Raw genomic sequence first — 109,354 nt, forward strand, 5'->3', positions numbered from 1 at the left:
TGTTAACAACTATAAAAAAAAACCCTTGTTACACGAATTCAACAGATATAATGAAACTTGTCTAAACCAAACCTATTTCAAAAATTGGTTCGGTTTGGTCAGGCGTTCGATTAACCAAGGTAAACTGACATCAAAGCATTAAACAAGCTACTGTTCTGTTTAGGCAGATTTCCATCTGTTCGGGGTTCGGTTTACACAGATTTCACTGTATGTACACACAAACACTGTATAACAATACACAAGTATATATGTACTTGTATATATTTTACTAAAAAATGCGTGTGGTTGTGTAACAGTTTAGGTTATACAGATGTGATAAAAATGGACTATAAGTTCATCAGATTAAGATGTGGTAGGTTTCTAAAAAATTCTACTCGTGGAGTGCAGGGTACACGCTTAAAGGAAGAAACTATGAATAAAAATAAAAACGTACGGTCAAAGCTTTATTAATAATCAGGGGCTAAATGTGTGGTTAATCAATAAAGGTATAAAAATGACTCCAAGAAGCACACATCTCACTCACACTTATTCGTAATGATATTCTCAGAATTCACAACAACTTTAGCTGTTCTGGTTGCATCCTTTCATCGTGATTTTGTGCCAATAACCTAGTATGTTAGGATTTCGACACCCTCTTGGTCCTCCATTGTGCATTCTTGCATAACTTTCACAGTTGCTGGGGCATCCACTGAATCGGATGTACCTTGCCATGTACTTTTCTACGCAGCCGTACGCACAGTTATAGTCTTTTGCGCATGCCTGATAATCTGAAAAAGATAGGAACATTTACCAAAGTAAATCGTCCATAAAATGTAAGTCCAGATTATCTATATCTGGCAGGGATGTTGCTTCGTACCATACATCAATTTACTAACAAATTTTCATCTCTCCAATACTTAAAGTCGCGGTGATTTTAACCGAAACTTTAAACATAGTAGTTCATGAAGATGCGTGTCAATGAGACATGATTTTTATATGGATGTCACAACTCCGAGTGTAGTGTTCATTTATCTCGAAGGAAATACTGCACTCACGTATAGTATATCAACTAATGCTTTTCATTTCTTAAAATGTCGAAATACTAATATCATTTATTTGAAGAATAACTTTGTCTCATTCAAGCATTTTTCAAAATAGAACGAATCTTCTGTTGCAACCTTCAGAAACAGATATTTTTAGATCAACACTTCATCGATTACCCAGTGTATTTAATTTTGCCAACACTTCGAGGTCTTCATTAGTTATAACATCACTTGAAAGGTTTTAAAAACTCGGACCCAACAAAACTCAATATCATTCTATATATTCAGTCACCAAGGTGAATGACAATCAGTCATAATGCCAATATTGGGTCGAACTTGGGCGGGCTACGACTAAATCGGAAACATAATATTTTACGAAACAAATCAAGGACGAGAAATAACATTGGTACGGAAGCCTATATCGGCCAGTCTTTTTTTTATATATATTTTTTAGAAAACACGAAGTTGATGATTCAAGATAACAACTTAAAAATTCAAGATAATAATCTTGAATTTTCAAGTTACTATCTTGAATTTTCAACTTACAGTCTTGAATTTTCAACTTATTTCCTGGAATTTTCAACTTTTTGTGTTTTCTAAATTCTATCACAGTAGTCCACACGACAAGAAACCTATCTCCGACTGGGCTGCCACATGGACTGCCACAGTCAATCCAGTTTAAGCCCCTTTAATCTGAAGTAGTCCACACGACAAGAAACCTAACTCCGACTTTGCTACCCAAATCGATCCTCTCGATCGACCTTTTTGCATTTGATCGAAAATGGTTTTCACGAAAGTTATCTCTGGCAGGTCTATAAATCACAGTCAAGCCCGTAGGCCTTATTAGTTTGAATTGGTCTACAAGACAAGAACCTACCTCCACCTGGTCTACCACAGTCAATCCAGTAGGCCTGTTTGATCTGGAATGGTCCACAAGACAAAGAACCCACGTCCATTCTACATCCCATATTATGGTTACAGCTTGACTCAACCTAAAAAGAAATATTTTGCTTTATTTAACTTATACTGTCAATTATGGTGGATATAGAAATAGATATCAATTATACATGTACATGCAATGTTACACGCTTCATGAACAGCATTTTTTGTGATAAATTGTGTTTAAGACAATCGAGAATCTCTTGTTTCTTTATTTTCGACAACTGACGTTTAAACCTTCCGTAGCGGAGGTTTCATTTCGCACAAATCAATTCGCTTTTCTTGATGAAATAGTTCAGTTGATAAAAGCCTCAGCTTGCAGTAACAGGGGCATTTTTTTAATGATTGTAGTGTACACTACTTCCTATTTCAAGAGGATGGATTTTGTTCTTTCATACTTCAAAATGGCACCAAATCAGCTAACTTCTAGTTTGATGCAGTATATCCCTACTGTTGTGTCTCAAGTTCTTTGAGGAAGAGCACGTCCGGCGGGTCGGCAGCCAGAGTACCTGTACCGGACGGCAAGTTAGCCGGTGTACCTGCACCAGGTGGCCATTAATTTACTTGAAGATTAAAGACCCCAGTTAGTTCATAGTTAATTCTCGTACAAAATTTTACTCACCTCGCAAATGCATTGCATACATTTCGGAGATACCAGATCGTTTGAGCCAGGGGCTGAAAGGAAATAAAAGACAAAGCAACGATTTAGAGATTTGCCATGCACTTCTATTTTGCGCTTAAAAAAGACAAACAAAACGAAATATGTACCTAAATTATTTAATAAACTTTGATATAATATTCTATTCTTTGTCCAGAAGTATATCAAATGCTCCTCCCGTATATCACATCATTGCATAGATATGTTATCAAGTATTGGTCTGTCTAAAAATCTGTTTGACTGGTTATAGTGTAAAACTTCTCCGAAATTTTTCCGCACTTTTTTATAGAAGAAGGTAATCAAAATTTAAATGTTTATATTTCTAGTTACCAACTTTCATTTGCACTCTTATTTTCGAATACAGTTTCTATGAAGCCTACTGGAATATTTTCTATTCAAAAGATTTTTTGGGAGACTAATAAGGAAATACATGAATCACCAATCAAATGCACCTGCCTGGTTTTAAGGCAGAGCTGCACTTAAGTGTCTTGATGGAGAAACACAACCCCCAAAAATAACATATAATTATTATAATTTGATCCAAATAATGCAGTCCCTCTCCCAATAATTCTCGTCACACAAATGGAAAACGTTATTATTTTAATTAGTGTAGCGGAAATCACAATCGGATTGAGCTATTGAGGTACAAGATACGCTGACAGACGAACAGACCTTGTAAGCCCAAACAGTCATCCCCGTTACACTACCAAGCGAGAGAAATGATCGTGAACAGATCGATGATATATGTCAATTATTGCGGTTTGACCGCGAACGTTTTGCTACTTTTTCGACAATTTTCGCAGATCTGCAACCAAGGATGTGCCATTTTTAAATTTAGTATTATAAAGAGTAATACGTGTTGGTGTGTCGATCGATTTACATTGTTCATGACGGGTGACAATAAACTGCAGGACAATCGGTTATAAAAAGCGTTCATACTCACCTGCTGGAATTTCTTGCTCAAACTCTGCCTCAAATCTCTCTCTTAAAATTTCAGCAGATCTCACCACGACTGAAATATAAGTAAGAATAAAACAAGAAATTTGAAATTATATCTCATTTTCCCGTAGATGTAATTGCTAGCTCTTAGACTGAATTTGTGTTGGTTTTATTTATTTACGTATCTTTCGATATTACATTTTGAAAATTTGACACCTTTTCTTTGTACTGTTTTTAATAAAACTGTCGAATAATGGTGACACGAACCAGACTTTTAATAACATAAAACCGATATTGTAATGAAGATATGAACGTCTTACCATTTTATGGAATGAACTCTCGTCATTTATGTGCCAAACGAGATATGTATTTATAATGACTAAGCACAAATACACACCCTTTTAGTTTGGGTGCACATATAACGTTCAATGGAACTTTTATATAAGTGTGCAAAGCATTTTAAATCCAGTCGGTGTGCTCCGAAGACGGAGGAAACTACCTGAGCAGAAGATAGCAGATGTGTTTTATTATCTTCTACTTACCCAGTATTTGAAGACACATTAACGCGAACATTGCCATGACTGTCCGCTCCATTGTCGGTTTGAACGAGATAAAGATTGAACGGGGATATAAAACTGTTGTACTGAATCATCAAATAAGTCATAAGACCACTCCAAAAATAGATATTTTAGGTAGGAAGTAACAACTTAAATTACTTTCCCTATGATTTTTGAAAAAAGAAGTCGTCACGCGGAAATTATACATATTTTAAAGTTACTGGGTTTTATACTCTGTATGGAAGAGGCTTTGTAAAATTAGTCTTTTTAACAGTAACTATTCGAGCAAATAATCATTCAATTTTTTTTTAAAGAGGAATTACTTCGTGGCTATATATGGTTATTTAAAATATATGATCGTTGTCTTGCGTCATTTTCAATTGTATTGGACAGACACTTTTAAAAGGATCTAGTTTATCACTGATAATTTAAGAGATTGTCTTTTAAACACCAAGAGTGTATCTTTTCCTGATAATGATAATGGTGATTAAAAAACACACACAAACAATAAAACAAACGAAAACAAAAGCTAAGACAAAGTCAAAACAAAAAGTCAACCCAAGATGATAAAAAATTGCCAACTATTAACAATTGTAGCTACATGTAGCACAAATCTAGATAATGCAGGTCGTTTCCATTTTTGATTATGTTAATATGTTAATCTACACACCATATTCACAAGCATGTACATCGATGTACCTTTTTACAAGAAGGCCCAGATCTAGGTAATTGGAAACAGTGGGTTCCAAGCTACTATTTCTCCATTTTGCCCGACTTTTGTTTAACAAATGAAGGATTTCCCATCAAGATCTCCACTGCTGTTTATGCACGAATGTGTTTTTGATGTATATAATCTACAGGGGCTGATCCAGACACTTTAAAAGGGAAGGGTGGCGACCGGGGTTCCTTAAAAAGGGGTGCTAGGATAATTATTTACTATTTTTTGTCAATTTTACACATGCAAATGACAAATTTTCTAATAAAAAAGTGCCAATACCCTGCATCCCCTGGATCCGCCACTGCTCTAAAACTATGACCACATTAACCGACAAAAATAATTTTGGCGCCTACTTAATGACAAAAAATATACTTTGATTCTGAGAGGAAAACGAATTTAATGAAACAAATTTCATTTTTATTATTGATTATTTGAGTAAAAATCGTTATTTTAGAAATGAACCGTAGGTACTTGAGGACAGGACGGAGTTTCTCGCCTCCTTTTTCACATTAAAAAAATATTATACTGATTTCAGTTATGATAGCGTTAATACTTATACAATGACATTGGGTATTGATAATATATAGTTTGGGAAGTATCCACAGTGACAGTGGGAGATCCTGATGAGAGTGCAGGGAATTGGCCCCCCTGTTTATTGGAAAATTGTAAATTTACTAAAAGTTGCAAATAATGTCCTAGCAACCGCTAGAACCCCGGCTGAATAGAATAATTGCCAGAAACATATTTACTGGTTATAAGACAGGTATTGAATGATATAATAAAGATTACATTTGGACTATATTTTTGTGTAGAGTTTAGAAAAAGTAGGAAAGTCTAAACATGTTCCTGAAGAATCAAAAACTAAAAAGGGAAGGGACGAGATACTCCTAAGTCCGATACAAAAGTTTTTACAGAGAAGTTCGACATAATTTTTATTTCCGTTGTGATAAAGTCCTTCTTTTATCCAGATACATTTAGAATATCATTTCGGCATTTCTCTAGAATTTTCATTGAAAAAAGATTGTTTGTTTTCTGAAAAAATGAGCGAAAAATTAGAAAAGAACTCTTTACCTTTATCAAGAGTAAGAACAATAATGAAAAGTTCGCCAGACGTAGCAGCCATCAGTCAAGAAGCGCTATATCTAACAGGGAAAGCAACGGTAATTACAATATTGTTATACAGCACAGCCTACAGTGGCTACAGAAACATGTTTACAAAAAAAAAAAAACAAAAAAAAAAAAAACAAAAAAACAAAAAAAAAAAAAACAAAATTCGACGGAATCTGTTCAAGTATTTATATAGCAACCAATTGTTTAATACCTATTTTCTACTAAAAGAATCCTTGCTCAGAGTCAGAGTAAGAAATTACATGTACAGTAACTCCGACTCCGAGCTAATATGAAGTAGGCATATCTCTAAATTATCTTGTATAATAACAGTCCTATATCATTTAAATACCTTCTTGTATATAGTCAGCTATTGATACAGAGTTAAATACCTTTTGCCCGCCATTTTGTTTATCGCCGTTTGCATAGGTTAGGGAAAACAAACAAAACGCCCTACAAACTTGAATACATAATATTTTTTTTCAAAATAAGTTGTGATATATTTATTCATAATTATTTAAATGATTCTCAGGGTCTACGGTAATTTACAAACAGGATTTTGCAACTAATTTCCGTCTTTTCAGGAAATAGGGGGAGTTTAGTGATTCGATCTACCCCCTAAATCAGGCCTTCAGGGAACACTGTGAGCCTGACCATGCGTGTACCATATGTGCAAGACATGTTAAAATAGTATGGACATTAAAAACCTCTTTGGCACAAAGGGGAAGGGATCCAATAAGAATTTTTGCTTTGCAAGTGCAATATTTTTATTTTTATTTCAGCAGCAAGCGAAATCAATATTTATAATTGAAAATCTACCTTGTTAATTAATTGTTGAAATGCTTTTTTTTTTCAATGAATGAGTTAAAAAAATGTTTTTCCAAATTCCCAGCCCATTCCCCTTTCCCCTCACTTTAAAATGGTGGATTACTTGGTAGCAGTTTGCTGTACTTTAGAATTACTTACCCTTAACTAAAAGCATTTCTAGCAACATCCTTTTCAGTTTTAGCGAGTCAGATTAACTTATACAGATATCTGAAATATTACAGTTCACCATGGATGGTTTGAATATTTTACACATACCGTGTGACGTAAACAAAAATTAAGATAGTATATGTAATAACTGTAAAGCTCACACCGCTTTGCGGTACATGCTATACAAATGCAATTAAGGTTCATCATTACCTTTTGGTTGAAAAAGTTTGGTTGATGATGCAGAAAAAACAGGTGATCATCAGAGCAGGAACTCATTTTTGGAATTTCTGGATCCATAACAACATAAGATTATACTGTTCTATTGAAAGAAAAAAAATATGTCTTTTTTGTGATGTACAGATACATGTATTAAAGCACTGATCATTTTTTACTGTGGGTGGGCTTAGGGGCTGGGATCATTACAAAATTATTGCAAATTTTAGCAGAAGATTTTTTTACTCAGCCATAAGACAGAAAAGAAAAAAAAAGTACATGTATGTGCCTAATTCAGATAAACTTACATGGAAATTGAAATAAATAATCTGAACAGAGCCAACATATACATGTACTGATGATGTACATGTATATAAAGCAATAACAGTAATGATGAATGAATTCAGAAGTCAGACATATTTGGTAGTTAAGGATAGAAAATAAATAGAAAAGAAGAAAGACTGAAACTTTCAGCATGTTTTATTATTCAAGGGTTGTACATGTGTATGGTCAGTGAAAAGTTTAACCTAGCATGATCTACAACAAATTGAGTTCATTAATGCGTCTTCGTGTTATTATTTGAAATTTTAGTTTATTTTGAAGTATTGTCATCGTTCTGTTAACGTTGATTGTATTACTTTTGTTGTCAGGACCTTTCAGAGCTTACGTGAAGGTGTGTTTACACTTATTGAAAACCTTTCTGTGATTTCTGTAAGTACTTACTATTGTTATAGGGGTTATACGATGGTGCATTTGTTGTGTTTTACCATAACTGTTCCTTTTTCTACAGTAGTTTCTTGAGATGTATGGAAGCCTACTGTACATGTAGTTAATTGTGCCAGTTTGGGTGTCAAATTTAATTTTGTTTGTTATAGGAGCTTTTCATTCAGAATCTGGCAATGATTTCATTGGAGACAAGTGAAGATAAACACAACATTGGTTACAAGGACTTGGCAGAGGTTGTGAACTCTGAAGATGTACTACAATTTTTACAAGGTAAAAAATTGGAAAAATTTTGTTAAACAAACCAAAATGACAAGACGATGTACAATTTACGTGTAGCAGTTAAGAGTAAGCATGACACAAAAATATTGGACTACATGCATAAAACACCTACATGTATGATAAAGGGAGCATAAGAAATACTTTGTACAATACATACAAGTGCATGTACATGTACATGTTCATGTATAATACATTTTATGTACACTGAAGTTTCAGTAATTGAAGTCAGAGCCAAACATTTATTTAAGTGTTCATCATTTATTATGAGTTTTTTTTTTTATAATGAATGTAAATGACATGCGAATTAAATTAGTGCTTTTAATCTAAAAGTTTTAAATTGGCATAAGCTTCTTTGCCAGATCAGCCATACAATCATTTCATGTACATTTTTATTAGATAGAGATGGATGTGGCATGTTACATGTACATACAACATAGGTTACATGTATTTTTTAAATTACTTTTTTTCCTTGCATACATGTTTCTACACGGAACAGTACTTGACACATCATTTTACTATTTTATGGGTCTTTGTGTACTTTTAAAAAAACAGATCAGAACCATGAAAAAAAAAGTATTTTGGCTTGTTTTCCTTATTCAGTGTTGTTCTCTCCCCATGCCATTTTGTCACCATATCTTTCAATGGTATAAAAATTATCTGAAATAAATTTTTGTTCAATTGCATCATGGCAATGAACTATGATTTTATAGAAAAGTTTGAATATCTGTGCTGTACCAAGTAGCTATTTCATAGTGATGATCAGAACACTGAGCTGCTGCTCTATTTAAGAATAACAAAGATTTCAAAATTGTGAAATTTTCTAAGATTGTTCATGCTAGAACAATATAAGTAGGAAAAAAAATGATGAGTCGGTGTGCTTGTTTTTGAGATATAAACATTTGAAAACTATGTGGCAATATATACAAGTGTTGCATTTTTTATTTTTCAGACATTATTCCAAGGAAAATAAAGTTTTCGGAGTACTTAGAAATAAAGCAGAAAGAAGACGAAGAAAGTTGAAAGTATTCTTAAACAGCTGCTTGGTTAAATATTCTACTTCTCACATGCCTGTTGTGGACAGCTTCGAAGAAGAGGAATATGTCTGCTTAATTAATAAAATCACTATATACAATTATGTGTAAGTTTTTGTGAGAATCAGGCAAAATAGGAAAAAATCAGAAACCGACCAATCTGACGATACAATTTCACTCAAGGATGCTTTCTATATGTGAAAAGACCATTATTTGATGTCTGCATCATTGGATTTGCTCAGAAATCTATCAATAAAATGCTAGAAAAATGAGATTTTTGACAGTTATCTGCCCTTTGAAATGTTCATTTTCAGTGCATGTCAATGAAATTATAACTCAATTTACCAAAGTGATATGCAAAATGTTGTCATTTTTCCTTGATTTTGATGGTTTAAGTAGATGAATTAAACTTTCAAAATGGTGGTTTTTTTTCATACCATGTTTCACCCACTGCCTGATTCTTACAGAGACTGACAATTGTTTAGATATACTTTGCAGTGAACCAGTGATGTATATTTGTATTAAGGATGTGCAGAAGAACAGAACATCTTTGAAATAAGTGATGCCTTTTGTGTTCAAAAGAAAATATTTTTTAAAATAAAGAAAATCAATATTCTCCTCTTTGTTCCATTGTAAGTTGCATGTACTTGCATTATAGCGAGTAAAATAGTTAACTTCAATCATCTTCTTTTGTTTGAATGACCAATACCTGATCATACGAACTGCCTTAAAGTAGTGAGATGGCAAATTAATAGTTTCTAACATCCATAGTTATTGCTATCTACATTTTATAGGAAGTTAAAATTTCCGTAATCGTCCAGTTAACCACCCAGCAGCTGAGGCTTTTCATCAGGTAATGGTCTTTCAGTCAGAGGAAGATCCAATATTACTATCCCCTAAAGTTAATTGTTTTGCTTGCCATAACATTTAATACCCAGGTTTAAGATCCTAATGTGACTGGTTGAGATTGTAAAAGATGCAGAATCACTAAAAAACAAAAACAACAAAAAAGAGCATACTAATATCTGATCTAGACAGTGCAATTCCTTTTTGTCCCTTGTAGCAAATGATGGAGGCACAGTTTAATGGCATCCTTCCATGTGTCCCATCTGTATTATAGGTACCGGCTTGTTATCAGAACCCTACCATTTTTGTAAAGATGTATTGTTGTGAAGGTAGATACACATATTACAATGTTGAATCAAAATTTAGGTACTCGTGTAATTTTGTAGTTGTGGTACTTGACTATTTTCTACATGTGGACACATCTCATAGGAAACTACTCATTGGATCTCTCATATGTTTTCCAATGCAGTGTTTATGTGTTAAATATATCCCCATTTTGATTCAACTTTTTGTGAGAGTAATGGGACTATTTAGATAGGGGTATGTAGAACATGACAGTGATTTCATGTTTTCAAGATGCCTACAAGGGGAGAAAATCCAACTCAAGGTTTTCAAAATGGTTGGATAAATTGTAGGAAATCATTTTATTATATGATTGAAAAAAAAAAATTAGAGAAACATATTGGAAGCTATTAATCTTGGATCCATACAGTACCATACTATCATCACAATGCTGGGATTGATTTTTGGGGTTGTGGCTTGAGCCATGTATGAATCGAGGGGCAACTTTGATTCTATTCAATATCTTGTCCTGTGTCAAATGTTTAATTGCAATCAAAATTCAAAGATTTATCAAGCTTGAATGGTATGTCCACACTTGCCCAAACTGACCAGGATTTGACCTCTGAGGTGTCATATGAGTGTTTGATTGATAACTGATTCTAGTTAGTTCTATTTTCAAAACACTTTGACTTAAAACAAGACAATGAGGAGGAAAACTTTGAAAACAAGTTTTCATATTTAATACTATCAGTTACACTGACCACACAAGACAAAAAGTGTCATGTAAATTGTAAATGAAATTGCACATTAAAATGGATGAACTTCCAGAAACTTCAGTCAACTATCAATCTTCTAGTTTAACGCCTATACTCTTTAAAAGTTCTAGAGCCTCTTTGTGTGCCTTTTCATCATCTGGAGTGGATACAGGATAATCTCTTGCTTTGTTCAAATATTTCAGAGCCATTTTATAATTTTTGAGTCTAATATAAGTCTTCCCTAGCATTAGCAAGTTCATGCAATAGAAATTTGGATCAGTTTCTTCAGCTTTTTCAAAGTACATCAATGCTTCTTCATATGTTGAATTTGGGGGAGAGGCAAATACAGCAGAAGCGATTTTCCTTTGATACCAAGGCATGTCAGCGAAGAGAAAACACCAATAACCTAAGGAGTAAATAGAGGTAGCATCTTTTGGATTTAATTCAATGGCTTTCATAAAATGTTCCTTCACTTGAAAAGCATTTGAAATTCTCTGTTTCGTTCCTTCAAACTCTCCAGTATAGTCAAGTAAAATTGCATACCACTTGTGGGAAGCAAAGTTACTGTCGTTTAAAACTAGTGCTTTCTTAACATTATCAAAAGCTTCGTAATACAGTTGCTTCTTTTCTTCATTATTGTCACATCTTTTCCCTTTATCGACAGCAGCTCTTGCCAGTCTCCAGAGAATTTCATCATTTTTCACGTCTTTATGCTGCTTAAGAAAGTCATACAATTTGAACATCTCCTTCTTACTGTAAAGTTGTTCTGCCTCTTGAATAATCAGCTCCTCTTTGCTTGGCGCTCTCACTTCTTCTTTGGCTTTCTTGAATCCAAAACTGATAGCATATACTGCTACTGAGGATTGAAATGCAATGACTGGAATCCATTGACGTGAATTGGGAATTTTTCTCTCGGTAAGTTTGGGCCTTTCACGTCTTAAAAGACTTATTGACAAGTTGTATATTTGCTTCAAACGAGGGAAATATCTACATGATGTAGCCCCTTGCATTTTTGGAAGGTTGTCAGTGTAAATGATGACTAAGTTAATAACCTTTGACGGAACGGAGTTGAAATGATCCGGAATATATTTTTCTCATTATTTTTGCGTTACATCTAGAGACTAAATCTACACATTATTAAAGTTTTTCAAAATACCACAGTAAAAAAAGACTTAACATCTCTATATTTTTTTCATACGTTTTCCTGTTAGTTTAGCTTGAACTCTATTTAAATGTCTGTATAATCTTTCTTTTACTCTTTTGACATCGTGGAGCGAGCCGGCTTCCCAGTTCTTTCAGAAAAAAATACAGCGTATGTCTATAGTATTTTGATATTCACAAAGTTTTACCCTACCGAATATAGTCAAGACATAATCGTCAAGGTTTCATTTATGATGAAGCTAAATAAAGTGAATAAACTGGTCTTTCATTTTTTCTTGAAAAAGGGGGTTGGTGGTGTTATGTTTCCGAACAGTAATCTAAGTTATGACTTATAGGGTTATATAACAATCAAGGTGACCAAGCATAACAAAAATTAGCCTCCCAAGACGGCATAATTATATGGACTACGGAGGTTGGGTTTCATATGAATTGTACAAATTCATTGGTGGGGATGGGGTCACTTTTGTTAAAATTTGGTAGGGGGTGCAGCTGGAGCTTGGAAAATACCCCCATTCATATACTTGCAAGAAAATCAGTCCTATTAAAATATTTGCAGAAAAGGCACATAATTGCTATATCTTTTGATCAAATTCAATATATCTGTAATTTATCAATCGTCTCCTTATCAATCAAGATTAAACAGACATTTCCTTCCATGGCTGTTAGCGGCAGCAGACACTAATTTAAGATTAATTGGTGATAATTGGAAAGTTTGTCTAAGCAATAAATTGTACATTTAAATTGTGGAAGTACAATGTATGACCCATTTATATAGTATAGCTCAGAAATGACTGCCCATTGACATAGTAAAGTGAAAAATATATGACTAGAAAAACCAAAAAAACAGACCCATTCAAGCGGCACATCTGTATATACTGGTATATTGGTATATAAGTGACCAACCACCTCTCCCCCATGTACAAATATTACACACACTAACAATGGTGCTTTATGCTTTATCTATAACTCAAGATTACCTATACCAGTGTTCTCCAAAAGTTTAATATAGAGCCAGTCTACTAAGCTAGGCATTTTTTGTGTCCAAATTGTCTCAAAAACACATATACAAATTTATGTTCAACAGGAAAAGGACCATACACACCACATCTAATCAGAAATTTCAGGTTTAGTGCTCGTCATAGCTGGTAGTACTATTGCTTCAAATTCACCTTTGAAATATGATAAGTGAGTGTAACCTTTATTACTGTTAGAGGCCCAGGTCATAAATCCCTTTTTAAAAGTAGTTGATTTTTTTCGAAATGTCCTACTAAATATAAAGAGGTCATACAACTCCAGCTCATTCAATTCTGAGAGACTCTCATGGATCAAGTAATGTAACCTAGCTTAGAGTTTTCACATGATTTGGTTCACTACTATTCGTCATAAAATTTGTTAAAAATTAATCAGAAATAGTATGAGGGTGTATACTAGGAGTTTTATAGTTTTAGCTTTCCCTGCATTTGTGATATCAATGTTTATACAGGCCTTTCTTCTGACTTCTGACTGCATAACCCTACCTCCGAGGGCGGTTACCCTCATCATTTGGAATGTATATAGGAAATTTTGTAGCTGTAGCCTCCCATTCTTGTTAGATATCAACATTTTTATTTGACCAATTGTTGATATAAAAAAAAAATGGCTGCCAGAGTCAAGCCCTCGAGAAAGGCATTCCCTCCTAAATTAAAGTTCTAACTCCTTCTTCAAAACCCAAACGATCATAGTAAAATTTGTTTTAAATTGATCAATAAAAATGGTCTGACACTGTTTATAAGGATGTTTATAGCTGTAGATTCCCCTGCTTTTGTGATATCAGTGTTTCACATGACCCAATTTTACTGTATAGGCGGCAAGTAGCTGTGGCTAGTATACTGAAATATGCCATGCGAGATATTGCGATAATTTACGAGATGGGAGTCATTCTATATTTAACTCCTTGATCTTCCTTTCAGACTCAAATCAAACTCAGAGATTCAAGAAGTTCAAATGTATGAACATTAAATGCATTCATATACATACATGTATATAGATTACCTTCTTTTTGTGAACATTTATAAATGTACCTTATATATTTACCAGCATTACTGTTTTGGTATTTGATGTAGTATTTATAGTTGGTTTGCTTTTATTTATAGAATGGCTAATCCCCTGTTATCTGATTCCACCTGGAGGGACCAACCAAAGTTTGAAGCAGCTGAGGCCTTTTATCAGTGCCACTTAGCAGGAACAGTAGGTTTTATCATGCTGATAATTCCCTCTTAAAATGTAGTTAGATATAAATTTACTAACAGAAAAACTTCAGTGGGTCTTGCCATTTCCATTCCTCTTCCGTTGATACAATAGAATTCATGTTAACAGCATGTCTGTTAATGGCATACATGTACCTGTTAATTGCATACTATGTTAATGGCATTACTGTTAATTGCATTCCATTTCATGTTAATTTCATATATGTTGATTGGTAGAATTCCCAAATCTCAAATCTCAAACCCATTCCCTATCTTGTCCATATTGATAATTCCTTTTTACAATGCACATGTACAGAACAAAAAGCCAAAATAAGAAAAGTCTTATTAAATTGCACACATAGATTTGAATTAAAACATATCAATAAAGTCTTTAGTTTCTGTGAGAATTGTGTTGATCTTTGTATTTCAATGCCATCAGAGACCAGTATTTAATTTCTGTACACATATAGTAAGGTAAATGTCACAAATAGACATTTTAACATCGAAAATAATGAGATGTTTTCCTTTGAGATTACATTTTCTTTTTTAATAGCACTTTTTACAGACAAGTATGCTATGCAATTCACAGGAATCCACTGTTTTTTGTGGTAATATACATTCAACATTTACATGGACATTTCAGCAGTGATTGGGATTAGAGGTGGCCATCTTCCATCTATTACATTTAAACTGAAAATGTCCCATTGAAATCATAAATTTTTACAAAGAATGTTAAAGGATTACCCATTGAAATTCTGAACGTCATTAAAAATGACCCATTCTCAAAATTTTAATCTCAATCTTTGTCATTTGTACTTGAAACTTTTTATAAAATACATAAATGTTACATTTCATAATCCCCTTTTCATTTAGAACATATTTACTGGAAGGATAAGTTGAAATGGCAAAATCTACCCTGCTCTATACCTGTACAGTGAAATCTTTCTAAACTGAAAAATGTGAAAAACTGTCTAAACCAGACATTTTGAAAGTTCCTTTTATCAATTTATTACATAGATAGCTGTGTTTTACCGAATGTTCCCAGTGCAATAAATTTCGATGATTCATACTGTGAAATAAATTCAGTAATTTCACTCTCTGACTTTCTCCCACCAAAACGTCACAACTTTGATGTCAAACCACCAATTACAAAATTTAAAATTCATGTTTAAAATATCGAAAAATTATGAAGAAAATCTATATAATATTGTTTATCATGAATAACCAAAATTTGATCATTCGTGCCAAGAAGGCTTGAAGATTTAACGTGTGCATGGAACTTGTCAAATCTAGGCATTCTTCGGCACTCCTGATAATATTTTGGTTATTCACTTTATCAAATTAATTATCCTGTTATTAAATGTATTTTGAACCTGTGCAAATCAAACATTTGTCTTAATTTTATAGACCAAAAGTGGTTTGGTTTATGGAGGTTTTACTGTTCATATTTTAATAAGCAAAAATTATGAATCATTCTACTATGACATGCTTCAAATCTCTATAGACCACAGCCGTGGTAAAAAAGCGATAAACACATGAGCTTCGTCTATTAAAAAACAGAGGAAAAAACTAGTCCTATAAGAATTGAAATAAATCACAGAACTCCATTTTATCATTGTTTGACCTTGAGCTGGCCATTCATGAAGTTATTTAACTCTCACTATCACTGGGGGTAATACTGACAATGAGACATAAATGATCAGCCAGTTGTAAAACGATGATAAAATGGAGTTTCCATGATTTATTTCGGAAACAAAATATATATGCTGATGTGTTAGATTTGAAACAGATATCAGTGCTTCTTGATAACATGCCAGCTTAGTTTTTAGAAGTTTTTGTCAGAACATTAAAACTTTCGAATGTGTTGGTTTGTTAGTCCATTTTGATTTAGAAAAAAAATCAAAATTTCTTGGAAAGTGAAAGGACTTCTTTGAATGGAATATTTTTATTTGTATTCTACATAGTTTACCTAAATTTTTAATGCCCAAAAACTAGCACCCAATACAAACTATTGTATTGGAATAATAGAATTTCAATTCAAGAAGCAGTATTAATTTTATCTGCCATTGCATGATTATAGAGCAGGGTTCGACGTTAACTTTTATATTCACTTGTCCAGTCGGGCAAGTGACATATGTGATTCACTTGCCCGAAATATTGAAATACTTGCCCGGAACTTTGTGTCACTATATAGTGTTTAAACCAGAAACTATCTTCAATAGAATTTTATTTCTCTTTTTCTCTCATATTTTCGAAGTTTTCGATACAGATTTCTTACAGTTTTCCAAAGTAAGAAATTCCATAAATAAATCGCGATGTTCAATTGGATAACGAAAATAGATGTACAATTGGACGCATCCGATTGGTCGACATTAATATCATACGATCTATTTTTGGCAAAGGGAAAATCAGAAAACTATCCAATGATAATCTAGGTCAGCAAGGTCTGGAAGAACGGCGAACTATACAGAAGTAATTTTCGATGTTTTAGAGCTGCGATGATCAGAAATAATGTAATTTGGGCACATATTTTTTTCACTTGCCCAGTCGGGCAACTTTGATGTCGTTTTTACTTGCCCAGACCGGCGATTTACTTGTCCCAGGCAATCGGGCAACCGTTAATGTCGAACCCTGTAGAGATATTTATTTCTTAAGATAAAGCTACAAGCACAATGTATGTTAATTATTGATAATTTGATTTGATTTGCAACAAGCTTTCTGATCAGTTGGTTGGTTCTCTTTGAGCAAATCAGGTTATTTTATATAACCTGGCTTGGTTCTATGACATTATTAACATCGATTGGTACACACTCTGCGATTAAAATAATCCCCAACAAAATAATGTTTTGATTACGAATCAATTCTTTATATAATTTGGACTGTAACAAAATAGAATTTAATTGAATTAATTTATAAGGAATGTTTCTAATCTTTGAACAGGTTATGGCAAATCAAAAATTGGAAACATTCCTATACTTTATTCCTCATATGATCTATGCAATGTTTCCCTTTTTCTTAAGTCAACCTAAAATGGTTTGTTTATTGCTGATTCTTTTTTATTTATAACAATGATTATTCTGTATTGTTTCACAACAATAATAAAACTTCATATCTTCTGAAAGATTTATTTTTTAAAAGTTACGTTATAATAAAATAATATCCTCAATGTACTTAAACATGTATATTGTTTCCTTTGACTCTCAGTCTCTGTGACATCTACTTGTATATGAGTGTTACCCAAAATGTTTTTTACCAGGAATATTTAAAAACCATTAATTGATAGATTATCAGCATAAACATTCCTTATTTTCAGTTTACAGTAGTGACCAAACCCACAAGTGAAGAGTTATCTATTCAGCAGATGCCTCGTACAAAGTCATGATGTGGAAAATTTTTCTAATTTCTCCTAAACTGTTGTTATTTGGTCACAGATCAGAGGAAATTTCTTACATGTATATCAATGATTTTGTTGCCCTTTTTTTTAATAGTATTCCCCCTCACGAGGATTTGGGAATTAAACATTTCCATTGTGAACCAGAAAATCTGGGGCAAACTGTGAATTTCTGGAATTTTGTATGATTTTGGGTTAGTTTTGATAAGGGAAACCTCCTGTATTTTGAGGTAAAATCAAGAAAACAAAATTACCGTACAAATGTATATTGGCAAGTATTTTAAGCTATCCTTTGATTTATATATTAAGTTCTGCAGAAGACATATAACTGCCATTGGATTTTTATTTACCTTTTTATGCCTTACGTGAAGGGTATGATGTTTTTGACCCGTACGTCAGTCCATTTTCAGTTTTCCGGATTTTTTTCTAAATGCATGCAGATATTGACATGATTTTTGGTATATAAGTTCACCATGATAAGTAACAGGTTAAGAGGTACTTTCGTTCCGCTCCGATGATTTTTACCAAAATTACGGGCCTTGAACTTAGCAAAATTCACAGAAATAACAGTTTTCGAGACTTTTTTTCTGAACGCTTGCAGATATCAACATGATTTTTGGTATATACATGTAGGTTCACCATGATAAGTTACAAGGCAAGTTTATGTTTCCTTCCGCTCTGATGATTTTTACCAAAATTACGGGCCTTGAACTTAGTAAAATTCAAAGAAAAAAATGTTTTCTGGACTTTTTTTCTAAATGCTAGCAGATATTGACATGATTTATGGTATATAGGTTCATCATGATAAGTTAAAGGTCAAGTGTAATTTTCATTGTGCTCTGATGATTTTTATTGAAATTACGGGCCTTGAACTTTGCAAAATTCACAGAAATAACAGTTTTCTGGACTTTTTTCTAAACGCTTACAGATATTGACTTGATTTTTGGTATATAAATTCACCATGATAAGTTACAAGGTCAAGTTCATATTTCGTTCCGCTCTGATGATTTTTACCGAAATTACAGGCCTTGAACTTAGTAAAATTCACAGAAATAACAGTCTTCCAGACTTTTTTGTAAACGTTTTCAGATGTTGACATGATTTTTAGTATAGAAATTCACCATTACAAGTTACAGGACAAGTTTGTACTTGGTTTTGCTCTGATGATTTTTACCGAAATTACGGGCCTTGAACTTAGCAAAATTCGCAGAAATAACAGTTTTTCAGACTTTTTTTTCTAAACGCTAGCAGATTATGCATGATTTTTGGTATATGAGTTCACCATGATAAGTTACAGGTCAAGTGTACCTTTTGTTTCACTACGATGATATTTAATTTGGATTAACTAAAACTCAAAGAAATCTCAGTCTGGAGTTTAAAAACAAACTTCCATTCCCATTCTGAGTAACAGTCTTTAGTTAAAAGGTAACAGTCTAAAGCCTATAAAACTCTCTTTTTCCTTTTTTATCGGGGTCCTTCTACATGTATTTCTCTAACAAACAAATTTACTTGAGTATCCAACATGGGGACATGTGGGGTATTGGAGCACGCTCACTAGGGTTCTTTAATTTCATGATTTAATTTGTTATTTCTAACATTCATGGTGGTCCTTAACATATTAGAAACATATGTTTTGCAAGTGTTTTCAAAACATATGAGAAACATATGTTGTAATTTTTCTTATGTAATATAAAAGGTTTTCTCTTTTGTCCTGTACATGTACCTTCTCTCATGGGAGGCAACTCTTCCTAAATAGATATGGGAGAAATCTGTGTATGCTGAAAATAGGGAACCACAATTTACAATGGTAAATAGTTCATACAGGTTTCACAGCCATTGCGAAATTAGTGAGACTTTCTGACTTACCAAACAGAAATTGACTTGGTCACTGAGACAAATTTTCAAAATTTTTGCATTAACTAAAACTCAAAGAAATCTCAGTCTGGAGTTTTAATAATTAAGTTTTAATGTAGAGTATGTCTTGACTTAAGACATCTAAGACAATTTGGCTTTGACTGAATTTTACTGTATTTTTTTTGTGCATGTTTGCAGTTACTGTTTAGCTGGGAGCTTTTGAAAGGTTTAGCATAAAATTATTTGTATAAATTTGCTTTATTTGTTATGTGTTAGGCTTACTCTGAGTTACTCCTTGTCCACCTGAAGGTCTACTCCTGTAAAAATATGGAATTACAATCACATATACAATTCCTCTGGAATCAAACAAATTTGTTGTCTTTTCTTTAAGTTTTCTCAAGTAAAATTGAATCCTTGTCTATTTTTAGGACAATAACACACAGAGTTCAGGGACAAGCAAATTAAAAAATGAAATTGCAGAAGCACGACAACAAATTCAAAAAGTTTTGAACTCTGTGAGTAAAATTGTTGTAACTTTGCTTTTCTGTTAGCATGTAAATATAGACTAGTATTCACCTGTTGCTTTAACTAGATACCTTTCATGATCATTATGGAAGATTATTGTTTATGGTACCTTTGGAAACTGAAGCTACATGCCTTATGAACTATGGAAACTTGTTTGTAATTCGAATTAAGCAAAACTTGCATCTTAGACCATTTTATGTACAATTTATTTTCATGTTCGAGCTTTTGCTTTTGCTTGTAACTATTGAATTAAGTAAGCCTTTTGACCTGTTTAATATTTGGAGTAAGTACAACTCCAGGGTAAAATTTCTTGGTAAGGTCAAATTGAATTGTGATGTCACTGATCAACAGAATAATGTCAGTTTCAAACATCTTGACAGTACATCACTTCACATCACACCCTTTTGGGTTTGCTGTGACATTTTCCGTTGCCGCATCAAAACTGCTGTTATTCTGTATGGCATTGGAGAAAATTAACCAGTGCATTTGGATTTATAAAGATTTGCTGGAACGTTGTATGATTCAAATCATTATTAATGCTAATTAACACTGCTTAATTCTCTACATGCATGCAACTGCAGTTCAAAGTTCAACAGCATTAGCATTCGAAGATTTAAGCATACATTTATGATAAGAATACAATTTATTTCCAAAATTGTGCAAAATACATTAGCAGTAATACATGTCTTTTTTCATTTCTTATTACAGCAAATTCAATGATGATGTTCAGGGAATAGGGACGGTCTTCCCGTGATAGGATGACGAACTGACTTGGGTAGTTAACTTGATAATGGAGATAATAATTCAAACAGGTATTATTTCATAGGTATCTTAATTTAATTGAACATTCTATCTGACACACAGTTTTAGATACCTATGGCATAATACTTGTGTTTCCGCTAACGCTTAGGGTGGGTAGGTAAGCAAAACTTTATTTTTTCAAAACTTTTTGACTGGTTTGTGTTGTAGACACTTTCAGACTTTTATAGTGCTTGTCAAAAAATGGCAAAAAAAAACCACTTAAAAACTTACGGGTAGACACAGAAAATTAGGGTTGGTAGGGTTAGTTGAGTAATTTTTTTTCTTTTTGGTCTAATAAAAAAAAATGTAAATCTTTCTCAATTATCCAGTTAACTACCTAAGGAAGTTAATCAGGTGACTGTTATTTAATCAATGGAAGACTTACTCTGTTTTTTGAACATAATTATTTTATGCACTGTAAGTGCCTCAATGGTCACTTACTCTTAGCTCTTATAGACCAGTTCAGAAATAAAATGAAACAGTGGGAAGAGTACCTTTCTTTATAGCTTTGAAAATTAGCTTAGGTGTCTTGTTCCCTTATTGAGTGTATCTTATCTCCCATTGTAGTTGTGAACATGAATATATTTCAGATGACTTCACTATTTTTCACTAATATGTGGAATGATGGGGAAAATTTTCATCCCAAAAACCTTGAATTCTAGTGAATGAATTTTTGATTTTAAATCTTGTATGTGTCTTTTATATACAGCATACATATACGATGCAAGTGATTTTCTTGCTATCCACAGCAACACATTTCTAACAACATAAATTATAGTCCACTGTCCACACTTATAGCAACTTGAAACTTGTATTCATTTCTGAGAATATTTTGTTTTACAATATATTTATATTTTTCTTAAAATTCTGGCATAATTGGTATTTTTTAAAACATATTTTTTTGCAGCATTTCCCCAACTGCAAGGTATAGGTATTAAATGTTCAAATACATGTATTTTTATTGCATATTCTTCGTACATTTTTCTGTTGTAAAGAAATAGCCAATGTTGTCAATGGATTTCCTCTTCAATGTCAGTAAATATAAACTTTAAATGGATGTTGTATGCATTTCTTAGACAAATACATATTTTTGAGCATTTTAGGTTTTATAGCAATTTGAAAAAGAGTGATACCACATTGAATACAAATCAAGCTGGGCTTCTGAGTGATTTAATACTGGTAGTTCTAGGTAGACTACTAGAACTACATTACTAACAGCATGAATTTTAATATCCCTCTCTACATGGTGGAAGAAAGTTGTGGCTTCACAATAACTCCACTGTGTCTCAACCATGGATTAAAACGGTTAAATTATTTTAGTTTATTTTTTTTCTTTGCTCTGTATATAATTGCAATTTTGTTTAACTCCCAGAATTATTTAATGTATCTGTGTATGTAAAAAATGCTGACTCTACAGTTCTCAGGGGAGACACAGTGACCGCAGTTCTCAGGGAAGACACTGTGACTGCATTTCTCAGTGGAGGCACTGTGATTCCAGTTCTCAGGGGAGACAATGTGACCGGAGTTCTCAGTGGAGACACTGTGACCGTAGTTCTCAGATGAGACACTGTGGTTGCAGTTCTCAGAGGAGACAGTGTGACCGCAGTTCTTAGGGGAGACACTGAGTCCAGTTTTCAGAGAAGACATTGTGAGTCCAGTTCTCAGAGGAGACACTGTGACTGCTGTTCTCAGGAGAGACACTGTGACTGAAGTTCTCAGGGGAGACACTGACTCCAGTTCTCAGAGGAGACACTGTGAGTCCAGTTCTCAGGGGAGACCCTGTTATTCCAGTTCTCAGGAGAGACTCTGTGACCACAGTTCTCAGGGGAGACACTGTGAGTCCAGTTCTCAGAAGAGACACTGTGACGAGATCTCAGAGGAGACACTGTGAATACAGTTCTCACAGGAGATACTGTGACTCTGCTCAACTCCACCTCCACCTACAGAGTACAAAAATTTATATTCATGCTGACGGAAGAGTAATTTGTCCTGTTTTTTTTTTTCTGCTGAACACCTGTGTGATCTTTGGACACAATTTAAGTTTGAATAGCTTTGGATGATGGTTGAATTAAGAAATTAATAAAGTTATCCAAAGTTAAGAGATCGTGTCCAAAAAATCACAGAAGAAGATAGTTCCAAAAGATTGTTGTACATGTATTTCAAATTGGTGTAATATGTCTATACAGGAATTCAATAATAATTGGAATTTTTAGTTAATTCTTTTTGATTTAGATATTTTTTTAAAGTATGTATAAAAGAGAATTTCCAAGTCACTTCTTTAACCATATGAAAGATTTTTCTTTTTATTCAGATCTATACATGTAGTTCCAACAATTTTGGAATTTTGTTTTCTTAATGTGTACTCTAGTTCCTTGCTTATATACTGGTACATGTATATTTAATTCATTTGAAATTTTAAGTTAATATAGCACATTATAAACCCTTGACTGATTTGTTTCAATTTATTACATTTGATTTTTCCTCAATACTTTTTTCTGTTTTTTTCTTTTTTGTAGTTAAGATTTGGATATCCAAATTTTGCACTGTCAGTATTTAACTAACTCTTTCTTTGGTGACGGTAAAATTTCTTTTAAATTGGTGTAACATCTTTGGAATTAATAAAATTGAAGACTTACTGAATGGCTGGTAATTTTGGCAGGTGTAAAATTTGGTGCTTTTGAAGTTGAAAGGTGTACGAAAAATTTCAGCCTTTCAAATTTTGGCAGATGGAAAGTGCACTAAGTACTTAAACCCTGACTAGAGTAAATACTTTTAACATTTCAAAAAGACATTTAAAATATGCCAAAATTGGCACCATGGGAAAATTACATGTTATACAGTATTCATAATGATATATCATTATATTATAAAGACCATCACTCTATGAGCATTGAAAACCTTTTTGAAGTGAAAGGGATTTAACTTCTGATTTTATTCTTTATTTTATACAAAATACCGTTCTTTTCAAAATTCAATTGAACTACACACATGTGTAATGGCACTTAACATTGACATATGATGTATAAATTAAAGTGTAGTTATCTCCCCTTCCTAACTTTGCATTAAGTTACTTCCCTTTATTTTTACAGAGTGGGGGAGTCATGGCTGGTGGTGACCCACAGATCAGCAACAGAATTAACACATTAGAGTCAGAAAATAAAGAGCTGAAGAAAAGTAAGTTGATAAACTTGTGTCTTTTGATTCATTCACAAGTCTATGGACTCAGGGCTATTGAATAAGACCAACTTGTCTCTGTGTCTTTTGATTCATTCACAAGTCTATGGACTCAGGGCTATTGAATTAGACCAACTTGTCTCTGTCTTTTGATTCATTCACAAGTCTATGGACTCAGGGCTGTTGAATAAGACCAACTTGTCTCTATTCTGTCTTTACCTGCATCACTAATGGTGAAAGCAGATCTACACGAAGTAGCCAATTATGCTTTTGTGTAACTATAACTGAAAAAATATTCAACTAATATTATTAAAACTTTGTTTATGTTTATATAGATCTGCATCTCATATTATTATTTCTCAATGTTCGAACTTACGAACAAAAACAAATCCCAATGATTCATGTGTCTACAATATCTAGATATTTTTAGAACATGGCTAAAAGTCTTTTTTTTATAAAATAAAACAGTGTGTGTCTTTTTTTTATGATTATTATTTTTTGCTTGTGCAGTGAAACTTTTCAAAACTGAAACCTGGATAAACTAAACACCTCTCTAAACTGTACAAACACTACCGTCCTAAAGGGGTTCTGTTCAGACTGGTGTCACTATTTCATTTTATTTGTACAAATTAAATGTTTTGACTATTTCTTTTCATCGTAGTTGTTGATGACATGAAGAAAATGGTAAATCAACTAGAAAACAGAGTTAGTGCCCTTGAGAAGGGTGGCAGTGCTTCCTCCGGTTCCAAACCAGCTCCCGCCCCAGCTGCTGCTGCTGATGATGACGATGATGATTTTGATCTGTTTGGGGATGATGACGATGATGAGGTGAATTTATCAGGATTTGAGTAGTACTCCAGCTTAGAATCCTGAAATATGTGATTCATTGATGAAAAGCCTACATTTTTTTTTATTTTTGACATTTTGTTTAAAATGTCATAGTAAACAGAAAGTAACATGTGGCTTTTCATATAACCCTTGTTCATAGGAAATAAATATTAAATAGAATGCACTGTAGAATTCAAAAGTAAGGGAGATAGATCTGTAAACGACACTAAAATACAATAGAAACTGTTAGATTTTCAATTTGAATTATCTCTTTAGGGCAGACAGATTGGAATGAATAATTATACATTTCATCATATAGACCTATAAAGCAATGTAATATCAAAAATAAAAATGTGTTGCCTTTTATTGGGGTGTATCACACATCGCAGAATTTGAATGATTCTTACAAAAGACCGCTACTTAAATAGTCATATCCTAATATCTTTAAATCATATTCATTTCCCTTTTCAACATGTTATGTTATGACCCTTCCATTCTCATTGTTCTGTGCAGCTTTTTGATATGATGGATTATCCAACTCTATGTGTTATTTTTGTGAGTGAATTTCTGAATAAAAAAGGAGGGTTTTATGCCACTCAATGGAAACAGAAGAATTTACTGACTTGATCTATAGGTTGTAACATTACACAAACATCATGTTTATGCTCTGAACTCAAGGTTTTCTTCACCTTTTCCTTGTACCATTGTTTTTGGTATTTTCTTCTGAAATGGAATTTCATATTAAAAATCATTTTTAAGAATAACACCCAGGAATGAGAATTAATCTCTGCCAAGAATATCCATAATATAGACATCGCTAACCTTGATGGCACAAAATGGCAGCACAAATTTTAATTGGTGAAAAATACACAATTACACCATAAACTTGTGAATTGAGTTTTAATAATTTTGAGCCTAATGACTATAATGCACTGAGACATTACCTAGACAGATCGTTTGTTCTTCTGTCACTCCATCTGTTTCTATAGTTCTGGAGTTGGGCAAAACAAAATTTCCTGCTTCTCTACCTACCTTATTTTTTTGTGCCAAGCCCAAATATTTTATGGCCATTTTGGCTCAAGAACTGTTAAATTCTAGATTGTTTCTCCATTAACTCAATATACATGTAAAATGTTTTGAAAAAAAAGATAAAGTTCCAACCTACCCTATTTTTTCTTGGTGGTAGCAGGAAACAACACTATTATTTTTTTGTTCCTCTGTTCTTGAAAAAAGGGGAAACAGTTTCCAGGCGATAACTAGAATATTCATGTATATAGATGTATATGCATGAAGTTTGATGGATGGTGTTAGATCCTTGAAGGGGTGATAATCAAACTTGTGGGTTTTGGAGTATATCTCAGTGAGTTTACTCAAGTTCTACTTTAATATGAAGATAATGAAATAATAAATTTGAACTTTAAACATTGAATTGAATTTAATATTTGTTTGTTTTTTAGGAGGCTGAAAGAATCAAACAAGAAAGACTTAAAGCATATGCAGAGAAAAAAGCTAAAAGTAAGGAAATCGTATGTCATATACTGCACCCTAGCTCCTAGAATTTAAGAACTATCAAGAATTAGGTAGTACAACACAGTTAGGTCATTTCTGAATATCTGGTCTCATTTTGTTGAAATAAAGCTGTTTTGAGGCAGTCCGCATAGAAATTTCTAGTGTTTTATCATAAGAAAGTGCATATTTTTGAAATCCTTGGTGTGTGCAGGTTCAAGTCATTTATAAGTAATTTAGTGATTATTGTTATAAAATCCAGTAGCCATGGTAACATACTGAAAAAAAATATTACTGAGTTTTAGTACAAATCAGGGGTGCCTTTCCAAAACTAACAGCCAATTACTATGTTTTATAAAATATCAGGCACTTAGACACTACCACAGGATGAAAGCATGCATGGAGTAGGTGGAAAAAGGGTAAAAATAATAAGACCCTTTACGATTCATTCTCTCACAATTTCAGTTCCAAAAGTTCGTGCGAAATCAACTATTTAAATCCTTTTTAGAACCAGCCTTAATTGCCAAATCCAGTATTGTATTAGATGTCAAACCATGGGATGATGAAACAGACATGGAAGAAATGGAAAGATTAGTCCGAACAATAGAAATGGATGGGCTAGTATGGGGCCAGTGTAAGTATCCATTGTACAGGGCCAGTTTATAAATTACATGGTATGGGGCCAGAGGAAGACTCAAACAGGTAGTCTAGGAGGTTGGAAACCCCCTCAGTAAGTCATTAATACTTATTGGGCTAGTGTAAGTATGCATATCGAAGTCCCTTGTCTAGATATCAGTAGGGTACCTAAATTCAAATGATGAATCACACTAAAATTTCTTTTGAATTCTGCCAGAAGTTTACAAAATGTTTCAATTCATAAACAAGGGAAATCAATGCAGCCAGAATTTGAACAGTAAGCATAAAGAACAAAATAAGGGGATAAGGACTAATAAAATGGGAATTTGTTTTTCGTTTCAATCAAGTCTCACATGAAAACCATGAAAATTAACTGTTTTTATTTTCACTTATTTATTATTGATATCTCCTGCACTGTTTTGACTACTGACTTAACCCATTTTGACTGGTGGCAATTTTATGCCACTAATTTGTGTTGAAATATGCCTAAAATAATGATCTGAAATAAAAGTGGAAGGTTTAGTGCACTGTAAAACCTGGTTTAACCCACCTTTCATTTTGAAATGCCTATACCAAGTCAGGTCCATTATGCAATTTTATGCGGCTAATTTGTGTTACACCTAAAATAATGATCTGAAATAAAAGCAGAAGGTTTAGTGCACTGTAAAACCTGGTTTAACCCGCGTTTCATTTTGAAAGTCAGGTCCATTATGCTGGTTTCCTACTGTCCGGATTTTAGTCTTTAGATATGCACTCCGACTGTCCGTCCATCTGTCTTGCTTTTTTCTAAATGCTTGCAGATATTGAGCTGTTTTTTGGTATAGGAGTCTACCTTGATGAGTTACTGATCAATTTTAACATTTTTTTCCGCTTCACTGATTTTTGTCCAAGTTATGACCCTTGAACTTAGAAAAATTTACTGAAATTTAAGTTTTCTGTATGTTTTTTCTAAATACTTGCAGATATTTAGCTTATTTTTGCTAAGTGAATCTACCCTTATAAGTTACAGATCAGGTTTATGCTTCGTTCCGCTTTGATGATTTTTGTCCAAGTTATGGCCCTTGAAACTTTAAAAAATTTACCGAAATTTAAGTTTTCTGCACTTTTTGTCTGAACGCTTTCAGATATTGAGCTGATTTTTGGTAAGTGAGTCTACCCTGATGAGTTACAGATTTATTTTACATTTCTTTCTTCTTTGCTGATTTTTTTTAAAGTTACAAAATCAAGGTAATTTTCTCAGTTTATCATTTATACTTGATGATCCAAGGTAGTATTTGAGTTAGTGATAAAAACAGTCGATTGGGGACCATGTATTGTTCTGCAATACTCTCAGAATGCTTGTTACCCTGATACTGCCATTTGTTATACAGACTGTTCCTTTTGACTACTGCCTAGATTTTATCAGGTCGGAAATTTTGAAATTACCCTTCATTTACTCAGGTAGAAACAAACCCAGACTTCACGACAAAAACTCTTATTTGGTCCAATCAGTCTTATACCTTAAGATAATAATTAGAAAATCATATGGTAATTACCTGTTGATAATGGACTTCTATGAAGAATGGATATGGTAAATATGTCAAAGAGGCAACAACTCCACCTGGAAGAAAAATGTCAGCTCAAGACCACCCATGTGTCTTCAGTGAACAGCGAGGAAACCACCACACCTCGGAGCAGGCTGTAGCTGGGCCCAAAACATCATTATACACAGGTACAGCAAAAGAGTTGCCCCTATATACTCAAGTAACATATAAAAATAAACTAAAGGTGAAAACAAAACAAGACATACAGAGGCAAAAAATTCCTTAAGGGACAGGCACTAAAATGTGGCAGGGTTCAAGTACTTTGGTGTGATCACAACCCCCCCTTTTAAAACTGGCCACTGTAGAAAATATTATACAATTAAACATACCTAAAAATCAGTTCAAAAATGTGTGTTATGTATTTTACAGCAAAACTTGTTCCTGTTGGTTATGGTATCAAAAAATTATCTATCATGTGTGTGGTTGAAGATGATAAAGTAGGCACAGATGATTTAGAAGAAAGAATAGCAGAGTTCGAAGATTTGGTAAGTACATGTAAATGTAAACTTTACTGTAGAAAAAAAAAGATGAAAAATTGATCCAGGTTCCCAGTTTCTAGAACTATTTTGGTATACACCCAATTCCAGAATTGGAGGGAATCAAATGATAGGGGTGTATGTCCTTCCATTACACAAGGTGAACCCATCTCTTATCCATTACTCCTCTTACACCACTGAATGGAATTGAATGAAACTTTCACAGAATCACTATTATGTGTTCCTTTTGTGCACCTTTTATTTAAGATTTTGATCCAAATCAATATGGAGGTCAAAAGGTGAATGTTACCTTATAAGGCAATGAAGGGTATCAAGTTAGTGAGCATTGTTCACAGTTTACCTAGTTAATTGAAAAGTTTCTTGAATATTAGCGACTTTGAATCTTGCAGTATTCCAAATTTAAAAATACTAAAAACATTGAGGCTTCTTACTTTGCATTGCATGTGGTAAAACCTCACGGTGATGGATTTGGCATCCTATTTCGATAGTTCTGTTTTTGAGTACTTCTTGTATAAAATTAAATTTTGGGTTAAGTTCTTCCTACATATTTGATTTCAATGCTGCTGATGAGAGCTTACTCCTGGAAACACTTGTACATCATATCCAAATTTACAGTGTATAAAACGGGTATTTTTTGTAATTGCAGACTTCTGTCTGAAAAAAAAGACAATGTGTATTTTCTTTTGGACAAATTTGTCATCTTGTGTTTCTTTCTGAAGTGGATTGGATACTCAACAGTTGTTTACCATTATGATTTAGCCCTAGTTTCTATGAAATTTTTCTGCAGATTGCGCTCTACATATTGTTAATCTCTCCATAATACCAATGTTAATAAAATGACACAAAGTGCGAGATTTTACGAATCATCTTCATAAATTATGACTAAAAATTTTATTTTTCCAAAAGTTGGGTACGTTGAACGTTGACACTATAACATTTCTGTTGTTTACATGTGAATTTTTTTCTATTTTTAGGTACAAAGTATTGACGTGGCAGCATTTAACAAGATCTAAGACTTGACTAAACCAATAGTGACTTAACAATAAAATATAAACTACACAACTAGGAATAGGAGTGAAAAGTTGTATAAAAAAAATTCAATGTGTTTTTTGTTTTCCTACTTACTACCTTTGAAGCATGGTATTGGCAAAGTTTAATGGTGTGGATTTTAAATTTTCTAAACTGTACTAGGTCGACTTCTGCACTTATATCAAGTTGCATCTTGCAAATTTACTTCTTCATTAATTGACGGTTTTATAATGCTTATGTCCAACTATTTATACCCTGTCACATGAACTGGTAAAGGATTATGTGATACCCTCTGAAAATTTGTGCATCTGTCTTTGCTTCCCCTGACAGTTTCCTGATGGCAGCTTGAGGAGATTTTGAAGGATCTCTTTCTAAATAGTTCTTGAGTACCATAAAATACAGATCAAGTGTTCTGATTATTTACCAAAAAGTTATGGCCATTTTAAGTTGTTTTAAATCCTCCCCCCCCCCCAATTTTTTGCAATGTAGCAGGGTATTATTTAATAACTCATTACTTGCCCTTTGTTTTTTGCGGTCGTATAATGGTATCACACTGCCTTCCTCATCCGTAGACGCTACATGTCTGTCCAATAACTTGAGTAGTGAATAGCTCTGTATGAATTTATACCACAAAGTTTCATACCATAAAAGGAGCTGTATGTATTGGGGCCCAAAAAGAGGCCAGAATCAAGCCTTTTCATCATGTTTTGACAATAACATCAAGTAAATGTGAATGGTACAAGTCGTCATACCACAAAAGGAAGGCTGGGTTGAATTTTGGGGGTTGTGACTTAAACCATTTAGGAATAAGCTGTCAGAAAGGGGGCCAAAAACAAGCATTTTCATTATGTGCCTATAACTTGATTAATTGGAAATGGATGTTGTAGAATTGTAGCACAAAGAATCATGCAAGAAAAGGATGTAAGTAATTGTTTTGGAGGTTTTAACTTAATTGGTCTTGGAATTAGGGTAAGAAGTGGCTAAAAGCATGCATTTTTATGGTGTTTGGAGGACAAGATCAAGGGTCTAAAAACAAGCATTTTCATGATATTTGGACGATATAACTAGAGTGAATGTGAAGGATACGTTTTAGTTATACTACAGGGTAACTTTTTTGCAAAAGGGAGGTTGGAATTAATTGGGGGAGTTATGGCTTGAATCATTAATGAATTAGGGGAAAAATGAAGGTACTTGAAAAAAATTTATTAACATGATTTAAAGTGCATGGATTTCTTTGTACTACATGGTGGCACATTACTGAGGGTAAGCTGCAATTGATTTTGGAGGTTTGGAAGCAAACACTATAGGTAAAATTCAAATTTACAGAATATGTAGATGTACTATATTTAGACTACCTGTGATATCTTCGATATCGGAAAGAAAACTTGTTTATCACCAGACAAACAGTTGTGAATTGGAGTTATCCTTCTTTGAATTATCATTGTCTGGCTCTTTTCGCAGAGTCAATGATAGACATTGATTGATTTTTTTTTTTTGGGGGGGTGGGGGACTTGAACTTTTCAGAAATTAGAGGTGAGAAACATACATTTTCCCGATGTTCAGATAGTTACTTGACTACTATTAGTGAATGAATCGCTGATATAGGGAGAGGAAGACTGTTATTGATTTTGGGGTTTAAGAGTTGGACCATTGAGGAATTGGGCCAAGAAGTGTAATAACTTTAGTAAAAGTGAATGTATCGCATACATTAGACTACAAGCTGCCATATCACAAAAAAATGGGGTTGTGACTTGAGTCAAGTAAGAAAAGAGGCCAGAAACAAGTATTTTTTCCCTATTTTTTTTACATTTACTTATGTGAAAGGGGATGGATCACTTTGAAATTGTACCACTGGGTGTTATATGCCCACAGGAAGTTTGGGATTTACTTTGGAGGTTTTTCACTGGACCCATTTTGGAATGAGAGCCCAAAACTTATCACTTTCGGTTCTGGTCAAATTTTTATCCTGTGTCAAATATCTGATCGTGATTAAATTCAAAGCTGTGGCAAGTTTAAATGGTGTGTCTATATGTGCCCCAACTATTCAGGGTCCGACCTCTGCGGTCGTATCAAGGTGCGCCATGCGAAACATTTTATTAAATATTAGATCAGAATGAAGTTTTTTCATCAGTGTAAAATTGACTTTCCTATGAATTCAAATGATAAGAGCTCCTTTTAGTATTTACAACTCCTCTTTGATCGCTTGATGGACTTTCGATGCAACTTCCAGGGAATGATTATTAGCTAATGCCATATTGCATCTGTCGTTATGATTTTTCTCAGAATGTTTGACATTTAACATGTGGTATATTTACCATAGACCATAATCAGTATCTGACACACTTTCTATAATGCTTTTATTTTAAGTACCAGTCCATATAAAGTTCAGACAATGCCCATATTAAAGTGATTCATGGTGAAGAAAAACCCACCGAACAAACAACGCTTATTAATTGTTCAATCTACATATGCTGTATTTTTACGTAACAGTTGTCCTTTCCATATTCTGTACTTTTGAGAACATCATACATTTATATTCTACCTAAATCAACCAAATCGAACAAAATCAAGAACGATAACTTTTGCAAAGTGCTAATTTCATGTACAATCTATATAAATTTTATCTCAAAAACAACAACCAAATGAAAAAAAACTATGACTGGTTATGTGACCAGTAACTGTTTCTGAATAAGAAATAAAAGTGAATTCGGTAGGTTTTTGACATGCATGAATCACCTCTTGCCTGATTTTTATAAAGACCGCCACTTACGTGTCGGATTAGTATTAAGGCAAGGATTAAATGGAAATTCAGCAGAGGACTATTTACCCATGTATGTTGCAGCAGTCCGAGCGTATCCTTTTTGTGAGGTATAAGACCTCGGTTCTAGTCGGAGTGAAAAATGGGTGCACTTTTTGTATTGTACAATGGGATTCTATTTTATTTTCTACGCTGCAAGAAAAGATTCTGAAAAAAATCCAGTGTTAGCAATATTTTGATACAAAAATTTAATTCGTTTCATTTTCATTACAGATGAACACAAAAGTGTAAAAAAAACATATTCTAGTATTACATAGTAGCAGATCCAGGGCTTTACCAGGAAAGAGCAGACATTTTCCCATCCTGCTCAAGAAAAATGTGAATCATAATAATACAATGCTGTTTACGAATTTGCTTCTAATTACTCAACTTTATTGCTTCTGAGTATTTTTAATATTCAATCATTAAATATAAATTCATAAAACTACTTAGGGGTGGGGGTGACCATTTGATTTTGATGGTAAAGAATTTTATGTTTTGACTTTGGCTTTTTTTGAAAGATGGGAGATAAAATATATTGTTTCTTTAAAATCATTCTGATCTGAACGCTATGCTTTAACATAAAAGAACTTCGATTGGAGGTATAGGGTATGTAAGTCTCGTCATGTGACCCCATGATTTCACGAGAATTAGTCATAGTCTACCATTCAAAAGCATGGAGACTTGTCATTTAGAAAGCATTTAGTTCAGTGTTGAGAGCAAAACATCTTTTTGTTTAAAAAATACCGATAAAAATTTTTTATATAATATCTATTTCTATATGATAAAGTTATTAAGAAAAAATATGAAATAGAAGATTTTGCATTGTTCTACAGCGTTTCGAGTACCCGGAAGTACACAATAAAATGCAGATCTGTGTTCGGTTTTCAATACGTTCTACGTCGTAAATTCCGGTAAAGAAAATGAAACTAGAACGAGACTTACATATTTTATTGGAAAATTAATAGTTTCATCGTTTACATGGTGGAAATAATATTTTTATCCCAAGAAATCTCCTATTGCCCTTCCCTCAATATCAAATGATCGTCCCCTAAGAACAGGGCCCAGGTTACCCGCCCTTGGATCTGTTTGTTATAAAAATATAAAAAGTCGATTTTCACAACACTTGAGAGACTAAATGTTGATATATGTACTACTTGCTGTAAAGACAGGTAAAATTGTTAGAATTGATCAATATTCAGGTCTATAAATTTAACCAACTTGAATTTCTATGTAAATGATATATGACCATTTACAAAAATATAAACACATGCACAACATTAAAATTAAAATGCAATATGGTTTAAACTAAGCTCCCAAAGACAAGAATATACGAACAATGCTAAAATAAAATAAATGCCCACGGCGTATTGCTTGAACGCAAATCTGCATCAATATATCAATAATTCGGTGCTGAATGTGACACGATGTGAAAAAAATAGTAGCGCCTTAAGTAAAGGATTTGAATTATAATATTGTGCAAAATGAAAGGTGGATGTTGAAACAGGCAATGTGTTAAAAAAACCTGTTCAGCAATATGGGCATGGGACTACATCCTAACTTGAATACCAATATCAATATCGCATAAAAACGATTCCTGACTTTGGAGCATTTTCCAGACTTGAATACAATCATATACTGTTGTTGTGAAATCTTGTTTTGAGAATAACTTAAGTAATTTATTATGATTTTAAGTAAAAACTTCAAAGAAGACGGGCTGGGCAAATTTCCCAATGCGGCTATATGTCCCACTTTGACAATGTCACGAAAGCAGGGAGATTAGATTGATTTTCTTTTAATGAGAACCCCACCGCAAATTGGAGACTTAATACCTAATTTGCCTATGTATCTATTGAATTTAATGTCATGTTACAGTTTGGTATTATAGTCATATACATGTATACTCATTACTGGACAATGATTTTTTGCATTTTAGTATCTCGCTCTTTGTTCGTAGTGGAGTTTATAACTAAATAAATTAATTTCAGATAAATACTGTAATCTGATTGGTTAAAATAATTTTGTTTTATCTCAATGGATAAAAATATTGACACGCCCCTTTTCAGTTAAATTCAGAGCTACTTTTCTCATGTTTAAAGATAGAAATATGTTTTAAAATTAATTTACAAGAATTGGCTATGATAAGAATTTTGTTTATTGAAAAATAACATAAATTATCCATGTGCATATTTTGTTTTTTGCACTTCGCGCAATAAACAATATGCACATGGAAAATTTGTTATTTTTCAATAGACAAAATTTTTATCATAGCCAATTCTTAAATATCTTATCATAAAGTAAGCCAGCTTGATCTAGTTGAAGTATGCTGCTACTTCGGTGGCCCTCCAATAGGCATACACGTGGCGTGAGTAAAAATAGAAAAAAGTTACCACTTAATTTCTATTTTTAATTGTTGATCACTTAAAAAGGGGGGATTTCCGAACGGACCATCACGGGCGAGTTTAAAAATGTCTACTTTGAATTATAATATTACTTTTGGTCAGCCATTCTGTACTTCATGACATACATCATACCGTCATCACACCCAACCCAAAGATATTTGTTGGCATGAATCGCTATTCCGAAAGGATCTGACATTTGTTCTCGGTCTCGTGGATCCTCATATTCAAGCGTTTCTGTAGAACATCCATTGGGAGAAATGACGTAGATTTTGTTGGCATCGTAGTCTGTAACTAAAACGTTACCGTCTTCATCAAAATCAAGTCCGCTCGGATCAAAATTTCTTCTTGACGATTTGAGTGGACCTTCCCACGTAAACTTATAATTTCCGTTGCCATCAAGTACAATTATTTTTCTAATTGCTTCATCTAAGATCCAAATATCCTCGTTCGGTGTTTCGATACAGCGGATCGGTTTTCTGAGCAAAAAAGTCTGTTTGTTCACTATATAGGTATCATATTCCCTTTTCGATTTGCCATTGTCGGCTAAGCGCACTACTTGTCCAAATTTGCCGTTGGTTTTGCAGATGAGGATTTCACCTTTACGCGTTACGCTTACACCATGAGGCTCTGACGGGAACGTGTCAATAAAATCAAAAATACTTTCGTCTTTTATAATTTTTAGACACTTTCTCTCGGCAGAAGCTACTAAAAGATCACCAGAAAGAGTAAGAGCGATATCAGATACGTTGAATTCTGTTGAAATTTCCTTAGTAATGTTTCCGTTACTGCGCACAAGATATACATTTTCGTCATATGGGCATGCTACCCAAGCCTCGTTGTCAGCCACAGGGGCGATACAACCCACATTTCGATCTTGTAGCGAACGTAGTTGCGCAACATACTTCACCGTGGTTGTTCCCATTGTAAAAGAATCTTGACTTTGTATACTCTGCCGAGATTCGTTCCGTTCAAGAGTAGGTTTCTTCTTCCCTTTTCTGTCGTAAACCAGTCGACCTAATAAATCTTCCGGTTTCATCGTGGAAAGATTTTGAAATAAAGGTTCAAACGATGGAAAGACCATATCGATCGATTCAACTTCCGGTGGCAAGCTATTCAGGTTATCCTCTACAGTAGCTTCAAATTGAACGATTTGAATACCAGTACCATTTTTCAGAATTGTCTCCCCTTCGTCAATCATACGACATAGGTCATTTTTCCTCAAGTCATGTTTTACGTCACACAATTTTATTTCCCTTTTGAGTTCGTCTTTTCTTTTTTCAATGCTTTCTACAAGTTCCGATTCCATACCGTTCAAATGCTCTGTCAATTTTCTAATATGCTCCTTAATAGCACTCCCAGCCGAATCATATCGTTTTAATGCTCGTTTCTTTTCTTTGTTGAACCGCTCTCTTTCGATATTTTCCGAGGACAGTATATCACGTTGGCGTTCTATGGTATCTTGAAGTTTGCTTCTTTTCTCTCCTTCAACTTCTTCAATTTGACAAAATTCATGACCACAATGTTTAGTTGTTATACATTTATTGCAGATAAGTTTATGGCAACTTCGACAATATAGTGAATACGACTGCCCTTCATGAACTTGACAATATCCGGTACAGACGGGACTACTTACAACGTCCTTGACCTCCACAATTCGATGTTTCTTTGTGGCGGTCTGGCGCACGTGAATCTTTTTGCATCGGTCGCAAATCTTTTGGTTGCACTCTATACATTTCCAGTTAGCATTGTATCCCTCGCATAATTCGCATGTTTTTTCCGACAGAACCGGTACTTGTGCTCTATTATCGCCATCTGGGCGAGGCTTTTCAATGCCATGGTCCGTTTCAGGGGTTTTGGTACCATCTGAAGGAGTTTTAGACATGATTTATTCAGTATAGTCAGTTCATGCCTCCAACTGAATTCTACTTAGTTCTAAAAAAAAGAAAGAAAAAAAATTAAGAATATTTTTTAACCATCGATGCGATCATTAAGTTATCAAATACGTTTCAACGAGATTTTATATATACAGGGGCGGATTTAGGCGGGGGCGTGGCGGGCGTGCCCCCTTAAAAATTTCAAATCATGGGTTGTCAGGGATAGATTTAGGCAGTTTTAGGATGAAACTTTAATTTCTCGCTAATTTTATCACAAAAGATATCTATATTGCACCCACTCTAGAAGAATATTTCAAGAGTTTAACCTAAAAAATTGTTCGCCTTGCTCCGTTCGGCGAACTTTTAAACTATGCGCCCCCCTAATCTTAAATCCTGGATCCGCCCCCTGATATACAAATGTACAGCCATGTAGTTCTACAGCCCTTTAATACACGTATAATTCTTTTCCCTCACACATTACGCCCAACTTGCAAAAAGACAATAACAGTCATATTCGACCCCTAACTGCATCCCATAGTAAAAAGTTATTATGTATTGCACTACATCAAATCTAGCCTATTTTTGTCTGACCTTACTACCAGTCCACTGGAATTGTGGTGACCGATTATTTCTGATGCTGGTAGTTTTGATCTGCCGTATTGTCATTGAATTCTTTAATATGTTCTGAGTTAGTTTTCAGTATCTGCGAGTATAGACCCTTTTGAGCTAACGTTGGGGTAGTTGATGAGCATGCGTAGAGCATGCTCAATATACACTTCCGCGAAGAAAATTCTTTTGTTCTACCCAAGCCTACCTCGCGGAAGTGTATATTGAGCATGCTCACCAGCTTACCACAAAAGGGTCTATTCTTTAAGTTGATATCTCATTTTGTTTACATTTGTTTATGATATATGTTGATTCATATCATGGAGAGGAATGGATGTATTTAAAGATTGAGTGAATTTCATGGTGTGTGTGTGTGTTGTTTAGCTCATTTTTGACCTTCATTAAAGGAAGTGTATGGTTAAGGCCTTTTAAAACTAGTTTAACACCACCGCAGGCATGCGTCTGTTAACAGTCAGGAGATGTTGGTAATTTGTCAGTCTTTTTTTTCAGTTTGTTGTGTCATCGTTCCGTAACTTATGTTGTATGGTCCTTTCAGAGCTTACTTAGATATATGTTGACACTTATTTAAGACGTTTTGGAGATCATTGTAAGTATTTACATTTGTTTGGAAATATTTTTTATTTAGGTTATACGCTGGTGCACTTGTTGGGTTTCATCACACCCATTCCGTTTCTAAAGTAAACTAGTTGTCTAAAAATATAATTTGACTTTGAACCTAAAGGACGATTTTTTTCCGACGCAGTCGGTATAGTGTCGCTTTTTAATCTTTTGACCTTAAAGACGCTCTGCTATGGAAACGCAAGTCACCTGATCGCAATTCTGTTTCCCGATTGGCCAAATACTGATAACTGCCGTTCGAAAAAACTGTACCGAAACTTGCGTGCCATGTTTATTTTCTTGAATAATATGTAGAAACTTTTATAAGTAAAAAGAACAAAATTTTACTGCGTCGGCTATCTTTTTTACATGATGGTATTATAATATTAGAAATATTTAAAAAGTTTGAGATTCATGTACTTGAAACAATGCTTTACGCCCCTGGAACCCCAAAAAATTGAGAGCATAAATTATGTATAAGAATGAGTGTCAGACAATAAATAAAATCCCACCATATGCTTACAATATTTATAAATGTAAAAAAGTTCGATTATTCTTTGATAAATTGAAATTTAAAATATGCACAATTCATTCACATAAATAATATATATGTGTTTCCTGTTAAATGTATAAGTTCCCGTATAATTATCCCCAATTTTCCCTCCATAAATGGGGAAGACATACAACTGGCACACTGGGCCTAGAAACATGTCTCATTAAATCAATTAAGCATGTGCAAACTAGTATGTACCTAAGACAAGCATTACAAAACAGGATTTGCAAGCAGGTGGTATATTTTTAACCGATCACTTGACCAAAATTGATATAAGTCTGATACTGTTCTGTTTTGTTTGTTGAAGTCACATATACATGTGGTCGGGATTTTATTTATATAGGATTTTTAGGTAATGAGATAAAGCACTATAAAGTATTATATTACTCCAGCATTACTCAATGTTGTCTGAAGTGATATTGTTGGCCTTTTTCTAAACTACCTCATCCCTTTTTGATTGGGGAAATGTGTTGTGATTTTTATTAATTGGGAATTTTTGACAGTACAAAACCGTGAATTTATAGTAAAAATGGTTAGTTTTTCTTTTAAAAAGAGGATGTCAAGATGTTCAAAATTACACTGTTTAATTACAATTAATCAGTGTAGTTTTGAACTGAAACATTATCTCTCACCCTTCTAATACCAAGTGGGAAATAGTTCGTCTTATTAAGAATTATTTTTAGCCATTTTAGGACAAATTGAGGAACTTGCATTAGGAGAAAAAGCCTTAATAATTTCGGAGGTAATTTAAGGAGGTAGACCTAGGGTAAGCATCAAAGTAACTTGGACTGATTTCATTTCATTTCAAATGAAAACTTGATATATAGGCTTTGGTAAATTAAATTGAATATGATACAAACATATCAAGAGTTATGACCCTTTCCATAGGTCTACTTCCTTAAGGCAAACAATATCACTGGTCGGTCAAGCTATTTTCTGACTTGGTGACATTCCTAGCCGTAGCATTTACATTTATGATTTAACCGTCCGTGCACTTAGATTTTGATTTTGGTACCTATTTTATTTTTTCTTTCAAACGACACTGGACATGCCTCTCTCAGGCTTTGTATGCATAACGGAAGTTAACGAAAAAAGGGGTACACGGGTTTGGGATTTATTTATCAAAGGATGAATAAACCAACAAACAAAGAAAACTTAAGTTCTTATTCATGTGATACTTGGTATGAGCATGAAGTCACGTTTGAAACGAATATCTTCTAATGGCGGCCACGATTCTACAACAATGGTGATTAAATTAGTGCTCAACTACCACAAATTGTATACTTATTACAATACATGTATCTATATAAAAGAACTTACTATATTCTATATAATACCGAACTTTAATTAATGTAGAGCCATTGCAAGGTAACTAACTTCAATCAACATCCGGGTTGCCATTACTTGTTCCAACAAAAACTTTAAAATTCAATGTCTCGATCGGGTTATTGGGTATATTTACGAAGCGATTCAAACCACAAGTCCACATAAACGTCAGGAAGATGACAATTGTGTGATTCTACACACAACTGGAGGAAGTTTTGAAGTAGAATTAGTAATATGGCAAAACCGCGGGCGCAAACGACGGGGTGGGGGTAACCTAAGACAAGAAACCATCGGCACCACCACCACAAAAAAAACAACAAAAACAAAAACAAAAACAAAAACAAACGAAAAACGAAGAGAACCCACTAAACACGGAAGAAATTAGGTTCGTGGTGTCATTATACTGAAAATTTAAAAAATCAGTTCCTTTGTTTGATTAATGCAAATCTGTACTTATAATCAATAAGTGCGATCAGAACAAAAGGCTCTAGACTGTTGACAAATGTTTTCGCGGATTGTAGTATCGACATAGTAGCAACTCATTCAGGGTTTTATATTGTTCATGATTCGACCTAGTATAAAAGAAGGGCGTCATGATTATGCGCCAATATTTCAGATACTTACTTTTTCCTTTGCGCCACAAGGCTGTATTTCAATTGCGCCAAAGACTTGTTATTTCATTTGCGCTGTTTTCGGGGTAACCGTTAGGTGAAGGTCAATATTAAGTTTCAAATACTTAGTTTTAACAATTAGTACTCATTGAGACCGTAAGCCACAATATAGTACCAGGGTCTATATAATATTAGTTATTTAAAGTCCCTTGGGTTAGAACTTACATGTAAAACAATTGCAGGCCGGGTTTATAGTACTAAACCAAAATACATGTATATAGCGTTTTCAAACAGTTTTAAGATGACTAAATACTCTGTTTTATGTTGTAAATGGAATTTCAGTGTTTTAACCTTTAGCATTTAATGACTTACTCTAAAAATCCACCATCCACTTCCCCATGGAGTTTATCTTCGGCTCAAATAATAATTTGCGCAAAAGCAAAGCGTCGCAAAAGTAGGTCTGTTCGATTGGACAATCGTGTATGAAATATATAACAATTATCAATCAATCAATCAGTCAATCAATCAATTCATTGATTTATTCTATGTTGTAATACGTGGATTATAATACCGCAAAAAAAAAAATCGACTAATTTCGGGGGGAGGGGTAACTTAACAGGTAAAAGGGTACGGGTATCACCCCGAAATTTTTTTAACCATGTGTAAATATATAGCCTATTTGTAAATGCTATCCCCTATCACATTTAATGCAACTAAAATGTCTATCCTTTTCATATATCACTCATCATAAAAAGTAGACCGATATGGGTCGCACGTTTGTGCCTGCATGTACCAGCTGAACTAAACCCCCTCCCTCGTGATTTATTTTACCTGCAATTTATTCGGGATTATTTTACAAAATTTACTAATGATTGATTCAAAAATATTATCTTCATTATCTATCAGCGTATATATAAAGTTAACAATAACCAGTAAGCAAGGAATTTGATTATCATAAGAACATATCGGCCTGGGTTTAATACTTGACTTAATACAGTGAAACCTGACCAAACTGAACCCTGAATAAATTAAAACCTGTCCAAACTGAACCGTGAATAAATAGAACCTGTCCAAACTGAACAGTGAATAAATTAGAACCTGTCCAAACTGAACCGTGAATAAATTAGAACCTGTCCAAATTGAATCCTAAATAAATTAGAACCTGTCCAAACTGTATGCATGAACCGTGAATAAATTAAAACCTGTCCAAACTGAACCGTGAATAAATAGAACCTGTCCAAACTGAACAGTGAATAAATTAGAACCTGTCCAAACTGAACCGTGAATAAATTAGAACCTGTCCAAATTGAATCCTAAATAAATTAGAACCTGTCCAAACTGTATGCATGAACCGTGAATAAATTAAAACCTGTCCAAACTGAATCATGAATAAGTTACAACCTATCCCAACTGAACCCCGAATAAATTAGAAACCTGTCCAAACTGAACCCTGAATAAATTAGAAACCTGCCCAAATTGAACCCTGAATAAACCTGTCAAAACCAGATTCAGTCTGAAGTCCAATCCTGTATAAGCCGAACACCATTCAAAAACCAACGCATTTTTACGTTGGAAGAGAGTTCGGTTTCAGTGTAAATGATAAAATTAATCCTAGTTTTGGATATACACACGACAGAATGGTGCCAGCGGGGTACTTTCTCATACTCAGTGTCATTAAAAAGATCTCTTTCAACTTGAGATTTCATTTTTAGATTCTATTTTGTTCTTTCTATTATAAGTTTAAAAAGGTTGTTCATTTGCTAAATAATTGAACAGCCCCTTCTGTGATAAGTCGATGAGCATGCGAGACATATGCATCCACGAGGTAGGGTTTTAGGTACTCCAGCAGTGCTAGAGGTTGTCTGGCAAGCTATTTTCTGACTTGGTACCATCCTAACTATGGAGGAACGGAATTTCAACCGTTTACATTGTAAGGGCAGGGCTTTGAGAAAAGTGAAGAATTTTCCTCGCGGAAGTGTATGTTGTGCATGCATGCTCCACGTATATTAACATGAAAGGGTCTATAGCCATTTAGAAGTATTTTAAAGTCCAGTCTGGTCCACTAGTACCTATGGTGCTGAATAATTCATTTAGAATTGAACAACTGTAATAATTTGATACCAATTTGGGTTTGTTACGAGTATTAGATTAAATATGAATTAAAGATCTGCATGAAGGCATTCAAGATTCGAAGATAATTATTTGAGGTCAATGGTCCGTGGAGGCAAAATGACTAAAACATCCACGATTATTTGGGATATTAAAGTACATGTATCACAATTAGCTATACCTAATGTACAGGACCGGAATCACCATTTATACCCTATACATATAACTATGAGGCAGGTGTAACCTGTAAGAGGACCAAGTTGAATATTAGTATATTGATATTTTTATGCCTAAATACAGTTTACATTAATTTCTTCATGATAGGACAAAAAAATAAGATATCGATAAAGCTATGACTTTGGACATATTGTTTTATTAAATATACGAGATCCTCAGTTTGTATTTCAGTTCAGGGAGGTAGACCTAGGGTAAGGGACACAACTCTTAAAAATCATTGGAACGTTTTGTATGCAGTATGCAGCATTTTACATCAATCTCATGTAAGCATCAAAGTAACTTGGATCGATTTCACTCTGCTTCAAATGAAAGCTTGAAAGGCTTTGGTGAAATTGAATATGATACAAACATATCACTCATTTCAAGTTATGTCCCTCACCCTAGGTCTACCTCCTTAAATTTGCCTTGGACTTCGTAACAATGATATTGCATGTGCTTTGCCTTCCACACCTTCGTTTGGTATTCTGTTCGAAACTGTGTGCTAGAACTCTTTATGATGACTTTTCATTCAGAATTGTTAACTTTCCTTTCATCTGTGGCAACATCCCTTCGGCTCCTGCGTATGGAGTGTTCATATTACAACTCATACGTTATGCCAGAGCTTGCCCAAACTACGCAGACTTTTTGTATCACACTAGAACTCTAACAAATAGGCTTCTGGAACAGGATTACGTTGTTACAAGATTGAAGTCATCACTACAGAAGTTTTATGGTCGTCATCATGAACTCATGGATCGTTATGGTGTATCCATCTGCACCATGAAAACTGATTTATTCAACGGGTCATAGTTTTCCTTTCCTCGTTTGTCTACCCCGGGCCTGACTTTTTATGAACAACTCGGCGGGTGTTTCTAGAAAAGCAGAGGACGCTTACCCTACCGGTGCACCTGGTCCATGCTCCCAGTTTTTAGTGGAGTCCGAATTTCTCATTTGCTTTTGTTACTTTGTATGTATGATTTTAGTTACTTTATATTCTTTGTTGTGCATGTGTGTTTTCCATGTCTGGTCTTTGTCCCTGGATTGCTTTCTTTCGATTACCGTTATAACCTTGGTTACCTTCATTACTCTTTGTGTACATGGGCTTGCCGCCACTATCAAATATGCAGTTATATACTTTTCGGCCTGCACATTTGATAGTGTGAGCAAGCCTCGTTGGTCAAAGGTTGCAGTAGTTTCACTTTCGGTCCAAGCGATTGTAGTACTACGGAATCCTTGTATTGGTTTCAATAGACGTGCTTGACGGTAATACTTGTGTTTATTTATTAGACTAATCATGTGTCAAGTGATTGCTGAGCAGTACATAGTAATACATTCATTTTTATTTGAAAAAAAAAAGAGTTGAAGCGAAGCACCCCAATGCAAATCTGGAATCACCCTTTTCGTGTTATATATATATAAATAGTAGTCGGAGCTGCATATCTGATGGTGGCAACAAGCTCACGTGACCGTCTCTGTTTCCCGTTTTTACGTTTTGGCCATGTACTTGGATTTAATAGCTCTGTATTGCCCTTCTATATTGATGCTTTGGTATATTTTTGCCGATATTTAATTGAGATAAATATATTGCCGTATTGACGGTATTTATAGTTTGATGATAATTATAAGTTGCAGTTCAATCAGGTTGGGAATGAGCGTTAAACTTAAAAACCGTGTCCTAAACTGCATATCACCGCATTATTTCATGTCTCTTCTGTACACGAAGAGAAAATGTCTAGCTTCAACATTAGTAGATCAAGTGGGGATGGGGGAGTTGGGGGGTCGTAACTCCCCTCTGATAGGTCTTGTTTTGTACATTTCGTCAAAAATGAGCAAATGCTAGACTGGAACCCACTGGGTAAGATCTGCTGTAACACACAGGCTCTGATCTCCGAGTTAATTACATAGAATTTTTTTTAATGAGAGGACCAGTAGACCTCGATGTTTAGGAGCGGGAATTTTGAATTTTAGATTCAAAGACTACTGTGTTTTAAATGATTAATTAAAGGGCCCGATATTTCACAAAGATTAAGGGCTAATCGTTACAAATAAAAAGCTGATTACGATATACTGATTCGTACATGAAGATGTCCCAGAGTGAGGCAGATGTGTAAAATGTATTGGAAATTGCAAATACCTCTGTGCAGGAATTTGTAGCAAATGATAAACTCATTGTGAAAAAACACCGGCCCATCAGAATAAGGTAAAGAATAAGGTAAAGGATATATAGGACAATACCACAAGATTCTTAAAGAACAAATCTCAAAATCAAGAGATCACATAGTACAAAGTTGTGTTGAATAAATTAGCCTTCATGAAAAATGACGTTATTAAAACTTTCATCATATTGTATATAATGAGCAATCCAGTAGAGAGGATAGAATTTCAATGTACGTACAATCCTACTGTGTACGTTTTGCAGAAAAATTCTAAGGCAGAATCGTGCTTGGAGACGACTGTCTTCAGTCCTATTGCTTAATTTTGACGTATGTTTTACCATGAATGGTCGTTTTGTGTAATCCATTTAAAGCAGATGACACCCCCCTACCGATGCACCTGGTCCATGCTCCAAGTTTAGCTGATTACGCTTCCCTACCGATGCACCTGGTCCATGCTCCAAGTTTAGCAGATGACACTTTCCTACCGATGCACCTGGTCCATGCTCCAAGTTTAGCAGATGACACTTTCCTACCGATGCACCTGGTCCATGCTCTAAGTTTAGCGGATTACGCTTCCCTACAGATGCACCTGGTCCGTGCTCCAAGTTTAGCAGATGACACTTTCCTACCGATGCGCCTGGTCCGTGCTTCCATGTTTTTAGTGGAGTATGTGTTGTTTATTTACTTTTGTTTCTTTGTACGTGTTTCTTTGGTTATTTCATTGTTTTTTTTTGGTGTGTGTGTATGTGTGTCTATTTGTCCTATCTAGACATTATTCTTTGATGACCGTTCGAACCCTGATTCCCCTTACTTCACTGTATATATATATATATTTTGAAGTCCTATTCGGGAAGATCTTGACTTATTGCTCGGTCGTTGTCTCAACCCATAGCCAAGAGATCATGACAACCCCTTTCTTGCAAAAAAAAAAAAAAAAAAAAAAAAAAAAAAAAAAAAAAAAAAAAAAAAAAAAAAACAACAAAAAAAAATAAAAAAAAATAAAAAAATAAAAAAATAAATAAAACAAAGCAAAACAAATCATTGAAAAAAACAGGAACATCTCGTTAAATCAATCCTCCTCTATACCCCTCCCCCCACCCCACCCCCAAAAAAAAGATTTGGCTACGGCCCTGAATTACAGTTTTCTCAAATCTTTGCTTTACTATTTTTTAAAAATTAACTTAATTTTTTTGTTTAAATAGTGGGATTGGAATACTTCTAGCAAGTTGTTCCGAACGAACTGCAGCTGGGTAAAAAAATCAAAGGCATGATTTTTTTTTAATTTCTTTATGTAAAATAGTCAACAACTGTGGTCTGGCCGTCAAACACCCCCTGCAAATAAACATATTGCATTTGTGAATAATATTTAATGTAACATTAACAAAATATACCATTAGTGAAAACTATAAAATAGACAATTTACTGAAAAATATCAAATTTACTATTTTGTCAAACTTACCATTCATGTGAAATATAAATAATCAATTAATATAATATGAGAAATTTAGAGAAAATGGTCTGTTCTTTATTTGTAATAACAAATGTAATAAGGACAATTTACCACCAGGTTATAATCGACAAATCGAGATTAAAAATGATAAAATATATGTATTATTTTAGTATTTCCGGTCGAAAAATTTTGCATATCATGTGTATTTTTCTGTTCTTGGAAAAAAAAACCTTGTAGGAACTAGCATATGATTTTCATCGTTAAGTGTATAAAATTAAAATATTAAAGAGTAATCAAGGGCACCAAGGTTATAGCGGTAATCAAAAGAATGTAATCCATGGACAAAGACCAGACATACACAAAAAGAACATAAAGTAACTAAAATCATACATACAAAGTAACAAAAGCAAATGAGCTACTCGGACTCCACTAAAAACTGGGAGCATGGACCAGGTGCACCGGTAGGGTAAGCGTACTTTGCTTTTCTAGAAACATCCACCGAGTTGCTCATAAAAAGTCCGGGGTAGACGAAAGAGGAAAGGAAAACTATGACACAATGAAAAAATCAGTTTTCCTGGCGCAGATGCATACACCGTAACGATCCACGAGTTCATGATGACGGTCATAAAACTTTTGTAGTGACGACGTCAATCTTGTAGCAACATAATCCTGCTCAAGAAGCCTATTTGTTAGAGTTTTAGCGCGGTACAAAAAGTCTGCCTAGTCTCGGCAAGCTGTGGCATAACGTATGAGTTGTGATATGAACACTCCATACGCAGGTGCTGAAGGGATGTTGCCACAGACGAAAGGAAAGTTGACAATTTTGAATGAAAAGTCATCACGTTTGCCGTAAAGTTTGGTCCATAGTTTTCCTTTATCATCGATTTCTAAGTGTAGGTCAAGATATGAGGCTGACTTTACAGTGTCTGTAGTATCCTTTATCTCAAGTTCTTTGGAGTAGATGCGATGGTTCAACTTTCATAAAACGAAGTTCTCCGCTGACGCATAACCGTTTTCTGATTCACTAGGTATCATTCGGATAGATAGCGTGTAAAAGCCGTTTAAAAAAGCGATAACACCCTTTGCGCAGGAGATTTTTATACATTTTAAAGTGCCCTAGGGAAAAAACTGCGATATACTTGTTTTCCTGCTTTGCTTTTTGCTGGTAGCCAGAAATAAAACCATTGTTTGTCTTACCTTAAAATATCAATTAATTTATCGCGGTGATCTTTATCCGCTGATCAATCCTGTTACATTGTACAGCAACAAACCAAGTACTGCATAAGCAACTAAAAAAAATAGGAGTAAACCACATGAATAACGCATAAGAATAATGATGATGAAAAACATAACCACATTTCGCCGCATAGAAAGAGAAGAAATATTTCGATTTTATTGAGCAAATATTAAATCAATACTTCTAATGAGAATTTCTACACAAAATTGCAACGAATTATTCCAAAAATCCGATTTAATATAAACTATGTGAAGTATGATGAAATCATATCTTATCATTACAAGTGGTCACATATTTTGTTGTTATACTTACATAGGTTAGCAGCAAAAGCTCTGGAGTTTTCTGCTTCAATTTCTTGAAGAATTGGACCTAAAGATCCACCTATACCCCTGGATGGAGATGGGTATGGGTAATATACAACTGGAAGGTTTCCTCTGCCTCCACCGAGTCCACCTGCACCGAATCCACCTGCTCCTAATCCAGCCCCAAAAGCTCCAGCACCACCAAATCCCCCAGCACCAGCCGTTCCAACAGTTGCGCCTGGAAGTTGGGCTCTCACCAACACAACAGCAATAACACAAGGCAAGACCACAAGTAGGTACTTCATCTTGTTTAAAATATGTGAATCCCCGGCTATTCGTCAACCCTCGACTTGGAGATTGCCGGAATATTGACCGTTAACGGTTTTTATACTACTACTCAGTCTGTGAGATATGTATTACGTTACAAATTGATGAATGCTCTAAGTTGAAAGTTACCCTTTGGTGTTTCATGATCGGACATTTCTGATGTTAAATAACAAACGATGATCAAGTATGTCAAAAGTAAATTATGCAATACATATTAAAAGTAGGTGGACAAATATCCTAGAGGAAATAAATAATTTCATAAACTAGATCGATATCTTTAGCTCTTGGTTTCGTCTTAGAAAAATCATGAAAAAGGGGAAAGGTAACCTCGTTTTTTATTCTCTTCTCGGGATCAACCATTTGATTAAAACAACCTAACGAAAAAACTTTTTACAAATAGAGTTTTCCTTTTTGTGCACAAATTGATTGCATGTATATTGATAAATGCAGTCAACATGATCTAGTCAGCAATGTGCATGATTAAATTATCCATACATAATGTAGTGGATTTTATATTTACTTATTAACCATGATTATACCCTTGGAAGATTACTGAAAACATACCTCATTAAAGATTTGCACAAATGCGGTAGGGGGACTTATATATTGGCTTACAGTGTTTTTTGGATTTAATTTTCTTGGCAGTTTTTGTTCCGAATTTACATCATTAAAGTGAAACCTATCTAAATCCTAAAAACCCCAAAATACTTGTGTAAACAAGACACTTTTTCGAGTCCCTTTATGTCAGTCTTAATTTCTAAAAATCAGACAGAAGATGATTCATGCATGTTAAAAACCCACGGAATTCAGTCTTATTTCTTGTTCAGAAACGGTTACTGGTCACATAACCAGTCGTAGTTTTTCATTTTGGTGTTGCGTTTTTGAGATAAAAATCATGTAGATTGTACACGAAATTTGCACATTGGAAGAGTTATTGTTCTTGATTTGGCTTCATTTATTTGATTGCACTGGAAAATGAATGTATGATTTTCTTAAAAGTGCAGATCTGAATGCAGAAAAGATTATTTTTATGTGACAGTATAACATATGTAGACGAAAAAAAAAACCTTGTTTGTTTGGTGGATTTTTCTACATTATGAATCACTTTACCATTGGCAGTGTCTGAATTTTACGTGGACTGGTACTTAAAATGTATTTTGAACGTTGGCGAAGCGAACACCTGACTAAACCAAACATTTTTTAAAGTCCAAAAAGGGTTCGGTTTAGATGGATTTTACTGTAGTAAACTGAAATTTGTATCTTTTGAAAGTTATTAATAGGATAATTAATTGGAAAGAGTGAATAACCAAAATATGATCACGAGTGCCAAAGAACGCGTAGATTTAATGCGTGTGCGGAACTTGTTCCGCGCACGAGTTAAATCTTAATGCGTTCTTGGCACGAGTGATCATATTTTGGTTATTCACGATAATCAATTGATTATCCTATTTATCATATGGATTTCCTCCATTATTCATTGTTATTTTCAACATAAATTTAAAATTTTGTGAACGGCGGATTGATATTCGTTTTGTGACGTTTTGGCGAGAAAAAAGCGCGAGAGTGAAATTACCAAATTTATCTCACAGTGTGAAAAAATACATTGGGAATATTCGGTAAATCACTGCTTTCTATATAATACTAATTCATCGTCTTGAACTTGTGTGGGGTGTAATGATTTAATGACTCATCATTCCAAATGAGATCCTTTTCATTATTACAAGCAACCTTCATTATTGGGCCAGTTAAGGTCAAGGGAGAAGTTAAGATAATCATTTTGTGAAGGTCGGTGGGAATAAAATGATTTAATACAGTGAGTCCTTCCTAAACTGAACCCATTTAAATTGGAATTTAAAATTGGTTCGGTTTAGACAGGTTTTCGGTTTACCTGATTCAAAGTACTTTTATTTTGACATAAAAAGAATTTAAGTATTAGTCCATATAAACTTCAGACACTGCCTATGGTAAGACGATTCATGGTGTAGGAAAACCTTTGTATCAGACGATGGTATTTTCGTCTACATATGCTGTACATATGCTGTATTTTTATGTGACAATTGTCCTTTCTGTATTTAGATCTGTATACTTCTGAGAAATCTACACTTTGATTCCCAGCAGAAATAAAAATACAAGTTGCAAAAACGTATTCTTTAAACTAGTGTAATAGCATAGTACAGTCAAACCTGCTTTAAATGATCTTTCAAGGGGGATCAAAATCCTGGTCATACAAGACAGGTGGTCCTAAATGAAGACCGGTGCTTGCTAAATTCAGATGGCCTCTTTGACAGGTTTATCGATATATATTAGGACCGTATTCAGACACTTTGAAAAGGGGGGTGCCAGTCGAGGTTTCTGACGGCATTTGCCAGTTTTTGTCAATTTTACAAATGAAAATGACAAATTTTCCAATGAAAAGAGGGGTGTTAACTCCCCTGCACCCCTTCTGGATCTGCCACTTTATATATTTATATAAAAAAAGTCAAATGGTTTAATAACGGATTTGGGAATTTAGTACATTCTGACACCAATGACGTTACGACTCCCGACCTCCCATTTTACCAATAACGACAATATCTAGAAGTGTATAAGCTTCAAGAACATATATCATGTTTTGTCCGACTTCAATTTACCCGGAAATTTCAAAATCTGTGACAACTCATTTATCAAATAGATTTGACCATTTGATCAATAACCATGCTTACAGCACCACAGGATGAGAACCATGACCACTTGCGTATAAGATCGGAATCTTGTCAAATTATGCAACGTTTCCATGACGCTTGGTGTATAAAAACGTTCGGCAGACCCAAACCCCCCAATCTCCTGTTTTGTCGTCTGCTGCAGTAGTGGAGATTCATACTACAAGATGTACAAGTTTGTACTGTTTTTAGCTCCTTGTCTGTTGTCTATTGCACTAGTACACAGTTATATCTACAGCCCTGGTGGCGTTGGGGGTTTAGGTGCAAGCGGTTACGGAGGAGGACCATATGCAGGTTACCCGTTCAACACTTACAGAAATACGGTGGCTGCACTGAACGGCAACTATCTTGGAAATGGTATGCAAGGATACTCAAACCCTAACAGATGGGCTTTCTTGTGTAAGTTAAACTTTAATTACCATTCTGTGTAAGAATCAGGCAATGGGTGGCACATTAATTTTGTCAATTTGGTCTTTTTTGCCTCAAATATATTCAATACACCTAGAAAACAACCGAAAAACAATCTAAATTTATCTTTAAGCATCTGTAAGGTAGATATTTTTTGACTGCTTATATAGGGAAAAAACATATATGTTGAAAAATTTTACCGACATTTTTCCACAGCGCATTTTAAGTAAATTTGAGCTATCAATATCTTAAAAAGGCAAACTTAACATACATGTACATGTATTTCTGGAGATACTTAGATAAAATAATATCTCTGCGGTTTATTCTTCACGTGCTTCACGTTGATTAAGACAAATATTTGACTGTAGAGAAAAATGCGGTTTATGATAAAAAGATGTTACAGAAATGACCGAAAGGATCATTTTAACAATATATTGTGAATTCCAATTTAAACCTAACCAACGCGGAGCAAGAAATTACTTTTATATTTTAAATTAAAAAAAATTCATATCACTTTCTACTTTGAATAGAAACTTTTGAAAATCAGTTTGCGATGGTTTGTTTAAACCATTTGCATAAAAAAAAAACAAGCAAATAAAAAAAAATCTGTATTTTAAAAACAAAATTCTGGAATAAATAAATTATAGTAACCTACTTAAAGGTAAAACCTCATTATTTTTTTTAAACCGGAAGCGTTCTAAGTTACTTCAGTTGTCCACACAATTACGTAGCAACCATCCAAGACATTTGCATGTGTTTGTTTATCATTACAGTGCCACTCGCTTTATCTCTGTTACTGGCCTTTAACAGAACAAGTGTTGCCACCACTGGTTAGGGAGAGCTAGACAGACGTTTTGTTTATGGGGTATTTTTGGTAAGCTTTATTACAGAGTATCGTTGTAAAGTCTGATACTTTTTGGTAAGTTTTATTACCGAGTTTTTTTTTCAGTAAGTCGTTACTACGGGTTATGCTTGAAATGCCATATAATGAATCTTTAACGGGAAAAGGGAGACTACCCTTCAAGTGATTATTATACATAAATATTTTTTTCGAAAGTGTAAATTTCGACGGGTTATGTATCCTCATCATAATGATCAATTTAGGTCTTTCTAGAAAGCTTCGCCAAGTTTTTATATCTTTGGATCGATTTCGAAAAGGATTGCCTGAAAAAATCTGCTAATTTCAATAAAAAAACTTCTCATTATTGAAATTCATATAATTAGTTATTACAAATGTACCAAAGAGATCTAGCTTGTTCAGTAATGTTATATTTGCAACTTTAACTGTTTAAACAAAACGAGATGTCAGTTATTTTTATTTAGACGTTTTTTTTATTTTATTTTAGGGATATGACGGCCAGACCACAGTTGGACTAATAAAATGTTACATCTTTTATATCGTCTGTTTTTTCTTCTTTTATTTTGATTCGCGGTCGAAGGGGTTGTGAATGGAGGAAAAAACAATTTTTCATGTGTATAAAATGCTATCGGAACAACTCGATCAATTGACCATTTTCGCTATACAAAAAAAAAATTTGCTCAAACGAAAAAGACAGAGTAATTCCGAATGTTAAGAAAACCAATTAACAATTATTGGAGTTGAAGCAATTTCTAGTGAAGTTCTTTTGTATCAATTTCAATACATTTCGAACCTGCATTAACGGAACACCTTCCTAAAACTATCAATGCCTTAGTCCCAAATAGGTTTGGTTTAAACAGGGAAATATTTTGTGAAAGTGTTGTCCCTTTATCAATGAGCCATTATATGTTGCTATGAAATTTTGAAAATACACATCACTTAAAAAGTTTTCGGGATAACGTACCGATTAAGCATTGTGCTTTTTTGTCTGTTTATCTCATTGTAGAAGCCTATCAATGCTCGGTCTTTCCATGTAGCATTTTCCAAGGGTGGGTCCAGGTGATTGTCAACCCCGCCCCCCCCCAAAAAAAAAGAACTAAACAAAAGAAAAAAAAAACAACAAACAAACTAACAACCCCCCCCCAAATAAAAAAAAAAAAAACAAAACAAAAAAAAAAAAAAAACTAACGTAACCTGCTAAATATTGTATTGAATATGGCAGTTCATCATATCTTTCATTAAACAGGTCATAATCTGGAATATAATCGGATAGTGCCAACGACATTTTTTGTCTTTCGATCCACACAAAAAAATATTGGTCCATTTTCTATACAACGTAAGCGAATATTGTGAAACATTTTTATCTGTTCATTAAACGATTGCTTCTATGTTAGAACTTCATGATATAGTTGTTTTTATGTGATATTCTAATGTGAAGTGCTTCAAAGCTTTGTAGACCACAACCATGTTAAAAAAGTGATTTTTTCGTGCAACTGCTTTTAAAAAAAGAAGACACTAGTCATAAAAGAATCGAAATAAATCACGGAAACCCTATTTTATCATTGTTTTACCACGGACTCGTATGAATGTCGTTATTTAACCCATCGCTTTCGTTCTGGGTAAAACAATGCGACATACATTTTGTAAATTGCCATCCCATTGTAAAACAATGATAAAATGTAGTTTTCGTGATTTATTTCTTAATTTGCAGTTAGATACAGTGAAACCTGTTTTAAATTTACCACTTTTAGTCTGTATAATTTGTCCGCTTTATGCAGGTGAACTGATACGAAGGGTGGTAAAAAATGTCTGGTTCACGAATGTTCACGGTTTGGTAAAGACAAGTTTTACTGTACCTGTATCACGATGTATGGAAATAACAATTTACATTCCGACAGACAAGAATGCATAGTCTATTGAAAAGGTAAATTCATATATCTATATAACAGAAAAACATAGCAGATGAAAACAAAACCAAAATGAACAAAAAAAAAAAAAAAACAACAACAAAAAAAAACAAAAAACAAAAAACAAAAACCAAAAAAAAAAAAAAAACCCCAAAAAAACAACAAAATCATCGGATTTTAATAAGACAAAAACAAAAATACAGCTACTCACCCTAAAAAAAAATAAGTAAAAAAAATGAGAAACAAAACGTAGAGACAGAAAAACAATCTCTACAAAAGACAAAACAAGTTCCCTGATTAGTGATATGTGTATTATGTGTATAAAAGAATAAAAAAAAATAAAAAAAAAGAAATATAATGCACTAAAGATATTTAAATATTTTTAATGGATGTTTGTCGTATTCACTGTCTTCGTTAAGATTTGGACAGTTTTTTACTCATAAAAAGCAAAGAGGCTATACAGTCGAAAAGGGGTTCGGTTGGAACAGATTTCACTGAAAAAGTCATTAACTAATACAGGTAAAAAGAAAAAAAAATCTCACCAAAGTATTTGTATGGTACATGCTTTTATCAATTTTGTTTCGAAACTCCATCTATTGCCATAATCCATTTGAGATGTATTTGCCAATGAAAACAGGGTTATATTCTATCTATATTCCGATTTCATTAAAATAGCAACTTAAATTTATATTCCATTTCATACAAAGAATAGATTTGAGAAACACGGTCAATACCACCTCCCCTAAAATACACACACAACACAAAGACTAAATCAAAATAAGTAACAAGATCCACAGTACTAGTCAGGTCGTTTTCATTTCAAAACTGATGGCAATCGGTCAACATGTAAATATAAACTTTCCAATGCAAATGTTGTTTGCAATATTATCCCATAAATTACATGATTGCACAAGATTGCAATTTCATTGGTATTTACATGTTGTAACTGCAATGTCGAAACAGGTTATGTTATTTTAACAAGTCACCCATTCGAAATACACAGATTTCCTACTGGCAGTTATGGTTTTCAATATTTTCACGATTGCAATTGACTGCAACTTTACTGGTAGCTACTCAGTAATTTAAACTTGAAGTACATAATTTTATGAAACATTGTAGGTCACACCTGAAAAGAAGGTCACCCGAATAATTCAGGAGAAGCAATGGTGATCCAGGGATAGAGGGCTTCTGGAGCAGTAACCTCGTTCTACAGGAAAAATGTTAACTGTATGCAAATATTGGCAAAAAAATAAAGTAAAAATTTAATGCTTGTTAGTAACCCCTTTCACGAATTTCCGGATCCTTCCCTTTGAAGTAAGGTAATTTTGTGTTATACTATCGTACTACATATAGCAATGTTAAATATAACATGCATTGTATAGTAAAATATACATATTTGATTTGGTATGAGTATCATAGCAGTGGCGGATTCAAGGGGGAGAGGTCTGCAGGGGTTGGCAAGCCCACTTGTTTGGACAGTTTGTCATTTTCATGTTTAAAATTGAGAAGAAATGGCAAATAATGTCCTATAACCCCCTTTTTTTCTGAGGAACCCCGCGGCTGGCAGCCTTTCTTTTCAAAGTGTCTTGATCCGCCCTTGTATAGATATTTACATATGCTTTTCCCATAATTTTCATAAAATATAAACAAAAACTATTACAAAAAGTGTAGTCCAGAATTCCAAATAAAATTAGGATGAATGTCAAAACGACATATTACTACCAGCAAAATACCAAGTGGTCATACATTCAATAGGGACATAGCAAAAAATATAGTGGCGGATCCAAAGGGTGTGGTGGGTTGGGTACGTTTGAACCCCACTTTTCAGAAATATGTGGTATTTTCCTGTAAAATATGGGGAAACTATAGCCAACAACATCCTAGAATTATCTTTCATTTGTGGAACCATCTCCTTTTCAAAATATCTGGATTTGAGTCTGAAATACACATGAGTGTACATGTATAAACTAAAATAAGCTTAATGATAGGATAAGATAACAAATAATTTTAATCTGGTACATTGAGAAAGATCTATTTATTTATTTTTTGGTTCATGGTCAAAGCACAGGGGTCGGCCAAATACCATTGCATAGAATAAGACTTATGCTTTAAAGGCATATTAAGTCAATGATTTTTATGAAGTACAAGTCATTGTAAGTATTAGCTCGTCAAATTGTCAAACGTGCATGCCAAAACATGTTAGCCTGACAATATATCTCTTGACGTTTAGCGCGCTATAAAATCTGGTTTAATCCAGCCTGAGGCACCATTTCCACCGGAAATGCTTTTACCAAGTCAGGACCACTGTGGTTGTGTTCTATTTTCCGGTCATTATCGTGATATTGCCATGTTTGAAGAACATTTTTCATTACTCTTAAGAATATTGCCTAGAGTTTAAAAGTTATTCATTATTTCCTCCACCAAGAATAACATATTTTTATCTTTATAGTGAAAGTTTTGCTTTTTGAAAGTTATCTGCATCTGTATTGTTCATTAATGAAATTATACTTGGTCAATTACAACCACAGTGGCGATTCCAGGGAACGGTTCCGGGGGTTGCCCAATGTTCTTGTTAGACAATTTTGTTAATTTGTTCATTACACATTGAGCAAAAATGAGCAAATTATATCCAAGAACTCCCTTTACTATCTTAATTTCTATATTTAACCCCCCCTTTTTTTTATATTTTTTATAAATTTATGGATTGACCCCTGAATCTGTCCTCTATCCTATTTGTTTGAACGTTAGATCAACGTTAGATCTCAGAGATGTTTTGTTTTAAATATATTTTGTTCATAAATTATGAATAGGATAGGATAGCAGGCTAGGCCTACATATATATCGTCTCCATACCAGGCATTTACATGATGGCATAATGAATAACATATTAGACATTTAGAAAAGAATACATAAAAAGAAAGATAACTCTGTTTCTCTTGGAAGATCTCGGAGGTATATTTTTCTTACCACGTTTTAACCCACTGCCTGAGTTTTAGTTGGACTTGTAATTAAGCAAGCAGAAATATAATTGTTGATTACAAACTGTTGAAATGGGGACATCAGATAAAATTCTTAAATCCACAGTTGTAGAAGATCTGATCTTTTAATTGTATTTTAGAAGTTAGAACAGAAGCCGTTCAAGGCATTCCAAATGCATTGAAAAGCATTCCACAGTCGATTTATCTTGTATTTTCAAGCTTAGATTCGCTCATTGTACCATACACGCACTTTACATTCTAACTTTACATCGTTAAATGCTTGAAATATGGAAAAAAACTATGAATCAATGCCACTACCATCATCCCATTGCCGAATAAGCATAATAATTATATTTGCCGGTCGGTTTAGAACTGGTAGGTAATGGTTCATTGTGTAAAGAAATCAAATTTTTGTCGGTCCCGCACTTTTTTCACCATCTCATAAATTAAAGCAAAAATAAATTCACGAAAATCAGTGGCGGACCCGGGAATTGAAACCTCTCTTTTTGAATATTATATTTTAGTTATTTCGTTCAAATTCTACAAAACGAGCAAATAAAATCCTGGAACTCCTGTCTCGCCCCTGAACATACTACGTTTAGCGCATTTTTCGAATCTACAGTAAGCTATTTGACAAAATATATGTCAGCCTTAACATTCCAATGAATTTTGCATCTGATTTGTTGGAATTATAAAGAGAACTGCAATTCATTGTGATGACATAATAAGAGCACTTGTGAAATGGGTACTTTTAAGTATCCCTCATGTATCAGTCCGTTTAAGTGTCATGTTTATTTATACACAAAACAATTTATAATGTGTTTTTTTTTTAAATTTCGCTTCTGGTTAAAGACCTTTTTTTACGATATTTTAGCATTATCAGGGTTGGAAAAGCCGTTGGGATGTGGATAAGGAGGGAGTCAGAAGGGTGGGAGTGGGAAGTCGATATACCCCTTTTTATTGCTAAAATTTGTTAATTTTGAGCATTCTTTAGGTTGACTTATATTTTTCTCTCCCATAAGGGCATCTGCTGCACTTTTAACAAACGTCAAAATCTATATATATATATATGAAAAACTAAAAAAGCAGGAAAACAATCAATTTAAGTCACTAGAATATCACTTCGCCTGACTCTTACAATGAATGATATTAAATATCATATTTAATAAGGTTATCAACTGATACGACTGATGCATTTATAAAACGTGTCCTTGAAAAAAGAAAAAAAAAAACACTCAAAAGTCTCCTTAGTAAGACCTATTTAAAGACTTCAAAAGGTCTGTATTATGCAATACATCTTTATTTTGTCAAGAGGATAAAAGTATCTTATTATGGTCTATTAAAAGCAATACGACAACTGAATTTCAATGATTATAACAATGTATCAAGTTTCAGTGCAGTCCGGATTGCTCTTTTATTTTCAATTTATACCCCCGCTCAGGTTTTTTTTTTTTTTTTTTTTTTTTTTTTTTTTTTTTTTTTTTTTTTTTTGGGGGGGGGGGAGGTATTCCGCGTTACCTTCGTCTGTTCAAAACTAATCATCACAGCGACTTGAAATTTTGATACATTTTTTCTGTAGGTATGCCATATTGTGAGATCAATTTTCCAAACAATTCAACAACAACTTCCTGTTAACTGAGGTTTATGTTTATTTTTCTTATATCGTGATTGAAAGAGCGGGTATCAATAGTGAGTCACTAGTGAGCCATCGCTCAAAGATTTCTTGTTACACCGCTATAATTCAATTCAATCAATTTGCTGTCCGTTACATTCTTCTAGAACATATTTCTCGGCTTCTATAATTTGAAGGATAGCTTGAGTATTTTAATCCATAAACACGATGACTTGTACCGTGTCTCTCCTTTCTAGGTTCTTCACCTACCTAGTGATTGAGTTTGGCGATGTATTGTGGACACTTTTATAACATATTTCCCATTTTTATTGGAGAGCATGCTAGATGTTAGATATTTTGCATGATGTTTATTTTTTTAGGTTTAAACTGGTCATGTCAGTTAACTGCTAGTAGTCCTTTGTTTGTGCTTTTGTGTAACGTATAATCAGTTCCTTTATTTGACCTTTTTGAACTGATTTTTTAAAATGATTTAAATTGTGTATTTTTTCCCGCCTTTTTAGGGGAAGGTTGTGATCACGTCAAAGTAATTTAACCCAGCCGCATTTCTTGCGCTTGTCCCAAGCCAGGAATTTCTGGCCTCTGTATGTCTTATTTCGCTTTCACTTTCAGTTTCTTTATGTTGCTGGAGTATAAAGAGGCAACTATTTTGCTGTACCTTTGTATAATGTAGCTTCTGAACCAGCTGCAGCCCAATGATGCAAGGGTTTCCCCGTCGTTCATTGAAGACGATGGGTGGTCGTGAGCTGACACTTTCCATCTAGTTGGGGTTGTTGTCTCTTTTGCATATTCACCATATCAATTCTCCTTATATTGTACCGTATCTACCCTTCCCAAGTTTCTCGGCTCTAGGTAGGACTTCATTTGACCGAAAAAGTTATTCCTAGTACGCCAGCGACGTTGCATATCGTATTTATCTCATGCGGACTGGATAACGAAAAAAATGCACCTATATTCTTTGCATCCAAAAATGGAGCATAGCATCTTTAAAGCTTTAAATTTTTGTCATCGGAAGAGCAGATAGCATAATTACGAGCATCACCTCTCCGGACATATTTTTACATACCTTCAAAATTCTTTTTTTTCAAGTCCTTTTGCACTTTTAAACGCATTTAAGAAATTCTTATATACCATGATGATTGCAACAAACGTACTCTTTGCACATATAATATTTACGCGAAGAAAACAGGTTATACTTGACGAATTTAACACCTAAAAAGTAAATACATTATTCTATTGCAAATAAAACCTACTATTCATATTTGGTTAATGCAAATAAATGTTAGAGTTTATTGCCGAAGTGCATAGGTTACCACACAAAGTAATAATTTGGCAATAAACTCCATGGATGATCATGTCGTGTTTGAAATGCGTGTCACCTTACATGACCAATATAACTGAAGTGTTTCTCGGTGATCCGAGGTGTTAAAGGGGAGATTCTGGAATGTCAACTCTTTAATCTTGTATAGATAACTTATATATGAAACTGCAAGTCAAAAACTTATTATGTTTCCATGAGAACCTACTGATTTTTTTCAACCAAACATGACATGGCCAATTCGATTGAAAAGCGATTGCTGTTTCCCTACTAATGAACTTTCTTACTCAACTTGGCGGATGTTTGTAGAAAAGCAGAAGACGCTTATCCAATCGGTGCACTTTTTACATACTGCTTTTTATAGTCGACTCTGGGTTTGTCATTTGTTTTTGTGCCTTCATATGTGTTATATTGTTTGTGTGTGTTTTTTCTCTGTCTGGTTTAGATTCTTTTAATTTCCTTCGAATCCTGGTTTTCTTGATTTCCCTATTACCCGCTTGACTCTTCACGTTTCATTTGCTGGTTCGATTGGTTTCTGTATGTAAACCATTTTGCTTCATTTCTGGATTTTGTCTAGTTTATGTGCTCGTGTCTTGACTATTTTTGTTTTAAATTAATGAAATGAATTAATGTTTAGAAACATTTCCTGAATTAAGTACTGTAAACGTACTTATTTTCGCTATATTCGTATTTGGCTGAAAACCACGAAATACGGTACCCTGAATTTTATTTTTAACACTATATAACCCTAATATATTTTTAAACCGAGAAAATTAAAACCCACGAATATGTTCACTTGACAGAATCCGCGGAAATTAGTACGTTTTGCAGTAATCAGACTAACTCCCTAAAGCAGCTATCTATTGATATCGTAAGTAAAACAACATGTCCATCAACAAAGGTTTGGACCAGCATCGTAGTTACTTCGCAAGCAAACCGCCTCTTCTCTATTGCAATTGCTTTATGGAACTGATAGGGTGCTACATTACATGGGGTTCGTTTCAGCTAAATCACAAAATCGTATTTCGGTATTTAGTTCTTTCTCAGTTGTTCGTTTCAGACGATGAAGCAGACGAATCGGAAGTACAATTCGTATCGAATAAGCCCCGTGCAGGCCCGGGTGTTAAAAGAATAGGCCTGCAGCAGCGCTAAGCTTGTCGTATAAGGCGACTAAATAGTGCTCAGAAACCTAGCTGGGGCTAGGCGCTCTGCCCACAGAGCAACTGGGATGTGTGCCCCAGGTGGTGGAATGGGGTACCCCTGGCGTGTTACATGCTGGGGTTGTCAGGCTATAATACGGAAAACCTGACCGCAAACCATAGTGGTGCACCGTGTTGGGAAAGATGCCACGTTCCTCGCACGTTAAAGAACCCTGCTGTGGTATTCGATAGGAGTAGGCACGCACTGGAGGCTAAATTGCCCGACCTTACCCATCCTCCCTTTTTCCAGTGGCAATCAAAATTTGTCGACCCTATTATCCTTGTGACCCGTCCTTTTTTTTCATTTCATGTTCATTTTATCATCCATTTCATGTTCATTGTCTGAATATAGCTGAAATATTGCTGCTCGGACGTTAAACCCCAACAAACAAACACGTATCGAATAAACGAGCTTGAAAATTCGGTTAGAGGAAATTGCGGTTTTTAACGAATATATTTTGGTTGTCAGGACAAAGAAGACGACAAAGAACTCACATTGGTGGATATAAATGCTTTATTGAAATAACCCTATTACATTGGGTACTACCATTGAGAGAATATTTGATTAGGAACGGTTCTAGAAACTAATTTGACTTTATTGCACTTGTTGATTTGACAACAAACTAAATCACTTAAGGATGTATTGTTATGACCATATTTCAAATAGAAACGACAACAAACATTATAGAAAGTTAAACACGTTTAGGAATAAGAAAGAAAAAGATTGCTACTAAACATACGGAAGAATTAGTTTCGTATACATGTAAACAAATCGACATAAGTCATATAAAATTAAATATAATATACATTTGACTTTAGAAGACTATTTAACAGGACAAAAATCATCAGATTTGATAGAATTATTTTTATATTATTGGAGTTTTTTTTAGCAAAGTTCTATTTTCTATATCATTTTTGTGTGCATTTCCACATTAATGTAATGTAATAATTCGCAACCATAAACAATGGCGACAAACAATAATAGTCGATTAACAAACTGTTACAGTATAACTGAGTGTTTACACCATAACGAATAGCAATACTAAGTGGCCGTAGTTTCGTATCAAATAAACTGAAAATACAACACGAAATCGCGCTATTATAAAAGGTCGTTTAACAAATAAATGTACCCGTATTAATAGGTCTTTTTCGTTATTTGACCAATTCCTAGTCTAAACTTGTACACATATTTATCAAGAACTCAAAATCACTTTATGTTAAGGCCATCATAAAAAAATCCTACATGTAGAGTCTCAACCAACATTTTTCAAAATAAGGGTCGAGTGAAAGAATTTTATTTTTTTATTAATTCAAGTGAAAAATGCTGTCAATTTGAAAGAAATTGATCTAAATTTGGAAAAAAATCAAAATAATTTTTTTTTCGGGGAGGGTAGAAAATTGGGTCGTGCGTGGATGAGAATTTAGGATGTTTTTTTATTTATTTTGGCCTTAGTACAATAAAATAAGCACCACGAAGCATGATCGAGAACATAACAGGAATGGATATGACGTATACCGGTATATTATGTTTAAAATGTAAGTTTTTGTAAGAATCAGGAAAAATGGGAAAACCAGAGACATGCATGTCAAAACCCCGCCAATCTGACAATTTAATTTTACTCAATGATGGTTTTTCTATATAAAAAGGCCATTATTTGCTCTCTGCATCACTGAATTTGCTGAGAAATTTTTCAATAGATTGTTAGAAAATGAAGTTTTGGCAGATTTATGCCCATTTCAGAGGAATTATCATAATTCAATTTACCAAAATGATGTGGAAAATTTTGTCTGTTTTCCGTGATTCTGATGGTGTAAATAGTCAAATGAATCATTCAAAATGATGTCTTTTTTCATACAATGGTTCACCCACTGCCTATCTCTTACAGAAACTGACACTTAAAATATGGAAAACCGTCTCGAGGAAAAGTTCATAGGTGTTACGCCGAGTCTTTTCAGAGGATTCTCCGGGGTATCAATAGGTAAGTCGCACACATCTTTCATCTCCTGAACCTCTTCCATATCACATTGTACATCGTCCAACATTTCCTTGTGATCCTCGTAGCTACGCTTCAATTTAAGCTGTTGAATATCTTGGCGAAGTGTCAAGAGAGTTCGCGCCAATTCCTGATCCTGAGATCGCATTTCATGCTAAAAAGAAAGATGCTCGTTAATTTTTAAATCCTTAAGATTACTGTCAAAGCTTGTTTAAGTAAGACAAATCTTAAACATATTTAAGTTCGCTATATATAAAAAAGGAAAAAAAAATTTCATCGGCCGGTAAGTAAATGGCCTACGTTTTTTTCCCTCCCAAATTACTCTAAGTCTGAACCATTTTTTTAAAAAGATTATCATAAATATGTTTATTACAATAGAATTGCCATTCATAATATTATTTTTATTGTTAATGTGGAAAAACCTATCAATAACAGATCAAAACAGCGTTTGAAGTGGTAGGAAAAAACATACCTAGTAGGAAGATCCTGAATTTAGAATGATTGATTGATTGATGAACATGAAGTGGAGGATAAAATGTACAAGAAATGATGATGAAATGAAAAATGGTAAGGGACACACGGATAATGGGGTCGACAAATTTCGATTGCCACTGGAAGTAGGGAGAGGTAGGTAGGGTCGGGCAATTTAGCCTCCTGTGGCGGAGCCCTATGGTTCCTACTCCGGGAGAATACCACAGTAGGGTTCTTTAACGTGCGAGGAACGTGGCATCTTTCCCAACACGGTGCACCACTATAGTTTGCGGTCAGGGTTATTATGGCTTGACGACCCTAGCATGTAACATGCCAGGGGTACCCCATTCCACCACCTGGGGCACACAACCCAGTTGCTCTGTGGGCAGAGCGCCCTAGCCCCCGATCAGGGTTCTGAGCACTATTTAGTCGCCTTTTACGACAAGTTTAGCGGTGCTGCAGGCCTATTCTTTTGACACCCGAACCTGCACGGGGCTCAGAAATTAGAAAACAGAGTAAAGATCAACAATATTCCACAAACAAAAAAAATTCAGTCGAGAGGTTTGACGGGTCATCCGGGCTATGACACACAAACTAATTTTTAATATCGGTATATCTGGTTTAATATTTGGAACGTTTGTGAGTAACCTATGCTATACATTAACAAGTATGATGATAACATTAAGAGTGCCGCAATATCTGCAAAACAAATACCGAAGCGTCTGCAGTGGGTTATTTTAAATACGTCAAAATCCAAACAAACATTGCCTTAACTTGAACACATAAAACAAAGACAATCCGCAAACATAATGAAGCGTACCGAATTGAAGATAACGGAAACACGAAGTACACAAAAACTATTTAAAGCACTAGTACTCCCATCCCCCCAAGAAAAAAAAAAACAAAACAAAACAAAACAAAACAAAAAAACAAACAAACAAAAAACTAAAAAAAACAAAAACAAAAACAAACAAAAACAAAAACAATAACAATAACAAAACAAAAGCAAAAGCAAAGACGGGAGTGACATCAGGTGCTATGGAAGTGTACGTATGAGTAGAGCAGTCTGAATAAAATGGCAGTCTGATAGGACAATTTATTCCTATTACCGTATCTATCCTAATTGTCAGTTCCTTACCTACCTAACATTTCTTTAAAAAAATTGTAATAGAAAGCATTATTATCATTATTTTTTCTTTTGCATAGCGCGACAAAAATATGCAAAGTCCGTCAAAACAAATTGTTAAAACTATATACAAAACATAAAGGATATAACCTAGATTGTAAAAAGACATTGTTTACAAAAATGTACAATGGCTTCCTTTATCTTAATGTAATTTTGTAATTAGTTTGGTTTTCTTGTATGATTTCTTCCAGCAGGCTTATGAGAATAGTGCAAGTGTAAAAAAAAAGCATTAAATAAACTTGTTCTGTCTTTTAACTTAATGTCACTGCCTTTTAATTAGTGACATTTTAAATTACTGATATGAAAGCAAGGACTATCTTTATTGAAAATGACACTAGTAAGACAATAATGTCTTGTTCAAGCCTATGATCCATTTTGAGATAGTGAAAGTTTTTTTCATGTGATTAAATGAACTGGTAGATTGATTTAAAACATACTCCGTAATTAGGACCAGACCTTTTAATCAATATATGGCACACTGTCTTTTAAAACATTCGTTGATGGTTTGTGAATTTGCAAACGACATAACTTTTTCATATTAAATACATATTTTATGTACAACGCACCTTTCAGTGAATTGAAACGGATATAGAAGATTTTGTAAACCTGCCCTCATGTACTTCTTTTTTTTCAGATAGCGATTTTGCAAAAGCAAAAGACAGTGATTGAACTTTAAAGTATCAAAACGTTAAAAGAGTAATCAAGGGAACCAAGGTTACAGCGGTAATCAAAGAGTTTTCAAGGGAACCAAGGTTATAGCGGTAATCAAAAGAATTTAATCTAGGGACAGACCAGGCATGGAAAACAGACATACACAACAAAGAATATAAAGTAACTAAAATTATACATACAAAGTAACACAAGCAAGTGAGCAACTCGGACTCCACTAAAAACTGGGAGTATGGACCAGGTGCACCGGTAGGGTAAGAGTTCTCTGCTTTTCTAGAAACTTCACCGAACGTGAAACACTATAACGAAAGTAAAGTACTGTAAACGTACTAGTTTTCGTTATTTTCGCGGTGGACAGAAAACCGCGAAAATTTGTACATGCGAAATTAATCTTTAACACTACATAATGCTAATCATTTTTTTTTGAAGCCGCGAAAATTGATACCCGCGAATATGTTCACTTGACAGAATCTGCGAAAATTAGCAACAGGAAAAATTAATACGGTTAAGGTAATAGATTTAGGATCAGTTTCAACCAAAGTAAGTTTTACATGTCATGTTTTTCACGATTTGTGAAATTTCACAAGAAATGCAACATCTAAATAATCTATCATCTATCTCTTATAAATCTACAGACAGGTAAAATGGAAAATTATTGATTTTATACTAAAAAAGTTAGGTAGGAAAATTTGCAAGTAAGATGATCAGGGGAAAACTTCTGAAATACTTGATAGAAAATGAATATCAACACTCATACAGCAAAAAAATGTTTACCCAAAACCCTTAAATAGGAAAAAGCCCTGTCAATTATAGACATTTCCGCCCATTTCCATGAAATAAATTATTCAATCTGAGAGTTTTATTTAAGAATTTGCTATGAGAAAAATTTTGTCTCTTGAAAAATAACATAAATTTTCCGTGTGCATATCGTTTATTCGCGAAGTGCAATAAGCAGAATATGCACATGGAAAATTTATGTTATTTTTCAATAAACAATTTTTATTATTGCCAATTCTTATAAATTAATTTTAAAACATATTTTTATTTTTAAATATGAGAAAAGTAGCTCTGAATTTAATTGAATAGGGGCGTGTCAATATTTTTTTATCCATTGAAATATATAAAAAATATTTTAACCAATCAGATTACAGTATTTATCTCAAATTAATTTATTGTAAATTGATTGAAGAAATAAACCCAACTTTATCAGTGATAGTGGCCTCTTTATAGGTTTAAAAACGCTTTGTAAGAAACACTTGTTTCTATTTTATCTGTACACAGTGAAGTTATTGTCACTTTAATGTTTTAAAATGACGTTATTTACGTAAATATTTAAATACCCAGCACTGCAATAACGTTATCAAAAGCCTATGACATCCGTATATACATAAACCTTTACAAAACTGCATTCTTACGTGACAGTCTGACCAAACGCGTAAAAACTGTGTGTGATATTGCAGTTTTTCACTTTTTGTAGAAAAGACGAGTTAAAATGTATGAATAAAATCCAGAGGCCACACCCCAATTGCCGTAGTAAAGATGTACGAAATTTGTATTTGTCCTATTATAAAAGAGTTATTAAGGGAACCAAGGTTCTAGCAGTAATCCAGGGACAAAGACCAGACATGGAAAACAGACATACACACAAAAAAAAAGAACATAAAGTAACTAAAATAGTACATACAAAGTAACAAAAGCAAATGAGCAACTGGGAGCATTGATCAGGTGCACCGGTAGGGTAAGCGTAATAAACGCTTTAATGGTTTGTCCTTTGATAGTAACGTTAATGACCGAAATACAGGAATGCATTTTAAAGCAACCGATCAAAAGAAGTGTTAGAAATTGAAATGAGGTTGGCAGTGTATTTAGTGCTCGACTTAATACCAATAAAGGGACTACCTCTGAATATCATTTGTGTGTACGCCCTTAAATATTTTTTTGCCATCTGATTCAATCACATATAAAAAGGTCAAAATAGACGATAATACTTACAAGCTCTTCTCGTAACCATGTAAGCGCTTCATCAATCCTATTCTTCCGTTCGGTTGTCAAAATGTCATTTCCATTTTTATCCGGTTCGGCCAGTAACTCTGGTTTTGACCGCCTTCTTGAACGATTTAAATATTTCTCTTGCCATTCAACATAACTAGGTCTTCTCGTTCCTAGATTTAGCCTCCTTGCTGCAGTTTTTAGTTTCGATAAATCTGAGTCACTTCCGGATTTTGAAATTTCACTTCCGGTTGAATCATTATTGTTTTGATTCAGGTCAGTCCAAAGTGAATCATAACGAAGTTCCTTAATTTGGACATTTTCAGATGAATCTCGTCGATCCTTGATGATGTCATTTCCCAATGAATTACGACGAATATCCTTAATCAGGTCACATCCCCTTGAATCTTGATGAAGATCCTTAAATGAACCGTGACGTTCCTTGATGAGGTCACTTCCGGGTTTTAGAGTATCATCTGTTTGAAATGCCGATAATAATCCATTTAGGGTACTAAATCGTTCATTTCTATTTTGATCTAAGTCTTCACAACTTGATACTTTGATTTCAGGTACGACGTAATCGTCGTCATCGTTTCCTCGTTCTCTAATAACCGACAACGACGGTCGGCGATATTCTTTCATGTTTGGAAATTCCTTTCTGGTAGAAGAAGGTGCATGTACATTTAACATCGGTACGATCCTTAAGACCATCGATCATCTTAAATCGCGGGAAATTGTATCATCACTTTGGGATTACGTAATAATCAATTTGTTCGTCTGCAAAGACACATAAAACAAATGAAATGGAAATAAAGACAGTTTCATGGATAATATTGGAATTAAAATAACGTATTAGGTAACTATTATTAGAGAGCATCATTAATCCTTGATTTTATATATGCAGCATTATACAGACAAAATCAATGAGTGTTAATTACGCCCGTAATGCAGTGAGGTCTACATACAAAATACAACTAATATCATTACTATTATTACCGCAATTTCGATATACAGAACAATTGTTTTATGAATTAACCTCCCACGAGCAGCATTAGAATACTGCAAATATTTATATCAATTTGGTAAAAAAAGTGCGACTGGTGTATACACTCGGGGACCCTTGGTCCACCATTAATGCTATCGACCCAGTGGTTGTTAAATACAAAAAGCAAGTGCTATATCATTATTGCACATTTTGGAATGTTGTACACGTGTTTGAAGGAGTAATCTCTCATCAGTCGCATTAAACCAGAATAAGTAGGAAGATCTTTAATCTAAAGTTTGAAAAGCATTCATTAACATATTTTTAGTCAAGCTCTTTGACCTAAACTACTATTTTGCGTTTGTGATATATGTATGTAAGATTTCTTCCATTCAGAAAATACAAATCTGGCTGACGAAAAATCTTTAAAACTAAGTTATATCAGTCACAATAAAAAAATGAAGTGATGAATTGCTTCATATATTGACAACATATACAGTAAAAATGCATAGATGACGTTTGCCATTATAACATTATTTAACAAGTAGTCGTCAGCAGCATTAAAATCAAATATGTAGGAAGATCATAATCAAAATATTAGTTGTATACAAGAAGTACTCATAACCAAATCTATCGAAAGAAGAAACCAAATCCATCACCGAGAGGTTCTACCAAATGCAATGCAAGGAATGAAGCCTCGGTGTTTTACCTATTTTAAATTTGGAATACTGCAAGAAAAAAATCACATTAAATTGATACATATCACTTCAAACCAAAATCAAAACGCTACGATGCATACGACTGAAAAAATAACATTAAGTTCTTATCATCTGCAGTATGGTTAATTGTATTGAGGGCGTTACATATATATCTCATCTGATAGAAGTTAACAGCAACATGTAAATTCAATTTATTTGCATGTTTTATACAATTTACTTGCAATCATGGAGATCGTATTGAAATTCCTGTTACATAAAAAATCATAAATTCTTACGTAGGTTAGATACCATTGCCTAAAATAATTTAAATGAATAGTAAATTATAACTGTTACAAACACACCATTTGACAGATAACGTGGTTGATTAATTCACCTTTCGAACTCGATATCTTCTTCAACATTTTTTGTAAGAAGTATAAGATCCCTACAGTTTTTAATTTTAATAATCAAAATACTAAGTTTGTATAAATTTGATTTTTAAAATGCTTTTTGAATAGAACAATAATATTTTTTGTCAAAGCAGATTTAAGAAAATAAATGAAATACTAAAGAATTTAGAGAGGGATTGCATTGTTTCATTTATTTTAACGGGAAAAACTTCACCAGCTTCATAATAAATCGCAATCTTGTTGCTTTAAAATTCCGAATTAAACCGGTATTCTAACCGGTGTCCATGAACATATATGGTTTACCATATTCCTTTGACCTTACTGTCATATTTTTTTAAATCTCTATCATAGATGCACATGGACATTTTCTTCCGACTAGAATTATGATATTATTATTTTATTTCCATATGTACAATCATTTAGTTGGTTTTTATGCTGACTTAACTTTTCCCCCACATATGCTGGTAAACACAACCTGATAAAAACATACTACATGTATACGCTTTTCTGGTGTATATCTCGATTTGACTTGTTTTGCTTTAGTTTAAACAATTATTTCAAATAAATATGTCAATTATCATTAATACAACAGTAATACATCTTATGGATTTCGTTTTAGCAATGGCATAACAATATACATTGAATGTCGCCGTAAATAAACAATGAATAATCAAATAAGCTTTTTTACCAGACACTTTTTAAAAGTTCCTCTTTATCCAAACTTTGGTGAATTGAACACGTCTAAACAAAACCAATTATAAAGTTTAAAGACATCGGTTTTTACATGTGAAACTTAAACATATAGTAATATAAAAAAAGTTTCGTCTTTGAACATTATTTGCACATATGTCATTAAAAAATTAGTAGTTAATCATAAAAAAAAACATCTAAACATTCTAAGTTTTACCTTTAAGTGCTATCAATTTCCATCTTAAAGATCTCATTGGTTCCAACTAATAAAAGGTTATCGAAACTAATAAAGTATATATTTTAAAATCCAGGTTTTTAATAAGATAATTCACTTGCGCGTGCTATTTTTATGACTGTTGACGTGTGTGTTATTTTCTAATTCAAAATTCTTAATGCATGAAGAACTTACCGCTTTATATATAGTGTATGAGTCAATTTAACGGTAGATTCTTATTTAAATGGTTTTTATTTCCGAATTAAAATTTCTTTTATTTGGTAATCGTATGTGTCAGCCTGAGTTTTTATCAAGTCGGAGTCCCCGCTGATTTTTACTTCTCAAAATGTGAGGTTTCGAATAAATTATAATGTTTACACGGATATATCATTAAAAGGTGAGAAGGGTAAGCCCCTTATTTAATAGGTCCTACCAATAGAGTGCATTGACCACCATGTATTTAGTACAAGAGTAATCAAAGGAACAAAGGTTATAGCGGTAATCAAAAGAATGTAATCCAGGGACAAAGACCAGACATGGATAACAGACATACACAACAAAGAACATCAAGTAACTAAAATCATACATACAAAGTAACAAAAGCAAATGAGCAACTCGGACTCCACTAAAAACTGGGAGCATGGACCAGGTGCACCGGTAGGATAAGCGTCTTCTCCTTTTCTAGAAACACCCGCCGATGGGATGTTGCCACAGATTAAAGACAAGTCATCACGTTTGTCGTAAAGTTTGGTCAATAGTTTTCCTTTACCATCGATTTCTAAGTGTAGGTCAAGATATGAGGCTGACTTCACAGTGTCTGTAGTATCCTTTATCTCAAGTTCTTTTGGGTAGATGTGATATATCAAATCCCCAACTCTTCTTTGGGATCAATTTTCTTTTCTTCCTATTCCAATCCCAATTCCTCATTCTGCATGTCTCACGTCCATGCCACAGTCCCCATTCACATTTACTATCGCCACGAACGTAAGAAACAAAGATTATAAATTTTACAAAAAGTCGTAAGTGTGAAGTGGGTCGTAAATTATGACGTCACAATGCTATTTTAGGTTGTGACGTCATTATTTACGATCAACTTCACACTTACGACTTTTGTGAAATCGACGCCTGTCCCTTTGCCCCATTCCACCTCACCTTTTCCCTATTCCCCACTATCGTATACCTTATTGTTAATTGCCTGATTCCCTTTGGAAACATGTGTGTACCCCATTCAGGTGTTGCATAAATTTAAGTTAAATATGTATATAACATTTACTTTAGAGAGAAACGCACAGAAAATTGTACATGGAAAAATCGAAAAGAAAGCAATCCGGTTACATACAACAATTAAGAGCCAATACAGACTATTTGATCGACACAAGATCACCTCATAACAGAAATATCGTAATTCAAGTCACCCAAACAGAAAAGAAACTAAAATTTTTGTGATCTATAGTTTCCTGTAAAAGATGCGTTGAAAACATTTCTAGAACCTAGTACCAGGAAATCTTATAAACCACTTTTTTTGCAATATTTAACTACTCGGGAGACCCTTGCCTTACAATGTAAATAAAAATCTAAAGGCTGTCTATTGTAGATTGCATGATGCATCGGCAATATCAAGTACAAACTATTTGGCCTTAACCTTCTCTTACCTACAAGTAATAATTGAGTGAGAATGGTTCACAAAGTTTACCATTTATCCAAATCGTAATATGATAAACTCCTGGAAAGTTCGAATTTATTCATTCTGAAGTATGACACCCAAACCAATCATTCATAGTGCTCAAAAGAGTAAATTACACGTTCGTATCACTTAAAAGTATATTCAAACCAGGTTGAAGTTTCTTGAGAATATAGTTTTGAGAAGACTTTAATTCAGCCACTCTGATAGTTATATCGCTTCAAAAATTAAGTAGGTATAATACACTACAATACTCAGAATCAAATTGCATAATGCATAAAAAGGTATTTGGCGATAAGACCCGGTACTTTCAGTCAGTTGTGTATCCTTGAATATAAAATATATTTATTTGGACTATATCGCTCAATCAAGAGGTGTCAATAATGCGCACTTCAAGCATTCCGATGCATGTTTATTTAAACACCAGTGCTGCATTTATATTTCTTGTTCACCCTGCATCTGGTGTAAATATTCTAAAAATTCAGCTCACGGATCATAAGTAAATAATAAGATGTATTTCACATTGTGTCTATTTTGTTTATGAGTTCCGAGAAGTCCTTCACATTTTAGCCACGTTTTCTTTCTTGCTTCGTGCTTCCTATTTTTGTCTCCTAAAGCTTGTATCAGGAATTTTGATGATTGTTATATGACTTTTTTCATCATTTCATTTGTTCATATCAACACGAGTAGTCCTTCAATGTATATAAGACATTCACATGATTCAAAACTGTTCCTACAAATTACTCCAAATATCTTTCTCAAGCAGGAAAATACATTAAAAAGAAGACTTTTTTTTTTACTGAATTGGTGATAAAAATTATAAGATAGAAAATTAGTACCTTGTACGAGTACAAGCTTCTTTCATTTACCCTTTCCATATTCATAAAAAATAAAAGGAATCTATCTTTTATCTTTTCTTAATTGCTATTTAAGCCATTTTACATTTATAGCTTCTTCTGCTTATTGTTGCCTAAGTCATTAAGGAAGTACTTTTGAAGACTTTAAGATGACTTACTTATTTCTTTAATCCTTACCTTATTAATGAAATGGGCACGTTGTTGTAAGCCTTTAAGATTACAACAAACTTCTTTCGCTTATCCTTACCTTATGTATGAAATGAGAATTTTTGAAACTTGTTTTCTTTCGCTTATCCTTATATATTTTTAACAAGAGCTCACCAAAATACATGAAAAGCTTTTGTTTTTTTTCAGACTGCAGTCCAATGTTATTAATTTCCGTCAATCGTTTACCTTCCTTAAATGAATTGTGAGTACTGTGATCGACAACTAGAATAAACAATCGTTCAACGACCCATTAAATGGGATATAAACGAAAACAAAGACAATATCCCATTTATAGACTATCTTTGAAAAACGACACCATTTATTGTCTTTTATTATTACTTCAATTGTATTGAATTATTTGTCAAAACAGTGACCTCCAGTTTACATTATAAACATAAATCTAGTAGAGAATACAAAAATCTTATTCCTTATAAACTTTACAGATTGAAACCAATTTTAGGTCCTATTTATTCATTACGAACAAGGTGGGATGCACTAGATACACATGCGAAGTATTGCCTGTACTATATCTCGCATACCCGACAAGGAAGTATTTATACGTCAATGCTCAAAACAATACAATATATCATAAAGGATTGATATATATTTGTTTATCAAAACTTATATATGCTAGAACATTTTAGGCCTTTCACTCAGATCGAGACGTCATGTTTCATTACAGTTTTGAAACTGTTGTATCATTTATTAACTGAACAATCAGTGTACAACATAGCTACCTCCTTCGAGGGTCACGATGATCTCTGAGTCTGTATCATGATCATGAGAATATTATGATACTTTTGTACGTTTCATGATTTCCTGTTTTGTTGCTATATTTTCGTTCTGACAAATGCTTCCCTTTTTTTTTCTTGTAATCACCATTTCTCACCCACCCGCAATATGCGGTATGGAGAGCTCCTAAGGACAACCATGATTGAAATTTTGTTTTCACATGACACATGCTTGTTTTATTGTTTGCCATAATTTTTAAAAATTGATAGAAATTTCCATTTTTTCATATAGGTTTATTTCTTATTTTCATTCAATTTTACTTCATTGACTGCAATCCCTTTTTGCGTCACACCAGAAGTACTGATATAGAAAGGGAAGGATCTGATATAATAAAACATAATATTGAATTAATATAAACATGTACTTTTGAAACTAGATGGTACTTAAAATGTTGTTGACCTGCATCAAAATCTCATTTAATTCTTTATTTTATTCATTATTTATATACTATTTCTGATAGTTGAAATTTTTTTTTAATATAAAACTGTCGATTAATTGTGTTTAATTTAAATAAATGTAAACATCAATTTACTGTGCTTTGCACTTTTAACAGAAAAAGAATTAAAGGAAAGTGTCGTTTTCTCTCTTTTAAGACAGAAACAGAATTGAAAGATAAAGAAAGCTTAAAATTGAATTGCGAATAAACAGTGGCAAAAAATCGGCATAGATAAACCGAGGCTTTAAAAGCACAACTGTTTTAATATAGAATTATACACAAAAAAAATGCATATCGCCAATTAACTAATTAATTGCGATATTAATAGGATAATTAATTGGAAAAAGTGAAACCAAAATATGATCACGAGTGCCGAAGAACGCCTTGATTTAACGAGTGTTCGGAACTTATTCTGCACTCGAGTTAAATCTTTATGCGTTCTTGGCACGATAACCAATTGATTATCCTATTTATTATATAGATTTCCTCCATTATTCATCGCTATTTTCAATATGAAATTTATATTGATATTCGTGTTGTGAAGTTTCGGCGGGAGAAAGTGCGGGAGTGAAATTACAGAATTTAATTCACAGTGTGAAATATCGATTTTTTTTACATTGGGAACATTCGGTAAATCATTGCTATCAATATTAACACGTTAATCATTGCAGTATTTTATATCATATTGCACTTAATCGTCCATAGAAGTAATCATAATTTTGTTTGCATGCTGTAACATGGTACTCGCCTTCTTTTTTTGGAACTACTGTCACTTTAAACTATACGCATGGAAACATAAAGCTTAAAATTTTATTTGCCTGTAATTCCTTCAAATGCTTTTCGTGTCTATTGATTTGACCGCCTTACTGTTAGGCTAAATTAAAATGGTAAAGTATGGGCAGTAACAACATTTCCGGTCTGATAGGCAAAACCTCATGGCAAATGAAATAATCAAAAGAAGCAAAGTCTATATAATAAATGGTAATATCAGTACACAAACCTGAAAGTTGGCAACAATTTAGGAGGTAGACCTAGGGTAGGGGACATAACTCTTGGAATCAATGATATGTTTGAATCATATTCAATTCACCAAAGTCTATCAAGCTTTCATTGGAATCCGAATGAAATCAATCCATATTTCTTTGATGCTTACATGAGATTGATGTGAATTTCTGAATACAAACGTTCCAATGGGTTAAGGATTTCAGGTTAGGGAAACGTAAAGAGAAAGCAAGGCCAAGTGCAGGAACAAAGTTTTGGATGGAAATACAAGATGTCATGCCCAAAAAGTATTTCCTAATGTAAGAAGGGAGAGGGCGTACACACGATAATCCCTTATGAATCCGCGCCTGAGTTCATGCAGTAAATGCTACATCCATCAGTATTTAAGGTACTATAAACGATTATTCCCTATTGTAATTTTATAATAATTTAACAGAAATAGCCAACAGAACATTTTCACATGAATGTAAAATACATATTAAACAAAAGCTTGCATAGTTCCCCTGAAGAAACGTTTCTCTGTCTCAGATCAAGAGACAAAATGACAGAGATACTATTACAAACGCTTCAATGACCCTGTAAGGATAGCCAAAACATTGAAACAAAGAAAATGTAAATAAAAAGTTCATACGTAGGTTAACAACATGGTTTCATTTGAAATAATTGACTATATAAACTATAAAATTGTACTTTATAGCGTATACCTAAGGCCTCTGTGTGAATTTAAAATGGCTTTTAGTCGTTTTACCTAGTAATTAGAATGATTGATTTAAATATATATATATTTTTAAATGTTGTAGAGTAATTAAGGGAGCATGGGACAGGTGCACCAGTAGGGTAAGCGTCCTATACTTTCCCAGAAAAACCCGCGGAGTTGCTCATAAAAAGTCGGAAAAGAAAGAGTTTAGAAGACATTTTTAATGTAGCTTATCTTAGTAGATATTGTTATGAAGCAAGGTATAAATAATGCGGGTTTCTTTCAACCTTTTAGAGAACATACGTTCACTCTCTGGTGGGGATCGTGCTATTCTTTGAACGAAATACATCGTTGTATGTATGGCTATTCTCTGTTTGACCTCATATTTCTTATAGTGTTGGTTTAACTTACAATAAACATATACGTGTATAACAAAATGCACTTTAATGAGAACGAACGTTAGTTTGGAAATTAATATACATTGTTACTTGACGTATACTAGATACTTAATACGTAAATACATGTGTATAAAATATACATCAATTTCTTACTGAATAAATATGTGCAATTTGAACTGTCATAAAAAATTCAATTGTGACATGACATTTTGAATTTTTTTTCATTACAATGAAACATAAATATTTTTTTTTATTGCATGTCAATTTGACAGTTGGAAACCAGATCAAGGTTTTTATTGTATTTGCGTCATTGCACTTAAAGCATATACTTAAATTTAAACAACTATCATAAAAGAGTCAATTTTATATCATTATACAGTGAATTAGAATATGGAACAAGATATAAGACTTTTCCTACAAAAAAGAGAGAAGACTACGCGCATGAATAATAAAAACAGTACACATTTCATATAAACGGATTTTTTAAAGTTGCAAATGAACAAAATCTACAACAAATCTTTCTTCCATTTTACCTACCATTTTTAAAAATTTATATGATGGAAAATTCCGTTATTTAAATGTATTTCTGCTAGACTACACACTATCTAACATTTGGGATCAATTTTAGATAAATATTCGGTACTCATATAAACGTCATGATGCAAAAAGGAATTAATAGACAGAAACCCCAAAACAAGTGTTTATTATTGTAACAAGCTTAATTTTTGTATTGCTAGAAGGGGAATAATTGCAGTTTTAAGGCTGGTTTTGAAAAGATACCCGATTAAACATTTCGTCGCCATATATAGACATGTGAAAATGGCTATCATTTCAAAATATAAACAAAGGGTTCAACCATTGAAATATTAAAATTCTCATTAAGATTAAAAAGTGTTTATAAAATAAATGGAGCTTACTTACAGAAATGTGGTCGATTTAATTTGACTTAAAGATTCCTATTAAACAAGATTTATAAGGATTAAAAATTGTCAAGTCCATGAGCTCTCTTCAATCAAGTGATTTACAACTGAAATTAATTGCAATTGACAAGGTGTGACATTTAACAGTGAAAATTGATTACTCGTATCAGTAATTGTTTCTGATTTGTCTTACTTAAAAAAATAATAAATAAGTTTGGTATTAAGCGACCAAAGAAACGTATCTAATTGAATAACAAGGAATTACAACCGTTAACAAGACATATGATTACTTAGTTGGTTCAAATGTAATGTTGTTATTTAAAAGTCCAGGTTGTTGATTTGTTTCTACAACACTACTAAATTGATAAAGGTAAAGGGAAATTCGCAAAGCAAATCGTATAAATATTAAATATTGCATACAACTTCATTATTTAATTCCTTTCATGATTGGAATCATGAAAAAGTAGTTCGAATAATCAAAAGAACCAAGATTCGATGTAAATAAAAGAATATGTAAAAGATCACTAGGAATCTACAGATCTGAAAACAAATGTGTCGAAAAATAGTGCATTCATTAGAATACAGTGAATGGGAATGCAATTGGATATATATTTTATGAAGAAAGGTTTCTCATTGTAACTAAAATACATCATACCTAAATTTGCAATATTAATATGAGTGGTATTTTTGTTTTTAGAGGACAACATTTAAAGGATTTATGAAATATTCCTTATTGTGAAAGTACTATTGCTCGCGGGGAACCAATTTTCGCGGTTTTCGTGGGTAGGTCAAACCACGAACTTTGGTTCCCAACGAAAAGGAGAATACCATTGATGTGTATACTGAAAACCTAAACACCATGAATTAAAGAATCAATGAAATTGCGTTTCTTTCCAAATCCACGAAAATTGGTATACACGAATTAGAGTACTTTCATAGTATATTATCTTATATTATGATAATCGCCTCTCTATATAACACTATCATACTCCTGTACTACATGTGTGTACTATGAACTTGTGTAACTTATTAAATTTTCTAAGCGTGACATCTTGGTAAATATAGATAACCTTTCAAAATATTAAATTTCTATGCACCACACGTTAAACTGAAAGACAGAAATATTATAGTTCATTTTTTGTTACTGTTACGGTGTAATGATGCACCACTCGAATGCACTTTGTAGAATATAAAGTGACTAAATATGACACATGAAGTATGACTTAAAACGAATTTTATCAAGTGATTTGATCAAAATGTCATTAGACGTTTTAGTTTTTATAAGAACACACTTTTGATGTCGTTGCAGGTTTATTTTAATTGTATGACGATGCAGTTCAATTGAATATAGTTAAGATATTTTAAGGACAAGAGAAAAGTGTATATTGAAGTTAACAAAACTTGACATAAAATGACCAAATAAAAGTGATAACAAAAGTACCGAACTCATAACCATATATCCGAGAGGGAAATAATAAAAAAATACATGAACAAAGACAAACCGGTAACGTGAAATTAGCCTTGGTACAGTCTTTTCAAAGTGAAATGTTGGGTTTATTCAAGTTTTATGGCAAGCCTAACGTCTCGCTGGTACAAAAAGTATTTAACTCAAAGTAAGACTTAATGTATGGTGTAGTGAAAAAAAATATCCATATTTGATTTTTTTTCGTTGTAATGGAATAATCCGTGGTATGATCATGATGATCTTAATATCACCATTAAAACTTAAAACAAAGAAGCCGAAAAGGAGTATTTTCTCGCTTAATCCTTAGTTATTTCGATGGGTGACAAGAACATTGTGGCTTTCCATAAAGCTGAATAATTAGTGCATGTTATAGCACGTTTGATCAACTGAGAGATGTAAGCCTATCATGCAGGGGATGCTGGTATTTTGCTGAACTTAAAAAAAAATAAATATATCAAAATCACCTCTCTTATCATACAGCGGTAGTTTATAGAAAATGAAAGAACGCTTACACTACCAGTAAGTTGTTTTAAAAGAGCAAAAGTTTCATTCAGCTTTGTCTGATTATTTTACATAAGGTATTATTGAAAATCAAAAATTTGTATCTACAATCTGTGGTTGAACTTCAACGCAATCATAATGTGCTAATAAAATATTTTTTAATTTGTCTTTTTAAACCTTGCCGCAGGTTGCAAATATTTGACCGAGCTTCGAACTCAAGATAAGACAATGCATTTTGTTGTGTACAATAAAGATGTTAAGTACCATTCTGTGTAAGAATCAGGCAATGAGTGGCACATCATTTTCCACAATTTAGTAATTTTTGCCTAAAATATATTTAGTACATCCAGAAAACAACCAAAGAGCTTTTTAAGTTTATCCCGAAGCATCGGAAGCATTTCCCGCCATTTTTCCGTAGTGCATTTCAACAAAACTTGATCTATCAATATCTTATAAAGACAAATTTTACAAACACTTTGATAATTATTTCTGGTGGTTATCAGGTATAATTAATTGATTAGTACAATAAAATCTCTGCGTTTTTTTCCTTCATGTGCCACACTTTATATACATTTTGCCTGATTCGTAGACGGAGAAGTACTTAAATTCAATTTATCCATTAACTGATGACACAAATTGATTGCCAACAAAGCAGCACATAGGGTCGGGTTATACAATATGCGTAGGCTTAAACTTGCTAGATGTGAGCGACGGCTTTGTTGTTCAACCTCGGATGGGTCCTTGAAGACAGTCATTAAAAAGATAATAAATGTATATATCAGGAATATTTAAATCTGTTGTTATATGTTTTCCTAGTCTATTCGGGGATGATTTGTTCCGTATGTCGCCAGAATAATGGGTTCTGTTCACGACAAGAACTTAGTATTTTTGTACAAGTCTTAGTGGTTTTCAAATTATTTGCTTCCTCACATTTTGGCTTCATTTTTGAAAGATACAAACAATACATCAGCCACCAGGCAAAAATGACAAAAACTGCTCACATTTAACAGATAATTAGATGTACGTGTATGAAATAACCTTGAAACACTTGTTGAACATTCTGTAATAATTTAAATTAGTAGTTTGCATATTTAAACCTTGTTGCACTCAACTGTTTAAAGGTTGTACAAGAGCAAAACAAAGATAGGTTTATCGATAAGAAAACTGGAAAATCAGGTATCATGATTTCATGTGTCGAATGATTGTGCAAGTTTATCAATTGATTTATACTATTACTTGGCATAAAACTAGGCCGAATTTTGAAGTTTTATTATGTAACTGTTCAATGTACACGAAAATGTATGTTTACTACATGTACACTGGCATATGTGTGAACCGAAATAACAATCATCCGAATACATATCCAACGGAGACTTTTTGAAGTTGTTACGTATCAAGTAAAATGTATTTCCACTTTTGTCTACCCCGGACTTTACTTTTTATGAGCAACTCGGCGAGTGTTAGAAAAGAAGAGGACACTTACCCTACAGGTGCACCTGGTCCATGCTCCCAGTTTTTTAGTGGAGTCCGAGTTGCTCATTTGCTTTTGTTACTTTGTATGTATGATTTTAGTTACTTTATATTCTTTGTTGTGTATGTCTGTTTTCTATGTCTGGTTTTTGTCCCTGGATTACATTCCTTTACCGCTATAACCTTGGTTTCCTTGAGTACTCTTGAACCTTGGTTAAACCAGTAACCGAGCTGCAGTCTACACCGAACCATTTTATTGTCCGAAAAGGGTTCAAGTTGTTTTACTGTATAAAGAAACATAAATTGAACGTTTGACGTAGTTTCTATGCATATAAACACCCCTTACTAAAATGTGGTACGATGAAACGTGAAAAACATTAACAAATTCGATCTTTAAAAAAAGTTAGCCGACGCATATCCTCGCTTTGTTAATACCCAAATCTGATTAAGACTATGTGATCAATGTGCTTTGTTTCGTATTTCAATTATTCATTGGTTAAAAAAAAAAAAAAAAAACATTTGCAATTATTCAATATATAAAAGGTTATTCAGTATATAAAATTGACTGCAATATTCCGGACACCAATACCCCCAAAGGAGCCTTAAATTTCATTGTTGCTATCACGTTTGTCCAATGAAATACGAAGTTGTAAACCACATCGGTAAGGATGCCATGATTAAGCATCATGGGTACCACATGTTATCAAAGCGAACTCAGTACCGACTGGGTGCGTCGGAAAAACACCAAAAGCTCAAAGTTGACAATGGTCTTAAAATTTTATTTTGTTTCTTTTCGATAAATCGTCTCATTTATTCAAATGCATTGAAACAACTAGAAGATCAATTATAGAAGTATAATGTGCATTTTGTTGTTTCTAAAAAATACAGTTTCGTATCAGTCCAAATAAAAGGAAGGTAAATATTATCTGTGATGGTTTGACCGACTTCTAAGTTTCCATGTGATAATCATTGGTTGTAGGCATTTGATGTTTTACCATAAGCACAAATATCAACACTGAGTGATCAAATAACGCCAATGATAAGGAAGTATCCAAAAAAAAAAAAAATGATGATTTCTTTTGATAATACCCGCGGATTCTCAGAAATACAGTTTCGTATCAGTCCAAATAAAAGGAAGGTAAATATTATCTGTGATGGTTTGACAGACTTCTAAGTTTCCATGTGATAATCATCAGTTGTAGGCATTTGAAGTTTTACCATAAGCACAAATATCAACACTGAGTGATCAAATAACGCCAATGATAAGGAAGTATCCCCAAAAAAAAATTGATGATTTCTTTTGATAATACCTGCGGATTCTCGGAAATTTAGCCTGCTTTGTTACACTGTTTTACGCTTTATTAGACTATTTGAGGAAAATGCTTTGCAAAGAATGACTCAAAAGTATGTGGCAACCGATTTATAGCATCATAAGAGATCAGTTATAATGAAACTTGTCAAATGAAACACCTGAAAATATTACAATTTTACAAAACTTGACACTTTTTGAATGAATTTTCTACTTAAGCCATATAAAATCAGGCTTATCAGGATAACGGAACGATTCAGGATTTTTTTTCAATATATGAAACTACTACAGGGTCAGGCGTATGCAAACTGAAATCAGAGCGGTATCTGTCCAGTAACAATACTGTTAACATTTTGTTAAATAATTTACGTGTAGTTTACAATGGAATAAATTGGTTTCGAAAGAACAAGATACCTACATGGACTGGTACCATTTATATGTATTAAAGAATCTCTAATTGGTCGTTACAGTTCAGTTGAGTGGTAAATATTGATACAGTTATAAGGGTTATTTATTGTCAACCTTCCATGAAATAGCACTAATGGCCACTTAGAAAGTGTTGAAATAATTTTCCTGACCAAAAGATAGTATACAACACAATGAATAGAATCCTCGAAAAACGTACATTGAAGAAACTTTAATGACCACTTATCGTATATTGAAAACATTTTGACCAGAGGAGCTTATTCATTCTCAATAAATAAAACGAAGTACATCATTAAGAAATGCATAATCTTCAAAGGCCCCTTGATTGTATTTATAAGTACTATACCTTGGTAAAGTGCTCACTTGTAATCGATTAGATAATAATAAGTAGTTTGGTACATGATGGGTTATGCTTTAATCTTTTAAGTTACGTGGTTTACTATTAAAATTTATAGGATTCTCATGTTGAGTCTGACCTTGGAATAAATATATCATGTTGTTCATTTTCAATTCAAATCTTGGTTTAAGATAATTTCTATTATATTTACCAACATAATTCAATTTTCATTTCGATTGTAATTTAATTCAACTTTGAAATAATTAACTTTGCAACAATGAAATAATTAGAAAATTCTTTATCCTATTACAAATACTCTGCAATATCAGACGATTACAAAGTATTAAATTTGACGGACAAAATGACATATGTTTAACAAGAAATGATATGATACGACCATGCAAGTTTACTATGACACTGAATTAAAATGTGAGATTGTCTGCAATGGTTATAGTGACCAAATTAATATTTAGTTTTGTATAAAGATATCAAAAAAGTAATAAATATGTTTTGTTTAAAGAAAAGTCAGAGAAAACGACAGTGTAGTAAACTCTTTTCTTTCCAATCTAGCAATAAGTATACTTGGGAAAAATTTATATTTGTCGAGCTTTGCTCCTTTATTTACCCGAACCTACAACGTCCTCCCCTCACATAAAACACACACACACACACACACACACACACACACACACACACACACACATTAACAAAACAAAACTTAACAAAAACAAAAAACAAAGGAAAACAAAACAAAAAATAAAAACGATGGAAAAAAATAACAAGTTTTTTTTATATCAAATTTCAATAGATTGTTTTTAATAAACGAAATTTTTAGTAATCTAAGGACCTTTCTTCAAAGTAAATATTGTCATATCAATAATAAGTACAAAATATTACATTTTGCATTAAAAAATTGTGTTTGATTTAAAGAAATTTTAAATTTTATTATATTATTGGGATTTCATAGTTAGCACTCAAAGTCATCTATGCCACTGTACATATACTAGAATATAATAAATGATTTATGATATGTATAACATGATAGCTAACTTCTATCATGTTTCAGTACACACAATTGTACAACGACTATACATGATAGTTAAACAGGCAAAACATTGAATATATCACAAATATTATTACTTACAAGTGCAATGAAGACTAAAAACATGACGAAATTCGAATCTACACTTTGACAAACATCCTTGGTTTGAAGTGATCCTCGACCAACCTAGTCCAATAGTGGCTTAACTGTCTTAAAATCCAACTTTTAAAATAATATAATTATGGTTTTAAATGACTGAATGGCTTTATTTGTATACATTTAAATATAAATAAATCGGATAAATAAACAAGGGAATATCTTGACCATTAGCCAACTTAATATGACCAACTAACATGCAAATTCGATAATGTTCGTGAATGATTATACTTAACAATAAACGTTATGCAACATCTATTAACTATTTGTTTTAAATGTGTTCGGAATGTAAGAAAAAGCAACTTTAAAATTGGATTATATACTAGTCTGAAAATGCTGATTTTAAGCAACTTAATCTATTTGAGAACACCTTCTTCTACATCCTTATACTGATCTCCACTCCAAAGTAACGATTACAGAACCACATAAATATTATGATGTTTTATATTTCATTAAGAAAGTAGTTCTTTTCTAGCAGAGAAATGTCGGTAAAAAATTAGAATATTACAATAACATTTATATCCTTCAACTCTAAGCAAAAATGAAGTTGAATATTCGGCCATTACATTATACAACGCTTTTATAATATTCATGATTATTTATATAAAGATTAATGATATATGAACAAAACGAAAATATTGCGCTTATATTGTATTTCAGTATATCATTACGGTGTCCGCCAAGGAGTCGTCAAAAAAATGATATTTTCAGCAATTATTTTTATAACGCATTAGTCTAAAATCCAAAAGTTTTACGCTTGATTAGAATGAAATAAATTGTATGTTATAGTTGGTATGATTGAAAGACAATCTTCAAATGTGAAAAGTAACATACAGTATACTTGACTTAGATCAGAGAGACACGAACTCAGTCTACAAGTGAATTAAACTTGAAATATTACAGGTCTATTATCAATAGTCCTGTAGTATTTCAAGCTAAATTTACTTGTAGTCTGAGTTTGTGTCTCTCTGAACGACATCACTAAAATTATTTATATCAAAGAAAAAACATTTCCGTAAAATCAAATGTCTTTTATTCAAACATAACGACAACCCCAACATCAAATACCACTTCACCGAACGATACTGCATATTGGTTTTAAGACTTTCCTGGAATACAAACCAACAATGCGACTCGGCTCGAAAAAGTATACAGTTAACTCTAAAGGTATAATATCATGGTATATGTACACGCAAATAACATTGTAACTAGATTAGATAAATATTGCAATTTCGATATGTTGCACACAGATCTCAAGGAGTAACCCCTCATCAGCAGCATTAGAACTAGAAGTAACCTCTCATCAGCAGCATTAGAACTAGGAGTAATCTCTCATCAGCAGCATTATAACTACGAGTAACACCTCATCAGCAGCATTAGAACTATGAGTAACCCCTCATCAGCAGCATTAGAACTATATACTAAGGAAAATCAAGATAAAACATTTATATACTAGAAGTCATCAAACCCAATAACATCGAAATGGGCAGCCAAATCCAACACCAATAAGTTCTGTCAAGGGGCTGCATTATTATAGTTACAATATTTATACAAGGAGTGCAGCTTAATATAAAGTGATAGACTGTTTCCTATTACTATTCCTATTCTAAAAAGGAAATATTTTATCATACTCTTCCCACATATCTATTCAAATATCTGGAACAACCATAAGAAAAAAATAAATGAAAACATATTGTAACGTTTTTAAAAATAAAATAAAGATGCTAAAATACATACCTGCAGAAAGTAATCATTGAAATCAAATGATAGTTTAAAACTCCAGTATAAAAATCACGAATTTAAACCCTAAAAGATTCCCCAACGAGACAAGAATTTGTTATTTAAAGTGTAATCATATACTCTATTGCTTCAAAAATGCTGAAGTTAATTTATTCTGCTTGGCCCTTCATTACATAACACATGGTTGAAAAACTGAAATGCTTAGTTCAAGATATATCTAAATGAACATGTTAAGAGAATATTTATAATCTTTCCCTCTCTTTACTTTTCTTGTGGTGAGACTAGTTTTTGCACAATGATCTAAAATCAAAACGCAAGCACGATTTAGATAAATCTAGATAAGAGCTTTCGGCAAATTAAATAATACTTTAATACATAATGTTTGAAATGTTTAATACACCAGTTAGATTATTCTACTTTACTATTGTTATCAAGGAATGCTTAAATAATTTTACAGGACAGGGGACCAATTTTATGTAGCAACACAGGGTTTTGGACTGCATATCTTTAATATATGCACAAAATCTTTCTGAGAAGAATTTAAGACAATAATAAATTCGGACATTACATTTCCCCGTCCACATAAACTTGTCATTGGCATAATATAACTCTGTCATCTGTCTGCCTGTTGGTCATGAGATAACAATCTTGTGCAAACTTCGCAATCATCATTTTTCAATGAATTGTTCGGGCTTTTACAGACAAAATCGCCCCCAAAATGCCATAAAATACTTTAACGGTTGTCCATCAAAGACTGTGATTTTAACGAGTGGTATTGTGAAATCATTTCCGTTTTTTTAACTTTCTTAAACTATTCTTAAAGTTTCAGCTACAGATGATTTCCGTATGAATAATAATACAATGAAACATGATTCAAATATTGATCTTGTTATCTGCCCAAGATCCTTTTATCGGCCGCAAACTTTTGTCTCGGAAAAATGTCGGCAATTTCAAATGAAAATGTTGTGTCAATTCGACTGTGACGTGGTCGATAAAGAGAATAGCGCCAGGTTTCAACAGGAAGTTGTGCCAATGAGGCTTATAACAGGGCTGGTATCTCACACACACACACACACACACACACACACACACACACACACACACACACACACACACACACACACACACACACACACACACACACACACACACACACACACAAAAACAAAAACCAAAAACAAAACAAAACAAAAAACAAAAATGCCTTTATTACATTTTTCAATTTGGTGTTATTTCAATAAAATATGTGATAACAAAAGACAACCATACTTAAAGGTGTTTCACTTACAAATTATTATCATATGTATGCAACAAAGCAAATATTTGCATTTAGGAATTACAAGTATACCCCACGATTAACACTTTATTTCAATCTGATTATCATATACTTTGAGCTGTATGTAATAGGCAAGACTTTAGACGTTTTTCATAGCAAAAATGCCCAGTAGAAAGATCTATTGCTACATGTAAAAGATTTATTGAATTAAGAATGTAGACCTAGGGTAAGTGACACAACTCTTAAAAATCATTGAAACGGATACTGAGAGGTAAAAATGCTTAAACTCAGAGTAAATATTTTGCGTTTGGCGTTTTTAGATCGACCCCGTTGAAACTATCTGCTTTATATATACATGTATATACAAGTTTGTTTTCGCTATTTCGAAGCTTTAACACCTCTATGATAGAAGTGATCATACATTTTGCCTATAAACAGAGCGTACACGTCAGCAGTTTGTAGGCAAGCGGTAATAGATCAACGCAGATTGCAACCAGATTTATTGCATTCTACATATGCATGTGTTTTTTCCAAGAGGCCAAAAGTCAGTGTGAAATAACTCAAGAGGTAAAGGTGAATCATTAATATCATATCACTTTTTAATTGTTTTTTTTAATCAATGAGCTTATAAAAGATTATCAATTTCAACATGCTTTATCAATATATCTTATCATTTTTCTTCACGGTGGTATGGTTGTATCATATATTTGAATAACGTGATATGAAAATGATATCATATGAATACGCGGCTTTAACGCAGCACAAGACCATGATACAGGATAGAAAATGATAATAATAATTTCTAGTTCAACATAAGGTATCGGATTATATATGTTTAGGAGTAAAGTAAATTCTGTCCAAACCGAATCACGTATACGTCTCCTAACTATAACAGTACCTTGTAAGGTAGTATAGTGAAGTTTGTCCTCATCAAACTTTTTGGACATAAAGATACATGTGTTTGGATTATAAAAGGTTTAGGATTACAGGGAAATCTATCGGAACAGAATCCTTTATAGACTTTAAAATTGGTTCGGTTTAGACAGGGGTTTCAAAATACATTTGACCTGATATAAAGAGACTCATATACAGTCTCATGAACAGGTTTTGCTGTCAGAGTTTACTGGTTATGTGTCGGATATAAAGGATTTTGAGTATAAAGGTGCCGATCTATGCTAAATGATATGAGTATTGTGTTATTGGATGCTACTGAGATTCGGAAAATCAAGGGAACCAGGATTCGAACGGTAATCAAAAGAACTTAATCAAAGGATCGGGCATCTACGTTTCTTATTTTACAGGATTAAGGAGGTAGACTTAGGGTAATTGACATAACTCTTGAAATCAGTGATATGTTTGCATCATATTCAAGTTCACCTAAGCCGATCATGCTTTCATTTGAAATAGAATGAAATCAGTCCAAGTTACTTTGATGCTTAGAAGATATTGATGTAAAATGCTTTACACAAGCGTTCTAGTGATTTGTAATAGATATGTCCCTTACCCTAGGTCTTTCTCCTTAAGTACTACTCAGAAACCGTTTTATACAGTGCTAAGGAATAAACTAGCAATCAGGTTCTCATGGGCTTGGGTCTACAAGTGTCGGATTACACGGGCCTATAACGCATTGTCGGTCAGATTTGAAAGTGTTTAAGAGTATGAATTGTCAAAAACTACATGGCTTACGAGTAGGTGTCAGACTCCTTATGCCAATAGAAACCGTCTTTATAAACCACAAGGAATAGTACAAACAATTGTACTTTAAATTCTCAACTTTTATAAAGTTTAAACGGATCAAAGTTCGCCGAATTGAAATCTTAGGAAGATTGAACATTAAGATTTTGACTTATTTAATGTTTAGAATAAGAATTAAGTGTTTTGACAAGGATTAATTATCACAAACATGTGTATTGCATATTTCGTATCATCTAGCATTTACTTTTTATGATCTGTTAAGCCTAAAATAAATGAAGTTACATGCATTTTTATATGTATAATTGTTTTCAAATACGCATTTGAGATTTGTAATTACAATGTACTTAAGACATATTTGAAAAGTATAGATAGGATGAGTATGCAATAAAAAGAAATATGATATATTTATCTATATCAATGTTTACGTCGAATCAATTTAAGATATACTCTTGATTTTTTTTGCTAAATGTACAGTACTTTATGTTTCGATACTTTTGGGTTTTGAGGACTTCTTGTGTACACTTTTGGGTTTTAGATCTGGCTTTGCATTTAATTCTAATGTTGCTGATGAGAGGTTACTCATTGAAACACGTGTACAGCATATCGAAATTTGCACTGTGCACAATGATTGGTACTTTTTCTACAATCATATACTTGAATACAAAGTTACCAAATGCCCCGAATATGATTTGGTGCTGCTTCCTGTATAAAATTCAAATAAGTTCAAACCAGGCATAGGCTTGTTTTTAGTGATTCATCTATTTCTTAAGCACATTTTGATGTCAAATCCTATAGTAGGCCTCATAGAAACCGTATTCCACAATACGAGTACAAATTAAAGTTGTTTACCGGAGATATTAACACATAAAATTTGGTTACAAATGTATTTAACAGTTTCTTCGATTATCTTGAGATATGATGAATCCCCCTGTATATTTTAAAAAAAACGCAATGACTAAGCTCGGTTTCGTAAAAAGCGTTTTGTATGAGCAATATATACATATAGTATACATGTAACTACAACGACCGTTTCTGGTAAATTACGAATACAGTGAAACAAGTCTGAACCAAATCCCGAAAATGCAAAAACCAGACACCTTATTAGTCCAGCCGTATCAGTTTAAATTTATTTTGAATCTTAGTAAACAAACAACTTGTCAAATTCGAATCAATCCCAAAGTCCGAAAAGGGTTCGGTGTAGAAAGGTTTCATCGTCTTACCTTGCATGATACTTAAAAGACGTACCTTTTTAATCCAGTAAAATCAGACAATGAAACCTGTTAAAACCATATATTTATTAAAGTATCTTTACATCAGTTTAATATTTTTGAACCTTGATAAACCGAATACTCGCCTAAACCGAATTTTAAAATAAATAATGAATTCGGTTTCGAAAGATTTAAATCTATTCCAAACCCTTTATAATCCGAACACCTGTCAAAATCGAGCCCATCTTTTGTTCAAATAGGGTTTTCAATATATACAGGTTTCACTATATCACATTGCATGGTACTGACATACTGTGAAAGTACTATTGTTCATGGGGTACCACTTTTCGTGGTTTTCGTGGGTTGGCCAAACAACAAAATTCGGTACCCAATGAAAAGGAGGTTTCATTGATTTGTATACTTAAATCCTCAAAACCACGAATTCAAGAATCTTTCTTTCCTAATACACGGAAATTTAGAATATTTTCGCAGTAGTTAGAAGATGTAACTTATTGTTACTTTTATGTCATATCCTCGCTCTATACTGTTCATCAATCACCCATGAACCGGGTTAATACTTTATAAAAAATATTTTATTAAAGGGACAAGTTCTCACTGGTTTAACAGCGATTAATTTGATATTTTGACGACATAATGACTCTTATTAGAATAAACTTGATACAGTATATTTCTAAATCATGTAATGTGATAAAGCTTTGTCATCTAGTATTCATGTTTAATGACATAGTTGAAGATTTCATTGTTCCATTTTATTTAGAACTTCTTTTTTGCTAAAATCATGGAAAAGATGCCACAACAAATATGTAACCATTCTGACCACATAAAATACTGAAACCGATATAAACACACCTACAGCATTAAAACGTCGGAACAGGGATTAAGTGTACCGGTAGCAAATATAATCATTTTCTTTTGATTGCTTACATTTTCTTTTGTTTCGACTTTTTAATAGTATTTTTTTAATTTTTAACGATTTATTTTCATTTCCCACCGTTTAAAAAAAAGTTCTAAAAACCAAATAAATGTAAAAATATGAATTATGATTTTATTTCACTGCCTACTCCACTATTAAATTGACATGTCAATTACGTCATCCAAGATGTTAATCCAAATACTAGTATTTGCAATTAAATGTATTCTTTTGTATGCTTTACATTGGTACATGCGTATTTCTTATTCTCCAAACACCCATGTCACAATAATCTTTTGTTTACATAAAAAAGTATGTACAGTGAAACCTGTCTTAGCCAAACCCTAAAAATCCAACAACCTGTCTTAACCAGATTCTTTATAAAGTCCCACTCTATCAGTTTGAATGTAATTTGAATCTTGGTAAACCGAACATCTGTTAAAACTGAACTATTTTTTAAAGTTCAAAAGGGATTCGTTAAGACAGGTTTAACTGTTATTGCATAATTTGGAGTAAGATACACAAACGTGTATTAACAATGCCTAAGCAGGACTTAAGGAAGATGTAGCTCTTTAGAATAAGGATCTCCGATGATACAGCTAAATTTGAGTTTTAAATAAAAAAGATGTTAAAGTGTCACTAATTTTTTGTATCGAATTTTACATTCATTAACAAAGGAAATTCTAGACATGGTTTTTGAATAATTATTGTGTCTGGTTACATGACAATTATTAGGAGTCTTTTTATTGTGAAATCTTCTTCATACCTTGGCTCATCAAATCAAAATGCCTTCGTCAGTTTTTAACAATGTTTAAATGATCGAAACTATTTCTTATAAGATATGAAACTTCAAACCTCGATCGATGTTGGTTACGTAATTGATATACGATGAAGTCCTAATAATGGTAGTCAATGCGAATTTAACCTTTGATCGTAGAAGCGCAGCGCTGAGAGCCTGAGTACAATCTGACAGAAAGTTAACTTGTATTATCAAGTGTAATATAAAACAAGGATCTTTTAAGTTACGCATCTTTAAGAACAAAAAATGTTTATAACTCGTTTCTTATACTAACTGTTGTGTTAAATCATAAAAAAAATCCAGTTGATGTAAAACTGTAAAATGCATTATCGTTTAAAAAAAAACATCAATATATTCAACTTCGTCTTCTTACAGGTTGCACCTGTTTCGTATTAGATACTCCTAGAAACAGGAACATGCAATACAAATATAATAAATATCTAGTCGAATTTAAAGGACACTCAAAATTCAGGGTGCGTGATGCTGGTACCAAGACCTAAGGACCTGAGTTTGACGTCGCAATCAGTGTGATGTTGCATTGTCATTGGAGATTTTATATACGTTCTTGTAGCCAGAGTGATCTGAAAAAACATTGGACCAACATAAAATATTAAATAATTGGAAGACACAAAACGGATGAAAGTTTTTAACTGACATTTCTCTATGAGTTAGTTCATTTTTTTATATCCTAAAGATAAATGAGAATGAGTGGGCATTTTCATGGTGGGTATATGAACAAAATAGCCTTGATGTTACACTTGAAGCACCTTTTTAACTATGGATAAAATTTATGTCATGCAAGTTCATATTTTTAAAGAGCATTACTGTAAGGAGGGATACACGCTGCGACTTATTCGTAACATCATAATTGTCTTACATAGATGAATGGTGTAAATCTTAGTAAATTCATTTATAGTATTTTAAGCTCAATATTAAAGGTATAAACTGAATCAAGTTTCAGAAGAAAATGATATTTAGTTTAAGATAAATGATGAAAATATGATTATTCAAACTTGTCCAACAAATATTAATAAATTCCCCTAAAACACACTCCAAATATACCCCAAATTTAGCAAAACATTAGAAACAAATAAACTGTTAAGTTAAATTTCTTCATTTGATGAAATAAATCGCGCACAGATATGACAAGAGGAGACATTGTAACTGTCTTTGCTGACGGCAAACGAAACAGGGGAAGACGAAAATCTGACAGCAAGTCTATTAGTATGGTGTGAAGGAATGAAAATCGCCAAAATGCCGATGTGCTCGGAGATGCATAGTTAAAGAATTGAGCATCTTCATGGGCGAAAAAGGTAAGTTAGTAAATTAAAACATACAGTTATTATTGTATATGTTTACATATAAATGTACTGAACAGAATTTTTAATGTCCAATTTACAGTAACCATTTCTTTTCGGATCAAAACAAATCACTAGAACTTTGTTTTTGTCATTGTGGCCTGATGGGAAGTATGACTTAAGTATGCGTTTCCAATATCTATATAAAATAACCATAAATAAAGCAGATATGCACTTAAACGTCAACGCTGTCCCTTTATCTCATAAAATGCAGGTCAATAAAACATAATATAACTCATCCCATTGCTATAGTACGACTGAGAGTATATTGAGATAATGGGAAACCTAATACGTGATATTTTTGCATATAAAACTTTCGAACATCACACAACAAAAGCGGATACATTTTATTTATTAAATCATTTCTTTTGAAGATATATTTGAAAGACTTGCTGTGTACATTATTTATCAAATATCGGGTAAATAAATTCTTTGATTAAAAATTCAATTTGAAGTTTTTTTTTAAACTGATCAAAAATAATATTTCTCGCTCATATATTTATATTATCTCCATTTATTCGACCCCTCGTCCAAAATTCTTAATATTTCTAACACTAATGTAATCATTGGGAACCGTCATGTTGAGCGGACTATCAAGTCCGAACGTAGGCTAAGTAATGTCTTAATGTACATTTATATCAAAATAATAACATGCATTTTCGAAATTATAAGTGTTGTAGGCATGTTGAATTAAAGTTTCTTTCTACCCACCTACAATTTACAGCATTGTAAAAAAAGTTCGGACGTAAAAACCTCCAATTGTATTATATAACCGACTTCATTTATAGTCCAAATCAATTAAACGTACCATAAGAGGATTTGTGGTCCTTGAGATTTAACATGCATGCTGTGTTTTCCTTTTGACACGTCATGGTGAATATACAGAAAATGTGACTCAATCAATACTGATCTCTTTCATACATCCAAACTTATCTTTATAACTCAAGTGAATTCAAGGACATCATAACAGCTTCATATTTGTTAGTAAATATACCTTATATTGCCATGTTCGTACAAAATATTTTTACATTATCGTTTTGAACAATTCGTTAGTAAAAATAATTGTTTTATGCTGGCGGTCATACACTAAGACTTTGCCAACACATTGAGCATTTTTTGTACGTTTTCATTTTTCAATTGCAAATGCAAACTTAGGTTTTATCAAAAATGCTTCTCTTTCAGGAAAAAAGATTATCTACTTCTTAACAGGTTATATAGCCATCCTGGCTTATGGCGACAATTAGAAGCATTTTTAAAAACTAATTTCTAATATATTCAATTGAAAAATAAATTTGATTTGAAATTAAAAAGTTGTTTTAATTTGGATCATTTAAATCGCGGTGTGTGAAGTAATCGATGTTGATGACGTCCCTGTCAGAAATGCAAAAATACCAAATATATAAATTGCAAATTTAGATATGCTGTACGCGTGTTTCAAGCAGTTTGTACAAAATAACTTGGTTTTCGTAAAAAAGTATTAACCGAACTTTTTACAAATCTAATTGTATTATTTAAAAAATAAGGTAAGAAAAATTAATTTGTTTATATTATGAACTACAAAATTATGCAGTCCGTCCCTATTAGTCCACTTTAAAATGTCACGGTCCAAAACGTTAGAATATAAACACTTTTTGAAAGCATACAATTAATGTTTGATCTCTGAGCTTAGATGGGTAAACAGATGGCTTATAGCTTTAAATATCAAACTAAATGGACATTATTTTGTCAATTTTACGTGACTTATAGATAGATATCGAGACTTTCTCAACCTGGATGCTAAAACTAGACCCCGGGTCAAATATGTCATTTAACGTTTAATCGATCAAAGACTATTTTTCAATTGTTTTGAGGTCAAGATAGCAATTAAAACATTAGTATTTATATGAAATATCATGATCATTACAACAATCAGTTTTAGAAAAAAAAGGCTTAAAGTGTCTTGTGTCAATATTTGACTTTTTAGTTTATTTTCAAGAAGTGTCATCGTTCTGTTACCGTGGTTTTGATTACTTGTACTGTCAGGGCCTTTCAGAGCTAACTTGCAGGTGATTTTACGCTTATTAAAGACATTTTTGGTGATCTCTGTAAGAATTCTACTATTTTTATAAAGGTTATACGATGGTGCATTTATTGCATTTCAGCATATTTATTCCTTCTTTTTATAAAAAATCAAAAACAAGAGGATGTCGAAAATGTCTTAAAGAAAAAAAAAAACAACAAAAAACAAAAACCAAAAACAAAAAAACAAAAACAAAAACAAAAACAAAAACAAAAACAAAAATCAAAGGGATTACGAAACATTAGTTTTTTTACGATAACTTATATTTGTTGTGTCTACCAAGTTAACATTCTTTTAATCATAGTAATGATCTTTCATTTTGATACGGAGTGGCGTTCTTACTTTTGCAAAATCTTAGAAAAAAAGTAGGTTTTGTCAATTGTAGCAGTAAACTTTTCTCTACTTCCTGTTAACGTTGGACAGTAAATAATCATATGTTAAATGAAGATCGTGTAGTTACAGTGAAACCCAGTCTAAACTGAACCATGAATAAACCAAAAACCTGTCCAGATTATGTCTGAAGTCTCATCAATTTCTTTTCATTTTGAAAGAGTAATCAAGAGAACCAAGGTTGTAGCGGTAATCAAAAGAATGTAATCCAGGGGCAAAGACCAGACATGGAAAACAGACATGTACAACAAAGAATACAAAGTAACTAAAATCATACAAATAAGAATTAAACGCCTTTCTTAAACACATAAATTTATAAGTTCTACGATGATTTTGTTTAGTGAGGTGGTTATGTACTTGCAAAAATGCATATTCTACTATAACAACAAATCAGCAAAAAATTGAATAGTATACATACATTAAGCAGTGGTTCTTTATTAAAAAAGTTAAAGTTCTTCCACGAAACAGTTGCCCTTTTTCCATGGAATGAAAATAAGACAATAAATACAACTTACATTTTAAGAGTCCAGCGTTGTTTAAGATAAACGTATATTTTCATACCTTTAATTAATCTGGTCCCTTTAACGCTGGTTACAACATTTCCCTATCATGATAAAATCCCACTATACTTAATCGGTACAGGATACGTTTGTTACTATATACAGACGAGTTTATCTTTTTTTATATATTTCTAGATATCCAATTGCATACTGCATTACAAAAACTAAAAACGCTTGAGTGATATAGGTCTTAACGCCTTATTATGTACATATCTGTCTTAACAAGAATTACAAATTTACTTTGATATTATAGTATTTGTATCTGATATCATATTCTTGAGTTAATGAAAGCATGGTCAAATAAGGGTCATTTTAGTATAAAAGCAAGGAACTCATGTAACACATCATATAAAACAGCACGTCAAATCTAAATCTAGAACCAAAGACAGATCCATATAGTACAAAGCGAAAGAGAAAGCTAAATGATAATAAGCTCCTGGACCAGTTCTGTCATTCATTAAGATATGATGTCCACGAGACATCTTAACAGTAAAAAGATAAGCAACAAGAGGCACCGCCCCATATATATAGCCATCAACGCAAATACGACTCGCACTAAATAGTGAAATCAAACACCCTAAAACAAAATTACAAAGTTGTGCGAAATTAACATCGTGCAAGAGTTAATACGAAAAGTACAAATAAAGGAGCATGCATATACGTTTGAAATACTGTTATTAAATTTTCTATCTTATATTTCCGCAATTTATAAACTTTTATTGCATAATTAAATACAAAATTAGCACATTGCAATCTCACACTTTTTTGTGTAAATCTTAACACTTCCTTTGTACGCTCAGTAAATCAACATGTAATTATACAGTAACTCCCTGAAACATTCCTAATTAATATTCTTTCTAATACATGTAATAAACTTTCATATCTTCTTTTACGTAAAACGTGTGTACATGTTAAGTAGCTATCTTTGTAAGAATCACGCAATATTCCTAATTAATATTCTTTCTAATACATGTAATAAACTTTCATATCTTCTTTTACGTAAAACGTGTATACCTGTTAAGTAGTTATCTTTGTAAGAATCATGCAAAACTGAAAAATGTGATACACCCCCAAAAAGGCTACATATTTTTATTTTTGTAATTAAATTGTTTTATGGGTCTATATTATGAAATATGTAATTATTCATTCAAATCTGCCTGCTCTTAAAAAGATCATCAACATTAAAAATCCAATAGATTCTATTGTATTTGAGTGTCATTTACAAAGTTATCTCCCTTAATTTTGAATTCTACAGTGCATTCTATACAATTTTTATATCCTATGAGCACGTATTATACGAAAAACCAAGTGTTAATTTCTGTTTACTAAAGCATTTTAAACAAAATGTAAAAAAAATAAAAATATGTATCACATTTTGCATGATTCTTAGCTGGAGTGCTACTTAAAACAATTCTATTCTTTATAAACTTGGTTATTTTGATATCAGAATGATAACATACTATACTTAAGGATGTTTGCTGGTCACGTTTAGACTTCTTTTCACAACAGTAATATTTTTTTTGTCACTTTTCTTTTCATAATTTCATGAAACCCACCTATATATGTTTTAGGAAAAGGGAAGTTTTTTAAATCCTTGTTATTTCTTCAGTTTTTAATGGATAAAACCTACTCAAACAAAACTATGGAAAGTCTAGAGAAGCCATTTTCTCGTAAAAAAAAAAACAAAAACAAAAACAAAAAAACCCAACACTTTAACCCATCAATTTGTTCTTCATATATTGTTTTAGCATGTAAGATCTTTAAAGATTTCACAAACCTAAAAAGTCCTTGTTATCCTTAAATAGAGCATTGACGATCCTTAAAAGCCTTCTTCGTTTTCTTACTCCTCTCTCTATGATATTAGTCTGTGAAACCAGCAGTGTTACCACCAGTATTATTTGTGTCTACTGTATGCAACGTTAATACTTAACAAAAGTTCTTATCTTTAAGTAAAAACAACAACTAATGTTTTAAAATAACTATAGTAAAAGTAAGTGAAAGTATTAAGTAGTGGTGCTCCAGCTAAAAATCATGCAAAATGTGATTCATGGGTAAAAAACCTATATATTTTAATTTTTGATATTTCGTTTGAATAGCTATAGTAAACAGAGATAAACATTAAATTTTTCATATAACGTTTTCTTAGGAGATAAAAATTATATAGAATGCACTGTAGATTTCAAAATTAAGGGGAGATAACTCTGTAAATGACACTCAAATACAATAGAATCCATTAGATTTTCAATGTTGATTATCTATAAAGAACAGTTTTGAATGAATAATTACACATTTCATAGTAAAGACCCATAGAACTTAATTACAAAAATAAAAATATGTAGCCTTTCCGGGGGTGTATCACATTTTTCAGATTTTGCATGATTCTTACAAAGGAAGCTACTTTCCGTGTGTAAAATTGTTTATTTCAAAACTTTGGTTTTGTACGTGTATGTAAACAAAAATACCAATAAAATATATATAATTTTTTTCAGTATGCTGTACACGTGTTTCAACGAGTAGCCTCTCAGTAGTAGCATAAGTACCAAATACTTAGGGAGTTTAAGGAGGTAGACCTAGGGTAAGGGACATAACTCATGAAATCAGTGATATGTTTATATCACATTCAATTTCAAGTCTTTCAAGCTTTCATTTGAAACAGAATGAAATCAGTCCAAGTTACTTTGATGCTTACATGAGATTGATGTAAAATGCTGAATACAAACGTACCAATGGTTTGTTAGAGTTTTGTACCTTACCCTAGGTCTACCTCCTTAAGATTTGTTAAAAGGTGAATACAAGAAGCACTCAAAATCACAAATTGTGAAATAGGAATTTAAATCCGGTACCTATAAGTTCCACCACAGTTTGTCAAAGGAGCTACATTATCGTAACCCATGTTTAGTTCTTTCCTTTTTCGTCTACGCCGGACTTGCCATTTATGAGCAAATCGACGGGTGTTTCTAGAAAAGCAGAGGACGCTTAAACTACCGATGCCCTGGCCCATATTCGCAGTTTTCATTGGAGTCCGAGTTGCTCATTTACTTTTATTACTTTGTATGTATTATTTTGGTTATTTTATGTTCTTTGTTGTGTAAGTCTGTTTTCCAAGCCTGGTCTTTGTCCTTGGAATACATTCTTTGATTTTCGTTAGAATATTGGTTCCCTTGATTACTTTTTAATACAAGGAATGAAGCTCCAGTTTTTGAGGGGCTCGAATTATGTGCTATAAGTAATATAAACGTTCACTTGCCTCATAAAGAACCTATAATTTCTAATTTATCCTACGTACATATGCCTACTTTCAGTCATACTTTAACTGGAGGAAGCTAATATTTACATTTCTTTTTATCATATTACATATTATGTAACTCGGAGATGGTACATTACCTTTATTTGTTTAAGAACTCTCTCGCGGGAACATTGTTTGATAAGCTTAATTAATGGACTTTTGATGTAATATATCTTTACGATGTACATGAAACAAAATGATGCTTTTTCCCTTCAAATCATCACAACCAATCTGTTTTTAAAAATGAAACTAATTTCTTCCGTAAAGCATCTTTGTTTTCGTTGAAGAGAGACCAAGAAAACACAGTCATGCACGGCTGTCATCTATTAAAAAATTGCTTCGTTCGTCAAATTCATATTAATTTGATAACTCGACTATTTTTTATATTAACTAAGTTTTCACGAGATAGTTCAAATATCTTAAAGCTATGAAAAACACGCTGTTCCACAAGTTATGATAAGAAAAGACGTCTGAACTCAACAATGCGTCAGTACTCTTTGTGGAATTAACATTGCTTACGATTGCCTTAAAACTTAGGTATTTCTTCTAAGTATGAGTGTATCTCGGCCTCTTTTCAGTCGTTCTGTATGAACACTACTTTCTCACATTTAAGGAAGAAATCTAAGATCTCTTCAGAGCAATGAATAGAATAGAAACTAGAATAAAAATATTTTAGTCGTGTATGTGTAATATTTAATACTTGGATTTTAGTCGTGTATGTGTAATATTTAATACTTGGAATGATACTTGAACTTGAAAATAGCATTTGTAACAAAAACTATATTCAACCGTTTCAGAGGAGTTGTGGATCAGAAGAGGGTTCTTCATTTGTCGACAAATGACGAAGTCCATATTTAGCACCAGGAAACCCAAAAAGTTATACAGATTGAAAAAAAGAAGGTGCATAATGGCTTCGTGTAATAAAGAATCTCTGAAAGTTTCATCAAATTCCAACATTTTCAGAGGAGTCGCGGTTTAGAACTGGGAAAGGACGAACGGACTGGTGGACACCATGATCACTGTATACCTCTCGATTTAGCGGTGTATAATAGAATGCAGTTTACATTAGAGAAACACACAAAGAATAAATTAACAAATAAGCAAACAAGAATGCAAACCATTTGGTGTAAATAACTACAAGCGTAACCTTACAGAAATTCAACAGGTTCTGTTGTACGTTTCACCATAAAGTTCATGACATGGAAAACTTACGTGTCCTAATGATTATTTGTAATTCAGTCAAAACTGTCTTATCAACCACCTGTAGTCGGCAATTACCTGTCTTAAGAGACCAAAACTAAAATATCCTTGCATATTACATTCTTCATCAAATTAACCTGTATATAAAGAACACCTGTCTTGTGTGATCTAATGTTGCTCTCACTTGGAAGCTCTCTAAAGATAGATTTATCTATTACAATCTATATTACTTGAGCTTTTCCCCGTAACGATTTAGTTTTGATAAGCTTTTTTAGTAGACTAAAACTAAATGAATTATGTTCGACCCGCTTCCCTAGAAATATGGACACTTTTAAGAGTTTTCCTTTCGACATCTTTTGTTGAGTAATATGTTTGTTTAAAGTTTTTTTTACTTATTTCTGGTAATTGGCAATTTATATGAACATTAAATCAATGCAAATTCGACATAACCTCAGCCTTTTTTGCAGTTTACAAATAACATAAATGTCAGATTCTGAGCAAATTCACGAGTAAACGGAACTTCCGTCGTTCTGCCCTAAAAAATGAAAAACTAAACATTTTGTTTTTTTTTTCTCATGTGGGTAACTGAAACAAACCTCTATTACTGAACAAAACAAGAGAAAAGTTTTTTTTTAATCTAAACCTCCTAAAAATAGGGCAAAAGATAACGGTTTTTTACTATTAAACGACGTAGGCTATTATAATAAATACTATTACAAATTAAAATGTAAAAACTTACTTTTTAAACTAATTTCTCTGCCAAAAACTCCAAGATTTCTACTGTGTAAAATACAGGAAAATTTAGAATCAATTCTTCTTTCTAGTACGTCCTTTAGCGGTAGCGTACGGTAGTTTGTTTATTTAACCTTATCAGATCTCGTTTTAACAGAAGAGTTACTCAAGCTTGGATTCTATCTGTATTGTCATCTGAAACCCTGTTATATTATCGTGATTTTAGGGTGATTTAACCCTATTTTATGGACAATATTTACAAAGTTGAAATTAGTGTTTTGAATTTTATCATATAATAATTATCATACTGTTCGTATAGGATAACTTTTGGGGTGATTTACATGTATTTATGGTCGTTTGGTGTTTACTAAATTTGAATTTTTAATAAATTGACATTTATGAGTAGAGAGATCAAGAAACACAAACTTTTTTTTACGAAAAGGTTTTGAATTATATTTTTAAAAATGCAATTTTGTGGATCATTTGCCGTGAACATCTACCCTTTGATATTTGATACTTTCAATTCTATTGGAAGAAAAAATAAATGAAATATTCATAATAATGTCTTATCCAGTGTAAGGATATTTGCCTAGCGTTAGGTTTTATTGAAACTAAGAGGTCATTGATAAGTCACGTACTAATTGTTTATGGAAAATTTATGCTACCTTCCCGAATCTCAAAATATTAATTATATGAAAAAAGATAAAATATATTGGCATCATACAACGTGTATATTTTACTATACAACTCAGTTTTATAATGCCGTGAAAATGTACCCGTTAAAACCTTAATTAAAGATAGGCAAAGTGCATTTAATAGGCAAATATATCGTTTAAAACCTTAAATGTAAAAACGCAATAATAATACCAGTATTACTTTTGTGGTGAAGTATGAACAGGAGTTAGTTTTACGTTCTATTAATGCAAAAAGCATCTTTATGTGCTATCAATGCCACAAAAAGTGTCTTTACCTTCTATCAATGCAAAAAAGCATCTTTATGTGCTATCAACGCCACAAAAAGTGTCTTTGCGTTCTATCAATGCAGTAAAAAAGCGTCTTTACGTTCTATCAATGCAGAAAAAGACGACTTTACGTTCTATCAATGCAGAAAAAGACGACTTTACGTTCTATCAATACAGAAAAAAAGCGTCATATCCATTGCCATACCTATTGAGTTTTGTTAGTATTTATGCTCAGAAAGTGAGTGATAAGACATATTGTTTAAGACTTGCAAACTATTTTCCTATGCAAATATCAAAACTCGAAAAATTATTTCATAGTGTTTTATGGTATCATATCTTGGATCATATTTATGGAAGTAAATGCAGCTTGAACTCATACAAGGATTGTTCTGAAATGGGACTCGTTCATTTAATTAGATGGAGATATGTTGCAATGTAATTGAATGTTCAAGTTTTTGCCTTAACATTCACTCTGTAATCTCTATGCGTTTGGTTTTTCATGATTTAAATTACATGCTAATCTTTCTGTCCATATTAACATTTTATTAAGAAGCATGCACCAGATGACCACCGTAAAGTTCCCTTCGGCAGTTCTCTGTCGAATCATGTTAAATCTTCGTTAATGTGTATAAAATCGGACACAAAGGTCGTGTCTGTGACCACAGGATATAAAGTTAAAAGGATTTTCTGCATGTTTGAATATTTTAGTGTTTATTTTTTTATGATTGATATATTATGATATTACTTATTGTGTACTGGCTTATTATGTCTTTGTCCTCTGCGTACAAAATATCAAAATATCAAATTTACAATAGGCCTTACCCGTTTGGGAGACATAAACTTATTGCTGAAATATTAAAATGTCTAGTTTTTAGGGGAGAACAATTTGTTTGATCTCTGTAATTGAAAAGATTTTATTCACGAATACTATGATGAAGCAAGGAGTAACTGAAAATGAAAAAAAAAGGTTTTGAATTCTTGCGGCCGTTTCTAGAAAAGCAGAGGACGCTTACCCTACCGGTGCACCTCGTCCATGCTCCCAGTGTTTAGTGGAGTCCGAGTTGTTCATTTGCTTTTGTTACTTTGTATGTATGATTTTAGTTACTTTATGTTCTTTGTTATGTATGTCTGTTTTCCATGTCTGGTATTTGTCCCTTGATTACTTTCTTTTGATTACCGCTATAACATTGGTTCCTTTGATTACTCTTTCACTTTAAAGTTCGTAAAAAGATATTCTGTTATTTAAATCTATACGACCTATAAAAATTAAGTATGACAGTTGCGTTGTGATATGAAGTGAGCTGCCCGGACTGGAAATTAACAGTGTTCGTACCTGACGATGCATGGAACCAACATATAGCGTAGTATATTCCCGGCATTCGATTAAGGTTCCTTAATTGAAATTTCTATTGTATTCGATGAATGATGTCTGGTTTCAGCCTGCGCCGCTCACTTCACGCAACAACCCAACGGTCATTCTGAATGTTTGTATAGGTTGTAATAGTATAAAAATATACCATATCACATAAGATGTCAAGAATGATAAAGAGAGAGTTTCAGATTCAATTCGGTTGATTAAATACCGATGATATTAATGTTCCAAATCACGATATGTTTTACACGTGATTCAAGGAGTAAACCTTCATCAGCATTACTAATAGAATCAAATACATAGGATGATCTAAATCCAAAAACTGATTGTATACAAAAAGTACTAAAATCCAAATCTAACGAAATAGGAAGCTGAATTCATCACCATGAGGTTTTACCATATGCAATACAAGGAATGAAACCTCAGAATTTACGTTTTTTGTAATTTGTAGCACTGCAAAAAAATCCCTCATGATGTATGCATTTCAATAGCAAAAACTGGCATTAAAATGTTAGAATTTTTTTGGCAAAATGGTAATAGGTTGAGGTTACTGTATGGTTTTCTTCGTACAATTGACACTAAATACAAATTAATAGTAAGTAAGGATTAAACTGAACCGTTTTATATCAATTTAATCGTGTATAGCATTATCAACGCATTTACGTGAAAAAAAAATGAACTCGATAAAACTTTTCAAGAACTTTGTAAGAGAATTGTAATTTATTTTATAATAAATTATAGAGTTTTTCAGAACAGTGAGAGATGAAATAAAAAATTAAAGCACAGCTTTCATTATCTGGAAAACAGAACTGACCAATTAATAAAGATCTGATAAATATATTCCATAACTATAAAGAAATTTATGTATGAAAAATGAATGGTCATAAAATTGAATTTTAGCTCGTACATTCAAGTTTATGCATATGCAAGCAGGGCTGATTGCAATTACGATCTGTATCGATGATGCGTTGCATTCACACACCATATAGCGTTTTATTGACTAACATTCGAATATTGGCCTAAATATGATCAAAACTGCCAATACATTATAAAATACAAAAGTGCGCCAATACGGGATATAACCGTCGAATACGGATTTAGCCTTCCAGTACGGGATTTACCCGTCCAATACGTCATATTGGACTGGTTTAAATCCATATTGGTCTAGCGTATTGGACTAGTTAGTCAATAAAGGTATAATTGCGTAAGGTTTTCCATATTGGCTGAGTTATTGGTCCTCGGCTGGAAATATTGGACTTCGGCTACGTCTCAGTTCAATATGACTGGCCTCGGAGCAATTACTAAGCCAATATGGAAATCCTTACGCAATAATACTATATTATAGCGTTTAACCTATTATAGTAATCACTATAAAGAATGGAGCATATATTCTGGCAAGCATTGTTAGGGAAAAAAAAACAAAACAAACAAAAACAAAAAAAAAACAAAAAAAAACAAAAAAACAAAAAACAAAAAAACAAAACAAACAAACAAACATTAACGTTACCATGTATTATGTGATTTGCCTAAATCATACTTGTTAATCAAGATTGTTCTTTTTTTATATTTTGATATACATGTAATGGTAGATCTACATGTATTGCAATCGAAGAAAATCAGTAAAAGAATGACACATGTATTCCATTGTTGTATTCAGAGCAGGGACGGATCTAGAGAATTGGAAAAGGAGGGGTGCCACCAGGGATTCCTAAAAAAATGACAAAACCAAATTTTAAAAAAGTTAAAAATCATAAAACGAAACGAAACGAAACAAAAAAAAAAAGAAGTGAAACAAAATGATAGAATGAAAATAAAGTCTGTTGAGTTAAATTATAATTATATAAAGCATGGTTATATTCTTCAAAGTATATTCATATATATACATACATAACTTACCATTTACGATTTTGTATAACTCAACACGTCCTGTGTCTTACAATTCATACGATCACCGCTGAAATATATTACATAATAAAGAATTATAATTGAATTAATTATCGAAACCTAATCATAATGTATAATTTTTTGACCACGCATACAACATGCATAGGTCATACTTTAATTATAATTTGATTGTGTTATTGTCGGAAGATGATAAAATAGTGGAAACTGTTGATAAATCGCACGTTTGTTATCTCTGAATTCCTAAATACATGTAAGTCATGACTTTATTAAGGACAAGTTCTGATTACTCCATGTTTGTTGCGCCAGCCAGACTCGTCGTATGACTAACTTACCGAAAATATGCATCAAATATTCAACGTATGCAAGTATCAATGAAGATATAACTTTTAAGTTTTGCATATGTATATCATGTTACACTTGAAACTATTATTAAAGCACTAAACTTGGTTCTTTTGAAGAATGGAATGATAATTACAAGCTTAGGATGAAATTATATACTAATTGTATACGTTGTGTATATGCGCACGTGTATTTGTTGCACTTTTACATTACCACGATGAGCAACTTGTTTTAGGTTTCCAGTAAAGCAATAGATACGTATACAATACGAAGTCTCCATAGGCAACACTGTTCAAGTAGTGCATATCGTGATTATTGTCTCTCGATTGAGGTTGTTGTGTGTGATTCAGACCCGTAGCCAGAACTTTTAGATGGGTCCGGAAGAGGGGTTGCATTACAAATTCAAGCTTATTTTAACAGTTCTTAACGCTTTTGTTTTGCCTCCAATGATGGTCGTCGTAACCCCCGACCCCCCCCCCCCACGCCTACGGATAATCATATTGTAATAATTGTTTGATTTCGAGTTGTGAATATTAATCCAATAACAACTTTATTCTACTCATTGCATGGTTCATGTGTGTGAAATGTTTCTCGAGCACAAAAGAAGGTAAATACTTGATGCCTGTTTATAGAAGCTCCTGCTATAACTTAAGAAATAGCTCTTTTGTAGAAATTTAACATTCAAGGGATTCTTGTCAGGTTACTTTGGTACCGAACAGGGACACGGACGGGGCTTACGAGGTTGGACCCCCCCCCCCGCTTCTAGTGCAAAAATGAACATTTACTTGCTTAGAACCTCCTTCCGTCCTTGACCCACTCATGGTGAAAAACAAAGCTTGTAAACTGGACTTTCCGTTAATAATGCAACTTAATTCCCATATGGGAGCACACATATTTGTTGCACGCAAAACCAACTATTGACTTGAGAAAAAGTCAACAGGCAATAATACTATCAAAATACTGGTATATTCTGTTGTAAATAAGACCAAAGCTCTTTTTCATGATACCGTTTCAACACATAAAAGAACTTTCTGATAAATTATACAGTTTGAGGATTTATTGTGAAGTAAAAATTACAAGTCGAGACATACGAGACTTATGTGCTTACAAATACTTAAACGGTCAACACAATTTGTGTGCATTTAAATGGTGTAAATTTTGACTGAATGACTCTTGATTTAATAGTTAAGTATTTACTCGTCTGAGCCTCGTATTTTTCCTTAAAGTTTCCGCATTTTTTAATTGAATTAAAACACGTGGATCATACTGATTTGAACTGTAAAGATAAAGTCAAGTGTTAAGTGTAAGTTTTTGTAAGAATCAGGCATGATGGGAAATATCAGAAATGTGCATGTCAAAACCCCACCGATCTGACAATATAATTACACTCAAGCATGCTTTCTTTTTTTGTTGTTGAAAAGACCAGCATTGATCTTTGCATCTGGGATTCAGAAAATTTCCAATAGAATATTAGAAAAAATGAGATTTTTGACAGAGTTACCTGTCCTTGAAATATTCATTTCCAGTGCATTTCAATGAACTCATTTTACAAAAATGTAATGAAAAATCTGGTCTTTTTTTCCTTGATTCTGATGGTGCAAATAGTCAAATTAAACTTTCAAAATGGTGTTTTTTTCATACCATGTGTCACCCACTGCCTGATTTTTACAGCAACTTATACTTAAGGTTTAAACAATTCAGTAAAGTGTTTCTTTTGTAGTGCTTTGCACATAAGAATTATTGTAGATGTTTTGCAAATACAAGCAGTTGAACGATGTTTGATTTGGACTTATTAATTTTAATGTAAAAGCGATAAGCAACGGAAGGAGCAAACAAGACTTGAATTAACCACATTATCAAATTGTTGTCAAAATTACATTCTTGACCTTTTGTTTAACAAAATCCTTTTAAAGGCATTTAAAAAAACATTTTTGAGATGTTTTGCATAATTAATACAGCAGGTATACTGGTCACTGAATATTGTTATCCATTGTGCAGGAAACAAAGGTCTAAAACACTCCAGTTTAAAAGAGGGATGATATTTCTCATTGGTTTTTACTCAAAGCGTTTTGAAGCAGAAACTTAAATGAAATCAACTTTTCTTCAGAAACAACTAAATATATAGTAATAAATTTAAACTCCTCTTACCAACATGGAACTGCAATTTCAAAGCCAGGCGTTTCGGGACTTATTCTGAGTTTTTACAAACACAGATGTATAAATCCGTTGGACAGTAAATCCAATTTCTCATATCATCAAAACCAAAATATCAAAAAATGGGTCGACGGAAATTTCGTATTTGTTGCAAAGTATTACAAGAATTACATCCAAATAAACATGGTTACATAAGTCAAATTTAGACTTGTGAAATTTGCATCGCCTACGGGCTGATGTTCACGGAAACTGTTATATCATTGTGTAAAGTGCAAAGGTGTCCATGTCTAAATTACAAACAGTAAAACGTATTCACAATCATGTTTTGTAGACACGCTCCTGTTTGCTAACAAAATTAAAATCATTTTGTAGTCTTAATGTCCGCCCGAATGCACATCTGTCGGTCACCAAACATTTTTTAATTGCAGCTTAATATGTTGATATGTTGTTTTAGGGAAATCAAATAATTGTAATAAACAAAAATGAAAATACACATAAAATTATGTTTAACAGATAAAATATGAAATAAACACAGAATAAAAAAAAATAA

At 33.0% G+C, this 109,354-nt stretch overlaps 8 protein-coding genes across 18 annotated transcripts; 3 read left to right on the plus strand and 5 right to left on the minus strand.

Moving 5' to 3' along the window:
- Positions 1–430: 430 nt before the first annotated feature.
- On the minus strand, positions 431–4,260 carry LOC148597929 (lysozyme-like). The gene is made up of 5 exons (XM_088560765.1): positions 4,101–4,260; positions 3,563–3,631; positions 2,584–2,636; positions 1,900–2,014; positions 431–767 (listed from the first exon to the last, which is right to left on the minus strand). Exons 1-5 carry the CDS (start codon positions 4,150–4,152, stop codon positions 562–564), a joined length of 495 nt encoding a protein of 164 aa, XP_088416891.1. The 5' UTR covers positions 4,153–4,260; the 3' UTR covers positions 431–561.
- Positions 4,261–5,787: 1,527 nt separating this feature from the next.
- LOC148597930 (chromatin accessibility complex protein 1-like) lies at positions 5,788–9,780 on the plus strand. Its single transcript, XM_088560766.1, has 3 exons — positions 5,788–5,993; positions 8,004–8,124; positions 9,083–9,780. The coding sequence occupies exons 1-3, from the start codon at positions 5,874–5,876 to the stop codon at positions 9,151–9,153; spliced, it is 312 nt and encodes a 103-aa protein (XP_088416892.1). The 5' UTR covers positions 5,788–5,873; the 3' UTR covers positions 9,154–9,780.
- A 1,237-nt stretch (positions 9,781–11,017) lies between these two features.
- On the minus strand, positions 11,018–12,109 carry LOC148597931 (regulator of microtubule dynamics protein 1-like). Its single transcript, XM_088562597.1, has one exon. The coding sequence runs from the start codon at positions 12,055–12,057 to the stop codon at positions 11,137–11,139; it is 921 nt and encodes a 306-aa protein (XP_088418723.1). The 5' UTR covers positions 12,058–12,109; the 3' UTR covers positions 11,018–11,136.
- A 160-nt stretch (positions 12,110–12,269) lies between these two features.
- Positions 12,270–30,333, plus strand: LOC148597932 (elongation factor 1-delta-like). 3 transcript variants are annotated; one of them, XM_088562598.1, is made up of 10 exons: positions 12,270–12,359; positions 14,341–14,434; positions 20,107–20,193; positions 21,912–21,929; positions 24,094–24,178; positions 24,840–25,006; positions 26,464–26,521; positions 27,021–27,146; positions 29,101–29,216; positions 30,203–30,333. In XM_088562598.1, exons 2-10 carry the CDS (start codon positions 14,342–14,344, stop codon positions 30,239–30,241), a joined length of 789 nt encoding a protein of 262 aa, XP_088418724.1. In that variant the 5' UTR covers positions 12,270–12,359; position 14,341; the 3' UTR covers positions 30,242–30,333. The 3 variants fall into 3 exon arrangements, with proteins under 3 accessions (XP_088418724.1, XP_088418725.1, XP_088418726.1); XM_088562599.1 differs by lacking the exon at positions 21,912–21,929; XM_088562600.1 differs by lacking the exons at positions 20,107–20,193; positions 21,912–21,929.
- Positions 30,334–33,246: 2,913 nt separating this feature from the next.
- LOC148597933 (uncharacterized) lies at positions 33,247–40,580 on the minus strand. The gene is made up of 2 exons (XM_088562596.1): positions 40,428–40,580; positions 33,247–37,388 (listed from the first exon to the last, which is right to left on the minus strand). The coding sequence occupies exon 2, from the start codon at positions 37,336–37,338 to the stop codon at positions 35,545–35,547; it is 1,794 nt and encodes a 597-aa protein (XP_088418722.1). The 5' UTR covers positions 37,339–37,388; positions 40,428–40,580; the 3' UTR covers positions 33,247–35,544.
- A 6,244-nt stretch (positions 40,581–46,824) lies between these two features.
- LOC148597934 (uncharacterized) lies at positions 46,825–49,019 on the minus strand. Its single transcript, XM_088562601.1, has 3 exons — positions 48,525–49,019; positions 48,173–48,264; positions 46,825–46,857 (listed from the first exon to the last, which is right to left on the minus strand). The coding sequence occupies exons 1-2, from the start codon at positions 48,817–48,819 to the stop codon at positions 48,206–48,208; spliced, it is 354 nt and encodes a 117-aa protein (XP_088418727.1). The 5' UTR covers positions 48,820–49,019; the 3' UTR covers positions 46,825–46,857; positions 48,173–48,205.
- Positions 49,020–51,702: 2,683 nt separating this feature from the next.
- LOC148597935 (uncharacterized) lies at positions 51,703–52,933 on the plus strand. Its single transcript, XM_088562571.1, has 2 exons — positions 51,703–51,939; positions 52,722–52,933. The coding sequence occupies exons 1-2, from the start codon at positions 51,708–51,710 to the stop codon at positions 52,781–52,783; spliced, it is 294 nt and encodes a 97-aa protein (XP_088418697.1). The 5' UTR covers positions 51,703–51,707; the 3' UTR covers positions 52,784–52,933.
- A 9,402-nt stretch (positions 52,934–62,335) lies between these two features.
- LOC148597936 (uncharacterized) lies at positions 62,336–108,979 on the minus strand. Of its 9 annotated transcripts, XM_088561271.1 has the most exons (4): positions 108,799–108,979; positions 106,303–106,360; positions 68,152–68,925; positions 62,336–63,987 (listed from the first exon to the last, which is right to left on the minus strand). In XM_088561271.1, the coding sequence occupies exons 3-4, from the start codon at positions 68,857–68,859 to the stop codon at positions 63,736–63,738; spliced, it is 960 nt and encodes a 319-aa protein (XP_088417397.1). In that variant the 5' UTR covers positions 68,860–68,925; positions 106,303–106,360; positions 108,799–108,979; the 3' UTR covers positions 62,336–63,735. The 9 variants fall into 9 exon arrangements, with proteins under 9 accessions (XP_088417397.1, XP_088417392.1, XP_088417393.1 ...); XM_088561266.1 differs by lacking the exons at positions 106,303–106,360; positions 108,799–108,979 and adding an exon at positions 102,080–102,220; XM_088561267.1 differs by lacking the exons at positions 106,303–106,360; positions 108,799–108,979 and adding an exon at positions 96,856–97,012.
- Positions 108,980–109,354: the final 375 nt, after the last annotated feature.

This window comes from Perna viridis, chromosome 14 (assembly GCF_037379345.1).
Source record: "Perna viridis isolate PV_CMFRI_1.1 ecotype Kerala chromosome 14, ASM3737934v1, whole genome shotgun sequence".
Taxonomy (NCBI): domain Eukaryota; kingdom Metazoa; phylum Mollusca; class Bivalvia; order Mytilida; family Mytilidae; genus Perna; species Perna viridis.

Coding starts and splice junctions, on each gene's coding strand:
- LOC148597936 (XM_088561271.1), bottom strand. CDS start 68,859: ATGGTCTTAAGGATCGTACCGATGTTAAATGTACATGCACCTTCTTCT. Junction 63,988..68,151: donor CATGGTTACGAGAAGAGCTT/GTAAGTATTATC, acceptor CTTTCTTTTTAG/CATGAAATGCGATCTCAGGA.
- LOC148597931 (XM_088562597.1), bottom strand. CDS start 12,057: ATGCAAGGGGCTACATCATGTAGATATTTCCCTCGTTTGAAGCAAATA.
- LOC148597933 (XM_088562596.1), bottom strand. CDS start 37,338: ATGTCTAAAACTCCTTCAGATGGTACCAAAACCCCTGAAACGGACCAT.
- LOC148597934 (XM_088562601.1), bottom strand. CDS start 48,819: ATGAAGTACCTACTTGTGGTCTTGCCTTGTGTTATTGCTGTTGTGTTG. Junction 48,265..48,524: donor AGCTTTTGCTGCTAACCTAT/GTAAGTATAACA, acceptor TATTTTTTTTAG/TTGCTTATGCAGTACTTGGT.
- LOC148597932 (XM_088562598.1), top strand. CDS start 14,342: ATGGCTAATCCCCTGTTATCTGATTCCACCTGGAGGGACCAACCAAAG. Junction 24,179..24,839: donor AAATAAAGAGCTGAAGAAAA/GTAAGTTGATAA, acceptor TTTTCATCGTAG/TTGTTGATGACATGAAGAAA. Junction 27,147..29,100: donor TGGGCTAGTATGGGGCCAGT/GTAAGTATCCAT, acceptor TGTATTTTACAG/CAAAACTTGTTCCTGTTGGT.
- LOC148597930 (XM_088560766.1), top strand. CDS start 5,874: ATGAGCGAAAAATTAGAAAAGAACTCTTTACCTTTATCAAGAGTAAGA. Junction 5,994..8,003: donor ATCTAACAGGGAAAGCAACG/GTAATTACAATA, acceptor TGTTTGTTATAG/GAGCTTTTCATTCAGAATCT. Junction 8,125..9,082: donor TGTACTACAATTTTTACAAG/GTAAAAAATTGG, acceptor TTTATTTTTCAG/ACATTATTCCAAGGAAAATA.
- LOC148597935 (XM_088562571.1), top strand. CDS start 51,708: ATGTACAAGTTTGTACTGTTTTTAGCTCCTTGTCTGTTGTCTATTGCA. Junction 51,940..52,721: donor TAACAGATGGGCTTTCTTGT/GTAAGTTAAACT, acceptor TTATCATTACAG/TGCCACTCGCTTTATCTCTG.
- LOC148597929 (XM_088560765.1), bottom strand. CDS start 4,152: ATGGAGCGGACAGTCATGGCAATGTTCGCGTTAATGTGTCTTCAAATA. Junction 3,632..4,100: donor AATGTGTCTTCAAATACTGG/GTAAGTAGAAGA, acceptor CTTATATTTCAG/TCGTGGTGAGATCTGCTGAA. Junction 2,637..3,562: donor TGAGCAAGAAATTCCAGCAG/GTGAGTATGAAC, acceptor ATTTCCTTTCAG/CCCCTGGCTCAAACGATCTG.